Source organism: Enoplosus armatus, chromosome 14 (assembly GCF_043641665.1).
Source record: "Enoplosus armatus isolate fEnoArm2 chromosome 14, fEnoArm2.hap1, whole genome shotgun sequence".
NCBI classification, from domain to species: domain Eukaryota; kingdom Metazoa; phylum Chordata; class Actinopteri; order Centrarchiformes; family Enoplosidae; genus Enoplosus; species Enoplosus armatus.
This window is the reverse complement of record NC_092193.1, coordinates 21526980-21671158: the sequence shown is the minus strand read 5'-3', so window position 1 is coordinate 21671158 and position 144179 is coordinate 21526980. Positions and strand designations below refer to the sequence as shown.

Sequence of the window (144179 nt, the reverse complement as noted above, 5' to 3'; positions counted from 1 at the left end):
GCAGAGCGAGCTGCCCGAGCCAAGGTGGAGAAGCAGAGAGCAGACTTGGCCAGAGAGCTGGAGGAGATCAGTGAGAGGCTGGAGGAGGCCGGTGGAGCAACAGCTGCCCAGATCGAGATGAACAAGAAGAGGGAGGCTGAGTTCCAGAAACTCCGCAGAGACCTCGAAGAGGCAACTCTGCAGCATGAAGCCACTGCTGCCACACTCAGGAAGAAACAAGCTGACAGCGTGGCTGACCTGGGAGAGCAGATTGACAACCTGCAGAGAGTCAAGCAGAAACTGGAGAAGGAGAAGAGTGAGCTCAGACTGGAGCTGGATGATGTGGTCTCCAATATGGAACATATTGTGAAGACAAAGGTTGGCCAAACTGACAAAGAAATTCTTGCTAATAATAATGATAATAATAATAATAATAATAACTTAATTTATACAGCACGTTTCAAAACTGAGTTACAACGTGCTTTACAAACAGGTTAAATGGTTAAAACAGTAAAGGAAAGCAGGGTTATGCAGTGAATTTATATAGTAATAGGGAAATAAAGAACTGGTAAAAGCAAAAACTAGTCGAATAGAAATAGTGCAATAAGATAAAATAAAATGAATAGAATGTTCACTATAAGAGGGCTTTTACATGACGGTTTTGAGATAAAAGAAAGAAGACTAAAAGAAGACACTGAAGTTGCTAGCCTGAGATCCCCTGGTAGGGAATTCCATAAACGAGGGGCCCGGCCATCTTTTGTGACGAGGCAGGACTTAAGAACCGTCAGGAGGGTCCTAACTGAGGATCTAAGGTTACATACAGTCTCATAGAGGACAAGTTAGTTAGAAAGATAGTTGGGGCCCAAACCCTGCAGAGCTTTAAAAATCAGCAACAACCAGGCAACCAGTGGAGAGAGGCAAGGATAGATAAAGTGGTCTCACCTTTTGGAGTTGATTAAAAGCTTAGCAGCTGCATTTTGTTGGAGGTGAGAGATGGCTTTCTAACGAAGGGCACTGCAGTAACCTAGGTGTGATGAAACAAAAGCATGAATGACCAAAAATCATGCCTAGGTTATGGGCAGGGGGGCTTCACATTTGATGTTGGGCCACTAAGAGTTGACTGGATAGGAGGGATGATATACAAGGGGGCAAGCGTCAGGATTTCCAACTTGGAATCATTGAGTTTAAGTTTTGTGACATCCAGTGAGGTAGGAGTGGAACCATTCTAACACTCAGTCCCCAATGCTAACACATTCTTCTAGACGATTGATTAAAATTGAGTGGTCAACTGTATCAGAGGTCGAGCTGAGATTGAGGAGGATTCAAATTGGACAGCCTCGAAATCGACAGCTGTTATTGCTATTCATAAAAGAAAGGAATTGAGAGGGGAAAGCCATATCTCAAATCTTTGATAGAAATGGAAGTCGATCAAAAGATTGCTTCTGGTAGGGAAAGCCAGTGGAAAGGGAGCAATTAACCATGGACATGAAATTGGAGGTGACTGAATAAAATACCTTTTTAAGATGTTGACATTGCACATACATGTGGGTGTGTGGGGTATAATGGGTATATTTTCTATTTTAAATCTAGACAAATATAGAGAAGACATGCCGGACTGTGGAGGATCAGATGAATGAATACAAGACCAAATTTGAAGAGGCTCAACGCTGCATCAATGACTTCAATATGCAAAAAGCAAAACTTCAAACGGAAAATGGTATCATTTTTTTGCTTTATTACAAAATACTTGATGTATTTGATTGCTGACAATTTGCATGTATAAAAAAAAGCTTTCAAATTGTGAAATTCAACGAATGTTTCCGAAGAAACCAGAAAAAACTTATACTACTTATACTATACTAAATACTAGGTGAGCTCTCAAGGCAGCTGGAGGAGAAGGATTCGCTAGTGTCTCAACTGACGAGAGGAAAAATGTCCTACACTCAGCAGATTGAAGACCTAAAGCGACAACTGGAAGAAGAAACCAAGGTAAAATGAAGATTGAGTGCACAGTGACAGCACTGGACAGTCATTTCTAACTGATGTATATTACAGTGTTACTTATTCATATCATTTGTTTCAACAGGCAAAGAGTGCCCTGGCCCACGCAGTGCAGTCTGCTCGTCATGACTGCGACCTGCTCAGGGAGCAGTACGAGGAGGAGCAGGAGGCCAAGGCTGAACTGCAGCGCAGCATGTCCAAGGCCAACTCTGAGGTGGCTCAGTGGAGAACTAAGTACGAAACCGATGCCATCCAGAGGACTGAGGAACTGGAGGAAGCAAAGTAAGACAGTTTGAGATCCAAATTCATGATTTGATATGTAATTCCTACAGAAACGTTTTACTTCGTCTAGCAGATCAGCTTTTTGTTTGTGTTATGTTCCTACTAAAATGTAAGACGAACAAAAAGTTTGTCTGTTAGATGACCGAGCAGCCAGTCATATTAGTCGAATTTATTCTAATTTATCGAACAAGCACAACTGCAGGGACATTGAATGATTTAAATGATTGATTTTTAAAGGAAAAAGCTGGCTCAGCGTCTGCAGGAGGCCGAGGAGGCTGTTGAAGCAGTGAATGCTAAATGTTCCTCTCTGGAGAAGACCAAACACAGGCTGCAGAATGAGATTGAAGATCTCATGGTGGATGTGGAGAGGTCTAATGCTGCTGCTGCTGCTCTGGACAAGAAGCAAAGGAACTTTGACAAGGTGAAGTGTTGTGAAGTATTTGTGAACACCTGTGTAGCCTCTGAACCAGCAAAAATATCAGGAATCATTTTTTTGTTTGACCTTTTAACCTGCTATTTCCAGCAGTGCCTTGCTTTACATTTCCACACACTTCCATCTTAGAGCTGCCCAGTGTAACTACAGGATACTATAGTGCAACTTCACTGAAGCAGCTAGGTGTTAAGTTCATTGCTCAAAGGGCAGAACCTTAACAGGGGTCGTTAAAGTAGTGTACTGCATGTAACTTTGGCACCCCCCCAATGGTAGTATCAAAAAAGACACTGTAGCCCAACCCATCTGCAAAGCATGCGCTCGTCCAAAAATGTCCAACACCTATTGAGCAGGTTTGTTTAGGGTTAATGTGAACTTTATATGTTGAAGTGCTGTCAATATTGTGAAAAAATGTTTTGTACAAGGCGAACTCCCCAAGCCTGTAGTCCTTTCTCCAGTCATCTGGCACATGTACACTTACTGCTGGCCTTTCTATCCACTGTAGGTCCTGTCTGAGTGGAAGCAAAAGTATGAGGAGTCTCAGTGTGACCTGGAGAGCTCCCAGAAGGAGGCCAGGTCGTTGAGCACTGAGCTCTTCAAACTGAAGAACTCTTATGAGGAGTCTCTGGATCATCTGGAGACCATGAAGAGGGAGAACAAGAACTTACAGGGTAAGATCTACTGCCATGGTTGGTGTCCGAGTTTCTGCAGACAGACTTCATAATTTATATTGTAAAGTCATCTTAATTACACTGTTTTCACATTCCACAGAGGAGATTTCTGACCTCACTGAGCAACTTGGCGAGGGTGGAAAGAGCATCCACGAACTGGAGAAACTACGGAAACAACTGGAACAGGAGAAGAGTGAGATCCAGTCTGCTCTTGAGGAAGCCGAGGTACAGGCCCTCTTTGATGAATGAAACATTTTAGAATAAAGCTATCTTCTGTGATGTATAACTCTGTACCCTCCTGTCCACCAGGCCTCCCTGGAGCATGAAGAGGGTAAGATTTTAAGAGCCCAGCTAGAGTTCAATCAAATTAAAGCAGATATTGAACGGAAACTAGCTGAGAAGGACGAGGAGATGGAGCAGTGCAAGAGGAACCTGCAGAGGACGATTGACACCCTGCAGAGCTCTCTTGAAGCGGAGTGTCGCAGCAGGAATGAAGCCCTGCGTCTGAAGAAGAAAATGGAGGGAGACCTCAATGAGATGGAGATCCAGCTTAGCCAGGCCAACAGGCAGGCGGCTGAGGCCCAGAAACAACTTAAATCTGTTCACGCACATCTGAAGGTAAACTAGAAAAGGAAAGGCTCACTTTCTTAAATATTTCAAATTAAAACTGATTATAAACATTAATGTGGCCGATGTCACCCCATTAAGGATTGCCAAATTCAGCTGGATGAGTCTGTTCGGGCCAATGATGATCTTAAAGAGAACATTGCCATTGTTGAGAGGCGCAACAACCTGCTTCAGGCTGAACTGGAGGAGCTCCGGGTTGCTCTGGAGCAAACTGAGAGAGGCCGCAAACTTGCTGAGCAAGAACTGCTGGATGTTAGTGAGAGGGTGCAGCTACTGCACTCACAGGTGAGACCTAATCCTTTGTTGCAGCCACTACAGACGACTGACTGGTTCTCTTGGACAAGAACTCAAAAGCATTACTTTTTCTAAAGTGCAGTAACACACATTGTTTCCCACATTGTCAAATGTCACATCTCAAAAATATGTAGAACACCGGCCTGATAAACCAGAAGAAGAAACTTGAGGTCGATGCCTCCCAGCTTCAGACTGAAGTTGAGGAAGCGGTGCAGGAGTGCAGAAACGCTGAGGAAAAGGCCAAGAAGGCCATTACTGATGCCGCCATGATGGCAGAGGAGCTGAAGAAAGAGCAGGACACCAGCGCTCACCTGGAGCGCATGAAGAAGAACATGGAGCAAACCATCAAAGACCTGCAGCACCGCCTGGATGAAGCTGAACAGATCGCCATGAAGGGAGGCAAGAAGCAGGTGCAGAAGCTCGAGGCCAGGGTAAGAGAGCCAATATACGAATATCACACAGTTCCCCAAGTACATGGACCAACATTGATTTCATATTTATACTGCAGTATCACATTTGGAACAAGCCAACAGGCACGCAGCCCCAATACATTACTTCCTTATACATTTGTTTTGTGTAACAACATCCTACTTGGACATCCCATCAGAGTCTTGTTTCCGGACACCTGACAAATATACATTCATCACTTCCTGGCCTTTTAACTCTGGTTTGGTCTCCACCAAATTCTGAGGAAAATGGATGGTCTTTATTTGCTGGATGATTCAATTCCTTCACCATGTAGTCACTAACCTTGTCTATCCACAGTTTGATTATGAGCAGGTGGTGTACAGTGGGTTTATCGTAGCTTAAAAACCATAAAACCAAAACAGTGAGCTAAAGTCGGCTAAAAAGCTCTGTAGAGCAGCGGAGCTGACTGATAATTCCCCTGGAGTTTGCAAACTCCCATCTGTCAATAAATGTGGAAATATATTGATTAATACAGCTTTGAGCTTAGCTCCTTGTGGACCAGTGAATTTCCAATAAATGCTTTTGTGATGTTTTCAGGTGAGGGAGCTGGAGAATGAGGTAGAGTTGGAGCAGAAGAAGAGCAGTGAAGCAGTGAAGGGAATCCGCAAATATGAGAGACGCATCAAGGAGCTCACATACCAGGTGATTTCTTTGCTTTTACACATAACCTATACAAATAGCAACAACCTTGCTCACAAATGTCCCCTAATGCATGGATCAACAAGATATTGTGAGTATTCTCTATGTTCCATTATACCACACCTACAGTTGAGGCCAAAATTATTAGCCCCCTTTGTGAAATCAGACAAAGCCCTTGAGTTCTCCATGGAAATGACCATTAACAACAAGTGTTTATAGTTTATTTGTTTCCAATAATCACTAAGTTTGATTAGGATATTTTATTGATGCACTGAGCTGAAACAAGAAAAGGCAAAAATGACACAGCCACAATTTTTAGCCCCCTGGCCATTAATAGTCAATAGTGTACCCTTTCTGAGCCACAACTGACAACAACCTCTTAGAGTAGTTCTTTACAAGGTTGGCACATGTCTCTTGAGGGATTTTGGCCCATTCTTCCATTGCAAATTGTTCCAGCTGGTCCAAATTGCATGGTCTCCGAGCATGGACATTCACTTTGAGCACCCGCCACAGATTCTCAATAGGATTGAGATCTGGGCTCTGTGCGGGCCACTCCAGGACCTTGGTTTTTGGTGTCCTTTAAGAACTGTTGGACCAATTTTGACGTATGCTTTGGGTCATTGTCTTGTGGGAGGCCCAGCGATGACCTAAGCCTAGACTAAGAGCAGATTTCTTCATATTATCCCTCAAAATGTCAACATAATTTTTTTCATGATGCCATGCACCCGAAAAAGGCTCCCTGTGCCTGAGGCTGCAAAACAGCCCCACAGCATGATGCTCCCACCACCATGTTTAACTGTGGGAACTGTGTTCTTAGGGTTGAAGGCCTCTCCCTTTCTTCACCAAACATAAGCAACATCCATGTGCCCAAACAGTTCCAGTTTAGTCTTATCAGACCAAAGGACAGACTTCCAAAACTCATCTTTACCTTTCAAATGTTCACATGCAAACCTCAGTCTGGCTCTGATGTGCCGCTCTTTGAGTAAAGGGGTTCTTCTGGGACGATGGCCATGAAGCCCACCACGATGAAGAGCCCTCACAACTGTGTTCCTTGAAACATCAACTCCAGCAGAGGCTAGGTCAGCAACAATCATCTTGGCAGATGTCCGGGGCTTCTTGCTGACATCTCTGACTATTTTCCTCTCCAGAGTTCTTGAAATCTTGCGCTTACGACCACGCCCAAGTTTGTTTCTTGTACTTAGCAATGATGCAACATACAGCTGTTCTAGACACTGTAAAATGCTTGGAAATGGCAGTATAGCCTTCCCCCTCATTATGAGCCTCAACTATCTTCTTTCTGAGCTCAAGACTGATTTCCTTTGTCTTTGGCGTGGTGAGTAAGAGTAGTCCCTCTCAGTAATGTGTTCAAGTGCCCTGTTCCGTGGAGTCCCTTAAGTACAGGATAAAGCTCAATGCTGATTGAATGCTCAGGTGTTGTTACGAAGCCAATTGACTGCACATGTGTTGTTTGATAGCTGATAGGTTGATTAGGTGTGTTTCGAAAGCAAAAATTCACATGGGGGCTAATATTTTTGACCACCCCATTTTGACTATATTTGATATAAAGCAAGCCTAAAATTTGATTTCACATTCCAAAATGTACCAAAAGCTACTAAATAGCACTGTTGAATGTTTGATTATATCAAGTTTTATCAATGATGCAAACATTGGGCAGAATTTTAGGAAAATGTTCCATAATTCCTGGGGGGCTAATAATTTTGGCCTCAACTGTACTTCTCCATATTGTCAGAATTAAGATGTTAATTTAAGAGACTACTCCTCATTAAACGTGTTAGTCTCTTTCCTATTCCCTTGATTGATACAGACTGAGGAAGACCGCAAGAATACTGTGCGTCTGCAGGATCTGGTTGACAAACTGCAGCTGAAAGTCAAAGCCTACAAGAGAGCTGCTGAGGAGGCTGTAAGTGTGGGCTGGAAAAGTTGTCTTTCATCTGTGCTGTGTGCTCTTTCAAATGTACTTCTCTTTGCAAAATGTCAATCGAGGCTTAAAAGTACATTTTAAGCTGTCATAGTTCATAGCACATGTTTTTATTATACAGTTTATTACATTTTGTAGATGCTTAAATAATGCTAAAACACTAGCTGCTTTAGCCCGGAAACATCTCAGCCTCCACTGTGATTTGTTTTAGACCTAGTACGTAGACTACAAACCAATGTTGACTTTTCAAAAGCACACAAAGAGACCGCCATTATAGCCGCGTTGAGCCAATTCTCCTAGGTTCATTGTGGCCTGTGCTGTGGTTGAATCCTGCAGGAGGAGCAGGCCAATACTCATCTGAGCAAGTTCCGTAAACTGCAGCACGAGCTGGACGAGGCTGAGGAGCGGGCCGACATCGCTGAGTCTCAGGTCAACAAGCTACGTGCCAAGAGCCGCGACGTGGGCTCAAAGGTATGACGCCACTCTGGATTTCACACTTCATACGTCAGTGGCTCCCCGACCTTTTTTAGCTCGTGACCCCTCAAAACGATGCAATGTCTGCTTGAGGTCCCTCTTCACAGGTTGCATTTGTGTACTGGTTGTCACTAGTTGAACCAAAAAGTGACTTTTCTTTCCCCCTTTGTTTCACTGAGTAAAATGATCTAGTAGTACACAAAGCAAAGATTACAGGAAAGTCTGAAAATTTGAATATAATTTGGTGCAGCTGCTGTCCCATCTTCTTAATCATCTAGTGACCCCTCAGATTTCTCTTGAACCACTGTCATACACTGTCCTACTATTACTTTTTTCAAACTATCATCATCCTCACCTCATCATTTCAACATAATCCATCTCAAGATGTGTTTTATTTATAATAAAAATCAGTAATTACAGAACTGTTCATCATTTTGAATGTGAGTAAATAAACCAGACCAGTCTTTGTAGGGATACATTTTATTTGGATTTTTTTATTTATTTATTTTTTTGATGGATTTGGAAAGTTGTATCAGTGCAATTTAATAGGTTAGTAGTAATGCAATGTTTGTGACATGCGAGGCACCATGACAATTTAACTGCTAACTATAAATACAAAAAGGCTTAAATTGTTATTTGTAGAAATATTCTAGGCATTTTATTAGTCAGCTGACACGAGGGCAGAGCGAGATGGGGACCGACATGCCACAAAGGCCTCCTTCCCAACCAGACTCATGGTTAGAGCCTTAACCTCTAGTTCACCAGGGCGTCCCCACATGAAAGTTTTCAGAGTGATTTCTTGGGATTTGAGAGACATCAATAAACATTGTCAACCAATCAAATTTATGTAAACTAAATCATATACATCTATTCCATTTTCTTCCACTCATCCGGGGCTGGGTGGTGGCGAATATTATACAGTTCCAAATAAAGACGGCAAACAACGCCTTGATTGATCTTGTTCGAGCACTCAATATATGTTCCTGCTTGTGGACAGTTCCTACCGTGTTATTGGCACTTATGTAGTGAGTTGTGGCTGCGTTGGTATACTTACCCACGTCTTTGTTAACCGTTAACCTTCTATTTTAAAAGATAGATGTTTTAAATGTCCACAGAACTAAGTTTTCAGTGTCAAAAACAAACAAACAAAAAAGAAACGAATGGCTTGGGACTTAATTGAAGATAAGCTTGGCTCTTTAGCTTTTATATGATTTTGAACATCATCAACATCTTAGCTTTCCTCCAAATACATTCAGTGCTACATTGTTTAGATTCAACCAGTCCTGCAAAATCATGATAAAATGGTGTGTGTCCAAGCCAACATACTACAGTAAAGGAATGCTGACAGTAAAACAAACCTTATTCATGTAAAATGACTGTCACAATCAATAACTGACACAAGTTAGTGATTTGCTACGTATGAATTATTTGCCGCTCAATTCGGGAACAAAATCTAATTGTGGTGTACTACCTTGTGTGACACTTGTTGAGTCCTCTGTCACTAATCTGTTTCTCTCTCTTATCATTCTTCATCACAGAAAGGGCTAGATGAAGAGTGAAACTCACAGACGGCCACCTAAGACCTTTGGGATCTCCCGTGCTGTAGTCCCCTTTGTCTTCAAAGTAACTCTGTAGAATAAAGCAAAGTGCATTCAAATTAATGTGCAGTGAGTCCTCATTTACTTCAATCAGGTAGAATTCTCGACATTAACCTGAAGGGGCAGAGGGGACACCTGTCATTTAATGTATGAGTCAATATGTTAAATTATAAAATAAACATCTCAGAAGGGTTTAGCATGAGAAAGCACATATGAAGTGGAAAAAAAACACACGCACACACAATCTATGGGGGGGTTAAAAGGGTCTCGGAGGGCAAGACACGCATACATACACTGGTGTGACTATTTACTAAAAGTCCCACATGTGTGTATGTATGGGGGGGGGGGGGGGGGGGCACACATACATTTGCATTAGGACAAAACCTTACCATATTAACAGACTAGTATGTGCAGCCAGTACCTTACATAAAACTGATTTGTTCACTTTCACAAGGGTTACTAATGTTAGGCCGGTCACTCCTGCCACCTTGTGCTGACATTCTGAACTTTTCTCTGACTTTCTATTGTTACTATTTTACTGTCACCCATGAATGCTAATAGATCCATTACTTAGTTAGTCAGATTGTAGTATTTTGTCATTCTTTTTCCAGCCCAAACAACTTATAACTACTTACTGTAAAACTAGACAGTTATGTTTAGGTAGGGGCATATACAGTATGTGATACATCAGGTTGACAATAGATGGAATACTGTATATCGGTTAGTAAAGGTCCTTTCCTGACCGGAGCAAAAAAAAAAAAGCAAATGTAAATGGCTCTCAAAGAAATGTTTTCAGTGGAAAGTAGCTCATGATTGTCTAAATGCCGTTTTGGGAGGTTTCTTAACTCTGCCCATGATAAACCTTGGCCTTTAAAAAGCCACAGTGGTCGAGCCCAGCCTGAAAATGACTTACACCCCGGTCAACACTGTAGAACAATAGAATCCCTTTATGGTGCTACCATTAACAGAAGTGCTATTAATAGGCTTCCACCAAATGGTCTGGGGTGTCACGTTAGCGGGTGCAACATGAACAGGCCCGAGAGTGTAGCAATAACGCAAACGCTGCACAAAATATTTGATCTTAACAAGTTGTACAGACCTAAAATCTTTCAAATCTAAAAGTTAAAAGAATAACTGCCAGAATAACCGCTTCACCTGTGTCCAACACAAATCAACACGTTCAAGAATTTCCTCGAATAAAGTGTAATTTTCTTTGCAAAGGTGCATCCATCTTGCCTTATTCTGCCTTGTGTCAAAATACTGACACTCAATTCTAAAAACAAAGGAAAAGTGCTGTGTTTTATTAGTTAGAAAAAACTGCTTTAGCTTTACTCTTTAGATGTAGATGTAGCAGATGCCGCAGTATTTTTTTTTTTGTATGAATGTAATATTGATGAATCTAATATGACTGGGTGGTGGCCTGAACTTTGAAAATGTGTAAAAATGGCTGCGGGTCAATCAGTGTTTTTTTTGCCTCTGGATTTCCACTGTCATTTTACATGTTCAGTGTATTCAGATGGTTGTTCACTTTAAGCAACCTAATTACAGGTAACCGATCATACCTCTACCTATGTGTTCTGTAACATATTAGAGTATTAGACACGTTATTTTTTTACAGTGATACATTTTAGGAGGTTTTGACATAACGCAAAAATATACAGTATAATTCACTGATATTGTTCTAGCCAATTTTTCAAATTTCAACAGAATGATATCATGATGATATAATGTTATCATGTTATTGTTCCACAAATTCAGGATTCAGAGCAAGCTGCACTTTGGATTACACATGCATGCATGAAGAGCTGGCCTTCATGTAATGCATGATAGGGGAACGTAGCTCATTGGTTTGAACACCAGTCCAATTAACATTTGCCATATGGTATTCATATACGTCAATATTGTAAAAAATATCAATTTTAATAACGCTGCATTAATTTAAAACCACATTGCCCAGCCACATTATGCTACATGCAGTAAAACAATATAACAGTGTGTTGATTATTGCTGAGGCTAGCATGCAATCATTACTCATTCAAAGTTAAACAAAATACAATATAAACGGATAAAAAGCTGAAACTAAAATGTGGTAACTAATTACACTAAGCTGAATTTTTATCAGCATTGGTTACACTAAATCTACCTTCTAGCCGAATCTAGCTGGCAGGCTTACCGTACCTCATTCTTCTGCAGCAGCAGCACCAAGGAGGGACTGATGCTCAGGTTGTTGCACTGTCAGAGGGAGCCAAGTGAAGGGTGGATATCAGCGGGGCACTTGTCCAGCACTGCATGCTGACCTTGATCTCACATGGCCCTGTCCATCAAGGGTTCTAGATATTTGCAGAGAGATTACAAGATAATAAATAAATTGCACAGTGTTATTCTTTGTCATCCACACTCTAACACTAACAAAGCGACGTAATCCCGGGCTTTGTTCTTCCTGCTGACCCTTTAAGATTTAACAACCTTTTTGCTTTGTGCTGCAGGCTTCTCTGTGTCAACTGTGATGTTTAGAAATACTTCAGCGCTATTTGTTAATTAGCAGCACCAGCAATAGCATCTCAAGGTGACACCATTCGTTCTTTCCGTCAAAGATGTTAGCCACCAACAATTGGCCTTACAATTGGCGAGAAGGGGATGGAAGCCAGGAAGGGGCCACAAAACAGACCTCCGCGTGGATTTAAAGAGCTGAGAATGTGAATGAGTCAGACAATTTGAAAGCAAATTCTGATTAACTCTCGCAAGGTCCATTGGAAAGTTGCTCAGCACTCATCATTCTCATTTACAGGAGAAACAATAGCTGACTGTATTCCATGAATGAAGGAAAAACAACAAGCAGTGTTCACTTAACGGTGTTTTCGATTGATGTCCCATAAAGAGAAAAGGCTATGGTAGGGAGTCAGAAGGAAATTTGCGTATACTGCATGGATTCAAACAACCAGCATCTAATAATTACATTCCATGATGGAATAAATAATGAAAAACTAGAATAAATGGAGGTTTCTAGGTATATTTTCAGTGCCATGCACCTGTTATCCCTCATCCATCATGACATCAGAGACTGCACCCTCAAAGGCTGCCCTTCTCAATCAGGGAGAAAAAATCCAGACAAGAATTTCACAGGGTTATCTTTGTCCTCAAGGCCAAAGGAAAGGGAACAATGCCGTGACGGCACCATGAGACAGAGGGTATCGACCTAGCTGGGCAGAACGGTGGTGAGTGATAATTTAAAGCCCCTGACCTTAGCTCTCGCATCGAGAACAGCTGCAACACGTTGTTGTCTCAGGAGAGGCTGTAGAAACGCATTTCACCACCTTTCACATGACTGCCCTTCGCTGAACTTTATCTTTTTGACTTAAAATGACAAGTCCAGAGCTGTTCTCAAGCACAGCGTTTGAAGAACAAATCAGTCTTACTGAGCCATTAACCTCGCTTGTCTATCGCCCTTCTGTTTGGAATAGGGATAGTGTAAAATAGGGACAGTGAATTGACTGGTGCTGTTGGGAGGAAAGGAAGAATCATGGAAAAGACAGTGGATCCTGTTGTATAACTCGGTTGTGCTTTAATTCACATACAAACAAATCTACACACAGCAGACAGTCCGCAGACAAATTTAAATATTGAAACAATGAAATCACACTCAACGGATGTCATTGAGTCAGTAGCTAGTAAGAAATCACATGAAATGCCCTGTTATGATTCATATGAATAAAATCAGTCACTTGATATCAAGCCTGTCCCTGATCCCCACCTCTTGCCCTCCCCTTTCTTTGTACCATGTATTGTCCTCGCCTTGTTTGTCACAAGGTGAAAGCACCAAATAGCAGCAGTACATCCCGCCCAATTAGGAGAACGCTTTTTTTAATGTGCAACCTTTCTCCAAAAATTCACCCCATATTTGGCGGATGAGCAACCTTTATTAATGGAGGGAGGGCTGCTGTCCGCTACGGAGCTCATCGCTTGATTGAAGGTTGAGGATTGAAGGTTGAGAGTCAAAGGTAAGCAAAACATTTACATCAGTGGTATGGGAAATCGAAACGTGACAGATGTCTTGCCATTAGCAGCCTCAGCTCTAAAATATTTTGGTGTAAAGTTTTAGTGCTATAGCTCACATATATACCATGTTCTTTGCAGGTGGTATGGTAGTTGTAATGGAATCATGTTTTGCTTTGTTATCTGGTTTGAATAGCAAGACCGTGACTGACCCTGGTCTCCTTTGGATTCCAACCCACCCTAGGTAATACCCACTTTTGATTCTATCTATTTAACTAAGAGTCATGGCTGCAATACCCTCAACTTCAGTCAGGACTCACAGTACATTTTGCTTTTTTATGTACAGTTGTTGAAATTGAATTGTTACATCATTAATAGATCAAAGTCATTTCCATGCTAAAGAGACAGCTTGCACAGATAGTACTGTGGTAAGGTAGTACTACATACCTTGTCGTTATTGCACATGTGGTATACTGATGGCTAATTTACGAAAAGTTCTGTTTTACATATTATAGAATAATTCTGAATGCACCGTGCTGCTTTATGTTAATGTTAATACTATCATCAGTAATGGCTCAGCGTTTGTAAATCCGTAACAGGTTGAAAAATGGGTGACGCTGCCATGAAAGAGTTTGGGGGTGCTGCTCCTTTTCTGAGGAAGTCAGACAGGGAGCGTCTGGAGGCCCAGACTCGTATATTTGACATGAAGAAGGAGTGCTTTGTTCCTGACCCTGAGGTTGAGTACGTCAAAGCTTCCATCACCAGTCGTGACGGTGACAAAGTCACTGCTCAGACTGAACTCGGAAAGGTAGATACATGTTAGGTTCTGCAGGAGAGTGCTGATGTGCATATTTCGTTTTTTGGTCAGTGTGACTGTAAAATATATGATTTTCTTTCTGCAGACTGTCACGGTGAAGGATTGTGATGTACACCCTCAGAACCCGCCAAAGTTTGATAAAATCGAAGACATGGCGATGTTCACCTTCCTCCATGAGCCCGCTGTGCTGTTTAACCTCAAAGAGCGTTATGCAGCATGGATGATCTATGTGAGCCAATAAAACCATGACTTAAAACCTTATCTTCATTGATAAAGCATCAGTTAATAAGCAACATACTTATGACTATGTAAGACATTATGTTATCCTCTTCCTATTTGTAACCCTTCTCTTTTTATGAAAGACCTACTCTGGGCTCTTCTGTGTGACTGTCAACCCCTACAAGTGGCTGCCAGTCTACAACCAAGAAGTGGTTGTTGCCTACAGAGGGAAGAAGAGGAGTGAAGCTCCTCCTCACATCTTCTCCATCTCTGACAATGCCTACCAGTACATGCTGGCAGGTACATAATCACTTTTAGCCTTCATCTTCAACTCTGACATCATTACATTTTTTTTACTGATAATTTGAAAATCTCTCTCACTGACAGACAGAGAAAACCAGTCAATCCTTATCACGTAAGTCACACAGCCAACAGAAACCTCTTCAGTGGTTAAGAGTCATAGGTCTTGGCCTAAAACCTTCTGTATCTCTTCTACTCAGCGGAGAATCCGGTGCTGGAAAGACTGTCAACACCAAGCGCGTCATTCAGTACTTTGCCAGCATCGCTGCTGTCCCGACTGGGAAGAAAGATCCAGCTGCTGAAAAGAAGGTCTGTATTACAAAATACATTTCTGAATGTTTCGCAAAGTATCACATGTAAAGCACAATTGAAAATAATTTCTAAAAGCTGAAACACATTTTGTAAAGTTGTGTCTTTGCTTGACAAAATCAGGGTACCCTGGAGGATCAAATCATTCAGGCTAACCCTGCTCTGGAGGCCTTTGGTAATGCCAAGACCATCAGGAATGACAACTCCTCCAGATTTGTGAGTGTCTCTGGGATGGCAAATGGTAATTTCTAAATTGTGGATTTCTAATTAAAAGTGAATCAACTGGACTAAAATGAATGAGTCTCTTCCACTTAGGGTAAATTTATCCGCATTCATTTTGATAACCGAGGAAAGCTGGCTTCTGCTGATATTGAAACTTGTAAGTAACATGCTTTATCTAACACATTTGAAGGTATTACCTATCAACTTATCACTGCACCACAATAACAACTTATTTCTCTGACAGACCTTCTGGAAAAGTCTCGTGTGACCTATCAGCTCAAAGCTGAGAGGGACTACCACATTTTCTACCAGATCTTGTCTCAGAAAAAGCCTGAACTTCTGGGTAAGTGTATAATATACATGTGATATATGGTTATTATTACTGTACTGTATCATGCATTGTGTCATAAAATAATATTTTCTATTTTGTGAATATCTTTTTAGACATGTTGCTTATCACCAACAACCCCTATGACTACGCCTTCATCTCCCAAGGAGAGACAACAGTAGCCTCCATCAATGATGCTGAAGAGCTGATGGCCACTGATGTGAGCTGAATCTTCAAATCAACCCAGATGAATATATAAATCAACTCTTACAATGCTAGAAATGCATTTTTGATCATATAATATCTTTTTCAGGAAGCATTTGATGTGCTGGGCTTCACTCAAGAAGAGAAGAACGGCATTTACAAGCTGATTGGAGCCATCATGCATCATGGCAACATGAAGTTCAAGATGAAGCAGCGGGAGGAGCAGGCAGAGGCTGATGGCACTGAAGGTAGCCAATGGCGCTAAAGGATTCAGGGATACAAGAAAGATGAGGACTTTGAAAGGCAGTGATGAAATTGATGAATTAATAACACAATTTCTCAACAGTTGCTGACAAAGTTGCATATCTGATGGGCCTGAACTCTGCTGACCTCATCAAAGGTCTCTGTCACCCAAGAGTCAAAGTAGGAAATGAGTGGGTCACCAAGGGACAAAATGTTGCCCAGGTAATGTGTTAAAGGGAACCTTTTTAAGGATAGTTTGATTTAATAAAAGGTTTAGTTTTAAAGATATTACTAATTATTTTCTCCCTAAGGTATATTATGCTGTTAGTGCACTGTCTAAATCAGTGTATGAGCGGATGTTTCTGTGGATGGTGGTGAGGATCAACCATTCCCTGGACACGAAGCAGCCCCGCCAGTACTTCATTGGTGTTCTGGACATTGCTGGATTTGAGATCTTTGATGTGAGTTTGAAAAGAATACATCATTTATATGAAGCAGTCTTTGGTTTAATGAGAAATGATTAAGCCTGGTTGTACTGTGGACCATTTCATTGCAGTTCAACACCTTTGAGCAGATGTGCATCAACTTCACCAATGAAAAACTGCAACAGTTTTTCAACCACCACATGTTTGTGCTGGAGCAGGAAGAGTACAAGAAAGAGGGCATTGAATGGACCTTCATCGATTTTGGTATGGACTTGCAGGCCTGTATTGACCTGATTGAAAAGGTGAGATACTGGGATATTTACATGTTCAAGAATAAAAATGAAGAAAAATCTGGTATTTAAAAAGATTTTTTTTTACATGTTTGTCCCGTCAGCCCATGGGTATCATGTCCATCCTTGAAGAGGAGTGCATGTTCCCCAAAGCCTCTGATGCCACCTTTAAAGCCAAGCTCTATGACAACCATCTGGGGAAATCCAGCAACTTCCAGAAGCCCAGAATTATCAAAGGAAAACCAGAGGCTCATTTTGCCCTGATGCACTACGCTGGAACTGTTGATTATAATATCAACAATTGGCTGGTGAAGAACAAGGACCCTCTGAATGAGACTGTTGTTGGACTGTATCAGAAATGTAATCTTAAGCTGCTCGCTACCCTCTTTGCAAATTATGCTGGAGCTGATTCAGGTTTGTATTTAAAAGGGAGTAGCATTATGTGGCAGAGTTGTACAAAGCTTAAACTGTAGAAGGAAGAAACTTTGAATACATTTACACACACTTGTTCTTCTGTATGTCACCTATAATATTTAAACCTTAAAATGTATCCTCAATATGTATTTTTTTCTAAATATTTTATTCAGTTCAAGAGACTGGTGGGAAGGGCAAAGGTGGTAGCAAGAAGAAAGGTTCATCCTTCCAAACTGTATCAGCCTTACATAGGGTAAGATCAATATAATTTATAGTTTGCAATACATTAGCTAATTGAGAGGTTCTTCTCAGACTGAAGAAAACACTCGGCCTCATGCAAGAACCACTCATATGAACAGATTCGTTCGGAAGTGTCGTGTGCGAATTTTAAGAATTTTTGATTCCTGTTTGACTTTGCAATTCGAATTATAATATAATTCTAAATGTATTCATATAGCCTAACGACATCAACAGGCACATGGCTGACTTACTGCCTTTGAATGCCTCAGTGCGTCAGGCTCTTGGAAGAGAGCGTGTCTTTAGACAGCGTGCTGATATATTGGCAGAGACAGATGAAGGATTGTTGTCGCAGTTTAGATTGCATGCTTATATGGTATTAAAAAGTAAGAGAAAGTTAAGATAAGAAAATGAAAATGTTCTTGCATGAGGCCCAATGTCCTCAAAGAGTCCTTAACTATATGGCATTATGTTTATACAAGTAATAATACTGTTAATGATAATGGTAATTGGCAATCAATTCTGTCATACGTGGTGCACTCACAGGAGAACCTGAACAAGCTGATGACCAACTTGAGGTCTACTCACCCTCACTTCGTACGCTGCATCATCCCCAACGAGACCAAGACTCCTGGGGCCATGGAGAATCCTCTGGTGATGCACCAGCTGCGCTGTAACGGTGTGCTGGAAGGCATCAGGATCTGCAGAAAGGGCTTCCCCAACAGGATCCTCTATGGAGATTTCAAACAGAGGTGTTTGTCAGATATACACATGGGTGAAAAATTAAAGGAAAAAGCAACATCAAGTCTCTTAGAGAAGGTGGGCAACCACGGGTGGCCACAGCAGCTTCAGGGTGACCTGTCATAGATTCTCCAAATTTCTGGCAATCTGCTGGAGGGATGGACACCATTTGACGACAAGCTATTCTCTCATTTAGTGTTTTGATGCTGTGGTGGAGAGCGCTGTCTAACATGTTGCTCCAAAATCTCCAAAAGGTGTTCAACTGGGTCGAGAGTTGGTGACTGTGAAGACCATATGACTCACATAACTTTGATACTCATCAAACCATTTTGTGAATCTCCCTGCCCCTTACGCATTTGTTATGTTTCTCCACATAACTTTTTTTCTTTTAATTAGTCACCCAATGATAGATTCTACTATATGTTATGAGACAGTTATTTAGTTGGGCATCTGTTGGTAGTTTGATATTTTATACAACATGAAATAAAACTGAAATTATCTTTCATCTTCATTACAAAGATACCGCATTTTGAACCCAAGTGCTATTCCTGAGGGACAGTTCATTGATAACAAAAAAGCTTCAGAGAAGCTTTTGGGCTCCTTGGATATAGACCATAACCAATACAAACTGGGGCACACCAAGGTAAGTATTAGTGAAATACATTTTGGCAAATATAGTATAAAGCATATATATTTCTGCCAATGTGATAAGGAACTTCGCAGGGGCACACTGCATTTTTTGTGGTTTTCTATTGACTACTACAGACAAATGTTGAGTAAATCCCTTTGTTCAGCTACTACTGCTTTCATTCACAATATTACTATCTATATACATGCAAATCGTGCTGTAATGAGCTGGGCATGAGCCATCATCTTCAACGTGGGCATCTTGTGCTTGCTACGGCTGATCTAATTTGTTTGCAAAAATCAGGTGTTCTTCAAAGCTGGGCTGCTTGGTCTGCTGGAGGAGATGCGAGATGACCGTTTAGCTCTAATCATCACCAGGATCCAGGCAAGGTCACGAGGTGTTCTGGCAAGAATTGAATTCCAGAAGATTGTAGAACGCAGGTACATGCACTAAATTGATTGAAATATACTGAATATCCAATCGATTACAATGCCTTAGGCATTCATCAACATTGCACTATATTCTGATAATGCTATTGTATCTCGGGAGCACAGAAAAGACATCCTCCAGAATTCAGAGAGTAAGAACAAACTAAATTAAGTGAGTGAATCAAAGCCATTCCTGAATCCAAGGACATTTCCAGCTGTGTTCACAGATTTAAAAGTGACTTTCACATTCTCAAGACTGACACACTGTACATACTGAATAAAGATTCAATTGCATTAAGTACAATACTTGCAGAAAATTAACTCATTATACAGAATTGGTATCCAGGCAATGTTGCTCTGCAGCCTTACAATATCTTTATGACTCAATGTCCACAGGGATGCGCTTCTTGTGATCCAGTGGAACATCCGTGCCTTCATGGGGGTCAAGAATTGGCCCTGGATGAAGCTCTATTTCAAGATCAAACCTCTGTTGAAGTCAGCAGAGACTGAGAAGGAGATGGCCAACATGAAGGAAGAGTTTGCCAAACTGAAAGAGGCTTACGCAAAGTCTGAAGCTCGTAGAAAGGAATTAGAGGAAAAAATGGTCACTCTTCTCCAAGAGAAGAATGACCTGCAGCTCCAAGTTCAATCTGTATGTTTGCCTGTCAGCATTACAAATACAATTAAAATCAAACAAAGTCTGCCAATGAGTAATGCTGTACCTTTTTTATTAAAAACAGGAGCAAGATAATCTTTGTGATGCTGAAGAAAGATGCGAGGGGCTGATCAAGAGCAAGATTCAGCTGGAGGCAAAAATCAAAGAGCTGACGGAAAGGCTGGAGGACGAGGAGGAGATGAATGCTGAACTGACTGCTAAGAAGAGGAAGCTGGAGGATGAGTGTTCTGAGCTGAAGAAAGACATTGATGACTTGGAGTTAACTCTGGCTAAAGTGGAGAAAGAGAAGCATGCCACTGAGAACAAGGTAAAATGAAACATAAAGGATATAAATGTAAAGTATTTACAGAGAATGTCTCTGAGGCTGCTCTGATTGTTCTTGATGCCAAAATGGCAAATTTTCCATATAAATTATTACTTCTGAAAATTGCCACACATAATGCTGATGGGTCTAAGGTTTTTTTTCTAAAAATTTAAACTTTCTTTGCAATAGGTGAAGAACCTGGTCGAGGAGATGGCTGCTCAGGATGAAATCATTGCTAAGTTGACCAAGGAAAAGAAAGCCTTACAGGAAGCTCATCAGCAAACACTGGATGATCTGCAGAGTGAAGAAGACAAAGTCAACAGCCTGACGAAGGCCAAGGCTAAGCTGGAGCAGCAAGTGGATGATGTAAGAATTTACAAGAGCAGGTGGATTTGTATATAACAAATAATGATTGAAAAAGAAAAGTGATTTATTATGGCCCACAGCTTGAAGGGTCCCTTGAGCAAGAGAAGAAAGTGCGTATGGACCTTGAGAGAGCCAAGCGGAAGCTTGAGGGAGACCTAAAGTTAGCTCAAGAGAGTGTCATGGACCTGGAAAATGACAAGCAGCAACTCGAAGAGAGGCTGAAAAAGTAATGTGAAAACTGCCCTTCATATAGATTTATAACTTTGTGTCAGCTGGTACATTTTACATCCTTTTTATCCACAGGAAAGATTTTGAAATCAGCCAACTCAATGGCAAAATAGAAGATGAACAAATGATGTGTGCCCAGCTCCAGAAAAAACTGAAGGAGTTGCAGGTAATGTTAAATAAGATCAAGTTTGCTTTACAGGGATGTGACATTTGGCTAATGTCACAATTTATAACCATTCAATGCAAAAATGTACTTTTATTTTGGTCAAGGCCCGCATTGAGGAGCTGGAGGAAGAGCTTGAGGCAGAGCGAGCTGCCCGAGCCAAGGTGGAGAAGCAGAGAGCAGACTTGGCCAGAGAGCTGGAGGAGATCAGTGAGAGGCTGGAGGAGGCCGGTGGAGCAACAGCTGCCCAGATCGAGATGAACAAGAAGAGGGAGGCTGAGTTCCAGAAACTCCGCAGAGACCTCGAAGAGGCAACTCTGCAGCATGAATCCACTGCTGCCACACTCAGGAAGAAACAAGCTGACAGCGTGGCTGACCTGGGAGAGCAGATTGACAACCTGCAGAGAGTCAAGCAGAAACTGGAGAAGGAGAAGAGTGAGCTCAGACTGGAGCTGGATGATGTGGTCTCCAATATGGAACATATTGTGAAGGCCAAAGTAAAATACTTTAATGCATTATATGTTGATTCATATTTTGCTTTGTTAGTCTAAGACACATTTCATTCATTCAGTGGTTCACGTGTTAATGCCTTTTGTTTTTAGAATAATTTGGAGAAAATGTGTAGGTCTCTGGAAGACCAGATGAATGAATATAAAACAAAGGCAGATGAGGGACAGCGTACCATCAATGACTTCACCATGCAGAAAGCAAAGCTTCAGACTGAGAATGGTATGCATTTGATTTGAACAGTGTGTTCTTTGGGACATTATGTACAAGTACTCATTTTATTCTTTTATCACAATTAGGTGAACTTGCAAGGCAGCTTGAGGAAAAGGATTCCCTGGTGTCTCAACTCACCAGAGGGAAACAGTCCTACACTCAACAAATTGAAGACCTTAAAAGACAACTGGAGGAGGAAGTTAAGGTAGCAAATAGCAATGAGACCTCATTTAGCACAGAATAAATGTTGGTACATGAGAAGCATTAAGATATACTTTCATTTCAGGCCAAGAATGCATTAGCCCATGCAGTGCAGTCTGCTCGTCATGACTGTGACCTGCTCAGGGAGCAGTACGAGGAGGAGCAGGAGGCCAAGGCGGAACTGCAGCGCAGCATGTCCAAGGCCAACTCTGAGGTGGCTCAGTGGAGAACTAAGTACGAAACCGATGCCATCCAGAGGACTGAGGAACTGGAGGAGGCCAAGTGAGTAAAGTATATTTTCATGGGAATATCTCTGCAAAGTTTAAAAACAATGAACCCTGAATAAATTCCATCATAATCATAATAGAAAGAAGCTGGCTCAGCGTCTGCAGGATGCTGAGGAGGCTGTTGAAGCAGTGAATGCTAAATGTTCCTCTCTGGAGAAGACCAAACACAGGCTGCAGAATGAGATTGAAGATCTCATGGTGGATGTGGAGAGGTCTAATGCTGCTGCTGCTGCTCTGGACAAGAAGCAAAGAAACTTTGACAAGGTTGAATTTAAAATCCATCTGGCAGTCTTGCTCTTTCAGAGCACACATATTTCAGATCCTTTATCTAAAATGTGAACTCTCTCACAGATTTTGGCAGAATGGAAACAGAAGTATGAGGAGTCTCAAACAGAGCTGGAGAGCTCTCAGAAGGAAGCCAGGTCTCTGAGCACTGAGCTCTTCAAACTGAAGAACTCCTATGAAGAATCTCTTGAACATCTGGAGACCATGAAGAGAGAGAACAAGAATCTGCAGGGTAAGGGTGGCACCAGTTTACGCCTCTATTGCAGCATTTGTTTTCATGACTAAACTATTGATAACATTTAATTTTGTTTCTCAGAGGAAATATCTGACCTCACTGAGCAAATTAGTGAGGGTGGAAAGAATATTCATGAGCTTGAGAAGATTCGAAAACAGCTGGAACAAGATAAGTCCGAGATACAAACAGCCCTGGAGGAAGCAGAGGTATGTTGAATGGTTGGATGGTGGATCTTATGAACTCAAACATTTTTTGGTAATTAGTAATAACTAGTGATATATTTCATTTTCATTCGTTATTTCATGATAGGCCTCTCTGGAGCATGAGGAAGGGAAGATTCTCAGAGCCCAGCTTGAGTTCAACCAGATTAAGGCTGACATTGAGCGCAAGCTGGCCGAGAAAGATGAAGAGATGGAGCAAGCAAAGAGAAACCAACAGCGAATTGTGGATAATCTTCAGAGCTCTCTTGAGTCCGAGACTCGCAGCAGGAATGAGGCCCTCCGTTTGAAGAAGAAAATGGAGGGAGACCTCAATGAGATGGAGATCCAGCTTAGCCAGGCCAACAGGCAGGCGGCTGAGGCCCAGAAACAACTTAAATCTGTTCACGCACATCTGAAGGTATGTGTGAACCGGAAAAAAATGTATCATCCAATTGCTTTTGCACACATTACCGAAGTTGAAACTGAAATTCTTTGGTTATCATCATTAAGGATACTCAACTTCAACTTGATGATGCTCTTCGAACCAATGATGATATGAGAGAAAACATTGCCATTGTTGAGAGACGCAACAACCTGCTTCAGTCTGAAGTGGAGGAGCTCCGGGTTGCTCTGGAGCAAACTGAGAGAGGCCGCAAACTTGCTGAGCAAGAGCTGTTGGATGTTAGTGAGAGGGTGCAGCTACTGCACTCACAGGTATGATACAGTAATTATCAGTATGTACAAGCATGTTTGTTTTACATTCACTGTTTTCACAATGCAAATTCTACTGTATTTATGGAAAACTAGAACACTAGCCTGATAAACCAAAAGAAGAAGCTGGAGGCTGATACATCCCAGCTTCAGACTGAAGTGGAGGAAGCGGTGCAGGAGTGCAGAAACGCTGAGGAAAAGGCCAAGAAGGCCATTACTGATGCCGCCATGATGGCAGAGGAGCTGAAGAAGGAACAGGACACCAGCTCTCACCTGGAGCGCATGAAGAAGAACATGGAACAAACCATCAAAGACCTGCAGCACCGTCTGGATGAAGCTGAACAGATCGCCATGAAGGGAGGCAAGAAGCAGGTGCAGAAGCTCGAGGCCAGGGTGAGTATAAGTTCTCTGTATCATTCATATATGTAAAAATAAACAGCTGCTCTATATAAAGTATAGAGGTGTTGGCTGATTTTTGTTGTGACTGCATACTCACCCTGCAGGTCAGGGAACTTGAAAGTGAGGTGGAAAGTGAACAAAAAAAGGCCAGTGATGCTGTGAAGGGAGTAAGAAAGTATGAAAGACGTATCAAGGAGCTCACCTATCAGGTAGCTATCAATCTGGACCAAAGTCTATTTATGCTATGAAAATTACATTTAGAATCAAAATATATATACATTTTTATTTGATGTTGTTTTTAAATGATTTAGACAGAAGAAGACCGTAAAAATCTTGCACGTCTTCAAGATTTGGTGGACAAGCTGCAGCTAAAGGTCAAATCGTACAAGAAGGCTGCTGAGGACGCTGTAAGTATTGTGAAATTCAAATGCCAAACTTGCATCTTGCCAGTGAAACTAAGAATTATCTGAGCAGATATAATATGTTACACATATGGCGTGTCTGTTCTACAGGAGGAACAGGCCAACAGCAATCTGACCAAGTTCCGTAAGCTTCAACATGAGCTTGATGAAGCTGAGGAGAGAGCTGACATCGCCGAGTCTCAGGTCAACAAGCTACGTGCCAAGAGTCGTGATGTGGGGTCAAAGGTCAGTATACACATCATGTACACACAGTTAAAAATGGGAAATCATCCGATATTCCCCACACAAGAAATGTTACCTAGCAGTGACAATCATCAGGGCATTGGCTATTACGACGACATTTAGAATATTCCTCTGAGGGCCCTAAAGGGCGAATAATATGGGCATAGTGGTTAAATCCGTTAGATAGGAGGGTTGAAATAATACAACTTGATCAAAAACACATCTCACTTTTTATCTTGTATTTTCTTTCTTTTGTTTCAGAAAGGACTTGATGAAGAGTGAAGTTTCGTCAAAAATGACCGCTTCTGAGGCACCTGTTGCCTGTGTAATGGTGTCTCCCTAAACCTGTTTTCTGTTCCGTAGAATAAATTTAATGTGCATCTTCAACGGTCTCTTGACTTTTCATTGACAAAGGCTCTAGTGGTTCATAATTTTAGAGAACTTGACTTATTTCTAAAGTAAATGAGTTAGATAAATAAACGACTTTCTGAAATAAATTGAGAAATGAATGATTACACTAGTATATCAATAAACAAGGAATAAATAAATGAAATGCACAGTGACAAAGAAAAAAAGTCTAAAATTGTGTATTGTATTGCCAAATGCCAAGGATACCCTGATTACAGTACATATAAAACAATAAAAGCACAAGAAAGTTACAGTGTACATCAACAAATTATACAACAAACCGAGGACATCAACAATCAACAGGGACAACATCATTCTACTTGCATTCACACTGCTCTATGTCAGACAAGAGATATGTCAAGAGATATCTAAATTAATTAGCTTGTTTAATTTTACAAGCTAACATGATGATTTTCAAGGACCAAATAGACTTGGGTCCTACTGCAGTGTGAAAATGATCTATAGTTAAAAAGACAAGTGAGATACCCAGGAAGTTTGCCAAGAAGTGCTTTGTAAATAAATGCAGTGCCATTCTCTTCTCACTGCCAACGACTGGCACCCAACTTTCTCATATAGTCTACAACAATGCATTCTAAAGCCTTCCCCAGTTATGAACCTAAGGGTACAGTGAGTGCATCGAGATCACATCACCATTGTCCATAATGGATAAAGAGGTTGACTGAACAATTTGCTTTCTGCAGTTCTGGCTAATGCATGCATTATTTCTATAAAGGAATGCCTGTTAGGAGTCAGTTCATTAATATTGTTTTTTGAAGCACAGCTTGTCATTGAGCCAGAAACCAAGGTATTTATTAGAGGGTACTGTTTCAATTGGTGTCCCATTAAGAGTAGTAATATTCACTTAATATAAAATAGAATATTCATGTAATATTCAAAGTGTGACTGTTAGTCGATTTAGACAACAAAAGCATGCATTTTGTTTTATCTGAGTTTAACAGTAATTTGAGATCAGCTTAAGTTTGCTGTACAGCACAGAAATCAAAATGCAAGTTTTGAATCACCTGAGGGCGCTGTTGTATAGACAATACTGTCGTCCACAGACATGAATTGTACTGTTTACTTTTACACCTAATTCATAAAAATTGTGAATAAAAGTGGTCCTAGAATAGAACCCTGTGGCACAAATTTGTTAACACTCAAATATATAACATGATGAAATAAAGTCTTTGTTGAATGTATTACGTATTCTCTCTCCAACTGAGATAGTGGTAGAACCTTGAACAGTTTCATTTTTCCAAAACGTTGCTGGGTTTCCTTTACTTTCAGATAAAATAATGATTTGGCATTCCGAATAACAGTGAGACACCTATTACGCTGTTGACCAAAATATTGGTCCAAACTGCAGATGACTTAGTTATTCGAGCTTTGCGCCAGGCAGCATCCTTTTTATGTAACATTTCAGCAATTTCCAAGCATTACTCCTGTTTTTGACTATTGGAAACTGACAAATTGCAGTTGGCCAAACCCCACCACCTCAGAAAGCCATAACCAAAAACTGTGAAACCTGAAAAGGTTTTATTCAAATAATTAGACTTAAGGAAAATAAAATCTGCTGAAGGAAATTAATTAACCCTGATCCTGAAAACTAAAAAAGGGGTCTACATGTGTTTAATTCATTCATTTATTCTTTTATGTATTTATTATGTATTTCTAAATACATCATGTTTGGCCCTCCAAAGCTCAAGCATTACAAGAATGCAATTTAATGTGTACTGACTACTGACTACAACTGTACAAGTGAATTAAATTAAATTAAATTAAATTAAAATGTCAACCTGAAGACAATGTAATACCATGTTCACTAAATCTTAAAAAAAACCCTACCTTTCTACTCTAAAACTATTTGGCTCTAAGGAGTGACTATAAACTACTCCATGTTCACTTACTACATCATCATTAGCCAGGTGAACATGCTGCACCTTTCCAATTCAAGTATTATTTTTTTATGCGTATTCAAAATAAACACAAATGCAATATTTCTCAATTTTTTTAATCAGACTATGAAAATGTGAAAAATACATTAAAAGAGAATTAAGTGTGATGAGGAGAACAGATACCTCAATCCCTCACTGAAAAAGCTGAGTAAAAGCAGAATTAAATATGGGCCAGCAAGAAACTGCAAAAGTATTTTGACCACAAATTTTGGACACAAAAAATTGGACGTCATCCAATGGTGACCCAACCATTGCTTTTGACATAAATGAAACTCATAATGTTTCTCTCCTCATTTTGATATATTACAGACTGAAAAGATCCAAACTAGTAAAGTTGAAACAACTAACCTTCATATCAGTAGTGGAGATCAGTCTTTCTCTAGTAACAAGCATCTTCTTTTCAAAGCCAGACAAGGGAGGGCCATTTGGAACACTGGGAGGCAGACTTGACAAAGACGTGTGATTGACAGCAGATAATCTGGAATTGGTGCACTCAGGGGTAGAGTCCTCCAAGAGAGACCTAGTGAATTCAAGCAATACCATTTCATCAATCAAAATAGGGTTAGATTAGACGTTTTGCATCCCAAAATGGAGACAATAAAAGTTTGACATGGTCAACAGTACCTTTCTATTATTTCGCCATGTCCTTGTCATTGCAGGATTTGAGTCCACACAGAGGTCCACAGTCTGAATAAGTGGGGAGAAGACAAGGCAAGAGAACAATCAACTCCTGGCTTCCACCACAGCTCAACACGCCCTTAGAAGTGACCTTTCAGAACAACAAAGAACAAATACTAACAATAGCTTTGGTGGCTCTAGTTTCACACTTAGGTGAGGCAAGGTGCCTCACACCTTCCCTTGTGTGTTCATGTGATTGTAAAAGTCAGAGACACAAGGACCGCAGACAGCTGGGAATGAGACCTTTAATGTGCGACTGAATGCTCTGCTAAAGCCTGGAATAGACTGTGGGATAAGTAAAGGAGATGAGATTTCTAGCACGAAGGCAAATATGAGGAAGACGTGGTGAGGTGTGATGTGATAGAGAGGAAGATGACTGAGGTTGCCTTACTGGCCAACATGCTTTGTTAGATTTCAGATGTTCCAGAAAGCTCCTGGCTGCCATCATTCATGGAAGTTTCAGATTGAGATGCGCTCTTCATGGTATGACACAATTGAGTTGTTACATGCAATTTTCAAAATTTGGACTGAATTTTCTGTAAATCAATTTAGTATATTACTATATATAAATGATACAATATCCAATATCACACTACATACAGTACATAGAGTACATAATTGGTTTCTTGTGGGCTTATCAGCTGTTGCTGCTGGTCAAAGAAAAAATGAATACCTGCGTCACAAGCTGCCCCCAAGCTGTCCTCTGAACCACCAAGCCCCCAAAGGCAGCCAGCAGGAATTTCACAAGTTATCTTTGTGTTCAAGGATAAAGAGAAGAAAACAATGCCATGTCAACGGGAGCAGGCCAAGGACACTTGCAGCAGGCAATGTTTGGATAGAAGCCTGGGGTCTCATTACAGAAAAGTGCTTGTCCTATCTAAACTTAAGTTTTATAGATAGGTAGATAGCAATTATAGAAAAATATATCTTCCTATTACAGAAGCAATTCCTTAACTCATGGCTGTGTCCTATCTCAGACCTCGTATCTTAACTTCTAACAAGAACTGTAACCTCGATTCTTCAGTCAGCACTTGTTCTGACATGCCTGTATCTGTGTTTAGAATACACATGAGACAGCCTGTACCCTTGATTAGAATGCAGAGTACAGATAGCTTGGGTGACTTCTGTGAGGTTGCATAAGGAGCAAGGCTGTGATGTTATAGAAAGATCTGCAACCTCACCACTGGCAGAGCCCTATGCCTCTTTGTAGACCTCTCCAGAGCCGGACGAAGCCCGTTGATCAAATTCAAAATGAATCGCCTTGGCAGTCAATACATACCCATCAATACATGATCCGGCAAATTTAAAGCGTCATCATACAGTTTGAGTAGCCTTTGAATCATAATATTTCAGTTTCATGTTGTTCCCCATCTTTATTGTTATTACCATACAGACCTAACAAGAAAAGAGAAGATAACATCGTCTGCAAAACCTAGAATGTACACATCTAACTTTTTGTCACCCTTATCCTTGTGGTTGTTTAATGGTGGTAAATTTGCAGCAATAAAATAAAGGCTATTTTCCAATGCTGAACTAATTAAAATAAAATAATTATTTAAGTTATTTCTCACAAATCTTTCTTTTTACCTGATTGTAGCCAGTGATGACAACTGAAAGTTTAAGTATATCTATATCAAGCTATACGCATAGGTCAGGTAAACTGTTTCACCAAGGACAAGACACATGTTAGGGTATAAATACAACATCTGACACCTCCATCAATTACACATCACATACTGTACAACTACAAATTACAATACAATTATTCAGATTATTTTACATATCACTAAGGACACCACAAAGACATGCAAGGTGTGCACAAAAACACATGTGCATACATGAGTATGTGAGTGTGAATTGCACAAAGCCAACTCAACATAAAGTAAGAATCATATACATACCTGCGTAAATAAATACACAGGTACACCAACACCCATGCAGTTATACTAACCTACACTAACCTAACTATACTGCAGAATGCTGGTAGGAATAAAAGACGTCATGGCAACAATTTCTCCAACAGTGGTATTCTTTAGCGCCCGCCATTCTGAAGGTATTGTGGGTCTAGCAGTCTGTTTTGGCATCCTAGGACAGCATACTGTTAGTGACAGTTCCTACAGATTTATGGTTTTTAACTTTTTAAAATCTTCAAACCTACGTATCATTTAGGTGGAGAAAGTCTTGGCCCCCGTTCCAGGTCATTGAAAAGTGTCTCGCTCAAAATATGAGCTTGAGACCTCTGAACATTTCTATTGTTGGTAAAGAAATGGAAACAATGCCAAGTGGCCAGGGTTAGACTAAGGGCATATACTGTGTGTGTGAACAGTGGTGAGTGATAATAAAGGGATCTCACAGCTGTGACCTTGGCCTTGTCTTGCCTCTCTGTAGACGACAGCTGCAGCTCTTTACTCTCCCTCTAGAAATGTATTTCACACCTATCACTTGACAGACTATTGTTGAACTTCAGATCTCGAGATATTCAATGTCCCATAACTCCTGCTTGCCTGCTAGCCTACCTTATTTAGTTTGAGTATAGAGGCACAGTGTGTGTTAAAAACATGTCTGCCATGAATAAGCCATTCATCATCATAAAGCACAGTGGATCAATCTTCTTTGCAGCAAGTGGCCATTAATATAAGTATATAAGTATCTGGATTCATTTGTTTCCTCCTGAGATTTTCATGCCTTGTTAGTGTTGTTATAGAGCATACAGTGAGTAGGTCCTATCATGTGTTGGTCATGTATTGATACAGATGAGTTAACTGAATCAGGATTGATTTAAGATTATCACCAAGTATAGTACCTACTCTTTTTACTATAATCATGCCCTTTTTTTGTCAATCATTGCTTTATGTAGCATACTCAACAAAGATAGAAACTAGTAATATTTCCAGCACTAAGTTTTAACAGCATTTTTATATGTCACTCTGACTGTTCATTAGTATTCCAAAACGACTTCATATAACTTACTGGGACCAAAGAGAATGACTTGATAGACTGTAGCCTGTCCCTGCTCCCCCACCTCCTGCCTTTCCCTTTCTTTGCCATGTCCCATCTGGCGTATTAGTCTGTTGTTCACAAGGTGAGAGCGACAAATAGCAACACTAGGCTCTACCCAATATGGAGTATGCTTTTTGTGATAGGCAACCTGGATGCCATTTCTCTGATATTCACCCCCATATTTGGTTGACTAACAACCTTTATTAACGGAGAGGCAGCCCCGGTGTCAGCCACTGGATCCATCATTTCACTTGACAAAGGTTGACGGTCAAAGGTAAGAAAAACATCCACTCAAGTGAGAAACTGCTACATTGTATGCAAGTGTTTGTTTGAGATGTTAAAATGACTCTCAGCTATATATAGACAGTCTATTTTACTTGTCAAATTTGATTTGACTTAATTAAATAATGGCATAATATGACATTTGGTTTGCTTCTGTCTACTTAATATAAATAGCACAGATCCCAATTTCCTGTGGAGTGAAACACCTCAGGTAAACTTCACGGCTACATTTAAGTGACACTGCAATCATTCTTAATAATGGAGCACAACAACAATTAACCAATTAATATTTTAAGCATCTTGCTTTTCTGTTGATACATGCACATGTCAGCGACAAATGAATGCCTTTTCTGATTCTGCCATTTTGGCCTGAGACATCCAGTTTTCCCTCATGTAAAGGACATTCACATGTCTTTATAACTCTAATGTCACAGACACATCCATCTCAGCTTACTCATTTCTGCATTTTGAAATAATACAGGTACGTTAACAAGGCAATGATTGGAAATATGTTTACATTTTCCAGGCTCATTATGTCCAGTGAATTCTTTAACCATGTCAATTTTCACTAAACCTTTGTCTTGTGTGTGTTTTCTTTGGTTGTTATGTGAATGATCAATGGGTCATATGTACAAATTACTAATCTCTAATAAACAATGTTTCTTTCTTAAAAGGTTGAAAAATGGGTGATGCCGTCATGGCAGAGTTTGGGCCCGCTGCTCCTTTTCTTAGGAAGTCAGACAGGGAGCGTCTAGAAGCCCAAACCCGCATATTTGACATGAAGAAGGAGTGCTTCGTTCCTGACCCAGAGGTTGAGTACACCAAGGCATCCATCACCAGTCGTGACGGTGACAAAGTCACTGCTCAGACTGAACTCGGAAAGGTATGTACATCATGTTAATTCAGTTCAGTTCCAAGGTATGCTAATCCAAGTTTTGACTTTGTTTAAGAGTGCTATCTCTTTCTGCAGACGGTCACGGTGAAGGATTGTGATGTACACCCTCAGAACCCGCCAAAGTTTGATAAAATCGAAGACATGGCGATGTTCACCTTCCTCCATGAGCCCGCTGTGCTGTTTAACCTCAAAGAGCGTTATGCAGCATGGATGATCTATGTAAGCCAGTTGCCTAATCTGAAACTTTCCTTCATTAATAAGACATCTCAGCATTTGAGGCCACTATCCTCTATCCTCTATCCCTCTCTTAATATGGTAGACCTACTCTGGGCTCTTCTGTGTGACTATCAACCCCTACAAGTGGCTGCCAGTCTACAACCAAGAAGTGGTTGTTGCCTACAGAGGGAAGAAGAGGAGTGAAGCTCCTCCTCACATCTTCTCCATCTCTGACAATGCCTACCAGTACATGCTGGCAGGTACATAATCACTTTTAGCCTTCATCTTCAACTCTGACATCATTACATTTTTTTTACTGATAATTTGAAAATCTCTCTCACTGACAGACAGAGAAAACCAGTCAATCCTTATCACGTAAGTCACACAGCCAACAGAAACCTCTTCAGTGGTTAAGAGTCATAGGTCTTGGCCTAAAACCTTCTGTATCTCTTCTACTCAGCGGAGAATCCGGTGCTGGAAAGACTGTCAACACCAAGCGCGTCATTCAGTACTTTGCCAGCATCGCTGCTGTCCCGACTGGGAAGAAAGATCCAGCTGCTGAAAAGAAGGTCTGTATTACAAAACACATTTCTGAATGTTTCGCAAAGTATAACTTGTAAAGCACAATTGAAAATGATTTCTAAAAGCTGAAACACATTTTGTAAAGTTGTGTCTTTGCTTGACAAAATCAGGGTACCCTGGAGGATCAAATCATTCAGGCTAACCCTGCTCTGGAGGCCTTTGGTAACGCCAAGACCATCAGGAATGACAACTCCTCCAGATTTGTGAGTGTCTGTGTGACTGCAATGAGGCTACTTGGTTATCAGTTCGGGAGTTTTTTCATATTAGAAATATAAATCAACACTACTTTTCTTCTTAGGGTAAATTCATCAGAATTCATTTTGACAACCGAGGAAAGCTGGCTTCTGCTGACATCGAGACTTGTAAGTAAAACCAAATTCATCTATGCATCCATTTTCTAAGGCACCTATCCTATGTAGGGTTGCGTGGTGCTGGAGCCAATCATAGTACGTGAGAGGCAGGACTCCAGCCTATTACAGGCCCAACACACATACTGTAAATTTACACTCACATTCAACTTGCAAGGTTCAGGGCTGATTTAAAACAGTAGATGGCGTGTTGGGCCATTGTCAACCCATGAAATTTATAGATTCAGAAAAGAATGTCAATTTTAACCACAGCATTGATGCGTGTCATCGCAGCACAGTCATACCATTTAGTTTACAGCTCAAAAAACATGTAGGACCTCTTTAAATTGTGGCAGCTCTGACCATTTTGTTTTTTGAAAATGTGTTATTTGTGGATAAACCAGTGGCAAATTATTTTAAACTGGAACCCAATAACATAACATATATTATACCTCTTACAGACCTTCTGGAAAAGTCTCGTGTGACCTATCAGCTCAAAGCTGAGAGGGACTACCACATTTTCTACCAGATCTTGTCTCAGAAAAAGCCTGAACTTCTGGGTAAGTGTATAATATACATGTGATATATGGTTATTATTACTGTACTGTATCATGCATTGTGTCATGAAATAATATTTTCTATTTTGTGAATATCTTTTTAGACATGTTGCTTATCACCAACAACCCCTACGACTACGCCTTCATCTCCCAAGGAGAGACAACAGTAGCCTCTATCAATGATGCTGAAGAGCTGATGGCCACTGATGTGAGCTGAATCTCTGGTTTTAAACAACAATCAATTCATAACAAAATACCAGAATTACATTTTTCGATTTCATTTAGGAGGCCTATGATGTGCTGGGCTTCACTCAAGAAGAGAAGAACAGCATTTACAAGCTGACCGGAGCCATCATGCATCATGGTAACATGAAGTTCAAGAACAAGCAGCGAGAGGAGCAGGCAGAGGCTGATGAAACGGAAAGTAAGAGAGGCTGTTATATGTAGATGTGTATTATTATTATTATTATTATTATTATTAAGGGATTTGGCACAGCTCAAATCCAGCATTCTTAACAGTTACAAGCAGTGTGAATCCAACTGAGATTATCAAAAATACACCATTTTCACACGTAGCATTTCATGGAAAGAAATGTCAGGACGGTATTCGGATTTGCATTATGTTGTGTACTGGATTGCACATTAGGCTGACATATCGCTCACCCATCATTTTCAATATGGCAAATGCTGAAGTGGGACACAAGGTGGTTACATTTTGAATAACAATAATAATTTGATAAAATAAAACCGTCTGTGTTTTTACACAACAAATGCAAAATGTCAGACAAAACCCTCAATACCTAAAGGAACAGCTGAAAAAAGGCTTGCTCCTTGACTATAATATAGATATACACTCAGTTACCAGTTTATTAGGTACATCTAGCTAAAACTAATGCAGTCTAATACAACCATCCTGCAATAAATACCTTTATTATGAAGTTTTTAATGTTCAGTTTTGTTTGTCAAAGAACCTGAAAGAGAAAGACAGACCAGCTGAGAGACTTATGAATAATAACTCATGTAGGCTACTGTATATCTTCACTTTCTCAGATGCTGACAAAGTTGCATATCTGATGGGCCTGAACTCTGCTGACCTCATCAAAGGTCTCTGTCACCCAAGAGTCAAAGTCGGAAATGAGTGGGTCACCAAGGGACAAAATGTTGCCCAGGTAATGAGTTAAAGGGAACCTTTTTAAGGATAGTTTGATTTGATAAAAGGTTTAGTTTTAAAGATATTACTAATTATTTTCTCCCTAAGGTATATTATGCTGTTAGTGCACTGTCTAAATCAGTGTATGAGAAGATGTTTCTGTGGATGGTGGTGAGAATTAACCAATCCCTGGACACGAAGCAGCCCCGCCAGTACTTCATTGGTGTTCTGGACATTGCTGGATTTGAGATCTTTGATGTGAGTTTGAAAAGAATCATTTATATGAAGCAGTCTTTGGTTTAATGAGAAATGATTAAGCCTGGTTGTACTGTGGACCATTTCATTACAGTTCAACACCTTTGAGCAGATGTGCATCAACTTCACCAATGAAAAACTGCAACAGTTTTTCAACCACCACATGTTTGTGCTGGAGCAGGAAGAGTACAAGAAAGAGGGCATTGAATGGACCTTTATTGATTTTGGTATGGACTTGCAGGCCTGTATTGACCTGATTGAAAAGGTGAGTTTTTGAGTATACATTGGCAAATCAGCTAAATGTATGATGAAGTCACATGACCCAGTTATTCCAGTATGTTTTTTTTTCTGAAACTGAAAATATACTTCTTCTGTCTTGCCAAAAATGACAATGAAATATATATTTACTTTCGCCATTATATTCTCCTCAGCCCATGGGTATCATGTCCATCCTTGAAGAGGAGTGCATGTTCCCCAAAGCCTCTGATACCACCTTTAAAGCCAAGCTCTATGACAACCATCTGGGGAAATCCGGCAACTTCCAGAAGCCCAGAGTTATCAAAGGAAAACCAGAGGCCCATTTCTCCCTGGTTCACTACGCTGGAACGGTTGATTATAATATCAATAACTGGCTGGTGAAGAACAAGGATCCCCTGAATGAGACTGTTGTTGGACTCTACCAGAAATCTAATCTTAAGCTTTTAGCCTTGCTTTTTGCTGGGTATGCAGGAGCTGATTCGGGTATGTTGACCCTCACTATTAAAAAAATAATGTAAATTAATTAAGACTTACAGTGATAGAACAACAATATCATGATTAACATCTTGATACAGATTCAATTACTGTACAGTTTTTTGTTGACTAAATTTGACTGATTTTTATTTAGCTCAGGAGTCTGGTGGGAAGGGCAAAGGCAGCAAGAAGAAAGGTTCATCCTTCCAAACTGTATCAGCTTTGCACAGGGTAAGATATTGATGTTTGTTTCGTTCACACATTTCAAATAATTGTTATGGGTCTAAGCTAGAAGGTGTGTAATTATGCACACATCATATGTAGGTGTTAGGCTATTGGAATTACAGCATAGATGAAAAGAAGGTCTAAGCTAACCAATACAAAAAACTCTTCAGGCTAATAATTTTCCAACAGTACTGTGCACAACATACTTTCCCAAAGCTATGCAATTACTGAGTTCTGATAGCATATCTAATTTAATAATTTGGGCACCCATTGACATTTACAACACGATCTTTTTAATAAAGTTAGTGTCAAACACAATGAAAACAATTATGAACGATTATGTACCTGCCAGCATTCCAATTATTTGTTAAAAACTTGCAGGAGAACCTGAACAAGCTGATGACCAACTTGAGGTCTACTCACCCTCACTTCGTACGCTGCATCATCCCCAACGAGACCAAGACTCCTGGGGTCATGGAGAATCCTCTGGTGATGCACCAGCTGCGCTGTAACGGTGTGCTGGAAGGCATCAGGATCTGCAGAAAGGGCTTCCCCAACAGGATCCTCTATGGAGATTTCAAACAGAGGTTTGCATGTGATGAACAAACCCACATTTAAAACCATCAATGAAAACAAATGATTATCCTGTCAAAATTGTTGTGGTGTCTTATAAGATATTGTCACAACAAGCAAAACATTTTATCTTTTGCATTTGTGTCAAAGATACCGTATTTTAAACCCTAATGCCATCCCTGAGGGACAGTTCATCGACAACAAGAAGGCTGCTGAGAAACTGTTGGGTTCTCTGGATATTGACCACAACCACTACAAACTGGGGCACACTAAAGTAAGTATTTTCAATGTTGATTAAGAGAAAATGGATTTTGCATGAATCGTATGTGCGTATGTTGCATATGCATATGTTATTACTGACTATCTGATCTGCCCATATAAAATAGGTGTTTTTCAAAGCTGGACTGCTGGGTCAGCTAGAGGAGATGCGGGATGACCGACTAGCACTAATCATCACCGGCATCCAAGCCCTGTCACGTGGCACTCTGGCAAGAATTGAATTCCAGAAGATTGTTGAACGCAGGTACCTGCTCACAGCAAGGCCCAACTCTGTTAGTCAAGTCATGTCTATTTTATTCATATAGCCCAAAATCACAAATTTCAAGGGGCTTTACAATCTGCACAACATATGACACAGCATTGATTCTATAAAGCTATCAAACATGGAAGAAACCAAATCCTTTGACAAAAAGCAGTAATGATTATTCATAGTGATTTTGTTTTGTGTTCAGCGGTAGTAATAACTTTGGTTGGTCTTTGACAGGGATGCACTACTTGTGATCCAGTGGAACATCCGTGCCTTCATGGGGGTCAAGAATTGGCCCTGGATGAAGATGTATTTCAAGATCAAACCTCTGTTGAAGTCAGCAGAGACTGAGAAGGAGATGGCCAACATGAAGGAAGAGTTTGCCAAACTGAAAGAGGCTTACGCAAAGTCTGAAGCTCGTAGAAAGGAACTTGAAGAAAAAATGGTCACTCTTCTCCAAGAGAAGAATGACCTGCAGCTCCAAGTTCAATCAGTATGTTTAAACACTGTTTTTTATATCATTATGATTAATAATGATAATAATAATAATTAATATCAACTTCAAACCAAGTCCACTTACGCTGTAGGCATGCTCTATGGTTTTAATAACAGGAGCAAGATAATCTTTGTGATGCTGAAGAAAGATGCGAGGGGCTGATCAAGAGCAAGATTCAGCTGGAGGCAAAAATCAAAGAGCTGACGGAAAGGCTGGAGGACGAGGAGGAGATGAATGCTGAACTGACTGCTAAGAAGAGGAAGCTGGAGGATGAGTGTTCTGAGCTGAAGAAAGACATTGATGACTTGGAGTTAACTCTGGCTAAAGTGGAGAAAGAGAAGCATGCCACTGAGAACAAGGTATGACATCTAACTTAACCATTCGCTTCAACACAGATCAGCAACTCAATGACGCATTCAGTAATACATCTTTTCATGGCTCATAGGTAAAGAACCTGACTGAGGAGATGGCTGCTCTGGAGGAAATCATTGCTAAGTTGACCAAGGAAAAGAAAGCCTTACAAGAAGCTCATCAGCAAACACTGGATGATCTGCAGAGTGAAGAAGACAAAGTCAACAGCCTGACGAAGGCCAAGGCTAAGCTGGAGCAGCAAGTGGATGATGTAAGAATTTACAAGAGCAGGTGGATTTGTATATAACAAATAATGATTGAAAAAGAAAAGTGATTTATTATGGCCCACAGCTTGAAGGGTCCCTTGAGCAAGAGAAGAAAGTGCGTATGGACCTTGAGAGAGCCAAGCGGAAGCTTGAGGGAGACCTAAAGTTAGCTCAAGAGAGTGTCATGGACCTGGAAAATGACAAGCAGCAACTCGAAGAGAAGCTGAAAAAGTAATATGAAAACTGCACTTCATATAGATTTATAACTTTGTGTCAGCTGGTACATTTTACATCCTTTTTATCCACAGGAAAGATTTTGAAATCAGCCAACTCAATGGCAAAATAGAAGATGAACAAATGATGTGTGCCCAGCTCCAGAAAAAACTGAAGGAGTTGCAGGTAATGTTAAATAAGATCAAGTTTGCTAGTAGTAGTAGTAGTAGTTTGCAAGTTTGGCTAATGTCACAATTTATAACCATTCAATGCAAAAATTTACTTTTATTTTGGTCAAGGCCCGCATTGAGGAGCTGGAGGAAGAGCTTGAGGCAGAGCGAGCTGCCCGAGCCAAGGTGGAGAAGCAGAGAGCAGACTTGGCCAGAGAGCTGGAGGAGATCAGTGAGAGGCTGGAGGAGGCCGGTGGAGCAACAGCTGCCCAGATTGAGATGAACAAGAAGAGGGAGGCTGAGTTGCAGAAACTCCGCAGAGACCTCGAAGAGGCAACTCTGCAGCATGAATCCACTGCTGCCACACTCAGGAAGAAACAAGCTGACAGCGTGGCTGACCTGGGAGAGCAGATTGACAACCTGCAGAGAGTCAAGCAGAAACTGGAGAAGGAGAAGAGCGAGCTCAGACTGGAGCTGGATGATGTGGTCTCCAATATGGAACATATTGTGAAGGCCAAAGTAAAATACTTTTATGCATTATATGTTGATTCATATTTTGCTTTGTTAGTCTAAGACACATTTCATTCATTCAGTGGTTCATGTGTTGATGCCTTTTGTTTTCAGAATAATTTGGAGAAAATGTGTAGGTCTCTGGAAGACCAGATGAATGAATATAAAACAAAGGCAGATGAGGGACAGCGTACCATCAATGACTTCACCATGCAGAAAGCAAAGCTTCAGACTGAGAATGGTATGCATTTGATTTGAACAGTGTGTTCTTTGGGACATTATGTACAAGTACTCATTTTATTCTTTTATCACAATTAGGTGAACTTGCAAGGCAGCTTGAGGAAAAGGATTCCCTGGTGTCTCAACTCACCAGAGGGAAACAGTCCTACACTCAACAAATTGAAGACCTTAAAAGACAACTGGAGGAGGAAGTTAAGGTAGCAAATAGCAATGAGACCTCATTTAGCACAGAATAAATGTTGGTACATGAGAAGCATTACGATATACTTTCATTTCAGGCCAAGAATGCATTAGCCCATGCAGTGCAGTCTGCTCGTCATGACTGCGACCTGCTCAGGGAGCAGTACGAGGAGGAGCAGGAGGCCAAGGCGGAACTGCAGCGCAGCATGTCCAAGGCCAACTCTGAGGTGGCTCAGTGGAGAACTAAGTACGAAACCGATGCCATCCAGAGGACTGAGGAACTGGAGGAGGCCAAGTGAGTAAAGTATATTTTCATGGGAATATCTCTGCAAAGTTTAAAAACAATGAACCCTGAATAAATTCCATCATAATCATAATAGAAAGAAGCTGGCTCAGCGTCTGCAGGATGCTGAGGAGGCTGTTGAAGCAGTGAATGCTAAATGTTCCTCTCTGGAGAAGACCAAACACAGGCTGCAGAATGAGATTGAAGATCTCATGGTGGATGTGGAGAGGTCTAATGCTGCTGCTGCTGCGCTGGACAAGAAGCAAAGAAACTTTGACAAGGTTGAATTTAAAATCCATCTGGCAGTCTTGCTCTTTCAGAGCACACATATTTCAGATCCTTTATCTAAAATGTGAACTGTCTCACAGATTTTGGCAGAATGGAAACAGAAGTATGAGGAGTCTCAAACAGAGCTGGAGAGCTCTCAGAAGGAAGCCAGGTCTCTGAGCACTGAGCTCTTCAAACTGAAAAACTCCTATGAAGAATCTCTTGAACATCTGGAGACCATGAAGAGAGAGAACAAGAATCTGCAGGGTAAGGGTGGCACCAGTTTACGCCTCTATTGCAGCATTTGTTTTGATGACTAAACCATTGATAACATTTCATTTTGTTTCTCAGAGGAAATATCGGACCTCACTGAGCAAATTAGTGAGGGTGGAAAGAATATTCATGAGCTTGAGAAGATTCGAAAACAGCTGGAACAAGATAAGTCCGAGATACAAACAGCCCTGGAGGAAGCAGAGGTATGTTGAATGGTTGGATGGTGGATCTTATGAACTCAAACATTTTTTGGTAATTAGTAATAACTAGTGATATATTTAATTTTCATTCGTTATTTCATGATAGGCCTCTCTGGAGCATGAGGAAGGGAAGATTCTCAGAGCCCAGCTTGAGTTCAACCAGATTAAGGCTGATATTGAGCGCAAGCTGGCCGAGAAAGATGAAGAGATGGAGCAAGCAAAGAGAAACCAACAGCGAATTGTGGATAATCTTCAGAGCTCTCTTGAGTCCGAGACTCGCAGCAGGAATGAGGCCCTCCGTTTGAAGAAGAAAATGGAGGGAGACCTCAATGAGATGGAGATCCAGCTTAGCCAGGCCAACAGGCAGGCGGCTGAGGCCCAGAAACAACTTAAATCTGTTCACGCACATCTGAAGGTATGCATTTCATTTTTTAAAAAGGACACCTTGGACATATGTTACCATTTGATTTAACTTGCTTTACAATAAATGTCACACTCTTCCAGGATGCTCAGCTCCAGCTTGATGACGCTCTTCGCGCCAATGATGATATGAAGGAAAACGTTGCCATTGTAGAGAGGCGCAACAACCTGCTTCAGGCTGAAGTGGAGGAGCTCCGGGCTGCTCTGGAACAAACTGAGAGAGGCCGCAAACTTGCTGAGCAAGAGCTGCTGGATGTTAGTGAGAGGGTGCAGCTACTGCACTCACAGGTAAGACACAGTGACTGCACCCAGCACAGCTCTATTCTATTATTGTGAATTTTCGGAGGAATTCCATAATCAAATTTTGGATTTCACCAGAACACCAGTCTACTGAACCAAAAGAAGAAGCTGGAGGCTGATACATCCCAGCTTCAGACTGAAGTGGAGGAAGCAGTGCAGGAGTGCAGAAACGCTGAGGAAAAGGCCAAGAAGGCCATCACTGATGCCGCCATGATGGCAGAGGAGCTGAAGAAAGAGCAGGACACCAGCTCTCACCTGGAGCGCATGAAGAAGAACATGGAGCAAACCATCAAAGACCTGCAGCACCGCCTGGATGAAGCCGAACAGATCGCCATGAAGGGAGGCAAGAAGCAGGTGCAGAAGCTCGAGGCCAGGGTGAGTGTCAATCATTTCCGAGAAATCAAATGAACAATCTAATGAAAGCATTAAATCATCAAAAGCTTACCCTAATCAAAAAGCCTGCACAAAAATATATAATACAAAAAATATCTATCTTCACATCGTTCCCTCAACAGATCAGAGAGCTGGAAAGTGAAGTAGAGGCTGAACAAAGGAAGTCCAGCGATTCTGTCAAGGGAATACGGAAATATGAGAGACGAATCAAAGAGTTGACCTATCAGGCAAGTTTCAGTTCATTCACAAAATTGTGGAACACGGAGGATCGTTTTAATTAAAACTAACAATTCTTTTGTTCTTTTTTGTTTTTCAGACAGAAGAAGATCGTAAGAATCTTCTCCGCCTGCAAGATCTGGTAGACAAGCTGCAGCTGAAGGTCAAATCCTACAAGAAAACTGCAGAGGAGGCTGTGAGTACTCTTGGCATTTTAGAGAAACCTAAGAAAGCATCAACGCTTTCCAAGCCCACAGCTCGTGTGTGCATGTTCAATACCATGGCTCATTTCCTGGTCAATACAGTGAAAGCTACGTGGTGGAGCTGGTCAGTATGGCCAAAACTAACATCAAGCCTTGATGAAATGACTTTACAACATTTTCCTATCAGCACAACAATAGCAGTGCTGCAGGGTATGACGTATTTTTGTAGGCCAACCCAGAAGTTAGCATCTCCCTGGTTCCCTCGACAAAACGCAGATGGGATTTTTCCAAGGGATTTTGGATTATTATTAAAGTTTATGATACTTACACGTTTTGTTCAGCAAGATAATTGTCAGAATGACCCCCACTTTTTATGACTTTTGAAGAGTAAATGGCCAGGAGAGTCGCCAGGTGTAAAAAGCTAATGTTAGGCTGTAAGTGAGCTACACCACGGTCGCATTACTTCAACGCCACCCCCACTGAGCTTCCAAGCTTCAAGTGTGTTTTATAAGCTACATTGTTAGTACAAAAATAAACATCAGGCACTGAGGAGGACATTGCGTGTCTGTTCTACAGGAGGAACAGGCCAACAGCAATCTCACCAAGTTCCGTAAGCTTCAACATGAGCTTGATGAAGCTGAGGAGAGAGCTGACATCGCAGAGTCTCAGGTCAACAAGCTACGTGCCAAGAGTCGTGATGTGGGGTCAAAGGTCAGTCATTGAATATTTTTTTTGTGGGTTTTTTTTTGTGTCGTGATGTATTATGATTGAAATGTGCAATGCTATATAATATAAATTACACTATATTCTTAATTTTTTGTCAAAATCAGACGCATGGGATTACAGAGAAAACATACTGTTTATGAGCCAGTCCGTATATGGCCGCCCGAATCCATTAATGCCACCTGAATAGCGTTCAGTGTGCACAAAACCTTCTAATTTATAAGTAGGACAGTGAATGTAAAACATTTAGAGGTTTTGGTTGTGCCATTAGTTCACAAATTACAATGCATTTAAAAAAAAAAAAACCTTTCAAAATGACAGAGAAATGCGTTTCACTGTTTACATTCTCTTATTACAGAAAGGACACGACGAGGAGTAAGCCTCATGGAATGGTTTCCAGCTTCTGAGACACCTGGCGTCCGAAGAGTGTCTCCCTATGCATGTCAGTTGTTCAGTAGAATAAAGTTTATCTGCATCTCAAACTGTGCCATGGCTTTTTTTTTTTTTGTAACTTCACCATGTATTAGTACATTTGAACACAGTCTTACACAGATACTGGTGACACTTAAGTTGACTTGGGTCTTACAGCATGTTTGTAACAGGTCTGCACATGCACTCGGATATATAATGGTAAACGCTGATCTAGCCTTATTACATTATTATCATTACATAATCAAAATGCATTTCATCATTGAAATTGTAGTGTGACTGGTTATTATTTTGATTTATTTAATTATAACCCGTACATAAAATATAAGAATGTAGCCAAACATATAATTTCACAACAACATCAGCTAGCATTTTAAAACAAACTGGATCTTTGTCTTTGATTTGTGCAAAATATTAATACAAATGTGTTATTTTATATACAGTGACATATTAATGGACACATTTCATCAAGACAGCTTTAGAATGGCTGAATTCTCATTAGCAATATGGATGTTAGTTTAGTTTTAGTTTCATTTATTAAATCTATTTGCGCCAGGGACCATGCACTAAATACACATTAATCTCCAAAAAAAGGGGAAAAGATGCCTTTTACCAGATTTAGCAACTAGTTAATTTCCATCTGTAGTCCCTGGAAACAATGAAATACAGAGCAAAACCTATTTGTGAACAGTTGTATGTTGCATTAAAGCAAATGAATCACATTTGCTGTTACCACAAATATGTCTGGGAATCAAAACAGTTATTGCTGTACAATAAGGAGCCAATGATTATTTATGGATATGTCATGCATCACTAACACTGTGCAACACTGACTGGGGGGTGGAGGGGTGGATGTGGTCAGAAGTGTGCCCGGTTGCACTTGTGACCACACCCTACAGTCACACAGTGTGTCGGGACACATCCTGGAGTACACAGACCATATAGGCAGCGTGAGGAGGGTTACATAGGGGTTTGAATCAAGTTGTAATAAACAGTATTGCGCTGAATATGAAAAGCTGTGTGATCTGACTGTCCATTAACATGGACAGTGATTTTGGAATACATCTACAACATAATAATCACCACGTAATCATAACCTCTTCATATACATAGATCTGTTACAGATAATTGTCACTATATGCAATATTAAGCAGCAATCCTCTTATAGACTCACCTGTTATAATGAGGTACTCCTGTAGAGGGTCCCATTCCTAAGTTTGGTGTTGTTTCACGGCGAGAGCCCCGCGATCTTTCTTTAGAAAAGAAAAGAAAAACGATGACATTTTAACCAAAGGCACTTCTGCTCTCTTTCAGGTAAGTGTGAATATCAAACATGCAACATTACAGCAGATTAAGTGAAATTTCCATAAATCGGAAAATGATTTAAATGTATTACGATGCAATTCGGAGGATATATTCAAGCAAGCTCGCTTACATAAAATGCAATGCGGATAATACTTTTATAGTATGTCTGCTTGGTGCCAAAAGCCAAAAGTTAATTAACTACAATGTCACCAGCATAACAAGGGTAATAATGGAAAGGGAAGCTTTTGTCCACATTTTCTCTCAGAAAACATCAACCACGACACAACTGTAGGCATTGCTCATATTCACCTATAGATTTCTTCACTATCCATTCATTTTCAAGAACTGACATCGCTCGAGTTACATTACACGCAATATCATTCCAATTATTGCAACAAGATTTCATGAAAGTGAATATTTAATGCGCATAAATTGTAGATTGTGCACACGTCACAAATAGCACTTCCCATAATGAACAATACATTCTTTTGCGAAATCCATCAAAACACAATGTAATTCAAACAGTACCTTTTGCCCTCTTATGCGCAATGTTCGGCCCTCATCAGCAGAAAAAAAACCTTCTAATCTATAGGAGTCTTCCAGTTCTGAGCGCAAAACACACCAACCACTGACTTCACTGTCTGAATGGAGACCAGGAGAAAAGGCAAGACAAGGGAAGGACACACGGAGGCAGGGTCCAATGCTCAACACCTCCTCAAGTGACCCGCAGTAAGTAACAAGCATTCTAACAATAGCAGCCTCATCTGAAGCCACGGTTGGCTCAGATTTCAAACTTAAGAGAGGCAAGGTGCCTCACACCTTCCCTTGTGTGCGCATGGGATTGCAGAAGTCAGAGATACAAGGACTGTGGACAGCTGGGAATGGGACCTTTGACGCAGGCCTGACTGCCCCACTAACGCCTGGAATAGATTAGAGCTAAGTAAAGGTGTTCAGAATTGTGGTATGAAGGCAAACACATTGTCAACATTATGTATGCCCACTGTATGGACGAACTAAAGAACTTCCTGTTGTTATCCAGGCTAAGCAAGGTTCACTAATGAGGTATTGGTATATCAGGGCCTGCCTAGTGTATGATATGATGTATGATGTGCAAATCAGCACTTTTCTTTTGAGCGACTCCGTCGTTTGGTTCGTGTTCTATATGGCGGTTCTTGTGGCGCAAATGTGTGTAAGCCTGTCCAAACAACTAACTGGAACAATGTGTCCGTGGTCCGGCAGGTGTTGCTATCAGAGGACATTTATTGGAGACCCTGGTGGAGTTTGATGCCTATAAGTTACAACAACAGATGGACTGGGAGGACGTAAATAACAAAGCAATTAAAAGGGGGCAAGCTGGTAAAGAATATAATCTCCTTTTTGCGATTATGAATGTCAAACATTTATTTAGGACGCCTAGATTTTGTACCGAAATCGCTTTTCAACCCTCTGTGGAAGGTTTGCGCCACTCTGCTCTGGAGAGGCAAATAGGAAAATAGTTCTTCGAAAACAGTTTTCTTCTTCGTATATTATACAGTGTTGTTACTTCTCTTGTGAGTGTGTGCCAGCATGTGTGTCCCGCAACTGAAAATGCCCACAAGCAATTACATTTAACCACCAGCTCTGCACATTCTGAAACCTCTGAAACTCTGAAACCAGAGAGAGCAGGACTAAGGTAAGGAGTGCTGTCCACAATCTAGCTCTTGTTAAACATGTGTCTTGCCATTATATGCAAGCCAAATTTGGTGGTTATGAATCCATTGTCTTCTGCAAGATATAATTATGTTTAAAAATATGAGGCTCAGTCTGTTGGCCTGACCTCTGTTGTCTCAGAGAGTCCTATCTTTCCCTTATAATCCTGGGTGAGATCTACTGTACAATTCTAAACTGAGTTCTACCAATCAGACACATTGCTGTTATCATTAAGATGTTGTTAACTACTCCAAATGTGCACCTGGTGGCTGGCTGCAGTATCAGTCATAATAAGCCCCTTAGTTCTTATCACGCTGATGTTTGTTCAAGTGTTTGTTCTTCGGATACGTTGAGTTTTAATTAGTTATTTGATGCTATGAAAAAGGGGGTGAACTCTGGCTCCAAATGATGTCACCAGCACAAGATGGCAGCGGCCGTATCCGGGAGAGTTTGGCTTTCATTTTTATACAGTGGGAGGAAGTGGAGACGCGTCGGCCATCTTTATGTACACAGTCTGTGGTTAAAATGCGTTAAAACTGTGAGTTTTGTATTCAGAATATGTGTGCATTAATGATGCTAATTCACATGTCTCTCTCGAAAGACTTTAGGTACTTACGTGGGTCACCTCGTGGCTGGTTGGTCTGGTTCAGGAGCCCCCCTGAGGTCAGCTGGGGAAAAAAGAGCCACGTGTAAATCCACGCTCTCGCTTTACAAATCTGTGCATACAGTTTATAGACCACGCTCTCGGACTCATAATCCGTGGCCACAGATTTGTAAACCGTGCCCAAGGATTTGTATACAAGTAAAAGGCTTTTTAGCCAACCATTTTCCTGACTTCCTGTTTCCGCCCGAGGGCTCCACGTATTTGTGGAGTCTTGTGATGTTTTGCATCAGCTGTAGAGCCACAACTGAGAAGGAGGGTCACCACCATGGACAGTGACCTTTCTCCCTTCTGCCAAAGAAGTTCAACAGCCCAGACTCCATACGTCCATTACATTTTCTCTACTTACAAAACCGTGCCCACGGTCACCCCATTGTGATCACGCCAAACAGTGCACCGACTGTACTGCTGTTCCTTTTTTTTTTCTTCTTCAGATGGTTGTACATTAAGTTATTGGCGGCCTATTGCTTGATCACCTGTTGCTGCTCCTCTGCCATGCGTCACACAAGCTGACCCCAAGCTTGCCCACTAAATCAGATCAGCAGAGCCGTGAAGGCAGCCAGCCAGCAGGAATTTCACAGGTTATCTTTGTGCTCAAGGATACAGCGCCATGCCAGAAGGCAAGGACAAGGGTAGACGCAAGGGTACGGCCGACTTTTGGAACTTTACGAACCCTTTTTTAAAAATGGGGCGGTATAATCCTGATGTCACAACTTAAACGAAATGAAATGAATGGCTGTATTTGACACAGCCCAGGTAATTGACTCTCACTAAAATGATCATGAAAACTGTGCGCAGAATGGAGCATGTGACTTAGAAAGCTGAGTCAAATCAAGCACATAGGGTAATGTTGCCTCCCAAATGACATCTTAAGGCCTGTTGTAACATTTCCAGGTCTAACTATATGTTTAGGTACTATTACCATTTACATTATCCCACGTAAACTTGAAGATGAACTACTTATTTATCCCATATGACAAAACCACATACATACATACCATCGTGGGCCTGTGATAATCAGTCCTTATGTTCAGCATCTTAAACCACATTCAATCCCTAGCTATAGCTATTCTAACGTTAAACAACTTTTACTGTCTCCATGGCTTTGCAGCAGTTTTAGTATAATAACCAATTTTACTAATTGCAGTACCACATGCAAACAATAGGTTACATATAGGAGTACTAATAATCAGAATAAAACTAAAATGAATCCAACAAAGCCTAACACCTAACAGAAGGTTCGGCAAACATGAGCACTTACCATTCCAGGAAGGCCCATCGCAACTAGAGCTAGTTAACACTGTCAGTTTGAGCAAGCAGTTGCAGCTTACACTGAGGATTAACTTCTGTCTTAACCGCTTTGTCTCAGTTTTCACCTTCTCTCAAGAATCGTGCCGGAGGCGTTCTGTTTTTCGGGTCCGTCCGCCCGTCCGCCCCCATTCTCAGGAACGCCTCGAGGGAATTTCTTCAAATTCAAAACGCAAAACACAAGCGTCCACTTGGACTCGAGGGTGAGCTGATAAGAATTTGGTGGTCAAAGGTCACTGTGACATCACAAAACAGTGACTTCGTCGGGCAATGCATTGGTGACACTTTTGACTCCAAATCAAAGGTCACTGTGACTTCAAAATAAACTAAACTACGCATATTGTCTTTGTTCTAGCACTGGTGATTAAGTCACATTGGTAACTAACACATCGGTACGTGCGGTCACGAAACTTAACAGGTGTTTAGCTGATGTCAAAATGAAGGCCGAGTTCGGAGATGGGTGGGATCTGAACCAGGGGCCCATAAAGTAGGGGGGTAGGAAGTAGAGATGGGGCTACTAGCCCCCACTTTTACGCCCCTGGCCCACATCCGTTTTTAAGCCATAGATCACTGTATTCCAGTGTGTTAGTATGCGAGTGTGGTCCAACCCATGAGTGGCGAGTACTCATGTAATAATGTAGTAATGACTACTGAGAACTCATGGGTCGGAACATCAACATGCCGACGGGCGTTGCGCTTTGGATCCGTGGAGTTCATCAGTCCATCACTGTTGGTTAACAACATTATACCAGTGACTTCAGTATTTCAAGCCAAATGATTTTTAAACACCAACATTGGGTGCATAGTTTGGGTTAACTGCTGATTATGTTCTACTACTGGCTAAAAATGTCAACCAATACGTAAAAAAGATAAATAAAATACACTACATTAGTAAACATGCATAATGTAAACTGATTACGAAGAAATGACACAACAGTGACACTGCCTGATCTTTTGCTCATCTTTTTATTTCATGATTAATATTCACATCACTGGTTAACAATTAATCACAATGAACATCTCTTTCATACCAAATATTCAGAATCGAAGGGGGGAGATGAGCTCTATCTAATAGGACAGATGCCTCTAACAACCAGCAGTTTGTTGTCTTCTGCATGCTTTTGCTATGGTGTTGTGCCCTACAGAATAATACAGCGCACACTACAGTGGACCCACTCCACGGCACTGAAAAGTAGATTGTTTTGCCTCTGTGTCCTCTAAATTTGCAGCGGCAGATTTGGACATGTAGCTCGAACCCTATAAAGAAACCCCGTCTTGTAAATACAGTGTTCATCGTGAACGAAGCCTTGATGAACAAACTGCCTGAAATGTTGGTTTTGCTGGATTACCATCTGGCGCATATGTGCTAAAGGACACAGGTAGAGAACGCTACTTGTCAGTGCCGTGATGCTGGCGAGCCTCTGTAGGTGGGAGACACAGCTAGGGGCTCCAGGTGCATATCTACCAACACTCCCTTCTAATCTGGGTTGAACCTTTTTCCCCGGGTTACATTTCATGCAATTAGCCGTCTCTCTCTCTCTCTCTTAGAAGGACAGTTCAAGTTCAAACTGACGGTATGTTTGAGCTCAGCATTCATTGCTTCTTGAAAGTGCTAATTGGTCCAAAATGTTCCATTACTTTCGGCCTTTTGTTACTGACACTGAGGAGATAATTTAGTCCAAGACTTCCTTTAATTCAGTCTTGTGTTGGTAGGTATGTCAAGGTGTCTATATAGGAGCTGTCTAATACAGAACATTACTTTCTACCACATGCCAAAAGACTAAGCCCGGTTAGTCTAACGGGGGGGGGGGGTGGCGGTAGTCGGGGAGAAAGGGCTGACCAGTGTGTGTCACATGTCACATGTAGAGTAGTGCATTACAAACCAAAGTGGAAACCAGTCAGATTCTTTCTCAATTCTGAAGTGTGTTATTTTGCTTTTCTGGGATTTTCTGTCCGTAACACGCCAGACCACGACACACACTGCCTCCCTTCCCGCCCGTCAGTTTGAATCCCGTTAATAGTGTTTCCGTATGTGATCTATCTTCCAAAACAGAACAGAGACAAACCTCATACATGTATTCATAATCTTGCATCTTTAATACATTTTTAAAAACATTCTTGAGACTTAAGCAGCCCTTTTCTTGGAGGAAAAAAGGCAGACTCTGAAAAAAGAAAAGTACACTTTTCCTTTCTTATGCTTTCAATCTTATAATACCATTATTAACCTTAACGGTAACAGACAGGCCTATGAACGCGAAAGCTCATCTGTCAACATCCTCAACACCCTGTAAAGAAGTAAGATTTTTTTTTTTTTTTTTGTCTTTTTTGTGTTGGATTTATTTGAGTTACTTCTGGAGTGATAAAAACATGGTGGAAACTATATACAAGGGACAGTGTAAGATACTAGTGGAAGGGTGTTGTTCAAGTGCTATAACTGGGGAATCAAACAGTTGTGAACGGACATCGAAGGGAATCTGGTTATTACCTTTTTGTCCAAGCTGCAACTTTATCCCACAAATAACCACGCTGGTTACTACTGAGTGCTAAAAGCATAAATCTGGTCTGAAACCGTCACGGTCGTCTCGCAGCGCCCTGGTGGCCTAGCGGTTTAAAGATGCTGACCATGTCCAGGGACCGTTGCAACAGGTCATCACCCATCTCATTTCCTGTCAGCTCTTCCAAAATCCTATCACAGTCGTCTCTGAAGTAAAAACAAATAAGGAAAATGAAAAAACAAAGATGTCCACATTCGGGGGCCCTTTATAGGTCTATTTAAAGTGTGAGTCTGTAACGCAAGTTGAAAATGTTTTAATTTAATTTCTCGGTGACTTCACTTAAATCGCACATAATTAGTTACACAAAACACTTAACTGGAATTTGTTTTTACTTTATGGCCCCGTAGATTCATAAATTGCAACTTCGTCGTTAGCGACGCCCCTTTCAAAAACTAGCTAGCCGTCTGGCTAACAAACAAAACAAGCAGTGCTTTAAACCTTTCGGAAGTTTTGCCATGTGCGCCATCATTTTGATCAATTCAGAAGTCTGTTTTACAGCTTTCCAGAACAAACCTCACATGGTTTGGATGCTTGCCATTTCAACGAATCAACCATGCAGCATCGGAGCTGCTGCAAGCTCTCGCTGTCACTGTCTGGGCATCATGAAATCATCACTTATGCTGAAGTGAGTGAAATTCATTCACGACAAAACATTCTACCGGAGGTAGTGTTGACGCTAGTCCTCTCAGAACATATCAAATTCAAAGTTCAGTATGGTCCTCTTAACCGGCCATGAACAGGAACCTGCCCGCTTGGGGAATGTGACTTTGCAGCTTGGTCAGAAAGTAATAACCAGTGAATGTCGACAGGAACAACATGAGGGCAGACTGAGGAGTGTTAAACCATCATAGCCAATAGTACAACACCGACGACCAAAGTTCCACTAAAATCCTCAAAGCCGACCAAGATAAAGGGGTACCGACGTGTCATCCAAGATACGCAGCCTCAGGTCGTCCCGTCTATTTGGTAACACACTCTTACACTGAGCTTCCAACACACATGAAGACTACAACTTGTTCTCATTGTATATACACAAACCACTGTCCACACCTATCAAAGTGCTTTCATTCCCTTTGTTCTTCTATTCCCGAAGAAAGATTCACATTATCGTTGTCACATATGATCCACACATATGTATGTCGCGTACCGTGTTTTACTTTTAGGCAAGTCATGGGAATGATTTGGAGGGAACAGTACAATATTAAATACGCTTTTAGTTGTCTAGTCTTTATTGGTGACTATTTGATCACTTGCTCTTTGATTATCATGACTTTATCTAACTACCAAGACTGTTTTGCTCCCAAAAGCACACATGTACAGTACACAGTTGACAATGTTTTACCAATATACAGTAAAGCAACTTTTATATCACTTTCAGTGCGTCAAGAAATGAACAAGACTGTGTTCAAAGTGCACGAGACTTTTGCGTTTTTTTGAGGGGAACTGTACATAATTAATATGATTTTAATAGTATTCAGTAGTCCAGACACAATATAGCGTGGCCATCAAAGCTAGTTTAAATCACAGCAGCACTACAGAAGCTTCTCGAATGACGTAAGGTTTCTCAGTCAGCCTTTGTTGAGTCTCAGAGCCAGACTATCAGTGTTCCAGAGGCTAAGCAGCGCTCTCTACAGGATGGATGCAGTAGTAACACTTCACACATCTGACAACTACGGCAACACCCCACAAACACGCCACTAATCCTTCGTAGTTTCAGCGGAGACCATCCCAGCCTTTAACTAATGCACGATGCATAGACGGTGAGTAGGCAGGGCCTCCTCCATGAAGACGGCGGCTTCTACTCGTTTTACTGGCACGTGACAATGCTTTTGGTCTGTAAATCAAAGTCACTTCACAGTGTTGTTTTGATAGAATCTAAAATGCCAAAACTGAATTTAGGTGATTTCCTAAAATAATACAAACAAGCTGAAAAAAAAAAAAAAAAAAGAGTTACCTTTTTCTCAACAATTGTGGAAACGTAGCAGAAATAATGTTCCCTACAACTTTAGGCGTATTTGTCATCAGCCATTGATTTAGATTTCCTTTAAAACTGAGTGTACTATTTTAGTTTTTTGTTTTTTTTAATCGCTCAAAATGTGGATCTCTATTTTACAAGTAGAGATTTGTTCACTAGAAAGACAGCTTCAAGCACCACTGGATGGTCCCGACTACTTGCTGAAATACTGCTGCATTCATGGCATTTTGGAGCTGGGCAGTTTCTGCTGTCCAGTGTAGTAATATATATATTTTTTTAAATCATTTTATTTTGGACTTTTGTATATTCAGTGATATCCTACACAAGAAAAATGTAAAAAAAAAGAAAAAAAAGAAAAGCATTTAAAAAGCTATTTATTTCCATCTATTTACATTAGATGTTGAGTAAAATATATGCAAGGGACACGAGATAACTACAAACTTGATAATATTGATGCAGTAGCCACCTCAAGTGGCTTGGTCGTAGACAGTCTCTCGTAAATACATATGCACGGAAAATGCCAACTTCAGACTTGCCATGAATGCAACATTATTCCCTTTAACTGACAGTTCTTCCAGCGAGTGAACTCCTCTCTTCGCTACCTGTTGACATCTGTGGTTCTTCTCTGTCTCTGTCCTTCTCCCTGTATGTATACGTCATGTGTATGCACGGGTAATAACAGGAGGCCTTCCCAACTAAGATCACTGTATTGCTGTCAAAGAGATGGGAGGGTGGGGGGGGGGACACAGGTAGAGCAAATAGACGAGAAGGAGGCGGGATGAGGTGAGCCGATGATGAAAATGTCCGACAATGACTATGATGGGAACAACACACCGACACAGCTCATCATTGTTTTAACAATATCAGCATAGACCACCAAAACACAATAAAGAGTTGGTTTCATTCTAGCACAGAGAAATGCTTCTATGAACAGCATACCGTTTTTATTTCAGGGTGCTGATTTGTGTGTATTATACTGTATGTGTGTGCTGATTCCTGTGTGTGTGTGTGTGTGTGTGTGTGTGTGCGTGCATGCACACCGACAAACCTGTGTGCTTTCCTGTATACATCTGTGCTTATGTGCAAGTGTGTTTGTGTGTGAGGAAAGTTAGCAGGTCTCACAGAGAGGTTTCTAAGACGCACCGGCTAGAGGGAGGACTTAAAAGAGGGCGTGGCTGCGTAGCCCCACCCACTCTCCACTGGGGTGAACCACATGACCAGGAAGTACCACATGTGCGAGAGGAGGAAGGATCTGTCTGTCTCTAATAGCCACATGTGAACTGTAAATACTAGACACAGCTCAGGATGACTGCTGGGGTCCCTAACAGTGGGGGGGGGGGGGGGGGGGGGTCTATAGGTGTGTGAGTGGGACTGAAGGCTACATGGGGGGCGGGGGAGGGGTGGTTAGACAGTATGGGAACCAAAGAGTTATGGTGGAGGGTTGCGTGTGCTGTGGCAGAACTAGTCTTATTAAGAAAGACTAAAGGGTTTAGTGCCCCCACCCTTACGCCATGCAAAGGGACATATGAGTATTTATAGATAAAGGTTAAGGATTTCTAAGTCTTACACTGAAATATGTCTGTTGCTTAAGGTCCTTTTTTTTATTTTTTTTGGGTCATTTTTTAAAATGCTTTCATCAGACCAAACTGAATGGGGCTGCAGTGCTGAACCATCCACAGCAGTTTGTGGACTTGTGCCAAGACCATGTGACCAGGACCGATCGAAGTGTTACAGGTTCGGCTTCATACAGCTAAGTACAGCGACACTAAGTAGCGCCATCGCACTATATATCCCCGGAGGTGGGCAGTACAGTCTACAGATGTGTGTACACCCTGATGTATAAACAAATATTCGAGATATTGTGTGAAGCTAACGGGGATCCAAATAAAGAATTAAAAAAAAATATTGTGTCGTAGTGAGTTAAGGCCCGGTCACACCAGAAAGTCGTATGGTTTAAATAAGTAAACTACTGCGGCTGGCGATATATTTGTACTATGATTCCTGTCTCGTAGTTATTCCTCTTTTGTGCCAGTTTTGGACGGTGTAACACAGCTAATAAGCCGTTAAGATGGCTTGCTATCGGTCGATGGAGGAAGTTAGCATCTTAAAGTCCACTAACTTGGACTTGACGCAAAAGATCAACAGGATTTTGTCATAAAACCTCATCATTTGAAGTGCTGGCGTGACCAGGTCTTTGGTTGGACACTGTCCGCAATAAGAAAAGTGCTACATACAGTATACTGTGCATTAATGCTTTCATGTCGCTTGACTAAAAAGGGCTACGGCAGCTAGCAGCTTAACTCCGAGGTCTAACAGAGAAGGTGAAATACCCCTGTTCAAGATCACGCCTTCCTCGTTTTTGACTTTGTGTTCACTCCTTCGAGGTCAAATGCTGTGATCTTGGCTTCAAGATCAAATACCTGCGTACCAGTGCCAAATCCTTTTTTGAGCCAAGGCCACCCAGGGAGGCGACGGGCCTCCCCCATCGCCTGCCTTTCATGACGATTATCATGCAGTAATCACACCGTTCAGTGATGTTTCTACTTGTAGTTAAAAGTCGCCGCGACTGCTGTCGATTAACACGTATTTTCTCGAAATATAACACAGGAATTGTCTGACATCCTGACAGCTTCTGCGCTGACTTTCTGTCCAGATTTTTAAGCTGTATCTTTAGATCCGTTTCCAAACGTCTCCGGTTTGTATCCCCTCTGCTCTGTATAAGCCCTCGTCCTCTACACCAATCGCTAATTGTGAGCATCATGATATTAATAGTCCAGAGATAAAGACGCGGTATTGTAATACATTTGGTGGAGACTTAACTGGTGCAATGATACCAAGAGATGTAATGGCAAATCACGTTTGATTACCTATAATTAGACAACGTGCAGTGCTGTAGATACTGTAGATTTGGAAATAATTGCTGGCTGGCTGGGAGGCTGGAATGTGGTGATTTGAAGCAGACTCGACAGTGCTTGCCCTGCTGCTGGCCAGTAGCAGGCCCTCAGCTGATTAGTGTGGTCGGGGGCTAAATGGACATGGACTGGGAATGGAGGTGGGGCAAACAGCAGCGTTAGCGTAGGTCTGCTAACAAGGTCGGAAGATCAGAGTGGTTTTGGATTGTGAATGCCTGTAAGAGGGGCCATAGATTAGCCTTAGAAACCGGGTTCCGAGGCAGGGTGTAAGGGCGCTAGAAGGACACGTGTTAAAACAGTAATTAGACTCATGTGGAAATATTGTATGAAAAAACTGGCTATGCTCAGTGTACTTCCGTACAGCATTGACTACGATAGTGGGTTTATTGCGTTGAGGTTGTTAAATTTGGGGTTTAAATCAGTGATTACAAGGGAATTTTATCAGTCGAGAAGCTGGTGGAACCCCACACAGAGAAACACAGACAAACAGCGAGTGCTCTTCTCTGCGGCGGGCAGGGCCAAAGGTCGACCCGAGGGCGTCAAGAAGGTCAAAGGTCAGGGTTGGAAGCGGGAAGCTGGCAGGCGGACCCCAGAGTAACACTGAGAGGCGATCGGTCAGTTCGGTGCTGCGGTGGGCGAGATGAAGGGCGGGGCCAGAGGGAAGTGACTGCGCCGTGGTAGGTTGGTTGGTTGGTTGATTGGCAGGTCGGCGAGCGCCATGCGTGTCCAAAATCTACAGGTCACGGGGACTCAATCTGTGGAGAGCGAAAAGGAGAGAAACGTGATGCCGAGGCAGGGGTGGAAATTTCCAGAGTTTAAATTTCGCCCGCCAGATGGTTCTCTAGCTAATAGGCTGTTACTGTCTGGGGCAGGTTCGTATGAATTATGGGCTGTTTTTTTTTTTATTGCGTTACCGCCGCAGCCATCCATCAATTAGGCCGAGTTTGGCAACCGCGTCGGGTGGCAGGAGTCTGCTGTCCCTCTGAAGTCAGGGAGTCTGGAGGCCTGCTGCAGTGCCAGACGTGAATGTATCCACCAACTGGCTAATCTTTACTTTGCAAGTCTCATAATTTCATTTAGCAGCAAAGTGTCGGCTATTTTTTACCACCCCACTCCATCAGACACGTAGCAGAGAGCAGGTATACGCACACCCAATATTGACTTATTTACAGCCAATTGTCTCTTGACAAAAGAGTAAGGGAGGAATTACACAGTGTGTTTATTTGCTCTCGCATGAGCTGCAAGTGCCAGCATGCCCAGCTGACTATCTTACTGCCTGCAGTAGCAACAGAGCGCTATTTCTGACCTAAAAATGGGACCCATGTCAATCATGGGTATGAGCCTTCCCGAGTGAAACGGAGAGGATTTGAGGACATCTATAGGCTGAACGGCGTGAAGATTTGTTTTTCAAATAACATTTTCAACGAGATTTTTTTTTTTATTCGTAACACTGCACAATAATACTTATTACTAGCTTTACCCTACAATGCAAGAATAATGCCGCTCTTTTTTTTTTTTTACCGTGTCATCTAAATGGACCGTCAGCTGGCGAGGACGCTGACTTTTTTGCGCAGCTTTAGTCTCAGCGCGATATCATGTATGTGGCCATTACGTGCATATCTGCCTACTGTTTACAGGTTTTGTCTTTCAAAGCATCTGAGGTGGAAACGTTAAAAAGTCCGTTTTCAACTGTCTCACGGAGCTTTTTGCCTGTTAAAGATAAAACCTGCCAGCAGCAGCCTGCTTCCGTTTGCTTCTGTCTGACATCACGGACCCGTTGTTTGAAAAATGACTACAGATTTTGGGTGGGAAATCTGCCACCCACTTGTCTCAGTGATGCGTTTGTCTGTGCTAAGGGGCTCCCTCAGTCCGTCGCCCCCAAAAGGAGTAGGTGTGGGCTCCTTCACCCCGTTCTCCTTAGCAACACCTCCTGGTGCTGTTGCCTTGGCAACGCCTGCTGGTCCTGTTGTCGGAGCGCCACTTGGGGGTGAAGATGTCTTCTCCTCTGTTTTCTCCTCCTGTAGCCAAATATAGACACACAAGGGCAGGGACACACACACACACACACACACACACAGACACACAGACACACAGACACACACACACACACACACACACACACACACACACACACACACACACACACACACAGAACACTATGTTTTTCTTTATAGTGTTTATAGTGTGCTATCTCGTGCTACCACACCATCTAGTGGTGTCGGCCAGCAAAAGCACAATGAGTCAGCAGAACCAGAGAAGTGAACTGTCTTTTTAACTGGTGATATTAATGGCTGAGTTAAAGTTTGACCTTGTGTCCGTTGGTCTGTCCGTTGCCTGGTCCCACGTTGTCCAGGGATCCAATCTTAGACTTGGCTTTAATGTTTAGCTTGTGGGACTCGATCTTCACATCCCCGCCACCTGAGGTCAAAAAGAAGGACGTTGGTATGAGAGCAGCAGAGAGTGGAGTCTGAAGGGAGGGAAACGGAGGAGAACGGAAGTTTTAAGACCGACCTGGCTTGTGTTTGATGTTGTCCTTGGAGCCACATTTGGACGTCACCTTGCTCAAATCCACCTTCTTATTCAGGATCTGCACCTGGGGAAGAGGAGAGCTCATAATGTAGCCTCTTTATATATTTAACTCATGAAGACGCCACACCCAGCACAATGCAATTTACACTTTGGCGTCCACTCTACTCCACCTCACCCATCGCCGTGCACCTGGTGCATTTACAGAGAGGATGACGTTCTGTGCCAAACAATGGAGCACGTGGGAAAAGGGATACAACACAGCAAATTGAGGACTACCTACCCATGCTTCACTCCCTACTTTGGCCGGTTTTATTGTTACTGAAGGTGCCTTTTTGTTTTGTTAGGCTGGTAAATGATGCTCCACTTATGCAGACAGGCTATAATTGGAGGACGGGAGAAGGCAGTCATTAGACCGCCGTCACTGCATGAGAGGGTGCGTTCGGGATCACAAGGAAGGATCCTGATGAGTCTGACAACAGCTGGCACCGATGGATTTTAAAGACCCGGTGACCTGCCTGACAGTGTGTGATGAGATCAAATCACATTTACATATCTGATGACTAACAGTCAGTCGACTGTGGCCCTCTGCGCTGTTAAAGTTCTATTCGAAAACAAACGGAGATTAGTTCTGATTGCCTGGTTGACAACAGAGCTCTCCCTCATTAGAGGTTAAATATTAACGACCTGATTTTATAATATCAACACAAATGTTTGAATTTTTTAACAGCTGATTTAAATATCCATGATGTCATTTCAGACTGAGGAAAAACACACCAATGACTTCAGTAAATATGGAACATTTGAACATCGGCGCAGCTTTACAATGTGTTAATCCTACTACAGTACAATCCCACGAGTACCCTAGTACTGTAGTATTAATACCTTACAGGAATGTATTGGTTTGTACTTGCTTACTTTAGGTGGAACCTGCTTTGGAACATACTTTTACATGTGTTGTTTTGCATTTCCATGTAAAACAACATCATAACATAAAAAAAAAGAAAAAAAAAAGGGTACACAGCACCTAATGTAATCAAGGCAGCCAAAAGATGGACAAGACAAAGTAAAGATTAAACAAACACATCTGGATAGCAACAATAGTACAATGGCTGGGAGGTATTAGTGGGACCAATCACGGGCAACGCGACTTTTTATATTGTAGCATGACAAAAACATCAAGCACATGAGTGTCTTTCATAAGATCAATGCCGTATCAATATGTATTCAACGTGTGTTGTGTGAAATGATTGATTTCTGCCATCCACATTCCAACCGCCCCGATTTTGGGTTTTATGTCAATAATTAACATCTATGTTGTCACGACTACAGTTTAAATCGGTGAAGTGAACCAGCGATTACTGGTTTCTTGAGTGCTTGCGATATGCGCCCAGCCTATAGCTTTATTTTTATTCTTTTTCTCCAGTACACCCTTTGCATTGTGTTTAATTGTTCTGAGGCAGCAAAGTGGAGATTGTGAGAGCAAGCCCAGGGACGGAGTGTGATAGTGCAGCAGGTGTTCGGAGCAGATGGGAACAACGCTTGGAAGAGGCGGGCAGAAGGACCTCTGGTCAGTTCACTTCACTACGTGAAATCCATCCAGGGAGCCATAAATGTGCCAAATTACGAGCGAAAGTGATAACGCTTTCATGTAAACGTTTGATATTTGAAAAGAGGGATTTCTGTATTGTTGAACTCCAACTCCTTCTGTCTGTGTGCAGCGTTTTGAGGAGGGACAACACGAGATTCACGGATACAGTATACCGATTCTAAGTCTAAGAGTGATTTGATTTCTTACCAACAAGTATCAGATCTCGATTGTTTAAACAAGGGTGTGTTTATAGTATATATAATGGCGTCTTTTTGTGGCTGGGATAAATTTTGATTGATCCAGATTTTGAGCAAGACAGCCCGAATGAGGCTAGATTAGCATAGAATGTGATATGAATCCACGTCCTAGCGAGAGACTGCCCCCAGCTCCAGCAGTACTTACATTGCCACCTCCAGGGACATGTTTGATATTGTCCTTGGAGCCACAGCGGGACGTGACATGGCTGAAGTCCAGCTTTTTGTGCACTATCTGAACCTAAAGACAGGCAGGCAGACACACAGACAAGCAAGGGAGTGAGGAGATAGAGAGGGGAAAAGAAAGAAAGAAAGAAAGAAAAAACAGAAAGGTATGACAGGCAGACGGACAAGGGCAGCAGAGAAGAGCAGATCAGCTGGCAGCTTGAGTTAACAGGAAACAGAGTAGCCTTGCTCTGCAAGTATGGAAGAGATTCTGTCATTCAAATCAAATGATTCCTCCTACACACGAGTTCAGCGGTTGGCTGCGTTATGCGAACACTTAATCAGAAGATGGCACTGTAAAAATGGGATGCAATAATATATCATTATATTACACAAAATCAGCGTGGTTGAAAATGAGGGTGCAGCTAATCGGACAGATTCTAATGGGAAAAGTTTGCGAATTCTTACGTGAAAGGCTGCGGGGGGTACCAAAAGTACCAAAGGACGAGGACACTGACTGAATGACAACAGAGTGCTTCCATAGACGGCATTAACTAAAACTGATCAAGCACAGGACAAACACTGGAGGAGGAGATAGAGCACATGCAACAGAGTATTACACAGGACAGTCAGTGAGTTTGTGTTAACACATGCCGTGTCTAAGCACAGAAGCGAGATGTGGGAGACGAAAAGATGTTCCTTTGAGGTCGTTCAGGCGGACCGTCCTACATAAAACCTGCCTGTGGTTCTGCCCTGCAGCCGGTCCCGCCGTCCTAAGAAACTCTTGACTACGTGTTGCGCGGCTGGCTCGGGATGCCTGGACTCTCTTAAAGCAACACTCAGAGATTTGGAGTTAGGGCCACTGGTCAACCTAAATATTAAGTGCCGACCGAAGTCATTCATGTGTTGAATGCCCTCTCCTTGATGTTTCAGCGGGGGTAAATCGTTTTATAGCAAGGGTTTATATCACAGAGACGGCAAAAAGAGCCAGAACACTGAGGATAAACATAAATGAAAGAATGAATAAAGTGATCTCGGGGGTTCAGCAGTGCCACTGTACTGGGGGGGATACATGTGAGCTGGCGTCTGTTGGTTTTCACAGTAGGAGATCTGAGGCATGAGCCAGCAAGTATGAATAGCGGCATTCCAAATCCAGGTCCGCGGTCTCAGTCACTGCTAAGAGGCTAAGTGTCTCTGAAGCAACAAAACGCAACCGGGCAAAGTGGCTTTTTGTGCTTCGCCAACAAATAGTCCCCTGCAAGAAAGGGAGTGGGTTTAAAAATGTCCAACTGTTAAAAAAACTAGACAATATTTGAAGAATAACAGTCCAAAAGGGTTTTTCGGAACTATGGCATTTCAGGTGAACATCATATTCAACTACTAAAGACTGACATCACTCTTAAGGTTGACCTCCTATGGGGAACTAGTCGAACCACTCCTTCATTTGCCAGCATATGCTCACTTTATTCACTCACTATACAACTAGCATTACCTCACTTTCCAGATAACGGTAGCTGCTTACTGCCAGCATAATGCAGAATGAAAAGTCAGCATGAAGCCCCCCCCCCCCCCCCCCCCCCCCCTCACCAATATCAGTGTGATATATGTGTTGTGATATCAGTTTAATTGTCTCGGTGGTTGTGTTGTATAAAGCCCTGCGGCAGACGTAAGACGCCTTCCTTCATTCCCGCCGTCTCTGTCTCAGTCTCTTTCTCCAGGATGAAAATGATGCAAAACATGATGACGCAGGTGGCACCAGCAAAGGATGACTCACTGAGCAGTTAGCACACATACGCTTGACGCGTGAGCACACACACACACACACACACACACACACACAAAGAGCAGCAGCCTCTAAACAGAATCTAACATTTCCTCTCTCTAGTTTCTTCTTTCTTATAGCACCTTCGTTTATTTCAGTACACCTGTAGTAGCTGCATGGCTGTGGTTCATCACGTCCCCATCGTTTTCGAGAGGAATGGTTCTAATGCTCGCAAGCTAAAGGGACACTGCAGGATGCTTAAAATGTTCCTCCACATGACTACAAGTGAACGAAAAAAAGAACGTAGCGGAGCGCCGCAAGACTGAGAGCATGCATAGTTCCCTCTCAGGGTGTAGTCTTGGTGCCTTCATCTGTCCTGCAACCACTGATAGTGTACATACTGCAGCAATGTCACACTGGCAATGTAGTGTAGTGGGTGCAGAGGACAAATGTGCAAAAAGTAACAGGTCTCCTTGGCCATGTAAGCCATCGGCGGGAGAAAGATTTGTTTCTATTGGGCAAATTTTAATTGTTCTTTTGTGTCAGCTGGCGTTGGCCGTGCTTCATGCTGTCTGGAGACGAGGGCAAACGAGCGGTTGAGGCAGAAGCAGCTGATCAGTCATGCAAGTTAAATGTTTGCTACGCCAGAACTCATTTCGGCAAGGCGTTTCCATTTCACATTTAGCGCTTTTTTGAGCGCGAAAGCTCTTCTGGGCAACTGAGGACGTTTTTTTTCCCATTGATTCCATACGGCTTTTCCTAATGCGCATAACACGGCTAATGTTTCACATTTCAAGATGTGTGACGGCGGTCATGACGTAATTTTGAGGGGCTGTTACAAAAGGCACGTGGAGGCCATTTGTGTGTTACACAGTGACATCACTGGGAGCAGACTTTAGCAGCACTAAAACAATGTCCAAGGAGAACATGGGAACACACGGATGCCACTTCAATCAATTTTATTTTGCACAAGGTGTAACATAATGGTAACAAAATGGGCCATCAGTCGCCGATGGGGTGTCCCTCGGAAAGTCTGGATATACAGAGGTGTAGGTGCCGATATTGGCGTATCGGTTCAGCAGTTTGAGTTTATACTGTAATAGCAAATGGATGTTTTTCCCTTTTTGCCCCGGATTGGGGCTGAATTTATTCAAGAGGTAGTCACCAGGGCAGCGACAAGGACGTGATACACAAAAACTGCTTATTGTGTGTGACAGAATGGCTTGGCAAGCTGGAAGTGCTGCTGCTGGGTTAGACTGTGCTTTTCTGTTTGTCTCTGGGTACCACAGGATGCAGTAAAAGCAGTGCAGCATGAGGAGCTCACAGGACCACTTAGCTACGCCTCACGACACTGCTGCTATAAAGTCTTTGCCGGGTTGTTTTCTCCTTCAATTTTGGATTGGTAGTGGTATTTGGAGAACCCTGAGCTGTGGTATTCCTTCTTTAGTTTGAAGGGAACTTTAATGTTTTATATGAAGACTAGTGGCTAACTACAGTAGATGTTGCTGTGTAACTGACATGACTGGCACGGGTAAACACATGGCACCTCGCTTGAAGACATGTTTTCATGTTTCGTCCGTGAATTCATCATGAGAGCTAAATACCGTACTCGAAATATGGGGAAATTCAAAATGTGCGGTGTTTGTGGTGAATGCAGAGAGAAGGTGGGAGGATGTACTTGTGTGTGTGTGAGGTGTGAGGGTGTAGATGGTGGGGACTCACTCTGGTCTTGGCGGCAGGGGTGGAGGAGTCGGATGTCTTGTTGTTCGGGGTGGAGGAGCCCTGGGGAGACAAGCACCCCCGCCCCTTGTCAATACAACCTCCAACCAACCACATGCCACAATACAACAGGGTCAAAGAGCAGCATATGTGGGTTAGTAGCAGGACCAATCAGGTGAGTGCATGGGTCATAACGGCCAATCAAAAGGGCCGCATATGAATGTATGGAAAACAACAGCATGGATAAAAAAAAAGATTTAAAAACTGACCCAAGCTTTATAATTACATTCACTAAGCAAATGTGTGGGCGTGCGAGTCATTTTAAATCACTGATAGCAGTCGCACTAATTAGACATAGGCTTTAAATATGGGCCAATCAAATGGGAGGATGGTGAACAGATATGTGTTCATGTTCGTAGAACTGCCACAAAGGTTCAGATGTGATGTATCCGATGGATCATGGAAACCACTCATCAACTGGCAGTACACTCGAGCAGACGGAGCACTTTTCAAAACAGCAGATCAGTACCAATAACATACAGTCTGGCCCGTGTTAGCGTCAAGAGCTGATCAAATATCAGCACAAGAGGAGAGCGCACATTACTGGAGTGTGTGCTATTGTTCAGAAAAGCAACGGCAGAGGGCGGAAAGGTTGCCAGACCAATAGGCTCCTGCTGGATGGAGAATGTTAAAATACACAACAGACAAAGCAATATCAGTATCACTGGAGTGAATGAGTCAGTGCCATTTATTGTGATGCTGGGTGGCGATGAGTGGGAGGACGTCTTTGAAACGGAAGGGAGACAACACAGCAGGAACAGACCTGCCACTGCGAAACACAGTACATCTGCCTGAAAGAGTGAACAGTGGCCAAAAAACTGCAGTTTGATTCAAGGTAACGTTTCCCTTTTGACTGCTCCTCGGTTGTTACAGGGAAATATGAGGTCAGGCCAATTTCACAGAACCATCTGGAGGGGCAACTACAGCTCCTTCTCCGCCCGGACCGAACTTTAATTGGCCATGTGATCGTGCCTAAATGATGCAGGTGGAGGAAGCACTGTGAATATGAAACCGAGTTTGGCTTCCCCGGATAAATGCGGGGGGGGGTATGACAAATCTTAAATGTTTTGCAAACCCTGTCTACTCTGCCGGCTACTGCTACACGTCAGCCTGCTCTGCGGTGTGGCCAGGCAGAAGAAGGTTAATGGAATATGGATAGATTTGAGAGAGAGAGAGAGAGAGAGAGAGAGATATGGATGATATTAAAGGAAAGGAGATTTTCAAAATTTCATTTCAGAGCACAAGGTATGAAATGCTTTCATGACTGCTTCGTGAAGTGAAACGTCTGCGTTGGCAGATGTGACGATGCAAGAAGGACACAAATGGACTTTTGAATGTCTTAAGAGACAAAAATGAAAACGTACAAACACACGAGAGGCAACGGCTGAAAGAATGCATCAAGGCCAATACGATGATATGACGGTTAGTTGTATACAGGTGTTTAATATTTATTGACAAGTTTCTTGGCGAGAGGGTTAGTATTTGTACATTAAAACATGAAGTTAGAGCCGGGAGACGATGCTGCTCCCATGCTAACTAAATGCATGGCGTTTTTTTTTAAATATAAAAGATTTTTGGAAATACACCGACTCACTTCCTTGCCGAGCGTCAGATAAGAAGATTGACAGCACTCTCGTGTCTGTACATTTACTGCGAAGCAAGAGCTGGGAGTCAATTAGCGAAGCTTAGCATAAAGACTACGAGCACCAAACATTTTTCAATGGAAAAAGGAACAAGATTATAGCTGTTGATAGTCAGATGGGAAGAATAGGGAAACAGAAAGACATAAATAGGGAGACAGCCCTCTCTTCAATTAGCATGTAATGGTAATGCCCTCTAAAAAAAAAAAAGAATCTGTGCGCATGTGATTTTGTATGGTGCTGAGGATGTGGGTGTTTAACCACTTGGCGTCATATTCCCACCTCTGACTCGTCTTATTGCAAATGCTAAATGTGCACTGTCGGCGAGGTCCCCTCCTCTCCATCCATCCCAAGCTCGTCCCCCCTATTGTATGTCTCGCCACAGCTACAGACACAGTGTGTATACGAGTGCTGCAAATGTGCCTGAGCCCAGTGTGTCCAGTGCAGACTCTGTGGCAGAGCAGGCAAGCGCTCTTCTGTTGGTTTTAGCTATCAGCCCCAGACACGGACACCGTTGTCACAGCTTTATGAGGACCGAAGGAACGTGTTCACAACGCTCCAGGAAATCTACTCCCACGTCAGTCGGCCCCGCCTCAGGACCGACCGTGATGCTTTCCTACGGAAATAAAAGCCACTTTATTCTCAGATGATCTGCCAGGAACACAACATGCTGTTAGTCTTAAAGGCAAAACGGTGAAATTTACTTTTAAATTTTCAATTAATTTGTGCTATTAGATGAATTTGGTGTTGAACTTCTTAGGTAGATGTTTGTGGGGCAGTGAGGCAACTTTTTGTACCCGTCTCACAAATGCAGAGTCTGTTCTGTATTTCAAGAAAGCATCTAATGCTTGCAGATTCTGACAGAACGAAAGCAAATTCATGAGACGAGCAGGCCAGAGGTCAAGACTACATCCACAATTAGGTGGCTACATCTGAAAACGCATTTTTTTTTCTTCTCCTCTTCATTTCGGCTTCCTGTCCACAGTAAGCTGTCATATTTCACACCCGAACGAGGAGCTTTTTGAAAACTCTCCACGGCGGATACACATCTGAAATGCCGCCCTCGCATTTTAGTGCAAATGGTGAAAACGTAGCTTTTGGAAAATGGTAATGCAATATATTCTTATATGTATTGCCTTCTCATGTATGCATTTACTGTCATAATTAAATGAAAAACACATGTCAAAAGGACAGTAATTTAACTCTTTGTCTTTAATAACGGAAAGAAATGTCTTTTTCACGGGCCGCGTTAAAATCAAATCACCACACAGTGAAGAGGTGGATTGCCTTTACAGTGTCGTTCAGCCGAGCGCAGGATAGATGCTTCGAGGGATCTCCTCGGCAGAACGCTCGGTAAATGTTAAGCTAAGCTAATTAGCGTTGTTAATGTTAGCTCACTGGTTGGGGGATGATAAGATAATGTTGATAGGTGTCTGCAAGGCTTGAATGTGAGACTGTGGCAGTAAAGGCCTCCTTCTGTCGCCTCTACCCGCCATTAACCTGTATTTATGATTATTTCGTCAGATAATGTTGTAATTATGCAATAGGGATTTGATTAACTTTGCAGTGCAGCAGCACAGGAACTGGCTATAATACTTTATCACAAACTAGCAGGCTAATAGAGTCCTGCAGGAATGAGTCCTGAAACCAGGAAATGATTCAGCATTTGTGCACTTCTGGTTCCCTCATCTGGAAGTCGATGGGGTTTTTTTTTTAATGGGTTTTTGGTCAGATGACTGACATAAGGCTTAAGAGGTTTTCACGTTTTGCCCTAAGACATAAAACACGTCAGTAGATGTCCCCACTCGTGGATTTTGGAGGTTTTTACGTGTCTTAAAAAAGGCGGTTGCTAACAAGACTTCTGGCGATTCCATTTACGCTTCAAAAATCCTAAAAGTGGTGTTCATTAGTGAAGATTATATTGCTGAACAAAACGTGTGAGCATCAGAAACTTTTGAGCTTATTTTCTGCAATAATCCAAAATCCTATTGGCTTTTAGTCGAGGGACCCAGGGCCTACAAAAATACATCATCCCTGCAACACTCTATATCCCTAACAAGTTGAGATTCAACACGGGTGCCAACTTTTCAAGGACAGATTGGTTAGCATTTCTTCTGGAAGCCAGCCTGGCCCCCTTGTAGGGGGTGCAGGTTAGGAAGCCCTCTGAGTAAAACATGTTATTGCGATGTGGAGCACACATGACAGCTATTTGAATTACAAACCAACCAGAGCCGAATCATTTGCTGATACAAGGGAATCATTCTGCAGCATTTCAGGGATCTTGACAGGTACACGACTGTTCTGAATTATTCACGGACCTTTCTTGTACTGTCTGCTTTGTCCTACCTTTCCCCCACCGGGCTGGTACTTGATGTTGTCGATGGATCCGATCTTGGAGCGGACGTTCTTCAGGTCAGGTGTCGGGGCGTTGATGGGCCGGGGGGTTCGGGGAGCACGGGGCACCGCTGGCTTTTTCTCCATTGGGGTCTGCTTGGGCACGGGGGGTTTGGTGATGACCCGGCGGCGGTGGGAGGAGGCGGCTTCACCATTAGTGGAGGCAGCCGGAGTGGTGGTGGAGGCCGGGCGAGGATGGGCTACAGAGAATTAATAACAGTATTTTGGTGAAATCTGAAAACTGAAAAGTAAACAACAGTCAAAACGTCTGCTCCGCTTATAAAGTGTTAATATCAATGAGATGTAGACGTAACAGTTTGCAGGAATTTCATTTCCTCATTTTATTCTTGTGCCATTTAGAGTTCTGCGAGAACAACATTGAAACAAGCGTTGTCTTTTCTCTTTTTTTGTTTGACTGTCCGTCTCAGTTTCTTACCTGTACTCTTGGGTTTCTTGGCCTCTCCCGTCTTGTTCTCAGTCTTGTCATTCTTGCTCGCTATAAGCAGGAAACATACAACGCACAAGCTTGAACACACTAGATTGACACATAACGCTGGCAAGCCTTTACCAAATACCTCAACACTCACGCCACACTGTGGTTTATTCAACTATGAGTCAGGATGCAAAGTAGCTCTCATGTGGCTGCTGGTGTACGGACAAGTACCAGGGTTGACCATATATGGCAACACTTCATTTTGCAGTCTGCAGCACACTTTGCTTCCAGTTTGCTTCCAGAATGCAGCAGCGTGCAGCATGTATTTTACTGCTCTGGTACTGTTAAAGCTTCACTGATCAATACCTTTCACATCAAGAACTAATTGGGTTATTGTAGCTTTTGTGCCCTTTCAGCTCCTAGTTTTGGTTTTACAGCACATTCGTGGTTTGGATCATTCTTAGCGCTCGCGTCAACCTTTCCTGCAGTTAGTTTTACGAAGTTAGCAACTAGCTGGTGAAGAAACAAAACAGGAATTAATGGAGACCAGAACAGTGACAGACAGCTAACGTGAGCCATAACGACTTCATGAGGTGATAACGCATCATGGCTGTCAGCTTGCTGTCGAGGTCTTGTGGCCACATGTGACTCAGCAATGAATGCAAATCCTTAGCAGACTTTCACTGTGTGATTTTTCCAATTTAAACTTCGAACAGCACGATGACGATGGTGATTGGCCTTTAATGGCCGACCATTGCAAAGTCCCGCCACAGTCAGGATTTCTTTGCCCATCGAAATCCTGCAGTTGGCTGCTCACGTGTTATCTAAGCGTTCTCGATTGATCAGCTGTACCGGAGATCTAAGGGCCAAGTGCCGACGTGAGTCATTCCACCGTTTATGGGGGAGTGACAGCACGTCCATCATGCTGATGGAGCGGCGTCATATGTGCTGCTGCCATCATGTGGCAGAAGCATTATGGAATCTGACTGCGCTGCTGCTGCCGCCGGGGCAACAGTCACAAAAGCAATGGAGTTCACTCATGCAACTGAAATGAAATAGGCACCTTGCAGTACATAACACCCATCACTGTGAACTGGGTGAATGAATCATATTCTCCGAAGGTGCGGAGCTGAAGTGCACAAAAAAAAAAAAAAGAAAAGCAGAAAGCCTGTTTGACTAACACACGGCTCAGACTGAGTCATAGCTCCCTCGCTTAGAGAGGTGCGATACTGTTTGTGATGTGCAGATAAAAATACCAGTCTGGTGTCTTCAAAAGCCAGCCCTCGAATCCGATAAAGTGTAACATACGGTAGCAATTCAGTTAGCCTGGTGCCTGGAGTGGTGCCAGTCTACACTGTGAGTCACTTTTCCAGCTATTGTAGCGAGTTCAGGTCCCGTTGTAGAGGTCATGTTGCACTGGCAACACTATGAACTAGCCAAAGCAGAGCGGAGACGTCTCACATAATCAGGCACAGAGGGCAGACAGACTCTGTAGATGTGATAGAAATGATGATCCTGTACAAGCTGTGTAAGTGTGTGTGTGTGTGTGTGTGTGTGTGTGCACGTACCAGCAGTTTTACTTGCGGTCCCAGAGTTGCCGTTCTTATTTGCAGCTGCACGGGGTGTGGGCGTGGCCTTTGGCACAGGTGGGCGTTTCTCGGCGGTACCATTTTCTGGAGTCTGGAAAACCGAGGAGAGATAAGCCTTGGGTGTGTGTGTGTTTTTTTAGTTTTTTTTTTGACAGTTTGTGAGTGGTGTTGTGCATAAAAGGCTATCCTGTTTTTCCGGCGTCACGAAGCCAATCATGCAACCACGACATAAACAAGAGAGCGAAAGCAAAGGCAGGAAATAAGGCGAAGACAGACTTGTGACAAACAGGAAGGGAGGAAGTAAACTGAGACACAGTCACCACAGTAAAGACGTTTGGGACGGTCAGTGATGTCGGAGGTCGTACAGGACCATGCAGGTATAAAAGCTTTTAAAGCCACAGTAGGCAAGAGAGAAGTCTCAGTGTGCCATATCAACAGGAGGACACCGACATCTTGCCGACATCGCCAGCTCAGCCGGACTCTGGCGATCGACCCACAACGCACGGCGGTTAGCTGCCTGTCCGACTTGCAGGACAGAAGATCGAGGCCGCGGAAGTTTTTGGGAGCCAGGCGCACGATGGGAAACGCCTGGCTCTCCCCTGAACTAAGAGCTGATTGGTTTAGATGTCGGTTTTATACAAACCTTTCATTATCAGCTTTCGTTTTAACGGGAGGGATTTCGATTTCATTTTGCATTAAGTTTCGTTTTCGTTTACAGAATAAACGTTGGTGGTCGACGGTGACTTTTTCTCAGAGAGGCTGAACACATTCAGCTTACATTACAGATAGTGATCATAGGCTGCATACAATCAATGATAACTCTAGTGTACGCAACATTATTTATTTCTGGTTTTTGATGGGGACAGATACCGTTATACATTAAATTGAAAACAGCTATCCGATGCAAGTATCATAGTGTTTATAGGGTGACGCTCTAGATAAATAACATCTGCACATGAGAACTCTAGCCCATCAAATTGTTCATGTTAAATAATTGAGCAATACGGAGGTTAAACCATAAAGGCTGTCATGATGATCACAGGTAGCTTTTATAGCATTTCAAGAGGCTACCCAGTTATACTGTTACTATACCACTGTGCTGCTACTGTTTTTATCTATAAAAAGTGCATTTTTATTTGTGCGCGTGGCATAATATGTTCATATACTGAACCAAAACTCCACAGATGAGCTAGCCCGGCTAGCCCGGCTAGCTCATACCTTCAAAAACGAATGAAACAAATGAAAATACCAAAACATTACTGGGTGACAGACTGACAGCTGAAGGGATGAAAATTAAAACAATTTTCGGTATCAGCTTAGCTCATATCCTAGAGCGATGCCCTGGGGTCGATTTGAAACAAGAAATGCATGCTGGGATACATGTCCACCCCGATTGAACTGGGATGTGACTGATGATGTTTCACAAGAAAACAGGCACAGACAGGAACGTGGACTGAGAGGGACCTCAAGCCCTGTACATTCATCCTATTTGAAATATATCTACCCATGTGTATCATACTCACCTTGGCAGCCTTAGCGGAACCAGTTGCCGTTGGCGACCGCTTGGCGGTGGTGGGTGTGGTCGCCTTGGGTACAGGGCTTTTTTTATTAGTTGAGGCTGTGGTGGGGAAGGGGCGTTTGGCCTCGCCATTGGTGGAGAGGGTGGATGGGCGGGATTTGGATGAGTTTGGTTTAGTTGAACCCACGTCAGGCTGGTGATAATGGAATCAAAAGAAGCCACAATAACAGTAAAAAAAAAGAGAGGGGTGAAGGGGGGGGGGGGGCACAGATATGTAGAGAAAGAACAAGCCAAGAAAAAGAGATGAAATCACTGATTGCAATGACAGCGTGATATGGCAGCACAGCCAGCAACCATATGACAATCGTGAAATTAATTCTAAAATTAAATGAAATTCGTAGCCACGTCAAAGAGCTCATGAGCTGAAAATTATAAAATTATAAGCCTCCAGAAATCTGGTGAAATGAGCAGCAGCCCAAAAAGTAGCACATGGTGTCAGATACTGCATTCACACAGCACACACCCACACCCAGAGACTCAATGGTGGACGTTGACATGTAGCACACACTTGATATGTAGCCCAGAGAGTGGCACAGCACTCAAGTTCACCTGTGCACCGTCGCTCAGCAGGTGGGGCTGGAAGCTAAGCTAACTGACAGTGAGCAAGTTAGCTCGGTCCGCTGACCGGACAACAAGTTCATGTAGTTTATTCAGAGACGTGTTTGTACCCTCGACTCCCGTCTCGTAGCTTTCCACAAACCACGCCTCTTTTGTGGAGCAGTTTGTAGTCCAACAGGAGGGATTCAAAAGAAATTTGAGCTGCAGCGACTAATTGATCGATGAGTCAATCAACAGACAAATAACATCATTTGAGAGGATTTCTTTGATCTCCTTAGGCTTTAGGAAACTGTGACGGACATTTTTCACAGTTTTGTGGCATTTTAACGACCATTAGACAGCCGATTCATCGAGAAAAGAATCGGCAGATGACTCGACAGTGAAAATAATAATTAGTTACGGCCCTTAATGAATGTGGACGGTGCAACACAGCTAATGAGCTGTGATGGCTTCCTCCATTTTGGACTCTCCGGCTTTCCATTCCGTCCCCACGGTTTGCTATTGGCCAACAACTTGCATGTCAAAGTTCCTCTAAACTGAACTTCACACAAAAGATTTGGACAGATTCAATTCGCCCCCCTGCGAGCAAACCCACTGATTGCTGAGATTCCGCCGAGATAAGTCAATTTTGCTGCCAAATCTGGTGTGAACAGGCCTCAAGACAGACATCAGACACACACAGACACACACACACACACACACACACACACACACACACATAAGGGAGCGGTGGAAGTAGCAGAAGCAGTGCACTGACTGAAGATGTGTGTGTGTGTGTGTGTGTGTGTGTGTGTGTGTGTGAACAGGCAGCGGTCTGCGCGTCTTGCTCAAGGACACTTCAGCAGGCTGTTGTTAGACAGTTCAAAGCGGTGACCTTTGGGTGACAGGGCTGTTTATGCTACCGCTGGACACTCTGTGTGTGTGGACAGCAGTATTCTGTGTGTGTGTGTGTGTGTGTGTGTGTGTGTGTGTGTGTGTGTGTGTGTGTGTGTGCGCGAGACCCACCTTGCTCTTGCTGTCGGGGCTTGGCAGAGTCTTGCTGCCGTTGCCCGTTGGAGACTTGGCGGTCCCTTTCGCTCCCTTCTCCTCCTTCTTCTCAGCCGGCTTCTTCTCCTCTTCCTTCTTCTCGTCTTTGTTGGTCTTCTCCGGCTTGTCCGCCTTCTCCGCCTTCTCCATGGCCTTGTTGTTCTTCTCCACGTTCATCTTCTCCATCTTCTCCTCATCTTTGACGATCTTCTCGGACTTCTGGTTCTTGTCTGGGCCGCTCTCCTTTTTCTGCTGCTCCTCTTTCTCTTTCTTGTCAAAGGCGTCCATCTTGCTGGACATGATGTCCGTCTTCTCCTGCTTGTCCTTGTTGTCGGATTTCACTGTGAGAGAAAGAACATCATTGTCAGCATCACAGCTTATTCTGCCAAAAAAAAAGTTGCTTTACATTTTTTATTAAGTGCAAAAAAATAAAATAAGCTATTTCAAGCAAATGAGCCAATGACGAAAAAGCTATTCTCTGACAGCTCAGTTCACAGGGGTCCTTTATAAACAGTGGTCCCCCCCTCAGTGTGTATACAATGCTAAAATGAGGGTCCCTTATTTCTTTACAGAGGCAGAAGTCCTCATTTGCGTGGCCACGAGAGGTCCTCGTCTGGCAAACGTAAACAAAGGCAGTTTTCACACACACAGCGCAACAACTTCGGAATGCCTGACGAACACAGAAGCACAAGCTCGTACACTCGTCGGGCGCTCCGCGGGGACACCTCCCTCTGTGGACACCGTGGACGGTGGTTTTCAGCGCCAAAGTCCATCCCATCAAATCATTTGCTAATTGCAACTGCACTTTAGTTATTTATAGATTTGAATGTCCGCGTGGGCGAGTTTATGTAGGTCGCACCAGCAGATGATTCTGGGTCTGATCGGTACTCAGGCCAAGCCCGGTGATCCCATTGCTGTGCCTTTAAAATCCACATCAGTGAGGTCACATCCAACGACATTAAGAGAACACGGCTATATATATATATATATATAGCCGTGTTCTCTTAATGTCTTTTTATGTCTTATATAAAGCAATTGGAGAACCTTGTGTGACTGTATCTATGTTTATATGACATAATATACTGTATAACGTCAGCACAATAATCAGACCGATGTTCCATCTTGTTTCACTTCATTATTCAGTCTGACATTGTGTTTCATGTAGGGAGATGTTGTCATTTTGTCAGAGGACACCAATCCCCTGACATCCAGGCTACACAGAAGCAGCGGCGGTTGCGGTTCATTTCATGTTTTTCACAATAAAATGATACGAATGTGGGAGACCCGCTCGGCTGAGTCAGTCTTTCCCGCTCTCGTTGCGGTTTTTGTTGGGAATTTGTCTGCCGCCACTTTTCTTGCTGTGGCGCGCACACACACACACACAAAAAAAAGAGATGGCGTACTCATTCTTCATCCTGCCCACAAAGTTCTGATGAGAACGACAGCTATTTTTGCAAAGTTCGGAAGCCCCGGAAACCAGGCTAAGGTGACTGATCCTGAGAAAGGCTGGCGTTTGGTCAATGACATACCTTCTAACAAGATTAAAGTGTCAAAGTGGTTGATCCAGCAGAGGCAGAGCTATCATGACTTTCAGTCCCTAGTATGGGTCCAAAGATCCATACTGCAATTCCCATAATGCATCTCAGTAGCATTTTTCCTTAGACCGTCTCTGCCTGTCCCGGCCTTTCAAACCTCCCATTACAAATGCGCACACACTCCAAACCTAACCCAGGATAACTTTGATGACAATTCTGTCACTGTCACACTATAAATAGTATTCTATAAGAGAGTGTTTTATATGAGAGAAAAAAAGAAAGAGGCAAGGTGTGATGAAGATGACAGAGGACCCGCCGTGCCCGGGATAAGATTAGCATTATGTCCCTGCGTGTCCCTGTGCAACATCCTGATCCAATTCAAACAATGTAATTACCACAGAGATATACAGCATGTGTTCTTTGGTAATTACAGTGGAACCTGCAGGCTCAATTAACACAGACAGCTAGCATAATTACGGTGAAATAATATAGTGTCATTATATAAATATATTATTGTATAACACACATTTTACTTGTGTTTATGTACACATTTCTACAATTCAAATCCAAACTGATGATGCAAACTCGTCATCGGGGGGGGGGGTTTACCCTAACCCTAACCCTAACCCTAACCCAGGGCTAGCTCTGTGAGTAAGTTTTGTGGAGTGCTCCTTTTAGGATGTTCTGTATGTCCCATAATATGAATAATAAGTTCCCATTACAGTGATCTTTAGTTATAGTTATATTTAACAACGGAATATGATTACAAAAAAAATTTCTATCATTATTGCTTATGAGGCTTGTGTAATCCCCCCACCCCCCGGGGATCAATAAACACATCCATCCTCCTGAGAGGAAGCACTACGTCGCACTGGGCCGCAGCACCAGCGTTGCTAACAGCTGATTGGTGGGATGAGCACAGTGCGAGAGAGGGAGAGGGAGAATCAAGTGAAATCAGGAGGGAGGTGTGAGCAGAAACGTGAGCAGGGCAGAGGGAGACAGAGGCAGAAGGGGTTCGGCAGGTTGATGGGGCTAAGGACAGACAGCCGGCAGGGCTGATGGCGGGGGGGGGGCGGGGGGCGGACAAAGACAGGGGCTCTTTGTCGCCACCAACACATCTCTTACATAACAGCGACGCCGAACAGGCCCGGCTATGCCGTGCCCTAATGTCCCTTTCATTTCCCTCCCTGCTGACGTTTGCTGTGTGATAACTGCTCTATCTCCTCCGAAACGCTGCCAATTTGCCGCTGCTGTGTTTTCTCCGGCAATCAAACAGACGCCATGAAGCGAGTCCCCCCCGGAACTATAGCTCCCATCAAGCAAGATGGGATGCATTTGGACTTTTAAACTGCGGCTGCGAACTAGCCCAGCCTGGAGGCCAAATTAGACACAGGCTATGATTAAGAGCACGGAGACATTTTCACATGAACGGCTCATGCGGCAGGCGGCGGAGTCACTCTCATTTGGAGTTTGGTTATCCTCCTGCATTCATGTTCCCACTATTCGCTTTTTTTTGGGTCCGGCTTCACCATAGAGCTGTGGTCAGTTCCTGCCTCGCAATGTTGAGCTGATGTTAATGCACACTCATCACTTGCTGCAGCTGCTTTACAAGGCCTCTCAGTGGCACCTGCATGAATTTCAATTGATTCCAAGATCCCTTGCAGTCTCATTTCTGATTTTGGTGTCTGATATGCATCATTCATTTCCGACGCAGTAAATGAACTAAACCAAGAGGTCTATAAGTCTGTAATGCTCGTTACAACAGTAGTTATTTGCCCTTTTTCCAAAGAAAGTACGGAATTCTGTCTCCATCTATAATTATGTCAGCCTGATTTATCGTTATTGTTATTGTGCTATTTTGGTCTACACTGGGTGTGTGTGACGAGTCCTACTTTGTCCTGACTGCCACAGACAATGACAATCCAGGCATTAAAAGAGCACTCCGCTGTTTTTTTTTTTTTGCTTTTTACGACCGGTCTGATCGTCTGATTGCTCCGGTTTCCCGCACCGACTTGTTGTAGTGACATTGTCACATTCCCAAATCTCAGCAAACAAAAAAAAAAACAAATAAAAAAAACTGGGTCAGTAAAAAGTTATCATGATCAACAGAAACAATGGCCAAAACTGAAATTAAATATATATATATATGTTCCAAGTTGTAATAAACAAAATGATCCTTAACATGGCAGGTATGGTAGCATGGGAAAGACGGTATATTTGATATATTTCTGTCTGAATCAAACTCAATGAAACCTTTGGAAACTGACTGAACAATAACAACAACAACAACAACAACATGGATATAACGAGGGAAAACTGAGAGTAAGAAAGCAGAAGGCAGCACTTGAACCGCACCAATCTTGTGTCATATTTCTACAACAACAAAAAAACATTTCCTTTCTGAATAATTTGAAAGATGCTATACTTAATGCCACTACACATACAGCAGGGCCTTTAATATCGTATGGCTCCATTATTGGAGCTTGAACGCCAACTGATGGCTTTATTGCTCATGCTACAGTAGTTTCCATCACTGTATCACTCCACCCTGCAACACCAGCAATATGACTCATCCGACATAAAACTGCTGGCTGAGAACACAGAGGATCCATCTAATACCACGCGACAATACACAGCTGCTGGCAACCAGCTGTGTGTGTGTGTGTGTGTGTGTGTGTGTGTGTGTGTGTGTTTGTGACAGAAAGAGAAATCGAAAGAGAGTTGACCGCCACGTAAATCAGAGCATGACTAACATACACAGACATGGAGCTGGTGCAAGGATATTTTACTGCAGGCAGCACACACACACACACACACACACACACACACACACACACTTGCATTTTATCTGCCTCACATACACATGTAAGCCCAGTTTGTTAGCATAATAGCTATCAAGCTACCGCACTGACAGACAGGACGATCAATAGACAGACAGATAATCCACATACACACTACACAGAGCCCAGTAAACTGATTTTATGCTCAGTGACACTGCTACAGTGTATGAGAGACAAACTATGTTCATGTTTATATGGAGCCCTCTTGATGTAATAATGATTACAGTTTTTAGAATTGCATATCAAATCGTTTTATTATTATTCATTCACTGTTTACTGCTGTTATTTTTGGCACATAATGCAAAGGCATTGTCATTTAATAATGATAAGTTTAGAGCTTTTCTTAAAATCATAATCTTATATCTAAATATAAAATATATAAATCTTATCTTCTAATAAGATTTTCATGAAATCAAACCCCATATTTGATAGTATTTTGCAATAGTACAAGCAGCTCAGCCATTCATTCATCATCTGGCTTCACTGCCTCTCTATGTAGCAGTTTCCATTGTTAGTGGCGGAGTCCGCCACTCCGGCAGGAAGTTCAAATTGCCTTCACACGAAAAAGAAACACTGCATGTATGTAATACAGCCGAGTTGTACGGTCACTTCAGAGCGGGACAGAGTTGCTTTCAGTCGCCGCTAATGCAAACGGAACATCCTCCTCCTCCTCCTCCTGCTGCTGCTGCTGTTCTACGTTAAAACTGCTCAACTGGCGAAAAATCACACGCGCTTTTATTGTAAATACGTCACAAGAAATGCAATGCATTTGTCATCAAGGTCGGCGCTGTACTGTAGGCCTTCATTAAAGGCTGTCTACAAAACGAGACATGGGCAATAATAAAATGTACATAACATAATATAAATATTGCAGGGGCAGCCGCAGTGACCTGTTAGATTGCAGGTGACTTATCGTAGACTCACTTCTTTGTCAAAACACCAGTTTGTTTGGCTGCACTGTGAACAGATACACCGGTTGCTCTTCTGTTGTGACAAAGAAGCTGCTCAAGGAGTGACTGCTGTAGTTTTAAACCACACATGCTGTCGCTGTCGAAGGACGGGGACTTAAAAAGGTCAGCTGTAAAATTTTGAAATCAATGCGAAACCTCACGGGGAGCCGCTGGGGGGGGGTGGGGTAACATGTTAATTCAGGCAGAAGCATTCTGCACCAGTTAAAGATTTTCCCAAACTGAAAAAAACATGACTGGGCGACATTCTTCGCTTGGTCATCTAAATAGCACCAGAAAATACGCTGAAATTACACCATGATTTGTGTCCAGAAGTGCTTGAAAAATGTTGAAACTGTGACACAACGAGTCCCCCCCTCCCCCACACACACACCTGGGGTCGACCTCCTGCCTGCCCACATGCATCCGGTGCACCTGTTCGTCCTCGCTCTCCTCCGACCACACGTTCACGAGCTGCCGACAGGCTACAACCTTCAAACTACAAGTTAATGGCATCAGCTCAGCTCTGTTTTCATGTGTTTGGTAATTGGTATCCGTGGATTCGCTGTCCCCTCGCCTCGGTGCAGCAAGCCCATGGAGACGACGTTAGAGGAGGGACGGGGATAACACTGATCCCAGCACAGAGGAGTGTGTTAACCACGGACTGCAGGTAGCTGAGCCCGTCTGTTTAATCATCTGGTTTGAGTTGAGCTGAGAAGACTTACACTTTCCTGCCCCTCCCCTTACAGCTGGGGGACGTCTTCGTGCTTGTGTGTGTTGGTTGTGCAGCTGTGATCTTGTGGTCTATGTGCTAAATGAAACAAGACTAGGTCGAAACCTAGTACACGGCTGGACCTGGCTGGACCTATTCAGAGCGACGGTCAGTGGGGAAATCCAACACTCTTCATGTCTAAGTCAGGGCCAGACTTTTGCATTTATAGGGCTGGACGAAAAAACACCTTATATTGCAGACTTGCTGTCTACTGTCAGTGTGTCTGTGGGGGCGTGTGCCTTTAAAATCTGTAAGATTCACGTCAGTGGAAGCTCTTCACCTACACACACACACACACACACACCCGTGTGCGTACACACACAGTGCTAGAAATAGCTGCTCTATATTTGAATGAGTACAGTCAGAGTCGATGTCTAATCAATGTCCCAGCTTTTCTCTGTTGACTGCAGTCTGAAAAACAGAACACATGGCTGGATGGATGGATAAATCATTCCACAGAGGAACATACAGTATGTCCTGAATATAAATGGATAGAAGATATTACAAAGAGGGGGGGAAAAAAGCATTAATAAATATATGGACGGCTCCTCTTTCATTCACTTCTTTATATGAAACCATATAAAAAGACGTCAATAATCCAAATCAGCAGTCATCCTGAATTCTAAGCCCTGGGCTGGTCCTCCCATAATCCTCTGCCAGCTCCCCTCACACACTTTTCCATCTTTCTTTTTCCGTTACATAAAAATCAACCACAACTTGTCGAAATGTTCCGTCGAATTTGTCCCACAATGCGTCAAACGGTCATTTCAAAAGAATGCAAGAACATATAATATGTGATAATATCTGTGTGACATTCATAAAAATGAAATGAAAAACAGTGATGATGTGAACCCTGGCAAAACCCATTTTCCCATGTTGGTTTTACCTCATTAAAAGCCCATATTAGTGGAAGGGATGACGATTAAAAGAGCTTTAACCTCGGAGGTTATGGAAATGATGATACTTCATCAGAATCAGCCAAGCACACAGCACTCGTGATATCCCAACAAAAGTAGGTGATATTACCGCAACTCATCGCTCATCCCTGACACAGCAAAGCTCACTCAGAAAAAAAAGATATCAACAGGAGCCACAAAAGCTGTTGTTGCTGGTTAACAAGGCAGCAGTTGACAAAGGAGCCTCACCCATATTTACTGATGTGTTTAGGGTTCATACTGATAATTGGTTAGATGCTCGAGTTCTCACACTTGTTTCCTCAATGACTTCAATATTAACACAAACAAAATATTGATTTCTTGAAAAGAGACAGAAAATGAATACCACCAAGACGTACCCCAAGAATTTGCACATTCAGTGTGTGTATACGATCTGCGTAGAACTCAAGAACTCAAGCCAACACCTGTTACATCAAATGCGTCTGTATTTGGCCGAAAGCGCGCGGTTTGTGCTTTAAAGGCTTTTCAAAACTGGTGGTTCTAAGTCGCTTATGTAGATTGTGCCACAGCGCGGGATTGATCTCAGCAGCTTAGACGAGTGTCCGTTCTTGGAGCGTGATTATAGTAAAATACACCCAAAGAAACCCGTAACTAAACAGGATCATTTACTCCGGTATGAGCTGCAATCAACTGCGCTGATCCGCCTCCACCAATCAAATTAACTTTAATCAAACTTAAAACGCTTCAGATGGTGGCTGCGGCCTCAAGGTGCAGTAAAGGTGCACCTCATATACCTGCATTACCAATACTCCACGTATTGACTTGTGCATCACCCATACACTCCTTTCAACTCAGCTCATTAACTTTATTAACCACAATTTGCTATCCACACTGCGGATAGGAAACATGAAATGAATGTAACTGAGAATTGTATTTTGGCAGCAAGGCTCTGTTTTGTATGATTCCCTGTAATTGAAATTCAAGAGAATCAATGCAACCCTGCCAAAGAGAAACACAAAGCCACTGAATGGATATCCACAGGTGGATAACGGTGGTGGGCAGCGGTGGAGGTGACTTCTACCAAGACTGAAAGGGTGCATGTAAAGAATATTCAGTTCCACTAACCGTACCCCGCCACAGCGTGTTGCAAGCATAGTGCATGTGCTTTCAACCAAACTGGCAACCAGCAGTGTGCCAGCCGCCTATTGATATTCTAAAATACACCTCTTTTCAGACACAGCTAACATCGGGAGAGAAGGCACGGCCAACAACCTATACTTAGCCGAATGCAACTGAGCTGTGATGCCGCGGATTGCAACATGCGCTCAGGTGTAATGAAGGGGGCAGGAAGGACAAAGAAAGAACTGCAGTCACTCATGAGCTTAGCTGTATAATGATAGAGAATGACATGCTACACACTCCCTTATGAAGATGAAGGCAGAGCAGCTGCTGAAAGCGGCTGGAATTTAAAGCTTGATTTACAGTTATAAGTTGAGGGTTTACGGTGTAGCAACAGAGCCCACACACATAGCGGGGCTACGCTGTGGCTGATCTACACCTTCTCAAAAATACACATCGGGGCTACGTTGGCTACAGAGATACCACTTATAGAGACCACAGGAACTGTGATTGGGTAGCTTAGGCCGCTCCTACAAGTTGCTGATGCTGATAGTGAAGACAACGTCAAGCACGCTGAAGTAAAAGTCTATATACTGCCCTTTTCAGTAGAAACATCTAGTACACACCTGCCTATAAAGCTCTGATTGGCCAACTGCTTCCTCAAATGGCAGAAACAGCCATCTACAGGCACAAAACCATACCTATATGAATCCCTGAACAAATCAAGAGATCTGGACAGTGACCTTGAGGTCTTTACCTTGTATATAACATAATCTACTGTTTATGTTTTCTTGTATCCATCAAAACAGACACATATGCACACAAGAAGACACTCTTACCCGTTGTGTTCAGTTTACTATCTTGGGTGCTGTTAATTGACATTGCTGCAGGAGGTGGAACAGGAAGTAAAAAATTGGTCTCGCAGCTCCCATGGTGCCTCTTAGGAGGTGGGGACGATGGCATTACGGGTGACGTCATTAACGGGGATGACATCATTGTCGCCACTGCAGCGGCAGCTTCGGTGCCGTCCGTGACCGTGAGCGAACGTCGGACAGCCACGTGTGGGTAGGGCGCCCTGGGCGGGCACGCTGCTCCCATCAGGGCAAAATTCGGTACGTTGGGTACCATCACTGGAGAGCCTCCCATACCAGTGGGGTACGTTCCAGCCATCATCATGGGAACGGACAGGTGTGAACAGTCAGACATTGCACGTCTCACTGCAGTCCGCTGTGGCAGTTCACTGCTTTGGCTAGCTTTTGTCTCTCTGTTTAAGGTAGCACAAGATCCCACTCTCCCATCCTCAACAAGACTTAAATCCTGCGAGAGGCCATGACTTGCAACCCCTCTGCTAGGTGGAGTGCATGACCCTGTCCTCCCCTTTTCAGTATGGCTTAAGTTTTCTCTTTCCACCCCACTCTCCCCTACACCACCCACCCCAACACCAACGTTAGCTCTGTTAGCTGAGGCTGGAGGTAGGCCTGCTCTAGGCCATGCAGTGGCACCAGCTCCACTTCCTGTTAGGTCAGCAGCAGGAGGACCAGTACCAGTAGGTTGTGTAGCAACACTTTCCTTTCCTACAAATGGCTTGAAAGTTTGATTTCCAGTTGAAACTGCAGCTGAACTTTCTTTCAGACTTCCGAGTAGGCCTCCAGATGAAGAGGATGAAACAGGTTTCTTCTCATCCTCTTTATTTCCTGGACTTGATCCGGTACTTCCAGCGAAGCAAGGGTTCAATGTGTTTCTCTCCCCAAGCCCGGAGGCCTGTTTTGGAAGAGGAAGCAAACCCTGGCCTTGGGCAGACTCTTGAGATCCCTGGATATAAAATCCATCTATGCTGCCCGTATAGTTTTGTCGCAGACTATTTTGTCCAAAGTTAGGGTTTGATGTGGGCTTAAGGTCTAGTGCAGAATTTGGAAAGGATCTCCCAGGTGAAATAGAAGGGGAAGGTAATGAAGAGGAAGGGGAGGAGTGGGAAGACAGGGGGCTGCTGGGGCTTTGTCCTGCACTCCCTAATGCCCCCCCCACCCCTCCCACCCTATGTCCATCCTCCCTCGGCCTCCCCCCTCTGGACCCCTCATCCTCTATCTTCAGCACTGGCATCTTGAAGCTCTGAGTTCCTGGCACCTCGGCCACCGTCCCAGACAAATTACCCTCGGTCCTGCCTCGCCCTAATTTTACATCGTCTTCCATCAAAGTTATTTTGGACCCCCCCTGTGTGACAGTGGCAACCTGCCCCCCTGGTGCCATCTGGCTTTGGCAGGGCCAGTCGCTGTGCTGGTCAGGGGCCGGGCTGGAGGGCGACAGCGTAGAGGAGGCAGAGACCGCAGGGATGTTGGCACCAGAGAGGGCACTGGGAGGTTTGTGTTGCTGTTGATGCTGCTGCTGTTGATGCCCAGTGGAAGGTTGTCCGTACCCGCTGCTGCCACTAATAATGCCAGGCTGCTGCCAGGGCGAGCCAGACAGGAAGGACATTCTCTCTCTCTGTTGTCAGGTCCTCTTGTCTTGCTCTTTTTCTGCCTTGATCTCTCGTCAGTCTCTTTCTTTTCCTCCTTTTTTCGTCTTCTATTGTAGTTTCTGTCCTTCTATCTCTTGTGTCTTCAGTTTTTCCTCTTGTCTTTTCTCTCCAGTTAAGTATCGCTTTGCTCTTGTCCAGGAGGCAGAAACGTCCACAGTATCCAAAGTGTTATGAGCTTGGCAAGTAGAGGAAGCTATGCATCCTTCCCTTTTTTTTTTTGTTTTTCAAAGTGATGCCTTGGAGTTGTGTGTGTGTGTGTAACTGCGATGATGTGTGGGAAGAGCATGTGTGTATGCAAAGTGCATGTGTGTGTGTGTTGTGTTGTGTATGTGTTTACAGGCGAGGCAAAAGGAATGCGTGCGAGAGTGAGTGTGTGTGTGTCTGGTCGTCTCGGCTTCTCTCTGAGCACTGCACGGATCAGCTGTAGGGCTAAATTGCACCTTGCTCTCGCTCTCTCTCTCTCTCTCTCTCTCTCTGACATCACACAGTCACATGACAGCCAGCAATATTCCCTCATTCGCTGGAGCAAAATTTCAGCATCCAGCCCCTAGCGACAAACGTGCACGGGCATACACACATGAAGACGCAAGATCGCACACACACACACACACACACACACACACATGTGCAGTGGCAAAACATGCATGCACGCAAACAGATCAATGGCTGTCACAGTTACTCAGCTGCCATATGACAGCCACTGTTCACATGTTGATACAGAGTGAGAGACACGAGGGGAGATTAGTGAGACATCGCTGAACACTGTAATCATCCTGACTGATTGGACTTTGTCTCCTTCTTATAATCAGCCCATAACTGTCCACAGAGGTAAAAATAAATAAATAAATAAATAAATAAAAAAAAACCCACATATTTGAGGGCTATAATTTACCACATTGACGTCATGAGATGACACTGTGTGCGCATGAAGGAGCTGTGTGCCCTGAACCTTGTGCTCCTGTCTTGATTCATTTGTGCCTTCCCTGAAAAGTTGCTTTAAGTTTGGCATTTGGTTTTCAATGGCAGGAGTTACAGACATATGTTCTGCACATACTGGATAAGAAATGAGTGCCCCCCCCCCCCTCCAGGAGTGGACCTGTATGAGCGTCCAGAGTCACAAACTTGCAGTCCACACACACACACACACACACATACACAATGCGTGTATTATTGTGTGTATTTGGTCATTAGTTGGCAGCCTCTATATCAAGACTTTACGATTTGAAGTACAGAACAGAAACACTGACACTGACTGCTGACAATGTAAGCTCCCGAACAGCTAAGCATCCTGCGCCGAGGATTCGTTCATCTTTTGGACAAAAGCTTGGGATGGGGTGAAGCTTAGCCCGTTGAAAAGCTGCAGAGGCTCGCAAGTGCAAGGCTTTAATCAGACACAATTGACAAAGATATGGAGAACTAATGGGCTCAGAGCTCTCAAATTCAAATTTCAGGGACGCTATACTGAAGTGCGCGTTTTATTGTTTACTTCCCCAACCCCAGATGTGATTAGCCTCGCATAGCCAGACCTATATCCACACTTTGTTTTAGCGCTGGAGAAAGGTCTGACTGAACCCATTATCATTCTGGTATGGGAAAAAAAAAAAAACCCAAAAAACGCTCTGGCTTCTTTGTATTTCTTTAAATCATGCACAAGCGTCTTAGGTGGCGCTAAGCCCAGGATGCAGCGACAGTGCCCTTGCGTAACGGTAACACACAGATAACCTTAAGTTATATTCCCATTTAACTGCTTCGAACTGGGGTGTTAAGAGTCAACTAAAATGATTATCAAATAAAATGGTATAACACCCCAGTGAATACTATAGTCAAAGTAAATCTGTCACTTTGTTTTAGAGACTCTCATTCTTGGTTTGTCCAGGGAAAAGGTTTTTTTTTTTTGGCCAACATTGACATATCACCACCATTTAAGCTAATATGGCGAACTTGTTAGCAAACAGGTGCTTTATTACACATCGAGCGAATACAGAGCAACGCAAGTATTCATCGGGGGCTCGTGCGTCAGGCCACGTGATGAATGATTCACTCTCTTTTAGGTGGATTTCTGGTCTCTACGGCCGTTTAATGCATTGATAGGAAAAACATCGATTGAAGCTGCTTTCATTGTAAAACTGTGAGAATGCACCAAATGTAGACAAAGACCTGGCACAAGTTCATAGCAGTCATTTTGACATGCGATAGCAGGAAAAGCGCAGTGTAGCTTATTTACATGTTTATTTCATTTGTAAGAGACCGTGCACGATATTAAACATAATTGTTACCGTTTGATGTATTGTACCTGAGTTAGTTTAAAGCTTATTTTCATCTGCAGTCCCATGGCTACGCAGTCCCTTATAACATCATTTGTTCTGGCTGCATTCCAGGTGCGTGTGCTCTGGGGTTCTGGTATTGTAGACGCTGGCTCATTGGCATGACTACTGGGACACTTAAATGGAACTGGGCCATCGTTCATGTTATTAATTACACCTGCGCTTTTACTGCAGCGAAAACGACCCACTGCTGCTAACCCTTTTTTTTTATTTATTCCAGTTAAGTACAGCTTTAAAAATCAGCATTTGAATAAGCACCGCTGACACCCAGTCGAGCTGTATGTTATGAGCTTTACAGAACTGGTTGTTATGGCCCAGCTGCTATTCATAAACCATTTGTATGATAAGCTGGGGCAGAGGAAGGGGTAACCTGGAGCCTTTAGAGGAGAAGCCAACATTGCGCTCTTTCCTATATCCACTAGCGCCTTCAACTGACTGCGTGCACTGCAACTATCCCACATGGTCCGTGACGGTATGAAGAGTCATCTGCTGCGATTCATTAAGTTTGATAGCTCTACGTGTCTGTTTAATGGTCAAGGCATGAAGCCATTCCGATTGTGCCCCTATGGTAATGATGCCTCCATAAACACACCACTAATTCAATTATGGTCGAAGTCCAAACGCTTTTCCAGGACCACCTCATTCAATGTACAGAACATGACTATAGGGAGCTATGGTGAGCCGAGTGTGACGAAGGTTTCCACCTCCTAAGAGTCTCTCCCACTTCTACAATGGTGCAATATCCCACTCCACTCCATTCCACTCAGGATTTGTACTACAGCTTTGCAGGGAGGATTAAAACTGTTCTGACGGCAAGAGGGTATCATCCTCCGCCATGCCTCTCCTGTCTCCAAGCTTTTTCTTTTTTTTTTTTTGTTGCTTAGCACTGACTTTCTGGACTTAACTGCGCATAGGAGCTAACTATCAGCATTACTTTACATCTATGAAAAATTGCAGGCTTAAGCAACAAGAGATGAAATGCACAGCTACGTTCTAGGAATTCAACGGTTTTCCCCACAGTGACCTATTGACATTCGGTGTAGCACTCACACTGACAACTCCAAGTGCGACGCAGAGAGAGCATAATTTGACTTCAAGGAGTGCAACCATCTGGAATCCAGTGTTGCCTCTTGACAGGATCTCTACAGGAACAGACAATTCTTCTGCTTGCTTAAAAGCATTGAGCAGCCTTTCCCAAAATTCCAAGGTCATGTCGCCTACTGCTCTCGCAATATGCAGTACGTGCGTCGTGTAACCAGGGCCGTGGTGGAACAATAAATTGTCCAGGAGGGCCATGATGGTGGAAAGATAGATCTGTCAGTCTCAGAATCAAACACAATCTATATGATCTTTATCTTAGATCGATGTCTGGAATATAACAGATTGACATAAAGTCCAGTCATAACAATGTCTGCAAATACAAAAACAATACATTAATATAGGTTTTGTATAGCGTTAGTCCCTGTACAACAATATTTGTCACTAATTTTATAACAGGTTCCAGTCTTGTGTATTAAATGCAGTTGGATTTACACCTTGAGTATATAAATTCAACCTCAACAGTTCTCATGCCCTCGACAGTTCATCAAGCAGTGCTTCAACTTGTAGTTGTGGATTTAATGTGGTGGGTATGCAGGTTATGAGCAATGGGTTTTTACATTTGAGCTAACTGAAAACTATAAATCAGCAACAAGCTAAATAAACTATATGGCTAACACAACACAAATGTACAACTACGACTCACTTAAGGGCTCATAACTAGCTAGTTACTTTGCAGTCTTTGATTTGACGGGTTACTATTTGATGCAGCACGTTTCAAAGGTTTGGGGTTAATGGTCACTACGCACTTAACAGGACACAAAGTTCCAGCAGAACACAAAACAAGCGACCCTTGTGTTTGCAAAAAAAAAGAAAGAAAAGGAAGAGGTGGCCCAGTTCATGCCCACCAGCAGGTGTAAAGGGATGTAAAGATTATTTCAGAATTTGTGAGCTGGGTAAACATGTGCATTTAGCCTCCACTACAACCCTGCAAGTAGCTTTATGTTTGGATCGGAAGTCCCATGCCACCAAAAAGTCATTGCCAGCCAAAGAGCACTACTCTTGAACCAAGACTGGGTTCTTCACGATGTTAAAAGTGATGCAGTCTGGCTCACAGGATGTAGGCTGCTGGGATGAGTCCGCCATTGGTCGACTATTTTAGTCAGAATTCTCCTCCCCTTCCGCTATCTGCGCGTTACCATTTTGCAAGGGCACCGTCGATGCATCCTGGGCTTAGCGCTGCCCAAGGTGATTGCACCCCCCTGTCACAGAGCGATAATGGGTTGAGCCAGACCTTTCTCCGAAGTGTGGAGATAGGTCTGGCTGTGCGAGACTAAAAGTGATGATACAACAGAAAGTGTTCAGCGCTGTCAGAAGACAAAATGAGCCGAACGGAGGTATAACGCGCTGACAGTTAGTACATGTGTAGACAGTGGTAAACATCTCCGGAGTAACTTCGGGAACCTTTGGGAATCAGTTGTCAGCGAGGCAGTTCGGGAGCTCGACCCTGCCTCGGAAACGCCATTTTAAACAAACGCCTGGTGAAAAACACTGACATCTATTCGAAGTTTTTCACTGCACATGACAGCCGACTGTCTCCCACTAACCCCGCTTCACCCCGCAACACGCCCGAGGCCTGCGCCAAAATAACAAGAGCAGCTTGTCAAGCATGACTGAAAATGAATGGGTATCATTACATAATCCTCCATAAACAATTTGTCTACTGTAACCACAGAGGGAGAGGGAGCCAGAGAGAGAGGAGGAGAAAGACATTAGAGTGCTGTTTCACTTTCAATGGACTTGGAAAGGGTGGGCGTTACGCAAGAGATCCAGGGGAATGCTTCTGCTAAGGTTTGGGTGAGGCTCAGAGACGGCTTGTGCTAACATTCACACAGGTGCTCAGGTTAAAGCAGAGGAATTTGTAGCTTTCGCAGCTGAGTTTCTGGCATTTCAAAGACGAGACGAGTGCCAAGTCTGAAACCCCGAACACACACTGACCCCCTCTGCGTTCACTGAACTGTAATGACTTTAATGGTTCAAATCAGAAGCATCCAGCTGCCGAAGCTAGGAGTTTGTAGCATGTGCATTAGGTCTTTGTTGAACTGTCATGTCTGAAAGCCCGCGGCAGCGACCTTTAGCCACTGATGTTGGTTTCGAGAGACGTCACACCTCCGTCCAGTTTACACTGCTGTGGAAGTGTTTGCTCCGCCAGCACAAATTCCACTTCATTTTCCTCACGATGTCCCAGAGAACCACGCCAATGTACAACCACAGATCTGTTCGGCTGGCGTTTTGCTCGTCTTTCTTCATCATAAGGATCCCACTAAGAGTTTGCTAGCACTGAGCCTGAAGACTAAAGTGACTAAAGAGACAGTCCTAGCCGGACTCAGACTCAAATCGCCATTTGGTTTTATTCCATCATTTAGTCTTAGATCACACTCATGTTAGTCATTTTCTGTTTGGGAGAGGGGGGTTATTTTGTCCTGACCGGTCAGCAGTGACTGATGTGTCGACTTTGATGCAGTACAGCTGAAAGCACATGCTAACCCTATCTCTAAAGCTAATGGGTTTTTTTCATTTTGGTCTAAGAAATATGCAGATTTAAGAGTTGATATTTCTCCAAGTCAACTTACAACAGGGGTTTTCAAAGTCTGACACTGTGGTCCAGAAACTATTCAAAACACACCAATGAGCCACACTGATGCACTGGGTGACATGTCCCTTCATTCCCATGAACACACACACACACACACACACACAGCAGTTTATTTGGACTGGATGAAAATAGTCCCCAGAAATGTACGTTTTTCTCTTGTTAGAGAAACGTTTGCTAAAAAAACATACAGTGCCCAGGAATTTGAGGACATTACAGAGGCTTTTAACAGAAATAAAGATTCACATCTTGAGTAGACACAGACAAGGCAGGGAAGTTAGAAATGATTAAGAGATGGACGAACACATTGTTGGGTTTTTTTTGTCTTCTTGTGGGATTTGCTGACAAAAAGAAAACTAAAGACTAACACCAATGTTTATTACTATGTTTTTCTTGCTGGTTATGACCCGACAGACAGTACTGGACTGTTCATTCTCATTAATTAATTCACCAGTTTCTCCAACTACTCACGGCTACACAAACGACCCAGACTTTTTTTTTGTTACATTGCCGTTTATATCTTAACTGGTTTGTTGTACTGTGCGCAACAGTTCTATGCAAAATTGACTTTAGATAAGAAAATGTTTGAAAAGTAAAAAACAAGTAAAAAAAAATATTTGATTCCCTTCCTCTGGCTTTTCCTTTCCTTTTTCAAAAACATGACTTCTTTTCATTAGTTGGCTAATGGTGCATAGCTGTATTTTGCCTATGAAAGGACCACTGTAGTCTCATGCAAATCATATCTGAAGTTTAATGATTATAAATTTGAGGTTGTTGAATATAAGGCTCCTCGAGGGAAACTGTAAAAATCTCTAAAACGCCGGCAACCTGGCCGCTAACAAGCTCGGCCGCAGAGACACGCTCTGTGGGATACAAGGAAGACGAATAAAGCTCAAAAGCAGGGGAACAAAATAACAAGTCGTATATTTAGAAAAGGCTGCCGACGGCTCAAATTAAATCTGATACTCTTGCGGCTTTCTGCGTAGGCAGAAATCACAGAGGTTACTGTAAGTCCTCCTTTTGAAGGTCACAGATTGTTGAACATCAGCTGGAGGTAGAGGAAACAGAGAGAGAGAGAGAGGATGCTACAGCTGGTTGCCCGTGGCGCTGGGCAGAGAGAGAGAGAGAGAGAGAGAGAGAGAGGGGAGAAGGGTGGGGGCGTGGGGGGGGGGGGAGAGAAGGAGGGAGGAGGATCTTGTCAGAGCGTTTCTATTTTTACTCTTCGACCTCACTGACTGTCACACCCAGTCCACCCCTTCTCTATCCCTCATCCCTATCTCGCAGAGTCTCTTTGTTTCCATGGCAACCGCCTCCCATGTCTCCCTGACAACACCCCCCACAGCCCTCCCCCCTCAATTGCAGTGATTATTAAGATGCCGCGACGACACGGGGAGTCTGGGCAGGAGAGGGGAAGACGTGACGTGGATGTAGGAGACAGAAGGGGCAAAGAGACGGAGGATGGAGGGAGAGGAAAGGGCAGAGGGAGAGAGGGGTGGGAGCAGGGAGACAGAGGGACTGAGGAAGACGGATGGAGGGAGACAGAGGAATCCGGGAATAGATAAAGATGAGACATGAGGGAGGGCAACAGATGAATTGATGGAGGAAGGAGAGGGGAAAGGGGGACAAAAACAAGGTGGAAGTAGGGAGGTGGGGGCAAAGGGAGATTGAAGTAAGTAAATACAGAGTGGAAAAAAGCAAACGAGACAGAAGAGTGGAAGTAGAGATAAAGATAGAGATTGGGGTGAAAGGAGCAAGAAAAGGAGGACAAGCAGAAACTAGCCCACTTCTGACTTTGGTCGCTTTAATCTGGGCTGTCTGTCTAACTGTGGTCTGAAATTTGTTTAAAAGGCCCACACATAGTGTTTGATTAGAGAAATTAGAGGATCAGAGAGAAGGCGTTGTTGACCTAATGTTGCTAAAAATAAAAAAAAAAATAAAAAAAAACATTGATTATGGCAGCTTCTCTGGCAAAATTAACATTGCAATTGATGTTACGTGTCAATGAGTCAGAGTTGGCAGGAAAGCAGGAGGAAGGAGGCAGAACTTTCAGGCATTCTAGCGACGGGAGAAGCAGATGGGAGAAGGAGCGAAAGGCCAACATTCACTGCAAACACGCAGCAGAGAAGACAGGCAGACCCGAAAAAAGGACAGCGTGCAAACGACGGGACGGAGGAGGTGAAAGACAACAAACGAGGGCAGGTGTCCTATATGAGATCCAGCAGCTTGCAGAGCTCGCGTTGGGCTCGCTCGCGAGGAAAAGTCTGCCTTAAAAGAGACTGTAAAATAGGATTTCCGTCTCACCCACCGCGCACCCGGCATCACGCGGGGGAGAGGCGGCCTTATAGATCCATCACGTGGAGGGAAATGAAATAAGTCCTCATTACGAGTGAGCGCTCTAATATCTGAGGAGAGAATAATGTGATGAGGGACAGTGGTTATCCTGCTGAGGCTATGATGATGAAGAAGCCTATAGACTCATTATTCAGGCATAATAGGTATGATTGCGCCTTAAAAAAGGAACACATCCCCCAAAATGCGCTGACCACCAACAAAAAGCACTTTTGCACGATGAAAAGGTACAGCAGCTGGATGTATATACATATATATATATATATATATATATATATATATATACACACAAGATGTACTCACTGAGCAGTATCTCTTAAGATTATGATTCAAAGTGAACTGAAATGAACGGAAACCAGGCTGAACGATTTATCTAGTCTACTATACTTTTTTTAGTGATTGATGACTTACAATTAACAGTTTTGTCTATAAAATGCCAGAAAATGATGTGAACTGCCCCTTCATTATTTCCCAGAGCCCAAGGTGATGGTCTTCATGTTGTTTGTTTTGTCTAACAAAGAGTCCAAAACCCGAATATATTCAATTTACAATGATACAAGACGGCAAAAAAAAAAAAGCAGCAATAATTGAGCAGCAGGAACTACATTTAATGATGATACATTCATGATGATAGACACTAATCAGCCCAATCAGCCTTATTCAACAGTATTTTTAATAATAGAATGTTAATACAAGCAGGATAAAAGGGGTTTTTAATGTACTGCAGCTAGCTTTTCCTCACAGGAACAAACTCAAAGAGAAATAAAAAGGATTTACTTTAAAAAAAAAAAGGCATCACATGTGCCTTGCCAAATACCGGACACAGATTTGGGGACGTTCCTAATCCAGGAGCCGGTCTGTCTAATGCTCCGCAGTTGTTTGCCTTTGCCACCGGAAGCCATTTGCCTCCAACGAGCTCCAGCTGCAGTGGTTGGTGGTCAAGAGCTGCAGTCCCCCCAGCAGACACCTGATGGAGCCAACGAGCAGGGCAGAGACTCGACAACCCCGCACTGCTTTGCAACGGACACACACACTGCACAAGAACCATTTATCCGCAACGTCAGACAGCCAACCCCGACACAGGTGAGGGTCCCCAGTGATCATCTCATAGCATTCGCTTTGACTCGAGCACACTGGCTCGCCTTCAAGGACAAAACCAGGTCACCGCGTCTTTGTGTGTGTGTGTGTGTGTGTGTGTGTGTGTGTGTGTGTGTGTGTGTGTGTGTAGATTCCACATTTCACTCAAAAGATGGTTACTGCTTTGCTTTGCTTTGCCTGCAAGAATGCTTTCCCTGACCTGCTCACATACACACACACACACACAAGCTTCTACATATATAGAAGCTTGTGTGTGTGTGTGTGTGTGTGTGTGTGTGTGTGTGTGTGGCTGTTAGACACAGGGATGACAGCCCATTTTTCCCCACCGTACAGGGTAAAAAGTGAGGGTGTCCTTGCCTTATGTAAGGGTGAAATAGTCCCAGCCATCAATATTGTATTTGAGCGAAGACGGGGAGAAGTGAAGGCAGGGACGCAGGCTTATAAATAGAGACGGACACGATAAAGACAGACGAAATAGACACAGATAAGGATAATAGTGACAGAGCAGATGTCTGTCAAACCTGAAACCAAGGAACCTGTGTCAGCTGTGGAGTCCATTCACTGCTTCCCACTCTCACTGGACAACAAAATGCACTACACCTGCACTGTTTTCACAAATGACTCATCATCATTATCAAAAAGAACATTGTGGCAACACAAGTGCACTCTCAATAGCGAGTTGATTCAATGACAATGCCTGGTCTCATGAAACTATTACTTGTTTATTGCAGATTCATTACAGAGTAAAGGGTGAGGACACTGGGGAATCTGGGGGTTTTAGCTACCTGGGAGTAGTTTACATTCTACAAGAAAAAGCTTTGGTGGGAAGCTCTAGATTCATGGTTGCATACCCAAAGCTTAAGACAAAGATTTCCCAAATGAAATATCATTAAATCTCTGACTCACAGGCGAAGAAACTGTTTCTAAAGGCGGTGCCAACACATCTGATACAGATTCGAACCGTCATCGCGAAACGGAATGACGTCTTTAGTGTTTGTGTGTGCATTTGCGACGAACCAAAGAACAGGGTAGATATCAATAACATGGACAGGCGCTATGGTTGATCAGGCAAAGGAAAGAGCGCCACCTACAGAAACTTGACCTGAATCCACCATTTTCAATCGTTGAGATTTATTGGGAAGTGCCGTGCTGAAACGCTGCAGCGATGAGCAGCACGTTTAAAAGAACCACACACTCACTGACTGCCACTTTATGGCCTAATGAATATTAAAAGCTACATTTCTACTGGGCCAGCGCCTCCGTTTGAAAAATAACACACTGTACTGTTTGCGCTAACGTCTTAATAACCTCAATTTTTCAAATCCCATGAACTTTGTGTGACTGTGCTGCAGCAGCAGCACCGGATCTCAGTCGAGTCCAGCACTGAGGGAGGACCAGCCACAGAGCAACATATTCACCCTGAGACAGCTTAGTGCTGACTGAATGAGCAAAGTAGAAAGCCTGGATGGTGCTATCCTCTGCAGCAGAAGACAGCCTCTCAATAAACACAAAGACACGCAGACTTAAAGCTATGAGATGAATGAACAGCGTTTCTCTAAAGATTCACGCTGATTTCTGGTTATTGAGACAGATGACCCAGAATCCCCTTCGTGGCAGTGAAAGGTGCAATTGCCATTCGAACATAGTGCTCGTTTGTCGAGCGCGCAATGCCTCACACATCCCCGAACTTACAATTAGTCGAACACCGATTCACGTGGTGTGAAATACAACATATTAATCTTCCAAGTAAGGGTATGTCATGTTAAAAACATCTCAGTGACATAACGGCAAGGCTACGGTTCATTGCGGCTCGCCTAAATGGAATGCTTCGACAAGGAAAAATGTCTGCCGTGAAAAGGGTCTATTACACCAACCCTGGACGGGCTGCAGATCTACTATCCCAGTATACTTGCTGGCAAGTAGTCGGTTTTCGGATGCAAGCAGATTTCACCAACTGAGAAACAGCTGGGATGCAGTCTGTACCAAAAGAAGATGATGTGATAATTGATGTTACGCTATGCTGCAAAATGAGACATTTCAGTATTAGAGCAGCATTAGACAGTGCCAAAAATCTTGACATCTTCAACACCTCACTGGAGACAGCCAGCTTCAAATCAACCAACATCATCCCCGTCCCTAAAAAACCAAGGACCACAGGAGGTAACAACGTTCGTAATGAAGTTATTTGAGCGCCTTGTGCTGTCGCACCTCAAATCCATTATTGACCCTCTCCTGATCCCCCTGCAGTTTGCCTGCAGAGCCAACAAGTCAAGACGATGCAGTAAACATGACCCTCACAACCTAGACTCCCTGCGAACCCATGCCAGGATGCTGTTTGTGGACAGCTCTATTTTTAACACCATCGTCCCGGCTCTTCTGCAAGACAAGCTCTCCCAGCTGAGCGAGTCTGAACAACTTGGAGCTCAATGCTCTTAAGACCGTGGAGATGGTTGTGGACTTCCCATCACCCTGTGTGACTCCCCAGTCGACAGTGTGGAGTCCCTTTGCTTCCTGGGCACCATCATCTCCCAGGACCTCAAGTGGGAGCTGAACATTAGCAAACTTCAAGAAAGCCCAGCAGAGGATGTACTTCCTGCGGCAGCTGAACAAGTTCAACCTGCCAAAGACAATGACGGTGCACTTCTACACCGCCATCACAGAGTCCACCCTCACCTCCTCCATCACCATCTGGTACAGGACAAGGGCAGACTGCAAGACTGCAGCGTATCATTCGGTCTGCTGAGAAGGTGATTGGCTGCAATCTGACAGCCCTCCAGGACCTTGTACGCCTCCAGGACCCAGAGGCGAGCAGGAAAGTTTGTGGCTGACCCCTCCCACACTGTGCAGAGACTGTTTCAGACACTCCCCTGCAGTCCATCGGGACCGAAACACTCTCACCAACAACTCACCACATTCTCACATCCCTGCACAAACTGTACAGCTCTTTCATTTCAAAATGCATTTTATATTTATGCTTCTTGTTAGTACTTGTTTTACCTTTCTTTATATTTTCTACGCATCACCTTTATTGTTATGCACCAATATACTAAAGCAAATTCCTTGTATGTGTAAACCTACTTTGCAATAAACCGGATTCTGATTTTGAACAAGTTTTTTTGTGTCCGATTTTAGTCAATTTTACTCTATTCACCACACAATCACAGTAATACCACTGTGGGGTTAGGGGCGCCCAACATCTTCTACAAAGTTCCATATGACAATATGCAAACCAGAAAGAGAGAAACCTGTCTTACCTGTTGTTCAAGGTCACGTGATTGGTGGCATTATGAAACACAAGAGAGGGAAGGGGGAGGAAAAAAAAAAAAAGATAATGTTCAGTCAGTTCACTGTAAATCACGAACGTGCTTCAAAAAAAGATCTATCTATCTAACTCCAGTTCCAGTCTTTGGAAGTTACAGCACATTTTAGAGATTTGTCACTATTACAGCTCGAAGGCCAGTGTGAAAGAAAACACTGTTATTGAATGCCGCTGTGTCCGAATAAAGGCCTGCGGTGTCGGAATTTAGAAAGCTACAGCTACAGAGTCAGATTCAATGAATTGATCAAGAGCAGTGACCACACATTTCAAAAACAGTGCCGAGTCAGGTTTTAGTGGAGAGGAAAGGGCTAAGGAGAAGCATAGAGAGAATCACACTGGAAAATAAAGCTTCATTCAGCAGACTGTGGGATGTAGCCGGAGACAAAGTACCCAGGATTGAAACCCAGTATTATCAGGAGGAAGAAGCATTAGAACAGTGGTTCTCAACCATCCCAGGGGTCCTTGAGGGGGTTCCAGTGGGGGAATATTTTAATTTCACTATTATTTCATTCACTAAAAGTTAGCCCAATGAGAGAATGCATAAGAATGACTATTGTGTTCATAGGTTTTACACTCCACTGTTAATCTACCAATCTACAGTACAGACAGCTGTGGAATAACTAAGTTTCATCAGATGGTGATCCCTGAGACTGCATCTTATCAAATATGGGTCAGCGGCCTGACGTGTATCAATTTTTGGGGTCCTTGACACCAAAAAATGTTGAGAACCACTGCATCACAATGAGGTCATCTCTGGATTTCCCCCAGTGTACAAGAGGTCATGCAGGCCAAAAGGACAGCTGGCTTAGGCACTGGACATTAGACTGCTGTTAATGGCTGTTACACTCTTGGGGGTGGTCAGCTATGTCTGTCAAAGTTACGAGTCTGCAGTTCTGCCATTCTGTTGTAATAACTGGGGGAAACCCTGATAACTGACGGCGATTTTATTCTACATTTAGGATAACATACCAGACAAACAGATTCAAACCTGGACTAGGACTTGAATGGGAACAAAAACATAGATTTTTTTTTTTTAAAACTATAAACTGCACTGGATCTTTGCATTGCAGGATCAAGTGGTTAAAAATCATGGCATCTAATTTTAGACACTAATAATTAATAATATTAATTATACACTCAGCGGCCACTTTATTAGGTACACCTGTACAGTCTAATGCAATTCAAAACAGCTGTTCTGCAGCTTTGCCAGATCATAGTTAGTGATGGTGGTGTACTGGACTGATCATATTCAGTGGTGTTTCGAATATCTGAACACCATAGCAGAGCTGTTGTACCGAATTATATAATATTATACAGGTGTACCTAATAAAGTGGCCGCTGAGAGTATTGTCAGTTTGACAAAAACATCTTAATTCAAAGTCCCCTTATTAGATTTCTTCTGGAGCTTTCAGCCACATCTTCATGGAATTTGTCATTGCATGGAGTTTGCTCATGGAGATGGTTCAATTAAGTATGGAACTATAGTCACTGACGGGTGGTCGTATGTTGGCGGGGGAAGATACTATAAAGGGAACTTGAGTCAAGAGAATAGTTTGTCAAAATGTAACTCTAATGGGTTCAAATGGGTTCACAGCTGACTGGTCCAGTTTGGTCTTTAGAGGGGAGCATGTGTCAGATATGCTGCCTAACTCTGAATATCCTTCAATATCTTACATTTAGCACTTCTGCTTCTACAGAAAAAAATGTGGTCAAATACATTATAAACAGTTGCGATAGAAACACAAAATATAGACACAATAAGCCCGAGAGGCATCAGTAACATTGGATAATTACAGGCTGTACCAACCAAAACCATATTTTACATTATTGGTAAAACAGCTCTCAACATGCTTTCTTAGTCACAGCCATGTCTACTTTTAACTTCTCTACTACTACACTAATTTGGCTTTGTGCAGTTGATAACAACTATAACATTATTAACTTAATAATGCTAAAAGGCATTAGCAAACTAGCTTTGCCATGCAAGGACCCAGGTTATGTGTGCGTTTCTATAGACAGAGAGGAGATAGTGGGAGGTTACACAGGCAGCTGACAATCAGATGAAACTGTAGACAGTGGAGCAAGCATAGATAGTGGACCTATCAGAAGCAGCAGGTCAAGTAATACAATTGTTATGATCATGGTAACAGACACACAGAGGCAGGCAGAGGGAAATCAAATCAGACAACTTATCACTTTGCCCTTGTAGTTTTGTTAATATAGGGCCCGACCAGCACAGTACATTTGTGTCTCATGTTCCGAAAGAAGGACTTATATATGATAAATTATAATATAATGATAAATAATAATAATGATTATAATAATGATAAAGATTTGTGTGTAGATATCTTAAAAACGGATTAAAACATTTATCTGTCGGGCCCTGGTTATTACAAATACATAGAGGAAAGGATCAAGCACCAAGCAGGCCTGGTGCTCGATCCACAGACAAAGAGCCATGCATACTTCCTGCTATCCTAGCCCACAATCATTTTGTTAAAATTTGGCCCACGTTATTCATAATCTTCCCTGTAGTTCACCAACCTTCCAGTGGGGGGAGATGTGGCGACGAGGACTCCTGGTGCTCTGAGTGTGCAGGGAGAGAGGGAGGGGCTGTGGGGGTGATGGAAGAAGGGGGAGTGGCTGTTACTGAGCTAAAGGGCGTGGTTATATTTTTGGGGGAAGTGCCCGATGATGATGTGGGAGTGGCATCATTCTTACAAGGAGAAGCTGAGGAACTACGGGCCGTGGCTGAGGGGGTAGTGGCCACAGTAGCAGCGGTTCCCATGTAGCCTGCTGCTGCTGCACTAACAACAGGAGTGGCTGCAGTCTTACTAGGTGTGGCTGTGGAGGATATGAGTGTGGCTGCGGGGACGAATGGCTTGGCATCAACGTTGAGGGCTGATCCGACTGCAGTTGTTGGTGGGTGTGTGTCGGCGGCAGCTAAGGGTGATGGGTTGGTGGACAAAGTGGAAGCAGTAGGAGGAAGGTCTGGAGTGCTCTTGAAGGGATTGAAAGAAGAAGTGGCTTGTGAAGCAGGGATGGCGGTTTCTGTTGGGGTGGATTTTGTCAAGGGAGCAGTAGCAAGGGAGGGGGTGTTGGTTACAGGGGTAGTGGTCTGTGAGTCAGGAGTGGAGCCTGGAGGGGTCTGGAGGACTGAATCCAGGAAAGAGAAGGTCTGGGAGACTGGGCTCAGATTGTCCCCTGCCATCAACGCTAGACTACCGCCAACATCCCCAGCTAAACTACTCTTGTTGGCAGAACTAGCCGCTAAGCTAGCATTAGGTTCAGGTTTGCTGGTCGAAACTTTGTCTTCGTTTGCCTTTTGACCACCTTTAGCAGACATCGGGAAATCGTCTACACACATTGGCTCGTAGGAGCGTGGAGATGAATCTGTTACAAGGCTAGTATGTGAACGGTTGGTGAAACTTGTGGGTATTTGTGCAGGGGAAGAGGGAAAAACAGGGCTGGGGCTGGAGTTTGGAGCTTTGGAGTCAGAAGGACCAGAGTCGGCAGTTGCAGCCCAGGTAGGAGCGACCGTAGCCAGCGTGGGAGAAATGGGCTGCTGGGGCGCTCCCCACTCCTCTGGAAGTCTTGCCCGACTCTTAGTCTTCCTGCTTTTCACTCTACCCCCTCCTCCACTCTCTCTGATCTCCCACTCCCGGTTCTCCTCCTCGTCTACGTCCTCTTCCTCCCATCCATCCTTATCCTGTGTCACATGCTTGTCTGACTGGCTGATGTTATTCTCCTGGCTATCCAAGAAGTCGTAGACCTCGTTGCGGTCCATCCTCTTTTTCTTCTTCCGTCTCTGCTGTTGCTTGCCAGCCTCGCCCCCCGGCCCCACTCTCTCAGGGCTGAGGGGTTCGGAGGTGGAGGAACTGGGACTGCTGGAGTCCATTGAGCCGCTGGGAGAGAGGACGGGAGCTGCCGGAGGGGGGGTTTTATAAGAGGAGGAACCAATCACATACTGTGTCAGAGAATCACCTGCCAAAAAGCCATCAGATTGTGGTTACCATAGGTGGTTTCACTACTTCATGTTTTTGTTTACTGTTTCATGGCAGTAAATGAGTATAACGACTGGTCTCAATAAAAGGGTAAGGTCCAGCTGAAGTGATATTTTGAAGAACAGGAGATTGTACAACTACCAATAACTGAAATTGGATTACTGGTCTGTGATGCACAGTTTTTGAAGGGATACGCTACCACAGAATTAATTGTTCCTTCTAACACGGAGTCAAATAAACTCATGGATACTATTTTCTATGCTTTTACATGTAGTTTGAATGTATATTGAATAGGTTTTGGGTACTTAGGAGTAGGCCACTCCTAGTGAATTGGGTATTTGTAAAAAGTCAGGGTGTGCTTCCAGAGAGGCTTAACCCGCCGTCGGAGGTCCAGAGCTCTCACGCCGCCACACAACCCTTGATCTGGTCTGGATACAGCCTTCTGCAAATACTGCAGTATATTGCTCATCCTCGAGGATGAAGCAAAGTCACTACTGTGGAGGTAGTGATACAGGGAAGGGTGTTTTAAAACTCTACTGAGTTCTTCTTGTTTTGTCTCAAAGTCCACCAAAAGACAAGACTGAAAAAGACGGCTGTGGTGCACACGGTGCATATCAAGATTGAGAAAGATAACCTCTGCTAGTGTCATTGTTGAACTTGGAGGAAGAGAGGCATTTCCATTACTTTCTGAGGTCAGCATCAAAACATGACAACTTTCATTGTAGTGCACCTACTGAGACCTGACACAAATAAGCAATGACTCTTACCCTGGCCTTCGCATCATTGTATATGCTGCTTATGGTGACAGTGGTGAGCACTATTGCAAGGCAGGTAGAGCGGGTTGGCGGTTCGAACTCCTGCTCTCCCCCGTCCACGTCTCAAATTGTCCTTGGGCAAGACACTGAACCTTAATTTGCCCCCGATGGAGGCCAGCATGAGACTACGGTGTAAAGCGCTTTGGGAACCATTAAGGTTGAAAAGCGCATTCCAGTCCATGTACCGTTTACCAATATGCAAGAAAAGTGTCACAAGTTAAAAAAGTTTTCTTTCCATGCCGTTTCCAGCCATAGTAACCATAGTCTGACTGCTTTTAGGCTCCTTTTGGCACAACCTTTTGAACGTTTCCATAAAATATGATGTATGTGATGGTGCCTGCTTTTATAAATACATTCAACCTGTACTTTACTCACCTGTTACAGACTTTCTATGGTTCAGGAAGGGCTAATGTGCACAATCAGTTTATATTAAGAAAGATATTTACAGGTGCTGTTTTACAGCAACATAACGGCTCAGCACTGGGCATTGGGTGATAAGAATTTGCTCGGATTCATCTGCTTGGCTGTGTCACTTGCAACGTGGCTGTGACTCATCTCTGCCTGAGGGAAACTGGTTTGAATTAACTGTTAATTTGCATTTCATATAAAACATCGAATTTGCCAAATTGCCATGGTGACTTTGCAGGGACCAAAGCTGACTGTGTGTATCTACATTTACAACACTGTTGTTGTAAGATCCTCGCTTTTTGGTCATTCTAAATTCATCCCAATGGAGACAGTAAAATGGGAGGGGGGAAAAAAAAGTTGAAAGACTGACTCATTGTCTGGTCATATCATATTTTCAATTATGGAAGATAGCACTTTTCAGTCAAACAATGAACATCTTGTGTGATTCTCTCTTACTGGAAAAATAAGTTTGATTCACCTCTTTTAAACATCATCATCATCATCATCATCATCATGATCCAGTCTGCAGAGCTGGTCTTGTGTAGGGAGCAGGCATACACAATAGAGCAAAACACACTGCGAGCAACAGAGCTCTGAAGCAACTTAACAAACCAAATGAATCGAGCGCATTTCAAATAGGGTCGAGCATGCATGCTTACAAATAAATGCATGCATGTCTGAGGAATGATGGTAAGGGACGGGTCATTACCACACATGCAGAAACACTAAAATGATCCAAAATGACACGCTGTGAACATATGGAATGTGACAGAATCCCAAAACAATGACAAAAAAAACTGCGCACATGCAACTAAAACAAGTTCAGCTTGCACAGACGTGATCCCTTCATTTGTCCGTTCCCGCTGTCGCCTCTTGTTTGGGGAGGAAGTCATCACTGCTGGGTATGGCTTTCTCCTCTTTTCGCCACATTTCTAATTTATCTCTGACAAGCACTTCATCAGCTCAAAGAGAACGAGAGACGGAAAGATGAACAGACCGACAGAAACAGACAGACACAGGAATAGGCCGTATAAATAAAGCTCTGTGATCTATACATCCCTCTCAGTCTGCTTGTCATGTCTTCTTCCTGTCTAAATGAGTATTCCTCTGTCTCAGTTTTCAATCCTCCCATCTCCTCTTTTCCTCCCGGGCCGGGCTTACATCACCGGATATTAATGTGAATCCAGAAAAAGGTGCATCCCCCAATAAATCTGGCACCTTTCCCTGTATTTCGAAATTGATTGAAGCTGCTATTTTCTCCCTTTGGCCTCCGATGCTTCCCCAGCTATAAACAGCTCGGAGAAGAGGCGAGGCCGGGGGAATTATCATCTATATTTAATGTGAAAAGGTATTTAATGGGAGTACATCTTAATCTGGAGTCTGGCAAACTGCCACGAGAAACATTAACGCTGGAGCGCTGGCTGCCTCAAACACGTTGCCTATGCAGAAGTGCAAGTGCGTGAGGGTTGGTCTGGAATTTCCTGCAAAGGGCCTTCACCTCACTGAAGTCCGCGGCACCGTCCGGGAAGAGGTAACGCAGACAGGGCGGAAGGCTGGTTGGCAAATGCATCGTCAAGCATCCTGCAGAAGTCTTGTCCTGCAGTCTTACACGTCGATTTAAATGTACCAGGGTGAATTATACGGGCTTTTAATGACAGTTATTAAGATTTATAAATGGTAAAGCGGTTTTCATATTCCTGCTGTCAAGAGAAACCCCCCGGATTGTTCCTATAACCTGAAACATAACTCATTTTAGACACATGATTCCCATCCCACGGCAAAAAATATTTTGGTCCCTGTGGCATCATTTTGGCCAAACAGAGCATGGACTGATCCAACTGGACTAGGACAGACTGTGAAACACAAAACTTTTTTTTTTTTTTTATGATCGTTTTGCTTCATTAGCTACCCAGTGACGTGAGACAGGGGGAAGCGGGGAGACGCGACTTGCCATGACTCCAAACGTTTCTTTCAGCAACTCCTCACACTCCTCACTCCACTAACAAACGCTTGAAGAAGGAGAAACGAAGAGAAAGACATGCATGATAAATTGCACGGCTATTACAACGGCTGCCGTGTGTCTTTTTCTGGACACATCTTTAGGTGGTTTAATGCGAAATGTTGCCAAAGTGGACTTTACATGGAGGTTAGGATTTATTTTTTCATGGAAGTCTGGTATTGTGCATGCTGGTTCTCTGTCATCAGAGCCACAATTAATGCTATTAGTAACACCTGCACTCCCTCATTCTGGATACGATGTCAATAATTACTAATTACATCCTCAACAGGTTCTGCGCAAAACTATTTCAGTGCTTTGCACCGTATAAAATCCAGGGTTTCCGACAGAGAGGTGGAGCTAATGGCTAATTCTGCACTCGGAGCTAACCAGGAGGTTTCCTTCTCGAGATAATGAACATGTTGACACTCATTACGTCCGCGATTCGTGGCCGCTTAAAAAGGCACAAATGTTGTTTCATGTTGATCTACCCATAAAAACTCACTCATTTTGGTTCGTTTTCCACCCCTCTCGTGTGCACTCATCTCACTGACGATGCTGCTGCTGCTGCTCGGAAAAGCCATCCGTACATGATAAGACTGCACTGACATAGACAGACTGCAGCGGTGGCAGGCTGCTTATTTTATACGACATTTAACAAAAACAAAAACAAAAACAAAAAAAAACGATCTGCAAACAGGAGCACCAAAGATTGGGGTTGCTTATCTAAAGCTCATATTTTAATCTTCATTGTTGTCATCCAAATGATGCAACAGGATTGGCACATTTACAGAATGTCATGCGGGTATTTTGTGCGATGACGCCGTCAGCTGAAGACAGGATTCTAAAATAGCATGCGGTTACATCACTACGGTCTCTTCCCTGACATTTTAGTGGGTAGCTATTGTTGTGGTCAACAAATAGAACTACGATTTCCGTGCGTTCTACAGAGCGAAATGCGTGGCAGCCATTAATGCAGCTGCAGTTGTGACGGACGGCCTTCCTGCTCAATTCATCCCCTGATTTCTAGAGGAGGTCCGTCTCTGATGCATCGTGTCTGCTCCGACGGGCGACTGAACTGGAATAGTAACCGTTACATAACGACCAGCCTGTACCGCTAGCCGGCTTTAAGCTAGCAGGGTTATCTTTAGAGAGATAAAGGAGAGATAAAAAAAAAAAGGAAAAATGAATAAGAGCTGGCTGAATGTTTAATAAGTCCCGCGCTACTGAAACTCAGATGCTGAGTCATATTTTAGAGTTCAGTTGAGGGCTGTGGGGTCCTGTCGGTGAGATCTTTATTTAATGACCATTTCGCCCACATGAAGCTTTTGTGCTGGGAGGACCAACGCTCTGGCTGAATGTGAACTGACGCTCAGGTGATGAAATAACGACTTGCAGCGCCGCGCGCACGTTTCTGTTACAGACAGTGAAATGTAGCTTTTGGGCACAATTACACAGGAAGACTGAGGAAGGCACGGCGTGCTGTCCTGTCTTTGTTCTTAAATCCTCCTGTGGGTTTGTGTTTTTGTTGCTCGGCAACCACAAATCCAGCTTATGCTCTGCTGTCATTCGCCCCCGAGCAGCTATTGATTATTATGAGCATTAACAATTCATGACGAGAGGCAGCTAGAAATTTCATTGGGGAGTCGCCTATTTATTGCCTTTTGTTGTCATCAGACCGCAGTAACTGCTGAAGACATGAAACGATGGGCTGTCGTGTGTTTGTGATTTAAAAAAGGGTCACTGCATGAGTCCCATCTGTCTGTTGATCCAGTTTTGTCGGTGGAAAAAGAGAATAGTGTACAAAGCGTGAAGCCATGGGGTAACCGGCGACGTAAAAGCAGAGCTGGAACCCGTTCCACCTTGAAAACAAGTAGAAAAGGCTGCCCTCTGCTGCTGAAAGCATGTCCTGTGTGGTCAGGCTGCTGCTCCTCTCCTGTCACCACCCGCCCCAGCTGCCCTGCTACAGAAACCCGTGGCAACCTTCCACAGGCTAGAAACAAGAGTTGAGCAGAGCATTTTGGGCTTTCTTAAACCAAATTTAAGATATGACCAGGATTTAGATTTTCCAATTTGGGCCAGGGCTCTAGCTCCAACCTTCTCCGTGAGATGATGTGTGATATATCCAACCATCCCTCCCTAAAACATACACGAAAGCACATGGTCAGTATTTTAGTCTTCCGAGCGCCAGGTGAACTTCGGAGATTTTGTCTGCAAAAGTTTAGGAATCTCAAAGCCACACCACAGATATTGTAACTTCCTCCTCTCTCCTCATTCTCCCGACTCCACCCGCCCCCTGCTGCCCCAGCATACATGACACATGCAACCAACCCTCTTTCTGATACCTGTAGAATGATCCATGGAGGGGATTCCCGGGCCACCAGAAGAAAACAGATCACCGGTTTTAAACGGGCTGCTTCCACTGGTGTTACTGGTGGTTTTGTTTTCCACACCGAACAGGCCTGAACCCTTCTGGGCGTCCGTGGCTGAACCCATCCCAGTTTGGCCGAGAGTGGAGCTCATGCTGGTCTGGAACGGTGGCAGGCCGGACCCCATGGTCCCTCCCATCCCAGACTGAGGGAAGCCTGATGGAGACACAGAACACATGTACATACTTTAAGGAAACTGTAATAATAGTTGTGAGACCAAGTAATAGCATTATTTAACACTTTACCATAACCACCTGCTTAAAGCACAAATCAGGTAAAGTAATGGAAAGAAATGTATTATAATAATAATAATAATAACTAATTGCTACTGATACATTTAAGCACTACCTAACAATGTTAAAGCTACCATATGTATTTTGAAGATCGGCACTTGAACCAACTTTCACGGCGATTACCACATTTTCTACCAATTATAACGAATGCCATCAGAATGTAATATTCTACAATCACATAAACTGCAAATAGTGGCTTCAACTAGTTATTGTTTGGGGTTATACATTCCCATTTACAATCAATCCAGAATGCATGCGCAGCCAGGGGGTAGAAAACATGGCACAAGGCCACGATTTGCTTCATTGCGGACATAGAAACTAAATTTAGAAATTAAGCAACTTGCTGGAAACCAGTCAAAGTAGCCGTTTAAAAAAAAAAAAAAGAGGTACATACATTTCCATGTCCATACATTCTGGATATTACATTAATAATGTCAGCATGTATAAAAATCCTGCCGGCAAAATTTCACTCATAACAAACTCTGTCAATAAAGGATTAAAAAAAAAAGAAAAAACACAATGAAAAATGAACCTCTTTTTAAAATTAAAGCAATAACGTGATGTAGCCACCAAACCTCTCTACCAGCCCTCAACAAGTCGCACATTGAAACTTTAAAGTTAAACTGATCCTCAATGCAAAACCCTCGCACAACAACAGTGAGCCGTTTTACCTCAAAACAAGTGTTTTTTTTTCCCCACCAGGTTCTGTGCACAACTACCCATCACCTTCCAGGACCTTGCACCATATATAATCCATGGCCCTGACCACCCCACTAGAGCTCTCTTCATAACTCTCAGTCAGTCACTATGGTCTGTTTTCCACCCCCTTTTGTGCACAACACCGTCTATAGCAAGCGAATGTGGGGTAAAAAAAAAAAAAAAAAAAAGGAAACAAACAAAGATAAATAAATATCGTGCATATGAGTAATAATAAATAAAATAAGTTATTTGTGTGCATGAAAGTTTAAAAAAAATAAATCACTGCAGCTGTGTGAAGAAATGAAGATAACAAACATTGAGTATTTGTTTTACATCTGCAAAACGATTTAATTTCTCAATAAATTTGCCACATTGTGATATTTAATGATATCCTAAACGAGATAAAGAGCGTAAAGTGCGAAACGTCTACAGCTAGAGTCAAACGCTTTGTGTCTTTAGATGCGAACAGAGAGGAGGGATAATATAACCTGCTTCTAAGTTTGGAGTCAGAGGTAAAAAGGACACAGGAGGTGAAAAAGTAAAGTGGACCTAGAAATGAGTCAGGCATGCTGCTGTCCTTTGTCTTGTTCAGGCTCCACTGATCTGTCCTCCCACCCATCACAGGACCTGAGAGAGAGAGAGAAGGCGGGGGGGAGAGAGAGAGAAGAGTGACCAAGGGAGAGGAACAATTGGAGAATCAGAGGGGACAGTGCAGGGGGGGGGGGGGGGGCAGAGAGCCAGAGTCAAAATGAGTGGGAGGAGTGGAACAAAGACGTGAGGAGGGATGAGGAGCGGAATGATGAATGAACCAGGGGGAAAGAACACAAAAACAAATGGGCAAAGCAAATGCAGACTTTGGAAATATTCACCAGGATCCTAATGCGGCGAGCACCCGCTGACGCTGCATTTTCAATGTGTGTGAGGTTCAACGGAAACACCCAAAAATGCCTGAATACAACACTTTTTTTTTTTTCAAATGAATGACGGCTGAATTCCATTTAGCTACTCCAGCTCACTGGGTCACTTGAATAGAACGGAGCCATCATTAACGTCATTAGTAACGCCCGTGTTGAAGAGGCCTCTGAGCAGATTTTGGCTCAGCAACGCTTTTGTTTATGTGATTTTGTGGCATATTTATAGTAGATGGGAACAGTATTCGTAGTGGCCGCGTGAAGAATGTGACAATGTCCTCATGTGGTGGGGGGTTTAAAGTTTTTGGGACCCAAATGTAAAAGGGGACCGCTTTACCAGTCTCACAAGTATGTGCTTTCAATAGAAAACCCATTTTCTAGGTCCGAGGAGAACGTTTCAAGCTTTTACTTGTGAATATTCATTAAAGACATGGAAAGCTGTGCCCTACAGTGTCATAACTGCTCAAAACAGTTATTTTGGGATTGACCTACAGGGGGCACTACAGCCCTCCCCCCGGGCCTCTGCAAAAACAAAACAAAACAAAACAAAAAAAAATACTCAAAACTTCTTTGCAAACTTTTTCTAAAGTGGGACACGTGTGATGAATAAGTCGCACTCCCTCCCCCCCCCCCTCACCAGACAGGTAGTCAGAGCTGAAGGCAGGCTGTCCAGGTGGGTCCTGGCGTCCCCCTGATGACATCATTGATGACATCATCCCCGGACCTAGAGGAGACAAAGAGAATTATCAACATCATCGCTAATCTAGACACAGTGACATCACGCACAACATCAAATCTCCCATATAGCATGTTGCCCACTGTACAACACAACCCTTTTTAAATGCTGTACGTTGTGCTACTACATGCTACATGCTACATACACATACCTATATACATTTCCAGGTATGGCTCCTCTGAAATACATTACAGACAGAGACCCAGATCTAGGATGGATGACCTACATGTTTCTGACAAACACATACAGCATCCTGCAGGCTTTTCTTCTAAAACTCTCCACATAGCCAGACAGGCTGAAAACTGCACCTGAATCTGTCTGTCTGTCTGTCTGTCTGTCTGTCACTCTGCTCTATCAGCTGTTTAACCGTCACACAGGTGCCTCTTCCCCAAAAACCAGCCTCTCCAGCCTGTTAGTGTGTATTCTGTGTGTGTGTGTGTGTGTGTGTGTGTGTGTGTGTGTACATCTTTTGACAGTGAGGCGAGCAGACACGACACGTCGCCGATGGGACTGTCACCATGGTTACGCAAAGAGAGGACGACAGCATCTGCGCCTCCCTGGGCGACGCTCGCTGTCGGCGGACGTGTCTTGAAGGGTCGATGCGTGTGCGCCACCCGCCGAGGCGCTCGCGGCAAGACACACGCTCGCTCACGTCCACCATCGACAGACACTATAAATAAATGTTTGATGTTGCTATTGAAGGAGCAGGAGCAGGGGTCCGTGGCTACCTAAGTGCCGCTGCGTAATAAAATACATCAAAAGGATGATATAATCCATTGACCGAAGCAAAGGGAAGACCTGCACTGCTGGCTCCATGAAAGCCCATTAGGCAGCACAGACAGAAAAGCTGCTGTACATCATCAACTGTTATCATAACAATAAAAGCACGTTAACAACTAAATCACTGAGAAATAAGTCCTCGGGGGAAGGGGGGGGGGGCATTACATGATCACATCAAGCGAAGCACCACTCATACTGTTTCACGGGTGACCACTCATTGAGCACATTTGGCTGCAGCATAATGAGATCAGAAACCTGATGACTTTTAGAATTAAAGGACCACCTGTCAACAAAAACTAAGTGTGCTACGAATTAAAAAAAAAAAACACCTCAGACTCCTGCAATGGATTTCATGAGATTGCGCTAATGGTGGTGCTATTGTTTAGCCAACCCTCACAGCACATACACCTCAGGTCTTTCGAGACCCAGGTACCACATTCCATCCCGTCTAATTCATTCATTCATTTCAATTAAGCCCCAGTGAAGCGTCTCTGTCCGCGGTCCTGGAACACCCGGGGGAGCGGGTAAACAGTGCAGCCTCACAACGAAAATAGGGCCGAATTTCAACACAGACATCGCGATGTCTTCCTGTTGGAGCATGACCGTTTACTGTGTACCAGGAAAAGACGCCACTGTTGCAGAGAGACGCGGCGGTTTGAACTCCCGTTTTCTATCAGATGCGTCCGGGGGAGATATTTCTGGCTCTGGGCCAACGTCAGTGTAATGGTGGATACCATGAATAATTAACAAGCGTGCATTAACTGCGGGGGTTTTAAGCGTGCTGGATTTGAGTGCAAGTGTGTATCCATTTTTGGGGGCCTGTGAAGACGGGGCATCCGCGAGTTGTTGAATTTTCAGCTGAAACCATGAAAACAAACAAACACACGCACACACACACACACAGCAGGCACAATAACTGCAGAGTCACTCCAGCCTTCCTCTGTCGAGTTTCCCTCCTTGTCGATTACTCTCCAGCTGCCGGTTGCGCCCTCTGGGTCTGACTTCCCTCATCATTGTCACACTTTCCCTCCACACCTCTTTGTGTTCCTTGTTTTTGCCGTCTCTCACTTTTGCATGCGAGATGTTATAGTATCTCTACCTTAAAAGAACCCTTCCGTCCGACCACATTTGGTCAAACTCCGCAAAGACGAGCGGAGCACACGTGCTAGCGGCGTCTTCGTGAGGTTGAGAGTGGGGCTGAGCGATTGTTTTTAGACGAAAATCGCAATTTAAAAAAAAAAGAGCTGCGATTTCTTTTTAGAACTTACATTATTAACGTCTTAAGAAACTGGTAAAGTTAACTGTAGCAAATTCCGTTTGTAAGCTGTATGGCTAATTAAAGCGACGCTGTGACTTTTGCTGAACAGCGGCCACTGTGGCCACCAGGGGAACAAATATGGGGTAATATTAAAAGCTAAAACACAGTAGCGGTAAACAGTGGCAGTCATAAAGTCGCCAAACTGACACAGTAACATCAGCAACACAGCGATGACGATCTAAAGCTCGCCAACATTAGCTAACATCAGCCAGTTGCTGGTCGCATGGTCGCATGGTCGCATGGTGTTGTCAAATGACAAATGCAACGTGTCATTCCATCCGTTTTTCTTTTCTTCTTCTTCTTTTTTTTTTTTTAATGTATAAACAAGTGTGATTATGCTTAATACGAACTTCTCTTGTTGGAAACAAACCAACAGAGCCCCGGAGCTTCATTTAGAGGAAAGAATCAGACAATTGGAATATCGGTTCGAAAAACTGCAGTTAGATATTTTACTCAAATCATTTAGCCCAAGTTTATGGGAGCTGTGCTGCCTTCAGAGACACCAGCGCTGTCAACAAAACACCGGCACTAACGTTTCATAGAAGCCACATGTACATACATCCACGTGAAAAGAGGCGCACAGTCTGGCTGTAAATGAATGAATAAGCCAAATAAAGTTTGTTCTGTTCTGGCCCCCTAAACTTTTCGCTCTTGTTCTCTCTCGCTCTCCCACACACCCCCATAACCAACGCGCACACGCAGCATGCAGGCACAGTCGGAAACCCAGACAGTCGTCTGAGGACAGCGCGCCAGTATCAAGCCTCAAGGTCAGCACCTTCTTCTTTTTTTTTTTTTTTTTTTTTTTTTTTCCAAACATGATTTTTATGGCATTTCTGCATCACTGGACTGGAAGCTCTTCAAAAAAAAACACACTGCCAGGAGAAACAAAGTCCAAATATACAAGCGGGGGGGGGAACCACCGCAAAAATAGCTCGCATTGCGTACTTTGAAGAAAATACAGCCTGACGGGCTCACCACTGCGCATGACACGCGCATTTCACGTCATTAATCAGCACCTGTTACACTGCGGTATATGGTCATTTGGCGAAGCTGACCTTCCATCGTGGCTCATCTTGTAAAATCATGATTGACAGTAACTTTAACCGCTCAGGTCATTTGGGCTCCTAGCTTTTCCCCTCAAAAAAACAAACAAACAGAGAGCTTCCCCCGGTTGTTAGGGCTCACATGGCTAATCTGACCGAAAGTTCACGTCCATTTTTACGTACTTCCGCCTCACCAGTTTGAACCATTATCTGTCTCTCACAAGTCCTCAAACTTAACGGGAACGCGACACTTAAATTGTTGGGAGTGCACCTTTAAAAAGGCTGCCGACGGAGCCTCCAACTCACGCGTTTCTTCCCGGAGGTCACAAGGGCAGAGCCGTCTGCTGTGCAGTGCCTCCGGAGCGGCTCGGGGCTCGCTGAAGTGCACTTTGCGGCGATGGGCCACATGCTGTATAGGGGTACCAACCCAGTTGCACTTCAGCTCACAGCAAGAGTACAGCTTCCAGATGATGGCAGTCAGCCTCTGGGCAAACCTGCTGCCTCTATATTTAGATGAACATCTTTTGGGTCAGTTACAGTTGTGCGGCAAGGTCAATGTGGGATACGTCTGTATATATTGTTTTTAATGCTGTGCTCATATCAGTATGGTAGCTGCATGTTTTATGTTTTGGAATCACTTCCATCATTTTTGTGAGGTTTTTTTTTTTTTTTTTTTTTTTTTTTAAACGTGACTGACATGTTTCACAAGGCAACAGTAAACCCCCCCCCCCCCTCCCGAATGCTGCAGTTTTGACCTTTACACGCAATTGTAGAGGAACCATTTGGCTAATCAGTGTAATAAGCCTGCCGAGTTCAGCCCTAATCTGATAAACGACGTCTAGCATGAACATGTCAATACTCCAGGAAGCTGTGACGGACCAATGAGGCCAATCCAAAGTCCTAGATTTTGATATTGTGGCTTTAAAGTTAAAGAGGCAGGTTCAGATAAAAATCACTGAATCTCGCTCGCTCCTTTTCAGTATTTCCCAACATGCTCCGATGAGGCTGCTTATTTTCCAACCAGAAGACTGGGGTTATAGGTAATTTTGTTTTGTTTCCCCTGTTGTTTAAACACACACACCATGAAAACCCACAGTGAAATCCCATCTTTCCCCATAATAGTCTCCTGATGCTTTCATGTTGTCCTTGGCCTGCCCCCTACTCCATGCTGCTCCTGCAGCTAATATTGGCGTGCGTATGTTGCTAATGCTAAAGTCTCTCTCTCTCCAAGCCAAGGACAGGGGAGGTTAGCGTCAAACTACAGCATCCCATCCTCAGTCACAGCTGTCACCATCTCTGGAGAGAGACAAGCACTTAGGAGTGAGGGGGAGAGAGAGAGTGGAGGGGTGAAAAGTAAGGGAGGGATGAGGGCCGGCAGTGGTTAGTAAGGGGATAACTGGAAGCTCCAATTAACTGTAAAAACAAATACATTGCATTTTAAGGGATAAAGATGGCTATACTCTACGTTTTTCTTACTGACAACAGGCCAAGACCAAAACCAACAATGCCTTAGTCTGTCTCTCAGTACTCTCTGACTTCCCTACCCTGTTTGTGGCCTGATGCCCATTGGTTCCTGTGTCCCAATGCGTCACAAGTATACAGTTTAAGAAAATTGCTGAACCTCTTTTTTTTTTTTTTTTGGATCACTCTCGTTTTTAGCAAATGTTACACAAACAGGAGGAAATTTTATGGGGGGGGGGGACTACTTTCAGCGGCGGATTAATCCACTGTACTACAGTGTGTGTGTCGTACAATAGAATATGTCACCCTGTGCCGCAGCGTGAAATGAAACAGTTTAAAGAAGCCACGCTGATTTAAACTCAATTCATTGTTGCTCGTTGTCCCTTTCATTTTTAAAATGTAGAACATCGCCAGCGTTTGAAACGGTTTCACATTTCACAGCAACATCACCTGTAGGCAAGCTAGTTAGCTTGGACAGCTACAGTGCTGACTGACTAGCTGTGTCACCCTCTGGTGTGATCGGGCCTTTATCCTTTAAAGTGCTTCAAGTCGAGATGAAACGGCATTTTGAGAGTATCTAACACGTGTTGCCAAGGAGGTTGGGAGGAATTTGATTTGAGCATTGAAAAGTGGGCGTGACGGTCGTGCGATGGGTGGATGTCATGGTATTATTGGTTGACATCGGTTGGTTCAAGCTCATGTGCACACGCGTCATATTTTGGTTTTACAGGAAGAAAACATGATTGGATTTTGATATAAGAATACAAAAAAATTGGGATGTGTTGTTAGACAGGGATGTGATCTCAAAGGGTTAAAAAGGGGATTGTTTTCATTTCATCTCGACTTTTAATCAAAGCCGGATATTCACACCAACATGAATGGCAGCAAACCTGCCAGTGTTACTGTACAACGTTTTACCACATACATCACGCTAATGCTACTTTGACAGTGATGGAAATCAGTCTGGTATAAGACAGAAGGGGGGGAAAGGGGCTCGAAAGAAATAAAAAGGAGGGGAGGTGAGCGCCCTTAACTGAAAACAAAGTGAATGACGCAGAACAAAAAAACAACGATCTAAGAGAAAGTAAGGGAGAAACAGAGATGTATGACGTCAGAGCAAAGAAACAAAGCGAGGCTAAGCACGTGGAGACGAGGGAGTTGCTCAGGTAAGTCTCCCTCTCCCCTGGGGGGTAGACGGCGCTGTGCTCCTGCCAACCATTATTAACGGCAACGACAACACACTCCAGATGCTCCGTAATAATGGCGCAATCCCATGGCCACTGAATACATGATGCAAATCCTGTTACTGTGACTGACAGACTGTGGGGCCGGTGGTACCTCTGGGGGTGGGGGGGGGGGGGGCCTGTGTTTGAGCTGTCAAACAAAGGCTCGTTTCACGTTTCTATTTACTACTACAAAGTGTGTTTTCACCCAACCACACGGCCTCTACGGCCTTCCTACCTTCAACAAAGTCGTTCTTTTATGAATGATTACGATGTCTGACTACATGTTGTGCTGTGGTTTGAAATGTTTCTGGACCTCAGAGTGTTGCCCATTTCGGCGCAGTTGGGGAGGGGCCAACCTGACTGACTGTTGCCATGCTCCTGTCTGTCTGTCTGTCTGTCTGCCTGCCTGCCTGCCTGCCTGTCCGTCCGTCAGTGTCGTACTCCAGAAGTGCTGTAAAAGCTTCCCTTACATCATACTCACTTCAACATATTTGCTGAACTCAGCACACTCACACACACATGTCCTAGTTGTTGGCAGTGACAGCCAAGGTGTGTGTGTGTGTGTGTGTGTGTGTGTGTGATGACCTCACCAGAAGTGCATGTGTGTGAAGCTGCAGGTACTGATGCTCCACTGTACTGCAGTCTATATCACACACACACACACACATAGAGAGAGAGAGAGAACACTTGTTAAGGCAGAGGTCCCTCGTCCTTCTCTCTCTCTCTCACCACTGTACCTCCATCCCACATACGTACAGTAAAAGTACACACACACACACACACACTGCAGGGATGTTTTATCATGCCTCAGCAAACACATCGCCCTCCCAGCACTGGTAGAAACACTAGCAGACTGCAGTGTCTGCAGGCACTTCTATTTTAACCGGCGCAGCTTTTCTAGTCTTTGCGGCGCTGGTTTAGCGGCTCAGGAAACTCACAGACCAATTGCGTTCGAGTTACGCCAGCCCACGTGATGCTACTCAGCCAATTAAATCTGTGCACTCCAGGCGATAAACACTGTGAGTCTGAATACAGACGGACGAGAGAGGTGAGAGGCGAGTGACAGATGATAAGAGGAGGTAACGACACAGGGAGACAGACTGTGAAGTCAAGATGTGAAACAGTTAACAAAGAAAAAAGGGAAACTCAAGCTGCTGCTACACTTTATTTTGTTTTTCTAAAATTAAGCACTTTATTTTAAGATGCATAATTTTTCAAAAGCTATTTTATTTATTTTCTCTATTTTGAATATGGTCAAAATGTTTTTGAATTGTACTTTCTTTATTTGATTTGACAGTCAGGTGTTGATCACATGCAGACGTTGATACAACTACTAGGCTAATTCAATATATAATCACACTAAATCACAACGCAAGTTAGACGTTATGATGTTACGGACCTTTGCTTGAGGACATTTTCTCTAACTGGACCTCTTCGAACTTTAGTTGAACACCCCTGCTTTATGGTATACCTCCAGGACTGACAGATCCTTATGTCTTATCTCAAAATTCTACTTTACTAATTTAAACTCACACAGGAAAATATCAGGGTTTTTTTTTTTAAAGAGCAGCACTGTAGGTGCCGTGCAAAAGGAGCTGGAGGAAGAACAACGAGGCAGAACTAAAGGTATGCCCTCACTGACATTGAGGACAGACAAGCTTTTGGTTTCCGATTCAGTTCACATAGCAGGAGTCGGGGTTTATTACGGGCCTTCATCGAAGCCGAGGCCTCAAACGACTTCACAGCTTCCACGTTACTAACACTGGAACGAACGAGGAAAAAAAAGCACGGCGCTTCCCACTCCAGAATTCAACAGACGAGACAAGATGAACAAGGTGCGAGGCGGGAGAGGGACGAAAAAGAAGAAACGGAGAGACAGATGGAGAAGCGAAGGGATGACGCGGCGGTTTAACGCAACAAACGAGAAGAAGGCAGAGGATGAAGAGGATAGAGGAGAGTCAGGGACAGGCGAAAAAGAAAAGCAGAGACATAGCTGTTGAAAAGAAGGGAGACTTAAGAGATGGGGAGACACTCCCTTGTCTCAGACTATAGATCTCAATGATTGGTAGTGATTCTGACATGTACCCTGACCATCCAACTAGATATGCCAATATGTCAGTCTGGTAAGCTGTTATGTAAGAAATATTTTACATTAATATGGAACATTTTTCACCTGCTTTCATGTCGTATTATTGTAATGATTATTGTCGTACTGTGAAGGCCGACAGATAGATATCAAAAGTCTATACTGCGTTTGCTACAACACACACATTTATTATTCGTTTGCGTTCGACAGTGGGCTGTCATCCTCGAGTTTGCCAATTTGGAGTCTGAGCAGGATCTGATCGGATGCAAACTTGCAGAGTTACGTAAGGCGGCTGTGCCTGAGCTCTGTGCATTTGCAACAAATAGCATTTCAAATTCTGCAGGAAAAATAAAAACTCTACTCTTACATATGATAAGAAACGCGAGGGTCTTCAGCTCTGTCATGCCAATATTAGCTGAAGTAGTTGACAAGCTAACTAACTGCTAAGAGACCACCCACTTTTGAGCCCACAATACTTCAAATACACAAACAAAATAATATATAAAAATCATTTACCGCTGGAAACCGTCAGGCACTCACTCTGGCACTCAGGGCCAACAGTTAAAAGGAATGGATATAGAGAAACTTTAGGATTAGCATTAGCATTAGTATTAGCATTGCACTCCCTTTAAGATTGGATGGACAGTTAAAAAGAAAAGATCAAAATCGACTGTCTTTTTTATTCCACTCATTGTTCCTTCTTGTCAAAACCTGGTGCGTAAATTACCCGCAACGCAACTGTGGTGTGTTACGCTAGTGGCGGCTAATGTAGCCTCGAGCCTCTAGCTTGAGGAGCGGGCAACAGAAGTCTGGTAAGCTCACTTCTTTCTAACTCCACACAACCAGATTTTTCTTTCTTGAGACCCAACAGATGCTGACTCAGGTGACATCACATTAAGACTTTAAGACCAGGAGGGACACTGCTAACTCAAAAGGGACCACCAGAAGCATCCCAGTGGGACTCCGTTATGGGGCTGGGCTGTCCGAACATCTAGTCTTCAATTCACAGGGACTCAGCACTTTCCACAAACCGTTCACCGCCTTCGGATCTCTGCTGGTACACCCTAAAGACAAAACTGGAGTTGTGTATGACATCAACTGTGACAGCTGTGGGGGACACACACACCGGTAAAACAGCAAGGACCCTGAACAGAAACAACTTTGTCTGTGGACACCAGACCAAAACTGGTCCCAGCATCCAATAGGAAAGGGGTCAAAGGTCATCAACCAGGAGTCAGTCGACTGAAAGATCAAGAACATCAGAGGCGGGGGTTACCAATTGATAAGAAAACGTTTGAGAAACCCTGTGGTAGAACATCTGCTGTCAGCACACAGTCTCTTCCTATTACACAGGAACGCCCATATGGCTCATACAGAACGTAGCCTACAGGCCCATATAGTCACCATTGTTTTAGTCACACGGCCAGAGGGTGTGTGCCTGCTTTTGGTTATCATTATTATACCAGCTGTGCATGAGTATGTCAAAGACTATGTGAGATTATACGGCAGACGGATGGTTTATCATAAAGGGTTGACAGAAAATACATATGTGCCATCTGTGTTTAGCATCATAAATATCAAACCAATCAACGAGACCTCATCTATCTCTGGATCCATGTCGGTATCTGTGGTCCGTCCGTAACCTTCACGCAATCTCATTAACATGACGAATCTGGAAAGATTACGAGGCTTTTTTGTTGGTCACATCATGGTCATGTGAGGTGATATCAAGAGCCATGTGGAATAAACTGATCTTTCAAAGTCATACTGATGTGGCATAATAGCCATCTCTACAGAAACAAGATTTTGGGAAGAGAGTCTACTCCACCTGTCAACTTGAATTACAAAACACTGAAAAAGTACCAGAAATACAATTACATAATTTATATTTGCAACATATGTCAGAACAACTGCTTCTTCATAGTTAGTACAGACCAGGCGGAATCACAATCACGTGAGCAGTTCGCGTGCTTTCTGGACGCCACTTCGTGTTTCTGAGCTATCGAACATATCAGATGTAGATGCTTCAATAGCCCCAATGGTTGCAAAGTTAGCATGTAGCTACAATGCTAAACTAATGTAACACTAGCTCAAAGTGGTGAAGCGTCAGTCAGTAATGTGAACTATACAGCAACATTTACAAAACATTTATTAACATTAGCCACCATAAGCCCGTGGTCACACCAGATGTAAGGGTGTACCAGCAAAACCCTTGAGTGTACTGAACTGAGCAGCAGTGTTTTTTTTGGTTTTTTTTTTTATTGCTTATGAATTCAACTTTCTGTAAGAGGAAGAAGGTGTTATTTCTTCTTTCAAAAGTCACATAGTGTCGCTCTAATGTGAACCATACAGACGGCATGGGCATGGTGTGGACACAGGTCGATTCGGTAACACCGAGTTCCTCCTCTTAACCATTCTCATCATTGTCATCTGTGGGGGAGGTACATAAAAAAAAAAAAACTGTCACTGTGAATGCGGCGTTTCTGATGTTGGTGTGCTATAAAAGAAATGGAAGTTTGTCTAATGCATTACCGGCTACGATACATATCAAACAGCCCCGCATACAGTAATATGAGAAGGTATCATCAACTCAGTGTTGAGTAGCTTACTCGCTTTCTCTAAGTTTCCTAGGTCTAACAAAAGTTATACGGAAGGAAAAAACTGTGTGTACTCTCCATACAAAGTGACATAAGGCGTCACAATAGAATTATTCTTGATATTCACAAATAAAACATATCTCATAATCTTTAAGTGAATGAATAGAAGAATGCGGTGTCTCTCCGCGACAACTGAGCCAGCACCAGTTTTCAAGTTCAGTTTACTCGTCGTGAAGCGCGTTACTCAGCCTGTGAAAAGACTTGTGTATGGTATTATGTGGCTTTGGAGGGAGCTTTCGAAAGTCGGGGAAAAAAAAGCCCCATCAAAATAAAAATGCTGTCGAGCTGCAGTGTGGGAAATGTAGGAGCCAGCGTTTTTTGGACCTCGACCCATTAGGGACTAAAAGTCAGGATATCTTGTTGTCTCTTGTACACCCCCCGACAACGTGGAAGTAGTGATGTTAGACTCGCGAACACAAGACCCAGGTCAACCTCCGACTCCGAGCGTCTCCCTGAGTTAACTTGTTGATTCATTAAAAAAATAAAGAACCAAAAGAGTCGTTCGTGGGTCGGTTCGCTGGTGGCTGAACGAAACGAGCCGGGTTGCTTAAAAGAACCGGTCCTCTCATCACGATATGGAAGCGAAGCACTATATCACTATAGAATTTGATCACCATGCCCATCTACAAGTGCCATGGATTGGAGTTGTTGGTCCCCTACAGCTCTGGACTGTTGCGTGTCAAACACTGACAGCTAGACAGGTTAACATTCAACTCATTGGACCAGACTGTGCCACTGGCAGGGTGCTAATTCTGTGCGTGTGTGTGTGGCGATGGTAATGATGCTAATACAGCACTGTCTCCAGGCTTAACAGCGACAGGAAGAGAGGAAGACGGAGACGACGGGTGGGACGGAGACTGAAGGGAAAAAAGAAAGCAGGGGGGAAAAAAAGAAGCTGATGGGGGGGGGAAAAGAAGTACAGACGGAGCGAACGAAGGGTGAGGCCAAAAAAAAAAACAAGGCAGAAAATTAAGGTGAGAGATAAAGACAAAGGAAGACCGTCCTACAGCTAATTTAAGTCTAGACAGGGTTGGCGAGTGTCAAAGCAATTACACTTAGTCTTTAAAGCACACACACACACACTCCTGGGAGGACCCCGGATGGCCCTGATGCGTAGAGCAGAATCTGAGGAGCTTGGAGTTTCTGTATCTTGCGCAGTGATGTAAACAAAAACAAGTCCAAAAACAAGTTGGACTGCTGCTGACTGTAGCTAATATCGAAGTCCCATCTCGTAATTTTCCACGGTTTGAATTTAGCCAAAGGCCCCACATCAAAGCGAGACACGTCTCAGAACGCCGTACCCAACCTTGTTGAAAGCATTAATTATTAACGCCATCATGTCTCTGTAACAACCGGGGTGGGGGGGGTGTTCAATTTAACATCAGTTAAGTTATCACTGCATTGTTAACACAAAGATCTTCGGTGAGAAACTGTAACAGCGGAGCCGAATAATTATAATTCTTACCGTTTTTACGTCAAAAGCAGGATTTGAGCCACAAATGGCATTTCAAGCTGCGTGTGCGATCAAGCCGTACGTTTTACGCACACAAATACAAGCTTGGCCGGCTGGAGCTAATTACAGTTTATTTCGACGAGCTGGTCAAGCTACAAAATGAAACTTTGTACGCGTGTGTGTGACGGTGTTTTCTAGTGTTACATATTCATATGCGGCCCCGGAAGTTGGCCGTATCATGAACACGAGCCTGGCTTTACTCCATGGCACAGGCCCACAGAGGGACTGAAGCAACCGCATGTGGACGTCCTCTCTATAGAACAGAAACTACAACAGCCCCCCCCCCCCCCATCCCCTCCCCTTGAAGTTTCCTTCATATAATAACCCATGTCTCTGTGTGTCTACGGGGCGTTTGTGTCTGCTCTATTTAACTCTCCAGCCTGGACGACCCCCTTATTCTCCCATCCTTCGCTCTCCTCTTCCTCAAACCCTCCAGTTTGCTCTTCTCTACCTTACTTCTCTCTTAATCTCAGCTCTACCCTTCCCATGTTGACGCAGAGCTTATCCCGTCTCTCTGCGATGTCATTGTAGAAAACTCTGAAACCACTGTGAAATACATTTTTTTCCATCAAAAGACTCCTTTTTAAAAAGGCACTTTTAACCCAACAACTAACGCAATGGTCTGCTTTGTTTCAAGGAACAGAAAATATTGCAAACAGGTTATGGCTTATATGTGCTGGGGGAAAGACCAGTGACATTTTGTGCGACGCCAGTAAAGACTGAAGAGGTGGGGGCTAATTAAATTAGCCAGCTATCTTAGCTGCTGATATCATGTCTTCCGTGGCTCCGGATGACGTTAAAGGCTTTTATAATATTCCTAATCCTACTGGGATTTAGAGCATATAGAGCATATGTGGTAGGTTTGGTGACTTTACGGTGAGCTTAATAGACTTTACACTGTAATGTCATTTCTCATGTCATGTCATCAGCATTTATACCTGGTTAGTTTGTTAAACTTCAGTTTTAATGTATGGAAGGGGGGGGGGGAGTGGTTCCCGGGCTAATTGAATGGACTGGAAGACAGTTTTAGCTTCACGACAGCACATAAACGCACCATTCCTCTACCATCAAACTCAGAGGTGCGCTATCGTGGGATGATCAGGGCTGGAAGACCCGCATACTAGCGTGCAAACAAGTACTTCGCAAAAAAGAAGTAACTCTGCCACTCTGCCACTCAGCAAGGCAGCGATGCAGCGAGCAGAGTCTGTCCAATTAGAACTACTCGTGGGCGGGACATCCTATCCTGCTCGCTGATAAACACGGAACTACACAGGGGGAACGTGTATCTCTGCCATGGACATTTGTCAGAGGATAAAAGATCATAATTTCACTTGTGTTTTTTTATGGGCGAATCACTGGATTTTATAGGACAATTCGGCAAAATATTGCCAAGCTAAAATATGGCTACATGCTTTGGGAAACGAATGGCTCTCATGGAGGGTGTCATCAGAGAATAGTTATTTGGCTTGAACATGCAAAACTGGCATGGTCCGCTCAGAGTTTTTCAGTTTTTCAGCCAGTTCACCAGCTTGGAACGGGAGCCCAATTTCACTGAGACAAATTCAAGCCCAGTGGTGTCAACATATCCAAACGGCTGATTTTCTCCTAAATGCCTCCCAGCCCAGTCAGCTCTAACGTCTCGGAGAAAAGCGATCTCTCCCCTGCAAGGGCTCAACATCACATTAAAAAGGGGAGAAGCATCACTCCCTCCTCGCGTCTTTGCATAAACGCTCGCGGCCACTTACCGCTCTTGGTGTCCTTCCCGTCCAGTAAGGGTCGGTAGTCGCTTTTGGAGACCGTCTCCCCCACCTTGTCGTCATAGCTCTCTTTCTCCAGCGTGGCCACAAAGTCTCTCTTCAGCAGGGCCTCCGCCGGGGCCCCGCCTGGGACCCCACCTCCGCCCCCACCCAGAGCATCTCGCAGGCTCAGGTCCATGGTCCTGTTGCTGGAGACGAGAAGGAGAGACGGGGGCGATTACTTTTATTATTCTGTGCGTATTGCTATTTGTTTTCGCCTTTACCCACTCCACTTCACAGGTTGTCGGATAGTCATATTGCCTGTGTGTCACAAATAAAACTTCTTCTATTCCAGCGACCGTCACACTTATTATTTGTATGCGAGCGGCCACTTCGCACCTTTTACAAGCCTGTGGATTCAGGGGAGCGGCGGTGCGACCGCAGATGCAGCCTGGTAATAAAAAACCACCTCAGAACAAATAAAGAAACCGCCACATGTTGCGCTGTCCGATGAGCTTCCTTTCCTCTGTATCTCCGTTCTCGCTGCTCTACTTTCTGTTCTCTCTCTCTTGATTCAGTTTAGTGGCACACGCTCGACTGCGCAACCATTTCCTGAGATGAATTGATGTTTGCAATTTGAGCCGAAGCAGTAACAACAACTGAAACTCAACAAAGTGTTCATTTCTTTTTATAGAAATAAATGAATTCTGATTCCAAAATAATCCCCCCCAAAAAAACACGACTGTCTCATTCTGACAATATGTCATGAATGTTAAGCATAGCAGGTTGGTAGTTAGGGTTCACCCTGAAGACAGTATCCAGGCAGGGAACGTGAAAAACAATTGTGTCCATTTTTCTGACAGGTTTGGTTTTAATTAGTTATTTGATGCTATACGAATGGGGCGAGATGTCATGATTGACAGCTGTGATTGACTCGCCATTGGGTCGGGCAGGTGTACGGGCAGGACCTTGATATTGCGGGGGGGGGGGGGGGGGGGGGGCGATCACCACTGCGCAGACTCAAATGATGCAAATGGCCATCTTTATAGACAGTCTATTACTGACGTAGAAAACAATGGCTGCGACTGTTTCTGCTGATAAAGCCAAATAAAACATAGTGGAATTGATTGATGGTTATCTATACTGAGGTAAACAATGTCATGAACCTTGTCAGTAATTAAACAGATTTAGCCCCCCCCCCCCCCCACCCACCCAAAAACACAACGTTTACCTTTATATTACTGTAAAAAAAAAAGTCAAAATTCACATACAATGCTAATACAGGAGGTAGCAGCGAGGATGCAGAGCTCAGCGTTGTTGTATGCATACTGAACGAGTGGCCATTCCTCCCACGATCCGATTGGTCAGGAGTTTTGACTGGTTTCGATCCGATACTCTTAACCGACGCGTTGTTTGGCGTTTCCAAAATGGAAATAAACAGAGGAGGAACTGGGACAGCTAAACCAACGTCAACTTCTGGGGAAAAGCTGGAACGAAGACTGGAAACTTTCAACAAACACCTTTCCCGTACTCAAAGCAGCTGTGTTCAAAGATTTCAAAATAAAAGAAAGATAAAACTCTCAACCTTAAAAAAAGGTGGAGTACGGGTTGGAGTCCTTCTTCACTCCACCTGCTCGAAGCCACAAACATGAAACATAAACGGAGTGTCCCAGCACGAGGACAGCATGACCACTGAACAAACTCTTCTTTCTGTTTATCCCTCCATCCACCCTCCCAGCAAACAAGCTGTCATTGTCTTGCAACTGTACCCCCCCCCCCCCACCACCACCACCACCACCACCACCACACACACACACACACAGTGGCCAGGAGCCAGTATGAGGACATACAGTAGAGTGTTAGCAGGCCTTGAGTGGAACTGTAGGCCATTGTTTCAGGGGAGGGACACAGTACAGTGGACACCTCACACGACACACACTTTCACTTTGGGTTTTCTACCTCTTCACTCACTCCGTTGCTGCCATCATCGCCTCGGATTTCGTGTCATGCGTCTCTCAAATACACACATTTCACTATGAAGTCTGGTTACAGAGAGGCTTTACCGCACAGCACTCTCTCTCTCTGTCAGACACACACACACACACACACACACACTCACACTGCACTCAATAATCACTCTAATACAAAAAATGAACCAATCCCAAATAGAGGCTTCCTCACCTCTATTGCCCTCTTTGCGTATTATTCTGCCATATTTATCGCTCCATTGGAGAGGTTTCATAAGCCAGAATATTCAGTGGCCTGGAGCTGGTGTTCTTTGTTTTCTCTCACCCAGTCTGCCTCTCATTACTCACAATAGCAGTTTTATTTTTTTTTGTTTTTGTTTTGTTCTTGTTATTGTTGTTGTTTTAATTATTAATGCACATCTCTGCTTATCCCAGGCTGAGTTGAGTTTAACAGACAAAGACACGCCGTTTTTCACCAACGCTGAGACTTTGCATGACCCCGAATTCAGATTTATGAGAATATTTTTTGACGACTCCTTCCGGATCTGTGGAGGCAGCTTGATAACCTCCGGTCCAACAGGAAAGGAGTGAAGACCACTGTGCAAGCACATGGGAAATGCACCTCGGCAAAGCCCTCGCTGCACTGGATAAAACCGAGGATTATTCCCCTCCTTCAGCAAAGTGGAATTGTAGCCCATACATAAGCTACTGCTACGCATTCGCTTAAAGCTGCACTAATCAATATTTTTCATATTAACAATGTTTAAAAAATGATGTGTAATGGGAACGGAGTCACACGTAGTAATGGACCCAGAGACTCTGCGTGTCCTTTCAGCTCAACAGAGCTTTTTGGTCTATTTTGGGACTTTGTTTTGGGGGTAAAAGCACTGATGCTTTTACACCATGACTCCTCCAATTTCCACACGGCTGTCCATCAGAAACGTCTCGCATAGCCAGACCTGGCGCCACACTTTGGAGACAGGTCTGGCTCAACCCGCCGTCGTCCTGGGATGGAGGGGTGGGGGGTTGTTTGTTTTTTGTCATTACCACCATCAGATTTCATTTCTGCATCAGAATGAAACTTAATATAAACTTGTTCCGTAATGATTAGACAATAATTGATTAGTCGAAAAATAATTGACTACTACTTTCAAGCAAAAATGGTGATAATTCTCAGGCAAGTCCAGCAAGTCAAATGTAAATACTCGCTGTATCTTATTTGGTCTTATCTAATACTAAACTAAAGAGAGAGAGAGAAAGGGAGAGATGATGATGATGATGATGATGTTGATGATGAGGGGTTGTTGGGTGAGACAGCTGTTGCACTCTGAGGGATTAAAAACTATCTGCGCACCCACAATCCCCTGCTCCAGCATCCGCCACCTCTCCCTCTCTGAAGCCAACCGTCTGCTACATAATCACCTCATCCTCCAGAACACTGACAGTTCTCACGCAGGCGCACACACACGCACACACAGCCTTGTTTCCAACACTTCAGAGGACATTAGATTGACTTACATTAATGTCCTGGAGACTTACTAGCCCTTAACCTAACCTTAAACCACGTCTTCACCCTAAAATGTGATGATTTACGTTGTGGGGACTTGCGTTTTGTCCCCAAAGAGAAGGCAAGTCCCCACAACGCAACTGTATAAAAAGATCTGTGTCCCTACAACATGATTAATACGGAGCCACACACACACACACACACACACACACACACACACACACACACACACACACACACACACACAAACACACACAAACACACACAGAGACAAAGGACACAGATCAACAAAACGTTGAAAAATCAAAATACGGGACAGATTTGGTGGATGATGTTTTTGTGTGTGTAGTGTGTGTGGTGTGTGTGTGGTGTGTGTGTGTGAGAGAGAGAGTGTGTGAACATGAGCCATTACCTAAATGAAGCTCCCTCCTGTCACCTCACTGTACTCTACACAAATCAGCAGTAGCTGGATTTTTTTTATTTTGATTATTTTGTTTGTTTTTTAAACAATTTTTTTTTTTTTTATGAAAAATTGCAATTTGTGCTGCTGTGGCAGTGTTGTCGTTTTAACATTACTGGGAAAAGGATGTTACATATAATCATAATCAGTTCCAGTGAGACCAATAAGGATTGCAATATGCAAGATAAACTCAGCTCAGGAAAACAAACATGTAATACTTTAATATTAGTATTTTTTAATATATATATATGTAAAAACAATGCTTGTAAAAGAAATTAAAATGAGTCATTTTCAATAACAGTAAGCATATGAAGCAGAAAATTAAACTACAGCCTTTATTTGATCATTTCATACCCTTTGCCCTGGCTGTTAGGTGGGTTAAGTGGGTAAATGTCAGCACAGCACGTTTTGCCCTGAGTCAGGTCTGTCAGGTTGAGTGTTTACTCCGCAGACTGTCTATAAAGATGGCCGACGCGTCTCCGCTTCCTCCCACTGTACAAAAATGAAGCCAAACTCTCCCGGATACGGCCGCTGCCATCTCGCGCTGGTGACGCCATTTGCAGCCAGAGTCTGCGCAGTGATGATGGGGTGATGGGGTGATGGGGGGGGGGCGCACACCACAGTCAATCACAGCTGTCAATCATGACGCCTCATCCCGTTTTTATAGCATCATATAACTCATTAAAGTCAAACTTGTCAGACGAGCGATCGAGACGTTTTGGGGAGCTGTCATGTCGTCCATCTTTATATGCATGTCTACGGTTTACTCCCAGAGTCCTGCTTCAAACAAGCTCCAAAAACAAAACGTTCAGCTCATAGAGTAGAATTAGAGACTATATATTATATAGATTATATAAGACAAAGCATTCTCACTATGTTGATGCTGAACTGAATACGTCCGCTGGTTTTAGAGTGTTTAATTAAGATTTTTCCCCATTACCACACAATATTCTCTAGTTGTTGCACATTCACAGCAAGCGTGAGGTCACTGATACAAACATGAATGAGTGTGACCACGAGTTTGTCGTCTCACTTCTCTTCTCAGCACGATGACAAAGAAAAAAAAAACCCCAAAACCCCCAAAAATAATCATTGTAAATCCCGAGTTTGCTCGGGTGCGGCAACAAAAACAAACACGCTGCTCATCAAAAGCACTCTTAGCGTGAAAAATTAGAGTGGGCGGCCGGCGTTCCCTGTAACATGAATGCATCAACGAAAACATAGCGAGTAAAACGCAACAAAGCGCGTAGCTATCTGCTCTTCTGCGCAGTTTCCAACGCATCAGTCGCTCATGTCGGTTATCCTCAACTGCTGGAACCAATTCCACGTCATGTGATCGCGAGCACGATCGACACCCCTGAAAAGTGGCTATAGAAGTTTCCAACGGGTTCAGCGGCGCCAGTGGTGGCGTTAGAGGACCCGAAACTATGTGAAATGATGACTACAGCACCAGAGCAGCACCATACTGTGACAGAAAGAAAGAGTCCTGACTAGAGCTGCAGCGGTTACTCGATGAATGGGTTGGAAGAAAATTAGTTGTCAACTATTTCGATAAGCGATTAATCGTTTTTCCAAGCAAAAATGTCAAATATTTGTTGTTTCCGGCTTCTTAAATGCGAGGATTTGCTGCTTGTCTTTGCCGTTTATGGCGGCATATGAAGAGTCTTTGGGTTTTGGGGGCTGTTGTTTTGGACAAAAGAAGCAATTTGACTTTGTCACTTTGGGATCTGGGGAAAATTCTTTTTAAAACAGACTGAACAATCAATGATAATGAAAATAATCGTTAGCTGCAGCCTGAGTTCCGACATGAAGTTAAGGAAAGAAAAGCAAAGCCGGTCCATGAGAGGCCGTCAAGGGGGCGTGACGGTAGACAATATTAGACAATGAAACATTCAGAGAGGATGATACTGGACAGAGTCCTGCTCATGATGATGATGATGATGATAATGATATGATGAACGGAACATTACTGTAACTTTGCATTAGGTGGGTCTTATTACTTAGCTATATTTCATTTGTCTTCAAACTCCAAATGAATTCAGATTAAGGCATTATGATTTCGACGCTCGCAGTCCACGCCGCCATCAGTTACTGCCAGGGCGCCGATGGAGCGAGACAGCAGAGTGACGTACCTGAAGACGGGCGTCGCCGAGTGACCGGAGGCAGTGCTACAAAATAAAAAGGGAATCAGGCTTAACACACAGCGACGAGTCAGCACCATCCCACCACCACACAACAGAGCACAGCTGCTTTTGGCACGGCGGTGCGATGCAAGTCAGCTTTACATCTGCGCTGGAGGTCAGTTCAGCTCAGTGATGAGTCACGGTACAATATCCAAGTCTGTGCACATGATGTAACGGCAGTGAATGGAGAGGATAGTGGCCCCCGGGGGGGGGGAGAGCCTCTTCCTCCTGCATTCATGGGCCTGTTGGTCACTGAAAAGCCTCGGGGGTTTTTTCTTCGTGTTTTTCCAATTCGCATTAATGTCAACAACATATTTTTCGCTTATTATCGCTAGATTGTGGTAGAGGGTGGTAGTATGAGGATATGAAGTGGCCACAACTTTTTTTTTTTTTTTCAGCTCGGCACGATTATGATATATTAATGTGCGACCGTGCGATCGCGGCCCGTCAGGCGGCGGAGCACGTCCCTGCCTCAGCAGCGCTTTCAGTTTCTCGGCAGCTCTCTGGATTCACTGCGGCTTTCAGGTTTTTGTTGCCGCCCAGCCTGGCGGAGGGTTCACACACAGTTGAAGAGATAGAGAGGCACCAAGAGCAGGTGAACAGAGAGAGAGCGAGAGAGGGGGAGGGAGGGAGGGAGTGAGTGAGTGGGTGGGTGGGAGAGAATAAAAGGGTGCTCTTGTCATCCAAAAATAAATGTCATCGGCGCAGCATAAAGCCTGCCGGCCTAAAAGTGAAGGTACGTTCTTGTTTGGCCAATAAAAAGCTGTTGAAAGTGAGGTTGCGTAGGTGAGTTTGCGCCTGATAACATTGTGAATGTCATCAAAAAAAAAGCAGTCAAAGGCTAATCTGAAGTATATGACAGCATGTGTTTAGGTATTATCATGCTACGTCGGGCAGTAAGCAGTGAGCAGTAATGCTGGAGATTCCCATTACTGAAATAAAAATTGAAGGAGAGCAAAAATCGGCTGCAAACCTGAATAAAATATAACCAAAAAAAAAACTGCAAAACTATAGCAACCGATAACCTCCGCACTATTTGTTATTTCCTCCTATGTTACCGATTAAAGTCTATCGACGGCACCTTTAGAAGTGTATTCTACGCATCTGAAAGTTCAGTATGTAACTCATTCAAACCCATCCATGCTGGACTTCAGTGTAACTACACAGTACGGTATTGTAACACTATAATACGCTTTAAATGACCTCTAAAACCAGCTGCACTGCAGCAACCGCTGAGTTATTCCATGCGAAACTGCTGATAGTGGGCGTATCAGTATGTACACCATATAAAAAAGGGACTGTTTAGATTTAGATTATTTTACAATGCATGGATTGATTTCAAGTAATTGTAAACATTCTTACTGGAGAGGTCATTCAAGCTGCTCTGGGGAAAGATTTCCATGCAAAAATCCAGACATCGCACATTAAAAACTCACATTTCTGTATTTTAACAACGGATCCCAGTCACTACGAGGGAAGGAGAATTATCCCCTCCCGCTTTTCAGAGCGTTTCAGCGCCTTTCAGCTCAGTGTTTCACCGTTTTGGTTCGTGGAGTTAGTGGAGACCCAAACAGAGCTAAAAGGGGAGTGAATGTCTGGACTAAAGGGGGCAATATACACTAGCACTTCTTGTGGGATGGTCCCATAGCTCTGGATAGCTTTTCTCGCCCCTCTGACGTGAGGATCGACGACACCGTCTCTGTGGTTAGATGGCAAACAGGAGGACTTCCTAAGATGACGAGGCCGGCAGACGCAGGGGACAAACGAGTAGCCTAATTTAGTTAGGAGCTAACAATCCCGACAGCTGAAATGTGTCCGGGAGTCCATTAGCGAGCTCAGAGCTGACTGAACGTCATGCTCATGTCAGTCGAATCGGTTTAAATCGTGGCTACAGGCGTGCCGAGGGGGGTGGGGGGGTGTTCCGTCTTGCTTTTCTCCCTTTCTTGTCCTTTCTCACAGCGATAATAGAAGACGTGACACCGATGGACCGTGCGATTGGAGGATGTAAATGTAAAAAAAAAAAAAAAAAAAACCTTGGAGGACCAAAGGGGAAGTGAGTGGAAAACACACCACCGAGGCTGAAGCGTGTTATGTTTCCCGTTTCTCAGACTCACGGCATCTAACGCGTTAAAAAGATCCTGTCATGGCTGCCCAGCCAGTCGCCATGGTGACTCAGCAGCTCCCCGCTGTCTCCTTCATGACGAGCACAAGCTTCATCACACACACACACACACACACACACACACACAGTGCGTCTCTGATGAGCAGCAGTTTAGATTACTGCTGACAACACACTGTGTCGACCCATCCACACACACACACACACACACACACACAAGCGCGCACATATATAAAACACATACATGCACGCACACTTACACAGCGTCAGTGTAGCAGAGAGAGCCAGCTTATTCAACCGGCCTGATGACTAACTGCACACATCTGTCAAATGTGGCTCTGTGCTGCGTTTGTGTGTTTCAGATGACCATGAGACAAAGCCGTGGAGGCAGACCGAGAGGAGTACAGGACCTGCAGCAAACGATACTGTACCCCGAAAGAGGGGCGCACCTGCAGTCCGACTCTGTGGCCGTACCCGTCTCCCTCGATTATTCCAATCGAAAGACAATTCATTGCCGACCATTTTGATAATCGAGTTTTTTTCCACACAAAAAAAAATGTCTTAAATGGGAGGATTTGCTGACCAGCTCATTTTTTGGGACTGTGAAGTAGTTCGTTTGAATCTGTGCGAACTGAACTCAGAGCTAACGCTTGTGAAGTGCGAACCTGCACAACCACGGGGCCGCCACACTGCGCATCCCAAACTGTCAGGTCAGACTTCATTCTCCACTTAACTGACAACTGTTGGCCAGTGGATGGACAGCGAGCTCACAAATCTAGCAATTCATTGTAAAAATAAATAAATAAATAAATAAATAAATAAATAAACAGACAAAAAAAAGGTGCTGCACTTTGCAAACCAATATGGCCAATAGAACCAATATCCACTTGGCTAACATCTGACGGAAGCAAACAGTTGCTCGTTGCACCTTCTGCAGTGTGAGGATTTGCTTCTTTTCTCTGTTTGTATCATTATAAATCAAGTATTTTGAAGTATCGTACTGTTGGTCAGAAAAAACCCCAAAACATTTTACATTTTGAAGACATGTTTTGTTGTTTTCTGACATTTTATAGACAACGCAACTCATTGATTGGTTGAGAAATAGCAGTATTAGCATGTACATTTACATGGATGGAAAATGACCAAGTATGCTTACTTAAATACAGTTTTGAGGAACTTGTACTTTACTTGAGTATTTCCTGCTACTTTATACTTCTACACTACACTTCAGAGGGAGGATACTGCACCTTTTTCCTCCATGATCAAATAAAAGATCACGTGTTATCATAGGCTAGGATGAGAGACGGCTGTGTCCACAAGCTACCCAGCAGTATAAAATATAAAGTCATTCAAATGAGCCCAACCTTTACCAGCTGCACCATTAGAGTGATGCACACATGAATGCATCACGCCACTCTGCACCGCGAATCCTTTCACTTTTGGTACTTTAAGTACCGTTTTGACACCAATACCGTTGTTGTTTTGTTTACTCAAGTAAAAAGATCGGCGCATATCTATGCACATACATTTACCCCAAAACCAAAACAGAGAGCATCCCTCGCCGCCTCTCCCGGTCCCCCACGCTGCTACCGGCTCCAAGCTAAAGAGCTTGTGTTGTTTATTTATACACCGCACAGTGTGGGAGGAGAGGCGGCGTGAACAAAGGACACAAAGGCAAAAAGAAGCAGATGGAAGCAGCTAAAGGCTATATGTGTCTTTTGGAAAGGAAACATAATAAGTCCACGTCCTCTGCTCGATGTTTCCAAAGGGAGGGGACCTACAATTTGAAAGGTAACGAGGCACATTCTGTCGGGGGGGGGGGGGGGGGGGGGGTAACTTACTGTACCTCAAGAACTGCTTCAGTACATTTCGTTTAAAATGGTTTCGAATAGGAAGCACACACACCGCACGTTTGCAAATGCCCTCAATCTAGTCAAGTTTATTCATACTATAAACTGCATGGACTACTGTATACTGTACATACACTGTAGCCCTTTCCCCAGTGCACATATCCGCGTGACGTGCCATGAAACATCATGAATAAACAACATCATCCGTACGGCAGCGCGCTACAATGTCTCTGCACAACGTGTGGCATCGTTTTGGGGTTTTTTTTTTTCCTCTCTCTCTCTCTCTCTCTATTAAGTCAATTATGTGCAAGGATGGGCAAGTACTGTGTTAATTGTTTTTAGCAATTTTCACAAACTCGCGCGCAAGGAAATGAGCCCGTTCATGACTGGAAGGTGGGTGGGATGACAGCACAGACCGGCTATAGAAATGCCTGACATCACCTTCTCCAGTAGGTTTAATTACTAACGTGTAACTTGCAGCTAGAGGCAGTAAAAAAAAAAAAAAAAAAAAAAGAAATCCTGTAGTGTAAACCACACACTCCGGCTGCTCTGCGGTGCGTTATTTACAGTCATGAGATCTGAAACACCGCCTTAGTTCCAATCTGTCACTTCTGTGGGCAGGAAAATGTACACAGCAACAGCGGAATCCAAACGTGGGCGAACACGGTGAATCCACATTGCCTCGACAGGGCGAAGGTACCCCACAATGCACTCAGGACGAGTGACAACACGGACTGTGATTTTGCTAAAATCGGGTCGGGTGTGTTAGTGCGTTGAAGGCGGTCGATGGAGGGGGACATTTTGTACTCATCCCTCCCTCATCACTCTGCCGCACTTGCCTGATGTCAGGTCTGATCTGAACGTCGGCCTCTGCGATCGGCGGGACGGAGAAGACCTTTGCTTGTTTGGAGTCGCAAACGCGCGCTGATGGAGGTCTCTGCTGGAAGAGGATGATGAAAATGAGGGAGACACATGGTCATCCCATCCTCCCCGGGTCTACTGTACCATGTGGTGTCAGGTCCGATCTGAATCTCAGCCTCCTCCCTCAGCAGGAGAGAGAACGACCTTTGTCGTTTCCTCCCTGAACTGAGCTCTCCGTTTGATCCACTCGCTGCATCGTGCATTCAGGTCAGTCAGTGGGCGACTTTAAAAGTCACTTGTTTGGTATCTGTCGGTTAAATCGCTTCTGAAAGAGAACATCAGGAACAAATGCTCCTATTTCCTTACAGTTTGATGTCTCTTTCCAATCATGCAAGGAGCGTAGAGGGCCGAAGTGAAACCAGAACCGCCTGTTCCAGAAGTAAGAAAACCTCATTCAAAAATCACATTTACACTTGTGACGATACAAATGATCCAGGCCATCGACTGTTTTCGCCATCGATTCATCTGCCGATTATTGTCGCGACGAATGGTTCCGCCAATAAAGTGTGAAAACATTTTTGAAAAATGCTCATCACAATTTCCCAGAGCCCAAGGCGACGTCTCCAAAATTGCTTCGTTTGTCCAACCAACAGCCCTAAAACCCAAAGACGGTCGTAAACGTTTAAGGAGCTGGAACCAGCAAACATTTGACATTTTTGCTTGAAAAAAAAAAAACAAATGACCGAAACGATGAATCAATTATCAAAACAGTGAGCAATTCATTTTCTTTCGGACGACTAACTGATGCAGCTCTTGTTACTGCAGACATAGCAATGTATCGGTGTATTTATTGGCCAACGAGCGACAAGAAACTGAAGTACAGAAATGCCAAACAAGGTTTGAGGCCATTTCAAAACAGTGTCACCGTCACACAGTTCGTCCAACGGAGAGCACTGACGGGTTGATTTTTACACTGCAAAATGTCCAACTTAGTAAAGCAACTTTTAAAAGGATTTAATTGCCAAATAATAATCGGCCGGGCTGTGCTTCAGTGCTCTGTCTGAACTGTCGCCTGCTTCTTACGGCCTGAGTCAGTGAATGATCTGCTGATGGTGAGAAGGAAAGATCTAGCATGAGGACCTTTGAGTTGGGACTCTTTTCGTCACACATACTGTTCCCAAGCTCAAGAATGAGCGTTGTTTAACGTTTGTCACAATGACGAAGGGTTCGAATACTACTTCAAACATCAAGTGCAGAAGTAGATATGATACAACTAATAGACTCATGAATTGCTCAATTATACCGTTGATTATGGTCAGTTGCAGCCCTAATAATGTATAAGCATGTACATCCAAATGTACCGCGACAGGTGGCCTCTCCTTGCTTGTGTGACGATCTTTTTCGTTGATTCATTAACAGAGGAAAAATAGGACGGCTAAACAAAGCAACAAGCAACATATTAAATAACAACAACAACAAAAAAACATAATCAAAAACCATTTTCTAACGTATTTGTGGCCAGTTATGATGGCACATACTCATTCGTTGTTAGTGCCTGGCCCATCCAATACAAACAAAAACACTGTTTACATAAAAAGAAAGCAATGTAAAGAACACACAGGGCTGTGGACGTAATCTGTTATTTCTCAGCTGGCCGATAACACGACGGCCTGTTGGCGGGACGATGCCCCTACAGAGTGTCAGAAGTCTGCTTTCATTTTCCTTTCAGTGATGATTTATTCTATCAGACATAATAAATGTTTGCAGCGATCTCAGGCCCCTACGTCCCACTGTGGCAATAAAAAAAAAAAAAGGAAAGTGTCTTCTAACAGATAGCTCATCGCTTACATAATTCTCGGAGGTCATCAATAATGAATTAAAATTACTATTGCAGATTAAGTGCGCTGAAAGTCCTTGGACGGATTCTCAGGAGTGACTGGTGCAACAGATCGCACCCACGCTCTCATCAGCACAGCGCCGGGGCCACCCTCACAGTGTTCACGCGCTCAAAAGGCAAGACCGTGTCACTGAAAGGTTGTCCCACTGTGTCTTCGTCGCCAGGCAAGGGGTGAGATTATTACCTTGGCATTGACACCATCTGCAATTTGCCTCTCGTTACCTCCTCTACCCCTGGCAGCAACACTGTTATTAGCAGGATAGCAGGTCTTGAAATATTTATTTACATTGGTATTAGAAAGTAAAGGGTTGTTCAAGTTAAAAAGATACTTGCGCTCCACGTCTGAGTAACACTTAAAGATCTGTCGTGTAAGACAAAAAAATCCACCCAAAATGGCCCAAACAGTTTTCAGGTTGAAGCTTCAAAGTTGCAGTCATGGAGTTGTCGGCCACTAGGGGGCATCGGAACAAGCTGAAAACACAACATCGAAAACTCGAAATCATGCCGATGAGTGCTGCGACATGGAGCAGTACGTTTGCACAAACCCAAAACAATTAGCTCAAAGAGACTAAAGTTCCCTGTAGAGGCGAAGGGAACCCCAGAGTTGGGTGAATATTCCCTCTGGGGTCGCCAATACAAGCGACCCCTTTACGCGTCAGGCATGGTCATTTCACCCACCGTAAACGCAAAAATATTATCTAGCGCAGCTGTAAATCTCCAGAGAGCAGCTTGTTCCCTCAATTCAAAGCGTGGAAAGAGAAACATTTCACCTCCCTAAAACGAACCACTTGGACAGATTTTATGTCGAACCTCCGGGGGTGATAATGTCATAATTTTATTCTACTAATACTTCGTTAATTTGTTGTCAAATTATCCAATTTCGGATAAAAGTGATGCAGCCTAGGTGCCGCTTTCATCCCATTCATGTCAGATGTCAGAAATGTTACAAATATTACACGTGGGGTTTTAATGATCACTGTTACCGCTTGGCATGACACCTTAATTCACTGCCTCAGTTCAAACTGTGCCAATCTTACTGTTACACTGGCTTAGAACGCTGTGTATTAAGTCCTTTATTGTTTTACCTCACTGAACACCATTTGGTCCTTGGTTACATATCACTGTCACTCCCGTCGGTCCTGTTCCTCCTCGCTGTAGGCTATAATAAAGAATCTTTTTCACCATTACGGGAAGATCTCCTTATGGCTGGAGGGTGCCATCGGTGGCATGCAGCTCCTCCATATAGTCTGTGCTGATATTGGCAGAAACACGAAGACATAACTTGGGTTACGTAATCTTATGTTTTACAAACTACTATAAGGGCTTAGAGATTGCCTGGGGGGGGGCTACACCACTATTAGATCACATATCTACTGTACGGCCTCCGCCTGGCTGACTTGTTGACTCACTGAAGAACTGGAGAGCCCTCCTGTAAAAGCAGTAGGAGTACTGGTTGACTGTTTCTTTGGCGACCTAAGCGAGACTCTGAATGGCTGACTGCCCGCCTGGCAAATGGACTGAAAATGTTGAGTATCACCTGAGGTTGAGTGACCGCTAGCCGGACTTCCCTCCCTGCTTGGCTGGTAATCTGGCGGGGGATTGCATGTAATCCCACCAATCCCTAAAACAGAAATTATGGCATCATCATCATCATCATCATCACAACAGCCATGCATTAGAACATCTCTGATAATCCATGCGGCTTCCTGCTTGTAGTTCTTAGGCATCATCAGCCTGTCTTTCTTTCGGTTTCGTCATGCTATCTACGGTTCAAACATCCAAAGGCGCCTAAAGGAGCTGCACTGCCAAACACCGCAGGCCAGGGTCCAGATCTGAGGGGTTCAGGCGTTCGGCCTTTTGCTCATTCTCCCTACGTCCTGCCCTGCTAAACTTCACCGCTGGGATTGTGTTTGTAGCCTCTGCCGCTGTGTATGGAGTGCACATGCATCAGGCTGCCTCTAAGATTTGCTTCTGTCTGAACACAGCTTCGCGATCTTAACTCCAGTGCCGAATGTCACCGCAAATCATCTCTAGCATGGTTGCCATTACGCTAAACAATCTAACATTCGTTTGTTTTGTTTTTCTAATAGTATTATAAAATATGTTTTGTCTTTAATATTCTTGTCATCCTATACTACGCTGGTGATAAAGGAAATTAAGCCTATTCTACTTTTGCACGCCTGCTGAATCCCTCAGCAGCCGTCTCTTGTATAAATTCTTCTTTCTTTCTATCTCTGTTTATTGTTTCTATTCTTGGCTGGCTGTCTTTCTGACAAGCCTGTCCATCACTGATCTGTCACCAAAGATATGTCCCATAAAATGCGTGCCGTTTAACAAGGACTGCTGCTAAAATCTGAGCTAAGAACAGGGATGCACCCGGAGGGGTACAGTTAACACAGCACGCCGTAATTATAAATTGGGCACTGCTCATCATGGGATGATTATTATACAGTTTCGCAGATCATTTAGACAAAGGAAATCTGGCATTTCAATACCAAAAAGCTTTAAGCAAGGGTTTTTTCCACTGATCTTCATAAAAGATTACAAATAAAAACCACCGCCCCCCCATACTTTTAATGTACTTGACTTTGTGTACATTTACCAGCCTTAATGTTTTCTGCATGGCCAAAGGTATAGTATAAAGTTTCAGTCCATAACATCCTGAACCATCCTGAACACCTCTGGTTTAGAGGGTTATCTTACATTTCCATTGTGCTTTTCTAAGGCTGGAGTCCGTGGGACATGTCAAATCACAACACTGAGGAACTCTCTGCTCCGCTGTACATTAGGTCTGATGTATTTGGACTTTTGCTGCAAGATTTACAATGTTTCTCAAATTGTAAATTCTTAGAAGCGGCGTCGCTGCACTAGTCTGGCCTTAACAAAAGGACATGGAAGTAAGAATTAAGAAGCTGAGAAAACATTTCAATCACACTTTGAGGCAGAGTTTACAACGGGGGTTCAGTTTGGTATACATCAGACTCCACATGGTCCACATTCGGTGCCTTGCCATTGTTCCGACGGCCCATTATTCCAAAACCCCAATAGTCTGAAAAATGTCCCACTGGACAGAAAGCCCATTTCGACAGCCTGTTATCCCGAAAACAGGGACGGGGCAGTCGCTAAACTAACAACTGCAGGGAGAGTGTGTATTTTTTCGGAGCAACGGACATTTGTTTTTGGGATAACGGATGGTCGGATAAATTGTCTTTAAAGTACAATGGGACATTTTTGGAATAATGCCCCTCTCCCAGACTTTCAAGGCCTGCCAGCTGGGACACAAAGAAGTGGTTTGAACAATTTGTGGATTGAGCCTTCAAAATCTGTCCAAACCATAAGCACGGTCACTCCATGAGCATTGACAAATAGTGTTGTTATCAGGAGTATCTGCCTAAAAACACCTTTTTGAAAAATGATCATTTGTAATGTGGATATGATGACCAAGCATATGTTATTTTAAAGGTAAGGCTATTAATCACGATGCAGTAGTTCTGTAAAGGGTTTTAAAAGAACCTTACCACACTTCATGCTCTGTATTTACGAGTTTCCCCCGGAGTAAGCGGTCCTGCCGCCCAAATCACGTTACCCTGCGAGGCAGCTGGATTCAAGAGATCGAGAGATCCCGCGAGAATCCAGCCCTGAGCAGAGACAGTACGGGACAGCTCCCGCGGTGGGAACAGTATGGCCAAATCTCTACCGGTGGACCGCCACGTCGCCCACACCCTAGTTCCAACCCGGGTGGGGACTCGTTCGCCCGCCGCCTCGCTCTCTAAGTATCAACTGTCAAACTAATATCACAACACGTTCATTTCGCAGACACACTTTCCCGCTGGATGGAATCGAAATGAATCTGCAGCCGCTTTGATAATCGCTTAGCATTTGACAGGAAGAAATGCCAAACATTCTCCGGCTCAAGCCTCTCAAACGCGAGGATTTGCTGCTCTTCTCTCAGTTACAATCGCGATGTGTTGAATGTTCATGGCGTGTTCGTTGGAAAGAACAAGCCATTTGAAGATGATGGGGAACTTTTCTCTACTTCCTGACATTTCATCAACTAAATGACTAAATGACAGTTAGCCGTAGCCTTACTTTTGTCAAAGGCGGCTTACAATTTTCCTCATACACATACATTGGGAGCAGCAGTGAGTTCAGTCTCTTGCTCGACAACACTTTGACATGTGGCTAGGAGCAGCTGGGGATTTGAACCAACAACCTCTGCCCTATTAAGTGGCCAACCTGTTCCGCTACCTGCTCCCCCCCTCCCCAAAAATAACAGCACATACAAATTAGATATAATAGCGAATATATTATATTAAAGCATGAATTGGTATGGAGAGAGTTTTAAATAGAATGCATAAAACATTTGACTCTATCCCCAGAAGCGTCACGTGTTATCAGAAGGTTTGAACCCCGCAAACCCACAAACAAAGGCGGGTGGGAGGGTTTGGAACCCACAACTTGCCAGGCTGAATTTACTGCACGAGATGAAGCACAAGAGTCCACGACATGTCCATTTTATGTAACGGTGCGTTGCGCTGCTCAGATACAGAGCGTACACTATGGCGCTTTACTCAAACTTTACAGGAAATATACAAAGGGAGGGGGAGGGGGGGGGGGGGAGAAGATGTTCCTACTCCAGTGGTATCCCTACAGCATGCCCGTTCATTAATGACTTTCCAAAGCATTTATTATTACTTGCATTATTATCAACAATTCCACGTGTGAAATAGACTGAAGACCGAAAACAGGAACTGCCAGCGAGAGAAAGTCGCGAGCATACATAGAACAATGTGTACTAATCCACACAGAGACAGAGGATGCAGTGTGTGTCTATGTAGCCGTGTATACAGTGTGTGTGTGTGTGTGTGTGTGTGGATGGGGAGTGGGGGGGGGGGGGTATTATTGTATAACGACAGGCTTAGTCCCTATAGACCATCACACAGACTCCTTCCTAAAACTGGTGTATATGCGCATGTAGCATCAGAAAACACCCTTTATGTAACAGGGGCCTTTGGTCTCCGGTCTGGAGCTGCACCTGAGCAGCAGAAGACACTGCAGAGACAAGCAGCAGTGAACGCACACACAGTCTATAGGTCACTGTAGTCCCGCGCACACACACACACACACACACACACACACACACACACACACACACAGGTTAAAGAGGCTGAATGCCGTTACATTACAACGAGGCCGCCGTGCACTCGCTAATGAGGAGCACTGTGAGCTGGCGCAGGATTATTAGAGGAATAATATATACTGGAGTACTACGGCCCTGTGGCTTTCCCAGCAAGGAGGGGTGTACCATCCCGACTGCGGCACCACCACCACCACCACCACCACAACAAAGAGACACGAATCCACAGCCCCTCTGCATGAGAGACAGAGAACACCCCCACCCCCCACCACCACCACCACCCCTCACACGCCCACTCTGCTCCACCATTGTGATGGGGAACGCCGCGCGCAGCAATATCAAAGCCGCGGTCCGCCATACAATAAGCTACACGCAGGCCCGCGTCCGCGCCACTGCGGCGCGAGAGCGAAACAAGGCCACGAAATACATGACGCGAATTTTCGCCGCGCGCTCAGCGACGCCAACGGGAGGATGGCGCAGCGCGAGGACACAGGAAAACAGCGGCAAGCACGCGATGACACGCCACACAACCAGATGCACATTTTTGAAGCCCTCCACTCACCGTTTCGACAGGGTCCCGTTTCCTTCGCGGAGTGTTTGCTTGTTTGTTTGTTTGTTTGTTTGTCTGTCTGTGTGTGCGTGTATGTGTGTGTGTGTGTGTGAGTGCGCGCGCGTGTGTGACAGTCAGAGTGTGTGATGGTGAGAGTCTCTCCACCTTTCACTGCTTGCGGAGCAGACTGGTGCCAGGGCTCCGTTTAAAGCCACGCCCCCTTCGCGGCGGGCTCAGCCAATCAGGGAGCCGGGAGCAAAAAAAAAAAAAAAAGAGTCTTTTTGCCCTGAATCTGCAGGGCTGCTGCTGCTGATGCCTTCACTTGCTGCCGTAAATATGAAAAGTCCGCTTGATTTGTGTATGGATTTGTAAGACACTTGGCTTTTTAAAAACCCAAATTACCTCACTGCAAACTAACATCTGACCAAAAGTCCTTATTTTTGGCAACTTAATATTCAAGCCAAGTTAAAATGACCATCCTGCTGTTGTAAGTTGCAGTTTACATCCATGTCTGTCCAGACTCATATTATATGCAGTGAAGAGTGTATTGTTTGGTTGAATGGAAGTTGTCACTATATTGATGATACCTATATATGATTCCAGTGAATGTACATTGTTGAACTGATTGATTGAATGAAGGATTATCATAGATGTGTTGGCTAAACAGGTAGACCCTAACCCTTGATTATTGAGTAAAGATGGATCCTAAAAGAGCGTAGCTACACAAAATGTGGTGCTTTTGTTTTCTCCTGGCATTTTACATGTGAAGCCTCTCTTTGAGCTGGAGGTGAAACTCACAGGATCACGATCAGCTCGGCGCGCTCCAACGCGTAGTTTGCAGTCACGTGACGCTCGAAATTTACAAAGAGGCAGGAAGTGGAAGGCAGAATGGACGAGATGGAGGAAAGCCCGAACCGTGGTAGTTATTGTTTTCTCATTGTGAGGCAGAACAAAGGTCAAAACCAGAGATGGCAGTCCAACCAGGCAAGCAAATCAGAATCAGAATCAGAAATACTTTAGTGATCCCTGGGGGGAAATTACACAATCTGACGAGGAGCAGGCAAGAATCAAAAGTCCAATAAACAGGCAGGTAACAGAAAAGATACGGAAGCTAACGAGCAAGACATGAAGCGCACAAACTTGACTTTACAATCTACCCGGGGGGGGGGGGGTGAACTGGTATGAGTATAGTGACGGGTGATTAGGGAATGAGGTGCAGGTGGGGAGAAGCTCAGGCGACTGCAGGGCTGATGAGAAATGGGAACAGGTTGTGTGTGTGTGTGGATGGGTGAGGCAGTCAGGTGATGAGAAAAGGAGGGAAAGTCCAAGGACATCTGGTGGACAGCTAGGGGACGGCAGGTGTGAACGTGGCCTGGGAGAAGTGAGCGGGGGGGGGGGCTGAGGGTTGAACCGAGGAGCAAACTGTGACACAATACTTGAGTTTTGGCCAAAAACATGTTTTGTGAGGTCACAGTGACCTTGACCTTTGACCATGGTTAACTGTGAGCATTTCTGGAGGCTAGGTATTGAGAGTATTGTTAAAGGTGGTTCATGTTGTCTCTCATTTCCATAGTATGTACTAAAACTAAAGTGTTCTCAGTGGACTGATATTGATGGGTTAGATTCATCTTCATTGTCATTGCACACAGTAAGACTCAATGCAATGAAATGCAGTTCAGCATCTAACTATATAGTGCAAACAGCATTTACAGAACCTATATGTAAAGATGAATGAATGAACAGAATGAACAACTTAGGTAGTAACATAATAAGGGATCTAACTGTGGTGTGTTCAAAATGTAGAATTAATCAATATGCAAAATGTACACAATGAAGGCAGCTATGATGTACCATCAGTATAACTACGATATGTACAGTATGGACACAACCAGCAGCATGTGCAGTAGAATGAGTCTATGAGTTATGTACAATATAAACAACATGCAAATATGTTCAGTGTAAAAGAAGCCATTATGCACAATTGAATAGGGTCCGAGTTAAACACAATCAGAGGTAAATGTGGACAGTACGAGGTGCAAATGGCAATTGACCCTTAAGTAGTAGCAGCAGTTGTAGCGTAAAAGCAGTGCAAAAAGCTGGATGAAGTGAAAAGTCCTGAGGTTCGGAGGTGCTGTTGCCAAGATGTTGTTAAGATTTAAAGGAAGAATGACCCTTAAACTCCTCTTAATGTAGGTATGGCATGCATAGTCCTAGCTAATTTGCACTGCCCCTCCCTAAATGAGCCTTTAAAGTAACTACAAGGAGTTTTTAACGAGTCATGGAACAGTCTCAATTTAATACTGATGCCTCTGTATGACCTATATACGCAAACAACACCATCAGCGAGAAGATCGGCTATTTCTATAGAGCCATTCTTAATGCGAGCAGGGCGGCGGTAGCTATGGGCAGGGGTGGGCTCAGCCCACCCAAACATACGTCTTGCCCACCCAACCAAAAGCTTTTGTTCAGCCGATGAAAAACAGCACAGGAAATGCCCAGTACCGTTTCTAACTTCTGATTGGGTGGGCAGCCTACAGCCTGCTTCCAAAGTCGCCCCCCCACCTCTTCTTGTCTTGGCACAAACAGAGCTCTGAAGCACAGAGTGGGTCCGCTCCGTTACTACACCGGCGAGTCTGCACACCGTGAGACAGCTATGCTACCCTGCAGATCCGCCAGTTCCACCACTAAATTTCAGAGGCGAGAGCGGCTGGCTGGCAGATTAGACTCTATTGAAAGCTTTCCCAGCCCTCGCCATTACAGCGCACGGGCGCACTGAAAAGGAGCAGTGGACCCGGGGTCTCTCGGTTTCAGACTGCACACACACACACACACACACACACACACACACACACAGGGCAAGGCAAAGTTAAAGCACACACGGTCCCGCTTTTCGTGGAATCTCATACTCTTAAGTCACACGCTTTTTTTTTGTTTTGTTTATTATGCTTATTTTTTGTCAGGGATCATGTACAAAAACAGAGAGGAGATGGTTTGCTCCTGATGTAGCAAGCGAATATCCAGCAGCAGTCCACGTCTCAACTCAAATGTGGGATGAAGGGAGAAGGACAGGCTGAGGAGAATGATCGGTGTCTGCCAGACCCCCACCCAAACCCAAACCCCTACCAACACTACACACAATTCTCTACATTTGGCACAATCGTCACTGATAAAACCTTGTGTTCAGATGGAATACACACACAGGCCTATGTATAGTGTTTTCCATTCATAGTGGTATTTTACATGGGCTTGTGCCACCTGGCCAGGGATTTGAACTGGCAACCTTCGAGCCACTAGCCTG

General features: G+C 43.6%; 4 protein-coding genes across 4 annotated transcripts in view; 3 read left to right on the top strand and 1 right to left on the bottom strand.

Moving 5' to 3' along the window:
• Positions 1-9461, top strand: part of LOC139296259 (myosin-7) — a 16462-nt gene extending 7001 nt beyond the window's left edge. Inside the window, exons 24-37 of the mRNA XM_070918626.1 lie at positions 1-357; positions 1570-1696; positions 1850-1968; positions 2066-2262; positions 2500-2683; positions 3198-3363; positions 3464-3588; positions 3673-3981; positions 4072-4275; positions 4419-4715; positions 5290-5394; positions 7217-7312; positions 7667-7801; positions 9343-9461. The exon at positions 1-357 is cut by the window's left edge and continues 33 nt beyond it. Of these exons, the coding sequence (XP_070774727.1) occupies positions 1-357; positions 1570-1696; positions 1850-1968; positions 2066-2262; positions 2500-2683; positions 3198-3363; positions 3464-3588; positions 3673-3981; positions 4072-4275; positions 4419-4715; positions 5290-5394; positions 7217-7312; positions 7667-7801; positions 9343-9363 (2442 nt within the window). The 3' untranslated portion in view covers positions 9364-9461. The remainder of the gene's footprint in view (positions 358-1569; positions 1697-1849; positions 1969-2065; positions 2263-2499; positions 2684-3197; positions 3364-3463; positions 3589-3672; positions 3982-4071; positions 4276-4418; positions 4716-5289; positions 5395-7216; positions 7313-7666; positions 7802-9342) is intronic.
• A 4541-nt stretch (positions 9462-14002) lies between these two features.
• LOC139296257 (myosin-7-like) lies at positions 14003-25006 on the top strand. Its single transcript, XM_070918623.1, has 37 exons — positions 14003-14203; positions 14298-14441; positions 14575-14731; positions 14819-14846; positions 14932-15040; positions 15164-15256; positions 15356-15419; positions 15507-15605; positions 15707-15810; positions 15904-16042; positions 16141-16259; positions 16349-16498; positions 16594-16764; positions 16857-17184; positions 17367-17419; positions 17950-18155; positions 18664-18787; positions 19076-19212; positions 19597-19852; positions 19941-20183; positions 20370-20546; positions 20627-20772; positions 20850-20940; positions 21045-21434; positions 21540-21666; positions 21744-21862; positions 21944-22140; positions 22226-22409; positions 22497-22662; positions 22747-22871; positions 22975-23283; positions 23376-23579; positions 23673-23969; positions 24080-24184; positions 24287-24382; positions 24488-24622; positions 24881-25006. Exons 1-37 carry the CDS (start codon positions 14003-14005, stop codon positions 24899-24901), a joined length of 5814 nt encoding a protein of 1937 aa, XP_070774724.1. The 3' UTR covers positions 24902-25006.
• Positions 25007-31616: 6610 nt separating this feature from the next.
• LOC139296256 (myosin-7-like) lies at positions 31617-43186 on the top strand. The gene is made up of 37 exons (XM_070918622.1): positions 31617-31825; positions 31913-32056; positions 32157-32313; positions 32401-32428; positions 32514-32622; positions 32746-32838; positions 32934-32997; positions 33444-33542; positions 33644-33747; positions 33825-33963; positions 34590-34708; positions 34798-34947; positions 35039-35209; positions 35376-35685; positions 35831-35907; positions 36283-36488; positions 36625-36748; positions 36861-36997; positions 37238-37493; positions 37613-37855; positions 37942-38118; positions 38199-38344; positions 38422-38512; positions 38626-39015; positions 39121-39247; positions 39325-39443; positions 39525-39721; positions 39807-39990; positions 40078-40243; positions 40328-40452; positions 40556-40864; positions 40954-41157; positions 41248-41544; positions 41685-41789; positions 41879-41974; positions 42558-42692; positions 43063-43186. Exons 1-37 carry the CDS (start codon positions 31625-31627, stop codon positions 43081-43083), a joined length of 5820 nt encoding a protein of 1939 aa, XP_070774723.1. The 5' UTR covers positions 31617-31624; the 3' UTR covers positions 43084-43186.
• A 13647-nt stretch (positions 43187-56833) lies between these two features.
• On the bottom strand, positions 56834-122549 carry LOC139296467 (microtubule-associated protein 4-like). Its single transcript, XM_070918871.1, has 17 exons — positions 122360-122549; positions 108432-108518; positions 107433-107510; positions 107372-107374; positions 105808-106047; positions 98784-100163; positions 72814-73175; positions 71195-71383; positions 69651-69762; positions 68086-68145; positions 67602-67849; positions 63559-63618; positions 60058-60150; positions 58050-58131; positions 57847-57956; positions 57364-57556; positions 56834-56844 (listed from the first exon to the last, which is right to left on the bottom strand). The coding sequence occupies exons 1-17, from the start codon at positions 122547-122549 to the stop codon at positions 56834-56836; spliced, it is 3498 nt and encodes a 1165-aa protein (XP_070774972.1).
• Between the last annotated feature and the right edge of the window lie 21630 nt (positions 122550-144179).

What these genes read in the sequence shown, in the direction of transcription:
- LOC139296467 (XM_070918871.1), bottom strand. Translation starts at nt 122,549, where the DNA reads ATGGACCTGAGCCTGCGAGATGCTCTGGGTGGGGGCGGAGGTGGGGTC. An exon ending in CAGCTCTGACTACCTGTCTG is followed by an intron (nt 107,511 to 108,431) that starts GTGAGGGGGGGG and finishes TCTCTCTCTCAG; the next exon opens with GTCCTGTGATGGGTGGGAGG. An exon ending in GACAGACCAACGGACACAAG is followed by an intron (nt 57,557 to 57,846) that starts GTCAAACTTTAA and finishes ATTTGGCTACAG; the next exon opens with GAGGAGAAAACAGAGGAGAA.
- LOC139296256 (XM_070918622.1), top strand. Translation starts at nt 31,625, where the DNA reads ATGGGTGATGCCGTCATGGCAGAGTTTGGGCCCGCTGCTCCTTTTCTT. An exon ending in CTGGATTTGAGATCTTTGAT is followed by an intron (nt 34,948 to 35,038) that starts GTGAGTTTGAAA and finishes ATTTCATTACAG; the next exon opens with TTCAACACCTTTGAGCAGAT. An exon ending in AAAAACTGAAGGAGTTGCAG is followed by an intron (nt 38,513 to 38,625) that starts GTAATGTTAAAT and finishes ATTTTGGTCAAG; the next exon opens with GCCCGCATTGAGGAGCTGGA.
- LOC139296257 (XM_070918623.1), top strand. Translation starts at nt 14,003, where the DNA reads ATGGGTGACGCTGCCATGAAAGAGTTTGGGGGTGCTGCTCCTTTTCTG. An exon ending in CTCGAAGAGAGGCTGAAAAA is followed by an intron (nt 20,773 to 20,849) that starts GTAATGTGAAAA and finishes TTTTATCCACAG; the next exon opens with GAAAGATTTTGAAATCAGCC. An exon ending in AAAGCTTCAGACTGAGAATG is followed by an intron (nt 21,667 to 21,743) that starts GTATGCATTTGA and finishes TATCACAATTAG; the next exon opens with GTGAACTTGCAAGGCAGCTT.